The sequence below is a fragment of the Ranitomeya variabilis genome, chromosome 3 (genome assembly GCF_051348905.1).
Source record: "Ranitomeya variabilis isolate aRanVar5 chromosome 3, aRanVar5.hap1, whole genome shotgun sequence".
In the NCBI taxonomy this organism is placed as follows: Eukaryota; Metazoa; Chordata; class Amphibia; order Anura; family Dendrobatidae; genus Ranitomeya; species Ranitomeya variabilis.
This window is the reverse complement of record NC_135234.1, coordinates 782,453,573-782,597,751: the sequence shown is the minus strand read 5'-3', so window position 1 is coordinate 782,597,751 and position 144,179 is coordinate 782,453,573. Positions and strand designations below refer to the sequence as shown.

Below are 144,179 nucleotides of genomic sequence, written 5' to 3'. Positions count from 1 at the left end.
TGGGGGGCTGCTATCATCTTTTGGGGTATTTCCCTAGAGGTAAGCCAGGTCTGTTTCTTCCTCTACCAGGCGTAGTTAGTCCTCCGGCTGGCGCGTGGCATATAGGAAGCCGTAGGTATGCTCCCTGGCTACTGTTAGTTGTGTGGTAGATTTAGCTCACGGTCAACTCGAGTTTCCATCACCCGAGAGCTCGTTCGTTACTTATGTGTTTTTTACGTTCCCTTGCCATTGGGAACCATGACAGTATGACCGGCCTACAAAGTGTTAATTGTTTGGGCTGAAGCAGGAGAAAAAGAAGTGTTGAAGGGAAATTTTTTTTTTTTCCTTTCCCTCAGAGTTTTGCTGCCTAGCCCTTAATTGCTGTCTAGCTGCTTCTTACCTCCTCTTAACCCTTGAATGGCTCTGACCTTAGCTGTTTAACATGGATGTCCAGAGTTTGGCTGCAGGTTTAAATAATCTTGCTACGAAGGTTCAAAATTTACAAGATTTTGTTATACATGCTCCTATTTCTGAACCTAAAATCCCTACACCAGAGGTGTTTTCCGGAGATAGATCTCGGTTTTTGAATTTCAAATATAATTGTAAATTATTCCTTTCTCTCAGACCTCACTCTTCAGGAGATCCTGTCCAGCAGGTTAAGATTGTAATCTCTTTGCTGCGAGGTGACCCTCAAAATTGGGCATTTTCATTGGCACCAGGGGATCCTGCGTTGCTCAATGTGGATGCGTTTTTCCTGGCTTTAGGGTTGCTTTATGAGGAACCTAATTTGGAGATTCAAGCTGAAAAAGCTTTGATAGCCCTGTCTCAAGGGCAAGATGAAGCGGAGATATACTGCCAAAAATTTCGTAGGTGGTCTGTGCTTACTCAGTGGAATGAGTGCGCCTTAGCGGCAAATTTCAGAGAGGGCCTTTCTGATGCCGTTAAAGATGTTATGGTCGGGTTTCCTGCGCCTACAGGTCTGAATGAGTCCATGACAATGGCAATTCAGATTGATCGGCGTTTGCGGGAGCGCAAACCCGTGCACCATTTGGCGGTATCTTCTGAAGAGACGCCAGAGAAAATGCAATGTGACAGAGTTATGTCTAGAAGCGAGCGGCAGAATTATAGGCGTAAAAATGGGTTATGCTTCTATTGTGGTGATTCTGCTCATGTTATATCGGCATGCTCTAAGCGTACTAGGAAGGTTGACAAGTCCATTTCAATTGGCACTTTACAGTCCAAATTTATTTTGTCTGTAACCTTGATTTGTTCATTATCAGTTATTACCGTGGATGCCTATGTGGACTCGGGCGCCGCTCTGAGTCTTATGGACTGGTCCTTTGCCAGGCGCTGTGGGTTTGATTTAGAGCCTCTGGAAGTTCCTATACCTCTGAAGGGTATTGATTCTACACCTTTGGCTTGTAATAAACCACAGTTCTGGACGCAAGTGACTATGCGTATGACTCCAGACCATCAGGAGGTGATTCGCTTCCTTGTGTTGTACAATTTACATGATGTTTTGGTGCTTGGATTACCATGGTTACAGTCTCATAACCCAGTCCTTGACTGGAAGGCTATGTCTGTGTTAAGCTGGGGATGTCGGGGGGCTCATGGGGACACTCCTATGGTGTCCATTTCGTCATCTATTCCATCTGAGATTCCGGCATTTTTGTCTGATTATCGTGATATTTTTGAAGAGCCTAAGATTGGTTCACTCCCTCCTCACAGGGATTGTGATTGCGCAATAGATCTGATTCCTGGCAGTAAATTTCCAAAGGGTCGTTTGTTTAACCTATCTGTACCTGAACATGCTGCTATGCGCGAGTATATTAAGGAGTCCCTGGAAAAGGGACATATTCGTCCTTCTTCATCACCTTTAGGAGCTGGTTTTTTCTTTGTCTCTAAAAAGGATGGCTCTCTGAGGCCTTGTATTGATTATCGTCTCCTGAATAAAATTACAGTCAAATATCAGTATCCGTTGCCTTTGCTGACTGATTTGTTTGCTCGCATAAGGGGGGCTAAGTGGTTCTCTAAGATTGATCTTCGTGGGGCGTATAATTTGGTGCGAATTAAGCAGGGGGATGAGTGGAAGACCGCATTTAATACGCCTGAGGGCCATTTTGAGTATTTGGTAATGCCTTTCGGCCTTTCTAATGCACCTTCTGTCTTTCAGTCCTTAATGCATGATATTTTCCGGGAATATTTGGATAAATTTATGATTGTGTACTTGGATGATATTTTGATTTTTTCTGATGACTGGGAGTCTCATGTTCAGCAGGTCAGGAGGGTTTTTCAGGTTTTGCGGGAGAATTCTTTGTGTGTAAAGGGTTCAAAGTGTGTTTTTGGGGTTCAAAAAATTTCATTTTTGGGGTATATTTTTTCCCCTTCTTCTATTGAGATGGACCCTGTCAAGGTTCGGGCTATTTACGACTGGACGCAGCCTACTTCTCTGAAGAGTCTCCAGAAATTCTTGGGCTTTGCTAATTTTTATCGTCGATTTATAGCTGGTTTTTCTGGCGTTGCTAAACCTCTGACGGATTTGACTAAAAAGGGTGCTGATGTTGCCAATTGGTCCCCTGCTGCCGTGGAGGCCTTTCGGGAGCTTAAGCGCCGCTTTTTGTCTGCCCCTGTGTTGCGCCAGCCTGATGTTTCTCTTCCCTTTCAGGTTGAGGTCGATGCTTCCGAGATCGGAGCGGGGGCGGTTTTGTCGCAGAAAAGTTCCGACTGCTCAGTGATGAGACCTTGTGCGTTCTTTTCGCGAAAATTTTCGGCCGCCGAGCGAAACTATGATGTTGGTAATCGGGAGCTTTTGGCCATGAAGTGGGCATTTGAGGAGTGGCGTCATTGGCTTGAGGGTGCCAGACATCAGGTGGTAGTTTTGACTGATCACAAGAATTTAATTTATTTGGAGTCTGCCAGGCGCCTGAATCCTAGACAGGCACGTTGGTCGTTGTTCTTTTCCCGGTTTAATTTTGTGGTCTCGTACTTACCGGGTTCTAGGAATGTGAAAGCAGATGCTCTTTCTAGGAGTTTTGAGCCTGACTCTCCTGGGAATTCTGAACCTGCTGGTGTCCTTAAGGATGGAGTGGTTTTGTCTGCTGTCTCTCCAGATTTGCGACGTGCTTTGCAGGAATTTCAGGCGGATAGACCTGATCGTTGTCCGTCTGGTAGACTGTTTGTTCCTGACGAGTGGACCACTAGAGTCATCTCGGAAGTTCATTCTTCTACTCTGGCAGGTCATCCGGGAATTTTTGGCACCAGAGATTTGGTGGCTAGATCCTTCTGGTGGCCTTCCCTGTCTCGAGATGTGCGTGTTTTTGTGCAGTCTTGCGATGTGTGTGCTCGGGCCAAGCCTTGTTGTTCTAGGGCTAGTGGGTTGTTGTTGCCCTTGCCTATTCCGAAGAGGCCTTGAACGCACATCTCTATGGACTTTATCTCGGATCTCCCTGTTTCTCAGAAGATGTCTGTCATCTGGGTGGTGTGTGACCGTTTTTCTAAAATGGTTCATTTGGTGCCATTGCCTAAGTTGCCTTCCTCATCTGAGTTGGTCCCTCTGTTTTTTCAAAATGTGGTTCGCTTGCATGGTATTCCGGAAAACATCGTTTCTGACAGGGGTACCCAGTTCGTGTCTAGATTTTGGCGGGCAGTCTGTGCCAGGTTGGGCATTGATTTGTCCTTTTCATCTGCATTCCATCCTCAGACCAATGTCCAGACGGAGCGAACTAATCAAACTTTGGAGACTTATTTGAGGTGTTTTGTGTCTGCGGATCAGGATGATTGGGTTGCCTTTCTGCCGTTGGCGGAGTTTGCTCTTAATAATCGGGCTAGTTCTGCCACTTTGGTTTCTCCTTTCTTTTGCAATTCAGGGTTTCATCCGCGTTTTTCATCTGGTCAGGTTGAATCTTCGGATTGTCCTGGAGTGGATGCGGTGGTGGATCGGTTGCATCGGATTTGGGGACAAGTGGTGGATAATTTGGAATTGTCCCAGGAGAGGACTCAGCAGTTTGCTAACCGTCGTCGTCGTGTTGGTCCCCACCTTCGCGTTGGGGACTTGGTGTGGTTGTCTTCCCGTTTTGTCCCTATGAGGGTTTCTTCTCCCAAATTTAAGCCTCGGTTCATCGGTCCTTATAGGATTTTGGAGATTCTTAACCCTGTTTCCTTTCATTTGGACCTCCCGGCATCTTTCGCTATCCATAATGTGTTCCATCGGTCGTTGTTGCGGAGATATGAGATACCAGTGGTTCCTTCTACTGAACCTCCTGCTCCTGTGCTGGTGGAGGGTGAATTGGAGTACGTCGTGGAGAAGATCTTGGACTCCCGTATTTCCAGACGGAGACTTCAATATCTGGTTAAATGGAAAGGCTATGGTCAGGAGGATAATTCTTGGGTGACTGCCTCTGATGTTCATGCCTCGGATTTGGTTCGTGCCTTTCATAGGGCTCATCCGGATCGCCCTGGCGGTTCTTGTGAGGGTTCAGTGCCCCCTCCTTAAGGGGAGGGTACTGTTGTGTATTCGCTTTTTGGGCTCCCCTGGTGGTTGCTGGTGGTACTGGTGACTTGTTTGCACTTTGCTTCTTCTGTTCACCTGCTTCCATCAATGTTTGGGAGTTTCCTATTTAGCCTTGCTCTCTAGTCATTTCCTTGCCGGTCATCATTGTAACCAGAGCCTTCGGTTGCATGTTCCTGCTACTAGTCTGCTGATCAGCTAAGTGGACTTTGTCCTTTTGTTTTGTACCTTTTGTCCAGTTTGCAGTTTTTGTAATTCTCTGTAGCTGGAAGCTCTTGCGGGCTGAAATTGCCACTCCTGTGTCATGAGTTGACACAGGAGTCTTAAAGTAATTTCAGGATGGTTTTTGAAAGGGTTTTCAGTTGACCGTGAAGTCCTCTTTTGTATCCTTCTGCTATTTAGTAAGTGGACCTCTCTTTGCTAAATCTACTTTCATACTGTGTATGTCTTTTCCTCTTAATTCACCGTTATTACATGTGGGGGGCTGCTTTCATCTTTTGGGGTATTTCCCTAGAGGTAAGCCAGGTCTGTTTCTTCCTCTACCAGGCGTAGTTAGTCCTCCGGCTGGCGCGTGGCATATAGGAAGCCGTAGGTATGCTCCCTGGCTACTGTTAGTTGTGTGGTAGATTTAGCTCACGGTCAACTCGAGTTTCCATCACCCGAGAGCTCGTTCGTTACTTATGTGTTTTTTACGTTCCCTTGCCATTGGGAACCATGACACATACCATGAGCAGTCCGTTTACATACTGAACCAGGTTATCACTTCAAAGTTCAGACCCTTATTCTGTGGCAACTAAACACGCTGGTCCTCACTGACCAGTTGCCGTGGGTTACCACACAGTTCATGATACAAGCACCAACAGTCAATGGTACCTTATGGGAGCTCCTGCTCCATCTGCTGACTCCTTGTCAGTCCTCTCTCCTGGGGAAACTGCCTAACGGGGTTCACCAACTTGCCTGGCCGGCACACATCAGTCAGTCCAGAGCCACCGAAGGCCGGTAGCTTCCCCAACGCCGATCATCCAGGTCCACAGTCTCTCAGGTGCTCCAAGAAGACTCCACTCGCAGGAGCTTCTAACACAGACTGTCCAGGACCATGATCACACTGTGGTCTTCAGAACGTCCATCCCCGCTGGGACCGTCCACCACAGAGGCATGTGGCCTGTCTGGGTGCTATTCAGGACTTAGTCCAACACCCAGGTCACCAGGTCCAAACCATGTGCTTTCCAGGAAGCCTCCTCCCAGGTCTTCCTACACAGGCTTCCAGGACCTTGCACTTGGACCATTCAGATCCAACACTGGAACCACACAGGAACCACACAGAAGACCATGTGACCCACACCCTGGTCAGGTTATGTACCTGTAACCACACCCACAGTAATGGATCACCTGGGCTGGTCACGTGATCCTGACATCACTGCAAGTCGATCCTCACGGCCTCAATACGACTCCGTGCACATACCGGGGAGACCATGCAGCGCCCCCTACCTGTTACAGGGGTCACTACATCACAGGGGCCCATTATTCTCTATGGAGCAATATATCTATCTATCAATTGGAGTCCCGCAAGATTCAGTCCTAGGGCCCCTGCTCTTCTCCATTTACACCTATGGCCTAGGACAGCTCATAGAATCTCAGTATCATCTCTATGCCGACGACACACAGATCTACATCTCTGGACCAGATATCACCACCCTATTAACCAGAATCCCACAATGTCTGTCCGCTATTTCATCCTTCTTCTCCGCTAGATTTCTAAAACTTAATATGGACAAAACAGAATTTATCATGTTTACCCCATCTCACTTGACTCCCCCAAAAGACCTATCCATTAAAGTAAATGGCTGCCCACTCTTCCCAGTCCCACAAGTTTGCTGCCTCGGTATAATCCTTGACACTGATCTCTCCTTCAAAGCACATATCCAAGCCTTTTCCACTTCCTGCCGACTTCAACTCAAAAATATTTCCTGGATCCGTACATTCCTTAACCAAGAATCCGCAAAAACCCTAGTCCATGCCCTCATCATCTCTCGCCTTGACTACTGCAACCTCCTGCTCTGTGGCTTCCCCTCTAACACTCTCGCACCTTTTCAATCTATTCTAAACTTTTCTTCCCAACTAATCCACCTGTCCCCCCGCTATTCCCCAGCCTCTCCCCTCTATCAATCCCTGCGCTGGCTCCCCATTACCCAAAGACTCCAGTTCAAAACCCTAACCATGGCATACAAAGCCATCCACAACCTGTCTCCTCCGTATATCTCTGACCTCGTCTCCCGGTACTTACCTGCACGCAACCTCCGATCCTCACAAGATCTTCTTCAATATTCCCCTCTTCCCACAATCGCATACAAAATTTCTCCCACACATCCCCATACTGTGGAACTTTCTATCCCATCATATCAGACTCTCGCCTACCATCGAAACCTTCAAAAAGAACCTAAAGACCTACCTCTTCTGACAAGCCTACAACCTGCAGTAACCACCGATAGACCAAACCACTGCACAAACAGCACAACCCTCGCCTACTGTTTTCTCACCCATCCCTTGTAGATTGAGCCCTCGTGGGCAGGGCCCTCTCTCCTCATGTACCAGTCGTGACTTGTATTGATTAAGATTATTGTACTTGTTTATTATTATGTATACCCCTTCTCACATGTAAAGCGCTATGGAATAAATGGCGCTATAATAATAAATAATATATGGGGCTCATTATTCTGTATGGAGCACTATGTGGTGCCCATAATACTGTATGTAGCAATATATGGGGCCCATTATTCTTCATGGAGGAATATATAGGGCCCATTTTTCTGTATGGAGCAATATATGGAGCTCTGTATGGGGCTCATTATACTGTATGGAACATTATATGTGGCTCATTATACTGTATAGAGCAATATATGAGACTCACTGTACTGTATGGAACATTATATGTGACTCCTTATACTGTATGGAGCAATATATGGGGTTTCATTATTCTGTATGGAGCAATATATGGGACTCATTCTGTATGGAGCATTATATGTGGCTCATTCTACTGTATGGAGCAATATATGTAACTCATTATTCTGTATGGAGCATTATATGTGGCTCATTATACTGTATGGAGCAATGTATGGGGCTCATTATTCTGTATGGAGCAATATATGGGGCCCATTGTTCTGTATGGATAAATATATGGGACTCATTACTCTGTATGGAGCAATATATGTTACTCATTATTCTTTATCGAGCATTATATGTGGCTCATTATACTGTATGGAGCAATATATGGGGCTCATTATTCTGTATGGAGAACTATGTGGGGCTCATTATACTGTATGGAGCAATATATGGGACTCATTATTCTGTATGGAGCATTATATGTGGCTCATTATACTGTATGTAGCAATATATGGGACTCATTATTCTGTATGGAGCATTATATGTGGCTCATTATACTGTAAGGAGCAATATATGGGACTCATTATTCTGTATGGAGCATTATATGTGGCTCATTATACTGTATGGAGCAATACATGGGGCTCATTATACTGTATAGAGCAATATATGGGGCTCATTATTTTCTATGGAGCAATATACAGTATTTAGTTCATTATACTCTGTTATGCGTTACGGAACCACTCAGCACCCAGAATATGTTGTGCAGTTATATGTATGAATAATAGGTTCCATGTGAGATGCATCAGCCCACAGGCTGCGCCCCTGGGCAGAGGGGACAAGATATCCCCTTCTGTCCTCCCCGACCTTTGTATTTCCCACAGTAAATATCGGCAGGCTCCGGCCCCCTGCAGCTATTGTAATGTATGTCTGGCCTGCTGTTTTTCTATTGGCCTGCCCTCTTTATCTGTTGTGATATATATTCTGTGTTCTGTGAATAAAGTGTTGTGAGACTGGAAATACGTGGAGGAGCAGTCAGCTTTTATATGCTCTCATGTAATCAAGGAATTCCAGCCAGCGTCCTTCATTCAGACTCCAGCCAAAGCAAAGTGGACCTCCTGAAACACGGGGTTGTACTGAAAGAGGTACCCCAGCTTGGTAGACCCTGTTGCATACTGTATTAAGCAATATATGGGGCTCATTATTCTGTATGGAGCACTATATGAGGCTTATTATACTGTGTGGAACAGTATATGAGGCTCATTATTCTGTATGGAGTAATATATATGGTTCATTATACTGTATGGAACGTTATATGTGACTCATATTGTATGGGGAACTATATGTGACTCATTATACTGTATGGAGCATTATATGTGGCTCATGCTGTATGGAGAACTATATGGGTCTCATACTGTATGTAGCAATATATATGGGGCTCATTATGCTGTATGGAGAATTATATGGGTCTCATTATACTGTTTTGAGCAATATATAGGGCTCATTATACTGTATGGAGCATTACATGGGGCTCATACTGTATGGAGAACTATATGGTACTCATACTGTATTGAACAATATATGGGGCTCATTATACTGTATGGAGAACTATATAGGGCTCATTATACTGTATTGAGCAATATATAGGGCTCATTATACTGTGTGGAGCATTACATAGGGCTCATTATGCTGTATGGAGAACTATATGGGACTTATTATACTGTATATAGCAATATATGGGGCTCATTGTACTGCATGGAGAACTATATGGGACTTATTATACTGTATGGAACATTATATGTGTGTCATTATACTGTATTGAGCATTATATGGAGCTCATTATACTGTATGGAGCAATATAGGGGGCCCATTATACTGTATGGAGCACTGTGTAGGGCCCTTTATACTGTATGGAGCAATACATGGGGCTCATTATACTGTATAGAGCAATATACGGGGCTCATTATTTTATATGGCGCAAAATACAGTATGAAGCGCATTATACTGTATTAAGTAATATATGGGGCTCATTATTCTGTATGGAGCACTATATGGGGCTCATTATACTGTGTGGAGGAACAGTATAAGAGGCTCATTATTCTGTATGGAGCAATATATATAGATCATTGTACTGTATGGAACATTATATGTCACTCACTATACTGTACAGAGCAATATATGTGGGTCATTATATTGTATGGAGCAATATATGGGACTCATTATACTGTATAGAGCAATATATGGGGCTCATTGTACTGCATGGAGAACTATATGGGACTCAATATACTGTATGAAACATTATATGTGGGTCATTATACTGTATGGAGCATTATATGGAGCTCATTATACTGTACAGAGCAATATAGGGGGCCCATTATACTGTATGGAGCACTGTGTGGCCCTTTATACTGTATGGAGCAATACATGGGGCTCTTTATACTGTATAGAGCAATATACGGGGCTCATTATTTTCTATGGCGCAATATACAGTATGTAGCTGATTATACTGTATTAAGTAATATATGGGGCTCATTATTCTGTATGGAGCACTATATGGGGCTCATTATACTGTGTGGAACAGTATAAGAGGCTCATTATTCTGTATGGAGCAATATATATGGATCATTATCCTGTATGGAACATTATATGTCACTCATACTGTATAGAGCAATATATGAGGCTCATTATATTATATGGAGCAATACATCTGGTTCATTATACTGTATGGAACATTATATGTGACTCATATTGTATGGAGAACTATATGTGACTCATTATACTGTATGGAGAACTATATGGGGCTAATTATACTGTATAGATAACTATATGGGGCTCATTATACTGTATTGAGCAATATATTTTATTATTATTATTATTATTATTATTATTCATTTTTATAGCGCCATTTATTCCATGGCGCTTTACATGTGAAATACGGGGCAAATATAGACAAATACATTAAACATGAGCAAAAAACAAGGCACACGGGTACATAAGGAGGGAGGACCCTGCCCGCGAGGGCTCACAATCTGCAGGGGATGGGTGATGATACACTAGGAGAGGGCAGAGCTGGTTGTGCGGCGGTTCAGTAGGTTCAGGATCACTGCAGGCTGTAGGCTTGTCGGAAGAGGTGAGTCTTCAGGTTCTTTTTGAAAGTATCTATGGTAGGCGAGAGTCTGATGTGCTGGGGTATAGAGTTCCAGAGTATGGGGGAAGCACGGGAGAAGTCTTGGATGCGGTTGTGGGAAGAAGAGATGAGAGGGGAGTAGAGAAGGAGGTCTTGAGAGGATCGGAGGTTGCGTGTTGGTAGGTACCGGGAGATCATGTCACAGATGTATGGAGGAGATAGGTTGTGGATGGCTTTGTAGGTCATTGTGAGGGTTTTGAACTGGAGTCTCTGGGCAATAGGAAGCCAGTGAAGGGCTTGGCATAGGGGAGAGGCTGGGGAATAGCGGGGAGACAGGTAGATTAGTCGAGCAGCAGAGTGTAGGATGGATTGGAGTGGTGCCAGAGTCTCATTATACTGTATGGAGCATTATATGTGGCTCATGCTGTATGGAGAACTATATGGGACTCATACTGTATGTAGCAATATATACGGGGCTCATTATGCTGTATGGAGAACTATATGGGTCTCATTATACTGTATTGAGCAATATATAGGGCTCATTATACTGTATGGAGCATTACATGGGGCTCATACTGTATGGAGAACTATATGGTACTCATACTGTATTGAGCAATATATGAGGCTTGTAACGAATCCACACCGCTGCCGCCAATATGTCACGATTCACACCGTGACCGTCACCCCTACGTCACGGATCGGGGTGACTTTAGGCCAACAGACGGCTATCACATGTGCAGGGGGGCTTATCTTAATTATCCCTCCACTGCTACAATGTGATGAAAAAACACACACAAGGCTATTGACCTCTTAGTTTACAGCAGGGGCTTATTTTAGGTATCCCACTGCTCTTCAATATACCACGAACTGCAGGGATTTATGTATATCCCGCTTACAGTTCCACTTGAAACCTGCAGCTCTCTGGTGCCCCCCTTACCCTCAGGTCAGATTAGGTACTGCACCTAGGGTAATTAGTCACCAGAAAGGCTGCCTGCTATGTACTGGCTATTGGGTACGCTGCAGCGAGGCGATATAAATACTCCCACTCAGGCAGGAACAATAATTATCAACGCCGCAGTCGCTACAACGACACCCAAAGGCCCGAACACGGGATGCTGCCACCAGCTTCGATTAAACGGGTCCGAAGCTAACCCAAAACAGTAGCGTAATTCCCTTCAGAAGGCTTAAGGTATGTTTTAGAGCATGAAGAACGAATCTAGTATTAAATATTATACCCCATTAAAGTTTAGGCAGTGTTTATAGAAAAATATTACAAGGTTGTTACAAAAAGAGACAATTGAAAATATGTACAGAGGTAATTATAAAAATAACGGGTTAAATGAGAAATAACACTTACATGTGTTCAGATCATTTGAGGCAACCAGGCTAGTGGAGTTCCCATATGTCCCAATGCATCAGGACTCTGGTTAGGAACAGCTCTTATAGTCAGACTCACATAGGCTCCAGCAGACAGACAGACTCCAGGCTGGGGTGAGGGTAGAAAATTATAAAGTGTAGCTCGGTGACATCACCAAAAGGGCTGGCTCCCCAGACCCTCCTATCTCTTCAGTCTTAGTGAATTTAACACAAGTTTGTCTAATGCCTGTGTCACGATATGGTATGAAATATCATATAAGTTTAGTTCTCTTGCTAGCATGCTGTGGGCTAAGCCCCCCTTCTTCGAGTGTCTCTGCAACAGCTTGTAGCTGCAAATTCCTGACTTTCAGCTCACAAGCTTTCACTTCCCTCACCAAGGTATTTACGACCGGCATTTCCTGTAGTGGAAAGTGACCAGCTTTAACTGGATGAGAAACTTCTAGAATCCATGAAAGTTCTTTGTTTGGTTTTTGTAAGATATTAAGCAAACCATCTAAGTTAAGAGCACGAAACTACATATTCTTACTTCCACTCGGTGGACCTACCCAGCACTCTAAACACGGGCATCTAACTCCATCTGGTGAAGAAGTAGGGATTTCTCTGTAAATATGTATCCCAGACAGGGCATATTTGATCTCATTGGAATGTCCACGATAATCCGAGATGAATGCTGGGTTTGTTACGACTATGACATGTTGTGTAGCGAAGTTATAGAAAGTAGATAAATTTAAGGTTGAAGTACTCAGAATGTAGAGAGAGGAGGGTCTGAATAAGCCAGCCTTTCTGTGATGTCACTAGCTGCAGGTTTTAAGTTTGTGGCAGGCTCCCCAGCAGGGCTTCTGGTCTTCTTGTCTTTCCCTGGAGAGCCCTGAGCACGTCCAATGAGCTGGGACGTATGGTTGCCTGCAATGCAATGAACTGAGAATACGTGAGTGTTATCGTTTCTCCTTTAATCCCCTTTATGTTATAATTACCTTGTACATATTTGCAATTGTCTCATTTGTAACATCTTTGTAAAATATTTTGATAAAGCACTGCCTACATTTTGTGGGGTATATTATTTCATGCCAGTTCTTTCTCCATGCTCTAAAAACGTACCCTAAGTCTTCTGAAGGGAATTTACGCTACTGTGTTGGGTTAGCTTCGGACCCGTTTAATCGAAGCTGGTGGCAGTAATACCGTGTACTGTGCAGGCCTTTGGGTGTCACTGTAGCGACTGCGGCTTGATAATTATTGTTCCTGCCTGAGCAGGAGTAGTTTATCGCGTCGCTGCAGCGTGCCCAATAGCCCGTACATAGCAGGCAGCCTTTCTGGCGACTAATTACCCTAGGTGCAGTACCTAATCTGACCTGCGGGTAAAGGGGGCGCCAGAGAGCTGCAAGTGTTAAGTGGAACTGTAAGCGGGATACATAAATCCCTGCAGTTCATGGTGTATTGAAGAGCAGTGGGATACCCAGAATAAGCCCCTGCTGTAAACTAAGAGGTCAATAGCCTTGTGTGTGTTTTTTTTTATCACATTGTGGCAGTGGAGGGATAACTAAGATAAGCCCCCCTGCACCTGTGATAGCCGTCTGTTGGTCTAAAGTCACCCCAATCCGTGACATATTGGTGACAGTGGTCAGGAATCCTTGTGGATTTTGTGACAAACTGCTGGCCGCGGCTAAGGGATCGTGAGAATTGGTGGCAAGGCGGTGGGATATTAGAGCATTAGTGATTTGGTTTGAGCAATCGTTCCTCTCACTAAAAACTTGCAGAAAGTTCTTGCGAGGACTCTGCGCAAATAAGTTTGGAGAACGAACTCAGTGTTTTTAGTTGTGAGACAATTGTGTACTGGTAATTATCCCCTTCCTTTCTCTTCGTTTTTCTATCCTATCTTTTATTTGGCAACCATGGCTGCGATAGGAGAAGCCTGGTACACCCAGCTGAAGAGGGACACTCTTGCTGGGATATGCATGTACCATGGCCTGAACCCCCAGGGCAAGACCAAGACTCAAATGGTCGCTGAACTGGTACAATGGGAAGCCTCTCTAGACCACTCGCAGAGCCCAGAGGCTGCAGAAGCCAGCACTAGTGAACATGGTGCTGCAGCAGAGTTCCAACCACTGAATGCCGGCCCTATTAGCAACCAGGGCGAATTGGACCCCCACCTGCTGGCGGCCTTGAAAGAATTCCCAACTGACAACCATGAGGGACGTCGGCAGCTGATTCAGCAATACCGGCAGGAGGCCGAGGCCCGAGCGGAGCGAAAGGCCCAGGCCCAGCGAGCCGAGCGAGAGGCCCAAGCGCAGCGGGAGTACCAGCTGCATATGGCCCGACTGCAAATGCAGGGGTCGTCCCAGTCCAGCCGTGAGCCCAGCAGCGCTCAGATACCGAAGCCCCGGCCTGACCACTTTCCTGTTATGGAAAAGGATGGGGACTTGGACACGTTTCTGCGGGCCTTTGAGAAAGCCTGCAGGCAGTACCAGCTGCCTACCCAAGAATGGGCACGATACCTGACACCAGGGCTGAGAGGCAAAGCTCTGGAGGCATTTGCTGCACTCCCTCAAGAACAAGATTGTGACTATGAGGCTATCAAGCAGGCCCTCATAGCCAAGTACCAGCTTACACCCTAAGGTGTACCGTAAAAAGTTCCGGACCCTCCAACGTGGCCCACACGACAGTTACAGTGATGTGGTGCATGGACTGGGGACCCACTTTGACCAGTGGACCCAAGGACTGTCAGTGACCACCTTTGCACAGCTGCGAGACCTGATGATCAAAGACCAGTTCTTCCATCTTTGCCCAGCTGAGGTGCGACAGTTCGTGATGGACAGAGAACCCAAAGACGTGACGAAAGCAGTGCAGATTGCCGATGCCTATGAGGCCAACCGTAGATCGGAAGTGCGGAAGCCAGTCACCACCAGCTGGAGAGGGGGTAAGCCTGCAACCAACGCCAGTACCCCTGCCAGCCAACACACCAGAGGTCCTGTCCCCGTGGCCAACAGCACCAGACCTACCACCGAACTTCGCCAGTGTTACCACTGCAGGCAGCCTGGTCATATCAGTACCTTCTGTCCAAACAAGCAGAAGAACCTCCCAGCCAAGGCCCCAGGGCCTAATGCAGCAGTTCTTTTGGTGGGTGGTGTGGTTGGGAGGGTGTGTGACAACGTACAGCACGTCACTGTGGGAGGCCATGTTGCTACAGGCCTCAAGGACACCGGGGCTGAACGAACCCTCATCCGACCCGAACTGGCGGCCCCTGAAGAAATCATTCTGGGGAAAACCCTAACTGTCACGGGAATTGGGGGCATCAGCTGTCCCTTACCGATGGTTTATATTGATTGGAGTGCTGGGAGCGGGGTGAAGGAAGTAGGGCTGTCTGATAATTTGCCCACTGATGTTTTGTTGGGGACTGATTTGGGGAGGTTGGTTGCTTACTACGTCATGGACACCCCTCCCCAATCTGCTAATAATGGTAACGTTAACCCCGATGTTGATGATGATGATGATGGGAGATCGCATGTGTTACCTGACCATGCTTTATCTAGCAATGATGCATCTGATAACCATTTTTTCCCTAGGATTGATGGTGAAAATGTTGTACCTGTGCCAACTGAACCTGATAATGATGTTTCTGTGAAAGTTGATGTGTCCATAGGTACAGGAGTGCTCAGCCACGTCGCTCTGCGGAGTGAGACGGCTGAGGAACCCCTATCAGGGGCAAGTGTCGGTGCTACAGGAAATGGGGAGATACATGGGAACCGTGAGGAAGGTGATGCCATGCAATTGACCAGTGCCACCGAGGAAGGTAACTGGCCCATAAGTAGCAATGCTCCTGAGGTGATGGGGGTGGATGGGGAGGTAGAGCCCATAGCAGCGTCGGCTGATGGGTCTGTAGAAATCCCCGGGGAGACAGCCTATGTAGCTGCTGTCACCCGCAGTCAGCGTGCCCGGAACGCAGATAACTGTCTGCCTTCCGGACCCTCCTCAGTCATCATTGTGACTGAACCAGAGGTGGACCCAGAGCAGGTCCAAGAGGGTTCCCGTGGGGAAGGGACCCTGCCGTCGCTTCTGGCTTCCCCTAGCCAGGAGTTTCAGGCCGCTCTGCACACAGATGCAAGCCTAGAGAGTTTGAGACAACTCGCCGGGACGCCATTCTCCGAGACTGATAAGGAGAAGGTGTTCTGGGAAGGAGGAAGGTTGTACCGGGAGACAGTACACGGAGAATCACAAAAGGAGTGGTTGAGGGAAAGACAGCTGGTCGTCCCGCAGCAATTCCGGGGTGAGTTGTTGCGGATTGCCCATGAGATCCCGCTAGCTGGACACTTGGGGATCAGCAAAACTAAGGCCCGGCTGTCTCAACATTTCTATTGGCCTAAGATGGGGACAGATGTATCAAACTACTGCCGCTCCTGTGTCACCTGTCAAAGAGTGGGGAAGGCGGGGCCTGCTCTTAAGGCTCCCCTGATCCCTTTGCCAGTGATAGAGGAGCCTTGCCAGAGGATTGCGGTGGACATTGTGGGCCCGCTGGCCGTCACCAGCAGCTCTGGAAAGCGATATATTCTTACTGTGGTAGACTACGCTACCCGGTACCCAGAGGCAGTAGCTCTGTCGTCAACTAGGGCAGATAAGGTGGCGGATGCCCTGTTGGCTATCTTTGCATGGGTAGGATTTCCCAGGGAGATGCTCACTGATCAAGGGACCCAATTCATGTCTCGCCTAATGGAGGCTCTCTGTAAGAAAATGCAGGTGAAGCACCTGGTATCGAGTGCGTATCACCCACAGACCAATGGCTTGTGTGAACGCTTCAATGGTACCCTCAAACAGATGCTACGCATGCTGGTTGAGACACAAGGGTGCGACTGGGAGCGGTACCTCCCACACCTGCTATTCGCTTACCGAGAGGTTCCGCAGGCCTCGACGGGGTTCTCCCCCTTCGAGCTCCTGTATGGCAGGCGAGTCCGGGGACCCCTTGGGTTGGTAAGAGAATCCTGGGAAGAGGAGCCGAACCCTTCTGAAGTGTCCATAGTGGAGTATGTCTTGCACTTCCTTGACAAGATGCAGACCTTGACGCAGTTGGTGCATGACAACATGACGCAGGCTCAGGCTGATCAGAAGCACTGGTACGACCAGAACGCCCGGGAGCGGACCTACCACGTGGGTCAAAAGGTGTGGGTGCTGGTGCCCATACCAACGGATAAGCTTCAGGCAGCCTGGGAGAGCCCGTACGTCGTCCACCAACAGCTCAACCCGGTCACCTACGTGGTCACGCTTGACCACGCTCGGGGTAGGCGAAAGGCCTTTCACGTCAACATGATGAAGGCTCATCATGAACGTGAACCTTTTGTCCTACCGTTCTGCAGCGCACCCGAAGACGGGGAGGAAGACACCCTCCTGGACATGCTGGCCCAAGCCAAGGCCAATGGGTCCATTGAGGACGTGGAGGTAAGCGCCTCGCTAGATGAACCACAGCGGTTGCAGTTGCAAACCACACTGGAACCCTTCCGGGTTGTGTTCTCCAACTGACCTGGGAGGACTGAGTTAGCCGTCCACGAGGTGGACACCAGGAATCTTTTTTGAAAGTGCATTTGAACAGCAAGGTGGCTTGTTGTTGAAGGGAAATAGAGAGAGAGAAAAAAAAATCTATAAATCTTCAGCATAGCGAGTGTGAGCGAGCTGAGTGTGACCTGAGTGTAAGTGTGAACGGCGGTAAGTGTGACTTGTGATTCAGTGACTTTGGAATCAGGGAGTTTCCAAGGGAGGAATTGCTGTCTGTTTTTAATTAATACTTGTATTTATTTTTTATTTAACGTTTCTGTGTGGTGCAATCCCCATTAGGAAATGTGCTCCACAATTGTTAATGCCATCCAGTGCACATCTTGCCACATGTATGCAGTCCTTGATCAGCCGGTCGAGGGTGCATACTGCTGTGTGAGATGTGAGCAAGTTGTGCATTTGGAATCCCAGATTCTGGATCTAAATGTGCAGCTGGCAACACTGAGATCCATAGACAATATGGAGAGGAGTCTTCTGCTCACAGAGCAGACGCTCAATGGGATAGATGAGGAGGGGGATGGTAGGATGGAGCTGCAGGACAGTGTGGCAGTTAGCTGGGTGACATTCAGAAAGCGGGGTAGAGGGAAGAGTGCCAGGGAGGCTAGTCCTGATCTGGCTCACCCCAATAAGTTTGCTAAGTTGGCAGATGAGGGGGGTGCCAGTACAGGGGTAGCACTGCTGCAGCCAGGCATGTCCTCTGAAAGCCGGAGGAGTGACTGCTCCAGTAAGGGGGGAAATAGGAGAGCAGGGCAGGCCAGACAGGTGCTGGTAGGGGGGGACTCAATTATTAGGGGAACAGATAGGGCAATCTGTCACAAAGACAGGGATCGTCGGACGGTGTGCTGCCTACCTGGCGCTCGAGTCCGACACATCGCTGATCGGGTGGACAGATTACTGGGAGGGGCTGGTGAGGACCCAGCGGTCATGGTGCACATTGGCACAAATGACAAAGTTAGAGGTAGGTGGAAGGTCCTTAAAGATGATTTCAGGGAATTAGGTTGCAAGCTGAAAGCAAGGACCTCCAACGTGGTATTTTCCGAAATACTGCCTGTACCACGTGCCACGCCAGAGAGGCAACGGGAGATTAGGGAGGTTAATAAGTGGCTCAAGAATTGGTGTAGGAAGGAGGGGTTTGGGTTCCTGCAGAACTGGGCCGACTTCTCAGTTGGCTACAGGCTCTACGCTAGGGACGGGCTGCACCTCAATGGGGAAGGTGCAGCTGTGCTGGGGGAGAAAATGGTTAGAAGGTTGGATGAGTGTTTAAACTAGGGATTGGGGGGGAGGGTATTCATTTTATAGGAGGGGAAGATAGTGCAGATAGAGACCTGGGCACAAATAAGGAAGTTGGGGGTGGCGGTGGCATGGGGGGTGGGGTTAGAACAGTTAGTAATTTAAGAAAGAATAGAGGTACAGAGAGGAGCATCAAGTGCATGTATACTAATGCCAGAAGCCTCGCCAACAACATGGAGGAATTAGAACTAATGTTGTTGGAGCATAATTATGACATGGTGGGGATATCTGAGACGTGGCTGGATGAGAGCCATGACTGGGCTGTTAACTTGCAGGGCTATAGCCTGTTCAGAAATGACCGTACAGATAAGCGAGGGGGTGGGGTGTGTCTGTATGTAAAATCGACCTTAAAACCCATCCTGCGTGATAATATAGGTGAATTTAATGAAAATGTAGAGTCCCTGTGGGTGGAGATAAGGGGAGGGGTAAAAAATAATAAATTACTGATAGGGGTTTGTTATAAATCTCCAAAAATAATGGAAGCAATGGAGAATATCCTCGTAAAGCAAATAGATGAAGCTGCGACTCAAGGAGAAGTCATTATTATGGGGGACTTCAACTACCCTGAAATAGATTGGGGAACAGAAACCTGCAGTTCCTGTAAAGGTAATCGGTGTCTGACAACTATGAGAGACAATTACCTCTGACAACTGGTTCAGGACCCAACAAGAAGGGGGGCACTGCTAGACCTAATATTAACCAACAGGCCAGACCGCATATCAAATATAAGGGTTGGGGGTCACTTGGGGAATAGTGATCACAAAATAATAAGTTTTCATGTCTCCTTTAATAAGATGTGTAGTAGGGGGGTGACAAGGACACTAAACTTCAGGAGGGCAAATTTCCAACGGATGAGAGAGGATCTTGGTGCAATTAACTGGGACGATATCCTGAGACACAAAAATACACAAAGAAAATGGGAGACGTTTATTAGCATCCTGGATAGGACCTGTGCACAGTATATACCGTATGGGAATAAACAGACTAGAAATAGGAGGAAACCAATATGGCTAAATAGAGCTGTAAGGGGCGCAATAAGGGACAAAAAGAAAGCATTTAGAGAATTAAAGGAAGTAGGTAGTGAGGAGGCATTAAATAAATACAAAAAATTAAATAAATTCTGTAAAAAGCAAATCAAGGCAGAAAAGATTGAGACAGAGAGACTCATTGCCAGAGAGAGTAAAAATAATCCCAAAATATTCTACATAAATAGTAAGAAACTAAAAAATGACAGTGTTGGCCCCCTTAAAAATAGTCTGGGTGAAATGGTGGATGAGGATGAGGAAAAAGCCAATATGCTAAATGACTTTTTTTCATCAGTATTTACAAAAGAAAATCCCATGGCAGCCAATATGACTAGTGATAAAAACTCCCAATTAAATGTTACCTGCTTAACCCAGCAGGAAGTACGGCGGCGTCTAAAAATCACAAAAATGGACAAATCTCCGGGCCCGGATGGGATACACCCCCGACTACTGCAGGAATTAAGTACAGTCATTGATAGACCATTATTATTAATCTTTAAAGACTCCATAATAACAGGGTCTGTACCACAGGACTGGCGTATAGCAAATGTGGTGCCAATATTCAAAAAAGGGGACAAAAACTGAACTCGGTAATTATAGGCCAGTAAGCTTAACCTCTACTGTGGGTAAAATCCTGGAGGGCATTCTAAGGGATGCTATACTGGAGTATCTGAAGAGGAATAACCTCATGACCCAGTATCAGCACGGGTTTACTAGGGACCGCTCATGTCAGACTAATCTGATCAGCTTCTATGAAGAGGTAAGTTCCGGACTGGACCAAGGGAACCCAGTGGACGTAGTATATATGGACTTTTCCAAAGCTTTTGATACGGTGCCACACAAAAGGTTGTTACATAAAATGAGAGTAATGGGGATAGGGGAAAATATGTGTAAGTGGGTTGAGAGCTGGCTCAGGGATAGGGAACAAAGGGTGGTTATTAATGGCGTACACTCGGACTGGGTCGCAGTTAGTAGTGGGGTACCACAGGGGTCAGTATTGGGCCCTCTTCTTTTTAACATATTTATTAATGACCTTGTAGGGGGCATTCAGAGTAGAATTTCAATATTTGCAGATGACACTAAACTCTGCAGGGTAATCAATACAGAGGAGGACAATTTTATATTACAGGATGATTTGTGTAAACTAGAAGCTTGGGCTGATAAATGGCAAATGAGCTTTAATGGGGATAAATGTAAGGTCATGCACTTGGGTAGAAGTAATATGATGTATAACTATGTGCTTAATTCTAAAACTCTGGGCAAAACCGTCAATGAAAAAGACCTGGGTGTATGGGTGGATGACAAACTCATATTCAGTGGCCAGTGTCAGGCAGCTGCTACAAAGGCAAATAAAATAATGGGATGCAGTAAAAGAGGCATAGATGCTCATGAGGAGAACATAATTTTACCTCTATACAAGTCACTAGTGCGACCACACTTAGAATACTGTGCACAGTTCTGGTCTCCGGTGTATAAGAAAGACATAGCTGAACTAGAGCGGGTGCAGAGAAGAGCGACCAAGGTTATTAGAGGACTGGGGGGTCTGCAATACCAAGATAGGTTATTACACTTGGGGCTATTTAGTTTGGAAAAACGAAGGCTAAGGGGTGATCTTATGTTAATGTATAAATATATGAGGGGACAGTACAGAGACCTTTCTGATGATCTTTTTAATCATAGACCGGTGACAGGGACAAGGGGGCATCCTCTACGTCTGGAGGAAAGAAGGTTTAAGCATAATAACAGACGCGGATTCTTTACTGTAAGAGCAGTGAGACTATGGAACTCTCTGCCGTATGATGTTGTAATGAGTGATTCATTACTTAAATTTAAGAGGGAACTGGATACGTTTCTGGAAAAGTATAATGTTACAGGGTATATATATTAGATTCCTTGATAAGGCGTTGATCCAGGGAACTAGTCTGATTGCCGTATGTGTGGGTCAGGAAGGAATTTTTTTCCTCATGGTGGAGCTTACTGTTTGCCACATGGGGTTTTTTTGCCTTCCCCTGGATGTTAGGGCATGTTAGGTTAGGCTATGGGTTGAACTAGATGGACTTAAAGTCTTCCTTCAACCTTAATAACTATGTAACTATGTAATCACGCCCCACTACGGCGAACACCCTATCGAATCTCTGACCAGATGCAGCAGATTATGCGCCAGGAGATCGATGAGATGTTGCAGCTGGGGGTGATTCGACGGTCAAAGAGCGCGTGGGCCTCACCTGTAGTTCTCGTGCCAAAGAAGGACCGGACCACCCGGTTCTGCGTGGACTACAGGGGGCTCAACGCCATTACAGTCACTGACGCGCACCCAATGCCGCGCATCGATGAGCTGCTTGAGAAGTTAGCTGGCGCAGATTACCTAACAATAATGGATCTGAGTCGAGGATACTGGCAGATTCCCCTGAGCCCCGAGGCACAGGAGAAGTCCACCTTTATCACACCCTTCGGACTGTACGAGTCCACGGTCATGCCCTTCGGCATGAAGAATGCCCCTGCCACTTTCCAGCGGATGGTCAATCTCCTGCTTCAGGGACTGGAGAAGTACGCAGTGGCATACTTAGATGACATTGCCATCTTCAGTTCCTCCTGGGATGAACACCTGCAGCATCTCGAGGAGGTGCTCAGGCGAATTCACCGAGCAGGACAGACTATCAAGCCGGGAAAGTGGCAGATGGGCATGAGGGAGGTCCACTACCTGGGGCACCGGGTAGGCGGAGGCACCCTAAAGCCAGAGCCTGACAAAGTGGGCGCGATCGTGAACTGGCCCACTCCTGGGACCAAGAAACAGGTGATGTCCTTCCTGGGCACTGCAAGGTACTATAGGCCCTTTGTGCAGCACTATAGTAGCCTGGCAAAACCTTTGACGGACCTCACCAGGAAGAAGCTACCCCACATCGTCAACTGGACAGATGGCTGTGAGGGGGCCTTCCAGGCGTTGAAAACTGCACTGTGCAACGCCCCTGTGTTGAAAGCAACTAAGATAAGCCCCCCTGCACCTGTGATAGCCGTCTGTTGGTCTAAAGTCACCCCAATCCGTGACATATTGGTGACAGTGGTCAGGAATCCCTGTGGATTTTGTGACAAACTGCTGGCCGCGGCTAAGGGATCGTGACAGCCTGTATCTCCACTACAGAACATGTCAGAATCATAACACACCCAGCATTCATCTTGTATTAAGATTTGCTCTCTATAGATACTAAATTCAGGCTAGTAGGGACACTCAGTTCCAGAGAAATCCAAACTCTGTCCCTGTTGGACTTGGAAGCTCCTGCTTACAGTGATGGATAGAGGTGCCGATGGACTTTAGCAATATGTACCCATTATTTTCCTAGCCTAAATCATTTGCCCAATATCTTGCAATATTAGGACAAAGGACCGCATGTTTTAAAAGGGAGATCAGACCAGTTTCTGCTAGCACAACTTTCCACTGCAGTTATGCCAGTCGTAAATACCTTTCTTCAATAAAACTCCCCCACATACATTGACAAGGCAAGCTCTTGCCTAAGTGAAAGGGAAGGGGGGTTTTAGCCCACAGCCTGGGCTAACAGGAGAAACTAAACTTGTATGGTATTTCATACCATATCGTGACAGGGCTCATTATACTGTATGGAGAACTATATAGGGCTCATTATACTGTATTGAGCAATATATAGGGTTCATTATACTGTGTGGAGCATTACATAGGTCTCATTATGCTGTATGGAGAACTATATGGGACTTATTATACTGTATAGAGCAATATATGGGGCTCATTATACTGCATAGAGAACTGTTATGACCCCAATGGCAGAGGGTCTCAGAAATAATTACTAAGTCTGCAAACACAAAAAACCAGCTCATAGGGCAGTGGTAACTGAGCTGACCATATATCTAATCCTAGCACCACAAATAGCAGCAGCCGGGGAACGTGCCTACGTTGGTTCTAGACGTCTCGCGCCAGCCAGAGAACTAACTAGCCCTAGAAGGGAAAAGAAAGACCTTTCTTGCCTCCAGAGAAAAGACCCCAAAAGTTGGATACAAGCCCCCAACAAATAATAACGGTGAGGTAAGAGGAAAAGACAAACGTAAGAATGAGCTAGGTATTTAGCAAAGAGAGGCCCACTAGCTAATAGCAGAATATAGTAAGATGACTTATATGGTCAGCAAAAACCCTATCAAAATATCCACGCTGGATATTCAAGAACCCCCGAACCGTCTAACGGCCCGGGGGGAGAACACCAGCCCCCTAGAGCTTCCAGCAAAGTCAGGAATCACATTTAGTACAAGCTGGACAAAAATAAGAGCAAAGCAAATAACCAAAAAACAAAGAAGCAGGACTTAGCTTAGTTTTGCACGAACCAGGACCAGCAGACAGGAGCAAGCAGAAAGGATCTGATTACAACGATGCCAGGCACTGGACTAAGGATCCAGGAAGTTTATATAGCAACACCCCTGGACTAACGACCCAGGTGGGTGCCAAACTGAGGAAAGACAATCCCAGAGTCATATCACTAGTAACCACAAGAGGGAGCCAAAAAGTCTAATTCACAACAGTACCCCCCCCTTAAGGAGGGGTCACCGAACCCTCACCAAGACCACCAGGGCGATCAGGATGAGCAGCGTGAAAGGCACGAACTAAATCGGCCGCATGCACATCAGAAGCAACCACCCAGGAATTATCCTCCTGACCATAGCCCTTCCACTTGACCAGATACTGAAGCCTCCGTCTGGAGAGACGAGAATCCAAGATCTTCTCCACCACGTACTCCAACTCGCCCTCAACCAACACCGGAGCAGGAGGCTCAACAGAAGGAACCACAGGTATAACGTACCGCCGCAACAAAGACCTATGGAACACGTTGTGAATGGCAAACGACACCGGAAGATCCAAGCGAAAGGACACAGGATTAAGGATTTCCAATATCTTGTAAGGACCGATGAAGCGAGGCTTAAATTTAGGAGAGGAGACCTTCATAGGAACAAATCGAGAAGACAGCCATACCAAATCCCCAACACGAAGTCGGGGACCCACACCGCGGCGGCGGTTGGCAAAACGCTGAGCCTTCTCCTGTGACAACTTTAAGTTGTCCACCACATGATTCCAAATCTGCTGCAACCTATCCACCACAGAATCTACCCCAGGACAGTCAGAAGGCTCCACATGTCCCGAGGAAAAACGAGGATGGAAACCAGAGTTGCAGAAAAATGGCGAAACCAAAGTAGCGGAACTAGCCCGATTATTAAGGGCAAACTCAGCCAACGGCAAGAAGGTCACCCAATCATCCTGATCTGCAGAAACAAAACACCTCAAATAAGCCTCCAGAGTCTGATTAGTTTGCTCCGTTTGTCCATTAGTCTGAGGATGAAAGGCAGACGAAAACGACAAATCAATGCCCATCCTAGCACAAAAGGATCGCCAGAACCTGGAAACAAACTGGGATCCTCTGTCAGACACAATATTCTCAGGAATGCCGTGTAAACGAACCACATTCTGAAAGAACACAGGAACCAGATCGGAAGAGGAAGGCAGCTTAGGCAAAGGCACCAAATGGACCATTTTAGAAAAGCGATCACATACCACCCAGATGACAGACATGCCCTGAGACACCGGGAGATCTGAAATGAAATCCATGGAAATGTGTGTCCAAGGCCTCTTCGGGACAGGCAAGGGCAAGAGCAACCCGCTGGCACGAGAACAGCAAGGCTTAGCTCGAGCACAAGTCCCACAGGACTGCACAAATGACCGCACATCCCGTGACAAGGAAGGCCACCAAAAGGACCTAGCCACCAGATCTCTGGTGCCAAAAATTCCCAGATGCCCTGCCAACACCGAGGAATGAACCTCGGAAATGACTCTGCTGGTCCACTTATCAGGAACAAACAGTCTGTCAGGTGGACAAGAGTCAGGTCTACCAGCCTGAAATCTCTGCAACACACGTCGCAAATCAGGAGAAATGGCCGACAAGATAACTCCCTCTTTAAGAATACCAACTGGTTCTGCGACTCCCGGAGAGTCAGGCACAAAGCTCCTAGAAAGAGCATCGGCCTTCACATTCTTTGAACCTGGTAAATACGAGACCACAAAGTCAAAACGGGAGAAAAACAATGACCAGCGGGCCTGTCTAGGATTCAGGCGTTTAGCAGACTCGAGATACATCAAATTTTTGTGATCAGTCAAGACCACCACACGATGCCTAGCACCCTCGAGCCAATGACGCCACTCCTCAAATGCCCACTTCATGGCCAGCAACTCCCGATTGCCAACATCATAATTCCGCTCAGCAGGCGAAAACTTCCTAGAGAAGAAAGCACATGGTCTCATTACCGAGCAACCAGGGCCTCTCTGCGACAAAACGGCCCCTGCCCCAATCTCAGAAGCATCCACTTCGACCTGAAAGGGAAGTGAGACATCAGGCTGGCACAAAACAGGCGCCGAAGTAAACCGGCGCTTCAACTCTTGGAACGCCTCCACGGCTGCAGGAGCCCAGTTAGCAACATCAGAACCTTTCTTGGTCATATCCGTCAAAGGTTTAACAACGCTAGAAAAATTAGCGATAAAACGACGGTAGAAGTTAGCAAAACCCAAGAACTTCTGAAGACTCTTAACTGACGTGGGTTGAGTCCAATCATGAATAGCTCGGACCTTGACTGGGTCCATCTCCACAGCAGAAGGGGAAAAAATAAACCCCAAAAAGGGAACCTTCTGTACTCCAAAGAGACACTTTGAGCCCTTAACAAACAAAGCATTCTCACGCAAAACCTGAAACACCATCCTGACCTGCTCCACATGTGAGTCCCAATCTTCAGAGAAAACCAGAATATCATCCAGATAAACAATCATAAATTTATCCAGATACTTCCGGAAAATATCATGCATAAAGGACTGAAACACTGAGGGAGCATTAGAGAGCCCAAAAGGCATCACCAAGTACTCAAAATGACCTTCGGGCGTATTAAATGCTGTCTTCCATTCATCTCCTTGCTTAATGCGCACAAGGTTGTACGCACCACGAAGATCTATCTTGGTGAACCACTTGGCACCTTTAATCCGGGCAAACAAGTCCGACAACAGAGGCAAAGGATACTGAAATTTAACAGTGATTTTATTCAGAAGCCGATAGTCAATACAAGGTCTCAAAGATCCGTCCTTCTTGGCCACAAAAAAGAATCCCGCACCAAGAGGGGAAGAGGATGGACGGATATGCCCCTTCTCCAGAGACTCCTTGATATACGAACGCATTGCGGCATGCTCAGGTACAGACAGATTAAATAGTCTTCCCTTAGGAAATTTACTACCTGGAATCAAATCTATGGCGCAGTCACAGTCCCTATGAGGAGGCAGAGCACTGGACCTGGACTCGCTGAATACATCCTGATAATCAGACAAATACTCAGGAACTTCCGAAGGAGTAGAGGAAGCAATAGACACCAGCGGAGAATCAGCATGAATTCCCTGACAGCCCCAACTTGACACAGACATTGCCTTCCAATCCAAGACTGGATTGTGGGTCTGTAACCATGGCAGACCAAAAACGACCAAATCATGCATTTTATGCAGAACAAGAAAACGAATCACATTTAGTACAAGCTGGACAAAAATAAGAGCAAAGCAAATAACCAAAAAACAAAGAAGCAGGACTTAGCTTAATTTTGCACGAACCAGGACCAGCAGACAGGAGCAAGCAGAAAGGATCTGATTACAACGATGCCAGGCACTGGACTAAGGATCCAGGAAGTTTATATAGCAACACCCCTGGACTAACGACCCAGGTGGGTGCCAAACTGAGGAAAGACAATCCCAGAGTCATATCACTAGTAACCACAAGAGGGAGCCAAAAAGTCTAATTCACAACAGAGAACTATATGGAACTCATACTGTATGGAACATTATATGTGGGTCATTATACTGTATGGAGCATTATATGGGACTTATACTGTATGGAGCAATATAGGGGGCCCATTACACTGTATAGAGCACTGTGTGGGGTCCCTTATACTGTATGGAGCAATACATGGGGCTCATTATACTGCATAGAGCAATATATGGGGCTCATTATTTTCTATGGCGCAATATACAGTATGTAGCTCATTATACTGCATTAAGTAATATATGGGGCTCATTATTCTGTATGGAGCATTATATGGGGCTCATTATACTGTGTGGAACAGTATAAGAGGCTCATTATTCTGTATGGAGCAATATATGGATCATTTTACTGTATGGAACATAATATGTCACTCATTATACTGTATAGAGCAACATATGTGGGTCATTATATTGTATGGAGCAATATATGGGACTCATTATACTGTATGGAACATTATATGTGACTCATTATACTGTATGGAGAACTATATGTGACTCATTATACTGTATGGAGAACTATATGGGGCTCATTATACTGTATGGATAACTATATGGGGCTCATTATACTGTCTTGAGCAATATATGGGGCTCATTATACTGTATGGAGAACTATATGGGGCTCGTTATACTATATTGAGCAATATATAGGGCTCATTATTCTTTATGGAGCATTATATGGGGATCATTATACGCTATGGAGCAATATATGGGGCACATTATTGTGTATGGAGGACTATGTGGTGCCCATAATACTGTATGGAGCAATATATGGGGCCCATTATTCTGTATGGAGCAATATATCTATCTATCTATCTGTTGGAGTCCCACAAGATTCAGTCCTAGGGGCCCTGCTCTTCTCCATTTACACCTACGGCCTAGGACAGCTCACAGAATCTACGGTTTTCAGTATCATCTCTATGCTGATGACACACAGATCTACATCTCTGGACCAGATATCACCACCCTACTAACCAGAATCCCTCAATGTCTGTCCGCTATTTCATCCTTCTCTGCTAGATTTCTAAAACTTAATATGGACAAAACAGAATTCATCATCTTTCCCCCATCCCACTTGACTCCCCCAAAAGACCTAACCATTACAGTAAATGGCTGCCCACTCTCCCCAGTCCCACAAGCTTGCTGCCTCGGTGTAATCCTTGACACTGATCTCTCTTTCAAACCACATATCCAAGCCCTTTCCACTTCCTGCCGACTTCAACTCAAAAATATTTCCTCAACCAAGAATCCGCAAAAACCCTAGTCCATTCCCTCATCATCTCTCGCCTTGACTACTGCAACCTCCTGCTCTGTGGCCTCCCCTCTAACACTCTCACACTCCTCCTATCTATTCTAAACTTTTCGTCCCAACTAATCCACCTGTCCCACAGCTATTCCCCAGCCTCTCCCCTCTGTCAATCCGTGCACTGGCTCCCCATTACCCAAAGACTCCAGTTCAAAACCCTAACCACGGCATACAAAGCTATCCACAACCTGTCTCCTTCATATATCTGTGACCTCGTCTCCCGGTACTTACCTGCATGCAACCTCCGATCCTCACAAGTTCTCCTTCTATATTCCCCTCTTCCCACAATCGCATACAAGATTTCTCCCACACATCCCCATACTGTGGAACTTTCTATCCCATCATATCGGACTCTCGCCTACCATCGAAACCTTCAAAAAGAGCCTACCTCTTCTGACAAGCCTACAACCTGCAGTAACCACCGATAGACCAAACCACTGCACAACCAGCACTACCCGCGCCTACTGTATCCTCACCCATCCCTTGCAGATTGAGCCCTCACGGGAAGGGTCCTCTCTCCTCATGTACCAGTCGTGACTTGTATTGATTAAGATTATTGTACTTGTTTATTATTATGCATACCCTTTCTCACATGTAAAGTGCTATGGAATAAATGACGCTATAATAATAAATAATATATGGGGCTCATTATTCTGTATGGAGCACTATGTGGTGCCCATAATACTGTATGGAGCAATATATGGGGCCCATTATTCGTATGGAACAATATATGGAGCTCTATATGGGGCTCATTATACTGTATGGAACATTATATGTGGCTCATTATACTGTATGGAGCAATATATGGGACTCATTATTCTGTATGGAGCAATATATGGGGCCCATTGTTCTGTATGGATCAATATATGGAACTCATTATTCTGTATGGAGCAATATATGTTACTCATTATTCTCTATGGAGCATTATATGTGGCTCATTATACTGTATGGAGCAATATAAGGAGCTCATTATTCTGTATGGAGCATTATATGTGGCTCATTATACTGTATGGAGCAATATATGGGGCTCATTATTCTGTATGGAGCATTATATGTGGCTCATTATACCGTATGGAGCCATATATGGGGCCCATTTTTCTGTATGGAGAATTATATGTGGCTCATTATACCGTATGGAGCAATATATGCGGCTCATTATACTGTATGGAGCAATATATGGGGCTCATTATTCTGTATGGAGCAATATATGGGACTCATTCTGTATGGAGCTTTATATGTGGCTCATTATACTGTATGGAGCAATATATGGGACTCATAATTCTGTATGGAGCATTATATGTGGCTCATTATACTGTATGGAGCAATATATGGAACTCATTATTCTCTATGGAGCATTATATGTGGCTCATTATACTGTATGGAGCAATATGTGGGGCCTATTGTTCAGTATTCAGCAATATATGGGGCCCATTATTCTGTATGGAGCAATATGTGGGGCTCATTATTCTGTATGGAGCATTATATGTGGCTCATTATACTGTATGGAGCAATATATGGGGCTCATTATTCTATATAGATCAATATATGGGACTCATTCTGTATGGAGCACAATGTGGTGCTCATAATACTGTATGGAGGAATATATTGTGCTCATAATACTGTATGGAGGACTATTCTGTCCGGTTTCTGAGCTATTGTAGAATTTACATTAGATATCACTCATGTAATGTTAGATGGAAGTGAAATCTTTGGCGTTGTACTATGCCTGTTTTTCTCTGCTGTATCTGTGCATCATGAATTGTGGTACATTTTAAAGGGGCTCATGAAAACCTGGAGCCAGACCTGACTAGACTTCACGCACATTTACTGCAGATTTAAGGCGAGCTAGCACAACATGAGGTTTTCATGGCAAATGTCAGGAGCTGCTCTCCCTTGTGTTCAAAAGTAGAAAATATCAAAATATCAAACCTTTAAAATATTTTTTCGTATTTTATTCCGTTAAAAAATTGTTAATATTTAAAATTAACAATTAACATTTTTTTGGGGATGATACATTCATTTTAATGAATGGAGCCGAGGCATATTGAAAGCTGCCGGGTAATATAGTCCCAGAAATATTGGAAGAATATGCAGTGGGGAGCACAGATTGTGTCATGACATTGACAAATATATTGCCCCGTCCTCTCCCAACTATGTCCAGTCCCCACCCATGGTTCCTTCTGCCCCCATTGTGCTCCTTGTTACCCCCATGGCTCTGTGCCACCCCCTATAATGCCAACCCTTCACCAACCAACTTCAGAAACCATCTCAGCCCTTCGATATATGTAAGGTCAGACATCTGCACAAGTAATGATGGAGAATATGGCACGCGGAGGCCAGGAATAGACTCAAACATTTATTGATAAATAGAAACTTCTCACTTGATTTTCAATCTTCATATTAATTATTATTAATTAATTATACGAGAAATCAGAAAATAATTAGACATTTACATAACATTGATGAACAGGCCACAGGAGGGGCTTCAGTTCTGTGCGAGGGTCTCTGGCTCCACAACGAGGGTGCAGGTCATTGACCAGACTGAATTGGCCATCCACCAGACTGTATTCTGCTCCGAAGTCAGGATGACATGTATTGTGTGGAGAGCACAGCTCCAATACTGCTGATCAAAACCAGGCAACGGCTCAAATAGCAGGAAAAGAATGGCATCATGGGGGAGTGACCTAAGAAATGGCGCAATCACTACCCGAAATGTAGCATCAGAATATGGGAAGTTGTGATTCACAGATGGACACGGATGGATTCTCATGTATCCAGCGGGTAACCTGCCATCTTCAAGCAGCCACCTGCACAGTGTCAGCTGGAGGACGCAGTTACAGGGACAATATTATAATTGTAAGTTGCTTTTTGAGAAAATTCCTTAGAATTGAGGCACTGAATGAGTGACACAGCTCCAAACTCAGATATACCGAGAAGGAAATTGAGGGAGGTCCCAATTATAAAACAACAGAATGTGAATTTCCAGTGCCCACATCCATATAAATATGTTAGGAAGAGAGGAGGTGAATAAGCCCTTACACTGATCACATGCCCAGGGCATTTAGAAAAGTGGCAAAATCTGCCTTTATTTGTTCCTTCAGCGTTGTGAGAGCGTTCTTAACATCTTCAGGTGGCAAGTCAGAGAGATTATTGGATAACTCAACAAGCTTCCGAGTCATGTCAGCCGGAAGAAGATTTCCGAGGGAAGCAACTAAGCTATTGATTTGCTGACTTGGGGACAAGGTGGTTAACATTGTGCTTGTCTCTTCAGTAGTTGTGTCTTCAAATGTTGTGTCTGCAGTTGTTGTTGACTCTGTGGTAGATGTAGTCGTTTCTTGAGTAGTTGTAGTGTTTTGGGTTGTATCGATTTCCTCTGCTGTAGTTATTGCTTCTTCTGTGGTGGTTAGGTCTTGAATAATTGTATCTTCAAATGTTGTGTCTTGGTTTGCTGTGGTTTCCTTTTTTGTAGTTGTTACCTCTGGAGTGGTTGTGTCTTGTGTAATTGTTGTTTCCTCTGTGGTAATCTCTATGGCAGTTGTGGTTGTGTCTTTGGGTGTTGTCACCTTGATAGTTGTGTCTTCATCAGTAGTTATTGTCTCAGTTGCATCTGTTGTCTCTTGAGTTGAAGTTGTTACTTCTGTGGCAATAGTGGTTGACTCTTGGGTAGTTGTGTTTTCAGTATTTGCAATGTCTGGGGCTGTAGGGGTGGATTCCTTTTCAGTGGTTATTTCTAGGGTGGTTGAGTCTTGCGTAATTGTTGTTTCCTCTGTGGTAATCTCTATGGCAGTTGTGGTTGTGTCTTCAGGTGTTGTCGCCTTGATAGCTGTCTCTTCATCAGTAGTTATTGTCTCAGTTGTACCTGTTGTCTCTTGAGTAGAAGTTGATACTTCTGTGGTAATAGTGGTTGACTCTTGAGTAATTGTGTCTTCAGTAGTAGCAATGTCTTGTGCTGTAGTGGTTGCCTCCATTTCAGTTGTTATTTCTAGGGTGGTTGAGTCTTGAGTAATTGTTGTTTCCTCTGTGGTAGATGTGTCCAGGGTTGTAGTGGTTGTCTTTGTTTCAGTTGTTGTTATATCTAGGGTGGTTGTGTCCTGGGCAATTCTTGTTTCTTCTGTCTTAATCTCTAAGACACTTGTGGTTGTGCCTTCAGGTGTTGTCACCTTGATTGTTGTTGTGTCTTCATCAGTAGTTATTGTCTCAGTTGTATCTGTTGTCTCTTGAGTAGAAGTTGATGCTTCTGTGGTAATAGTGGTTGACTCTTGAGTAATTGTGTCTTCAGTAGTAGCAATGTCTTGGGCTGTAGTGGTTGTCTCCATTTCAGTTGTTATTTCTAGGGTGGTTGAGTCTTGAGTAATTGTTGTTTCCTCTGTGGTAGATGTGTCCAGGGTTGTAGTGGTTGTCTTTGTTTCAGTTGTTATGTCTGGGGTGGTTGTGTCCTGGGCAATTCTTGCTTCTTCTGTCGTAATCTCTAAGACACTTGTGGTTGTGCCTTCAGGTGTTGTCACCTTGATTGTTGTTGTGTCTTCATCAGTAGTTATTGCCTCAGTTGTATCTGTTGTCTCTTGAGTAGAAGTTGATGCTTCTGTGGTAATAGTGGTTGACTCTTGAGTAATTGTGTCTTCAGTAGTAGCAATGTCTTGTGCTGTAGTGGTTGCCTCCATTTCAGTTGTTATTTCTAGGGTGGTTGAGTCTTGAGTAATTGTTGTTTCCTCTGTGGTAGATGTGTCCAGGGTTGTAGTGGTTGTCTTTGTTTCAGTTGTTATGTCTGGGGTGGTTGTGTCCTGGGCAATTCTTGCTTCTTCTGTCGTAATCTCTAAGACACTTGTGGTTGTGCCTTCAGGTGTTGTCACCTTGATTGTTGTTGTGTCTTCATCAGTAGTTATTGTCTCAGTTTTATCTGTTGTCTCTTGAGTAGAAGTTGTTGCTTTTGCTGTAATAGTGGTTGCCTCTTGAGTAGTTGTAAAATCTGGGGCTGTAGTGGTCTTCTCTGTTTCAAATGTTGTTACCTCTGGGGTGATTGTGTCTTGGGCAATTGTCGTTTCTTCTGTGGTAATCTCTAGGGCAGTTGTTGTGTCTTCGGGTGTTGTCACCTTGATAGTAGTTGTGTCTTTATCAGTAGTTATTTCCTCAGTTGTAGCTGTTGTCTCTTGAGTAGAAGTTGTTGCTTTTGTGGTTATAGTGGTTGACTCTTGAGTAGTTGTCTCTTCAGTACTTATGATGTCTGGGGCTGTAGTGGTTGTCTCTGGGATTGTTGTCTCTTGGCTTGTTATGTCTGTGGTAGATATTGTCGTCTCTTGAGTAGTTGTGTCTTGGGTTGTAGTTGTCTCTAGTGTTGTTGTTGCCTCTGTGGTGGTTGTATCTTGGGTAGTTGTTGACTCTGTGGTAGATGGGGTTGGATTAGTTGTGGTTGGTGTTGTGGATGACAGAGGTGTTGTTTTTTCTGTTGAACTTGGTGTTATAGTTGTTACTTCTGTTGTGCTTGGTCTTGTAGTTGTGGCTAGTGTTGTAGTTGTTACTTCTGTTGTGCTTGGGGTTGTAGTTCTGGTAGGTGTTGTAGTTGTTACTTTTGCTGTAGTTGTGGCTGGTGTTGTAGTTGTTACTTCTGTTGTGCTTGGTGTTGTAGTTCTGGTAGGTGTTGTAGTTGTTACTTTTGTTGTAGTTGTGGCTGGTGTTGTAGTTGTTACTTCTGTTGTGCTTGGTGTTGTAGTTCTGGTAGGTGTTGTAGTTGTTACTTTTGTTGTAGTTGTGGCTGGTGTTGTAGTTGTTACTTCTCTTGTGCTTGGGGTTGTAGTTGTGGTAGGTGCTGTGGTTGTAGTAGTTGTTGTAGTTGTTGGTAAATTCTTTTCAGGATCTGTAATAATAAAAAAGACCCTCAGACATGTTTTGAGTAGTTAGGCATAGTATCACTCTGGCTGTAACTCTTCACAAGGGCATGAGTGCTGACAATTTTCATGCGGGAGGTGTTGCTGACATTACTTACAGGAGTTTACTGTCTGACGTCTGGAACCATTGGTATGGCTGGCGTTCTTTAGGGGGACACTGTTTCTAGCTATATTAATGTGATCATACTAAAACAATTGATTGTGTTAACAATGCCTTGTTTTATATATAAGGGTATTCTATCTGGCTGCATTTTGCAGGGCACTGTGAGTGGCTTCAGGAGTCATTGAGGATGCGTTTACTATCGCATGGGCCATCCATGGATACGAGACCATCTGGTCATATTCACAATGTCCTGTGGCTGGAGTCACTCATGATGGGCTGCAATGATGCTATCTACAGAAGAATACTGGTTAGCACTGGTTATTGAGCTCACCCAAATTTCTTCAGAAGAGCATGGATGACATCAAGCAGCCCCTCTATGACATCCTTATGCCTCTACAAAGCAGAGAACACTAGAAATGACAGTCTCATTGAGAGAAAGGACTCCATTGCTTTCAAAGTCCATCTTCCAGTGTGACTTTCATTCATGTAAGATAAATGCATTTTGTATTCTTCCACCTGAAAAGGAAAAAAGAAGAGATTTCCCAGCTCCCTTGGACAGTTCCAGAAATATAAAAAAACTGACCAAACAGAAAAAGGCAAGTGTGAACAGCTGCAAGCTAAGTGAGCCACGATACATAACTAAATGTAGCTGCACTCAGAAGCGCTGCATATCATTCGTTGGGTATGTGAGACTGACACTGCATTATTGCTATAGAAAACATGTTAAAACATGAGGGTACATAGCGCAGAAATTGGCCAATTCATGTCAGCGCAACAGCCAGCGACAAGGTGACCCTCTCTGCTGGGACCCTAAACCTAACATGATGCCTCTCGATTATGTGCAATTATATGGGTGAGTAGGATCAATCTTTATTTAAAAAAGGCCATGGGCTGATGGGAGGCATGCTCCCTTAGGCCTTTGGCTGATGGGAGGTGTGCTCTCTTAGGCCTTGGGATGATGGGAGAAGTGCTCCCTTAGGCTTTAAGCTGATGGAAGGAGTGCTTCCTTAGGCTTCAGGTTGATGGAAGGAGTGCTCCCTTAGGCCTTAGGCTGATGGGAGGAGTGCTCCTTTAAGCTTTAGGGTGATGGGGGAAGTGCTTTCTTAGGCCTTGGGCTGATGGGAGCAGTGCTCCCTTAGGCCTTGGGCTGATGGAAGGTGTGCTCCTTTAGGCTACTTTCACACTTCCGTCTTATGGCATACGTTGCAATGCGTCGTTTTGGAGAAAAAACGCATCCTGCAAAGTTGCCCGCAGGATGCGTTTTTTCTCCATAGACTTGCATTAGCGACACATTGCGACGTGTGGCCACACTTCGCATCCGTCGTGTGATGGATGCAAGGTGTTTTGGTGGCCGCGATGCACAAAAAAAGTTAAATGTAATGTTTTTTTGTCCGTCAGTTCCGCTTTTTCCCACCGCACATGCGCGGCCGTAAATCCGCCCCCTCCTCCCTACTCATCACACTGGGCAGCGGATGCATCGTAAGACTGCATCCGCTGCCCATGTTGTGCTAAATTTAGCACAACGTCCGTCGGTACGTCGGGCCGACGGTTTACGACGGCCCCATACCAACGGAAGTGTGAAAGTAGCCTTAGGCTGATGGAAGGAGTGCTCCTTTAGGCTGATGGAAGGAGTGCTCCCTTAGGCTGATGGAACGAGTGCTCCTTTAGGTTGATGGAAGGAGTGTTCCCTTAGGCTGATGGAAAGAGTGCTCCTTTAGGCTGATGGGAGGAGTGCTCCCTTAGGCCCTGGGCTGATGGGAGAAGTGCTCCCATAGGCCAGGGCTGATGGGAGGTGTGCTTCCTTAGGCCTTGGGCTGATGGGAGGTGTGCTCCCTTAGGCCTTGGGCTGATGGGAGGAGTGCTCTCTTAGGCCTTGGGCTGATGGAGTGAGTGCTCCCTTAGGCCATGGGCTGATGGGAGGCATGCTACCTTAGGCCTTTGGCTGATGGGATGAGTGCTCCCTTAGGCCTTGAGCTGAAGGAAGGAGTGCTCCCTTAGGCTTATGGGCTCACATGAATTGGCGACTTTGTGCGCTAAGTACCTTCATTATTGATCATGTTTTCTACAGCAGTAGAGCAGGTCCAATTTCATATATTCAATGCTCACTTATTATAGCGTTTCAGAGTGCAGCTGTAACTTGTTTTGGACACTTTCTGAAGTCACAGGTACAGGTGTGCTGGGATCTTACCTGTGCAGTAGACATCGAATCTCAGCATTCCTGAGAACTTGTACACGTAGTATCCTCTGGGACAGGCCTTCACTGGGAGTTTACCAGCAACTACAGTTCCACTCAGAGAGTTGCTGAGTAAAGGAACCATCTTGATCCCATCACCAATGTTTGGATGATCTTCAGCAAGAGAAAATGGTTCCAGAGACCCACATCTCAGTGCCCCCACAGGTCCCACTTTCAGGCTGGCAGTCTTGCTTCCTACATAACGGAACCAGCCAAAATTGTATCTGTCAGTGCTGAATCTGCCGGAGGACTCAATGGAGGACAATTTACCATCTCCATTCAGCTCATTATAGAAGTCACAGGGATCCGCACATTGAAAATTGTTATTGACTTTCAGGCAATCCTGGTCACTGGAACAAGTAGCTCCAGAGCAGAGGGCCGAGGGGTTGGGAGTACAGAGGTAAATACCATTGCGGTTGACACAGGTTTCTGTTGGGGAACACTTGTTCAGGGTTGGGGAACTACATTCATTAATGTCCACACATATCTTCTTCTGCGTATCCCAGGTGTATCCATCAGGACAGCACTTGGATGTATCACAGAACGCCAACCTCGTGCAGTCCAGACCATTTCCGACGAAGCCGGCCTTGCAGGAGCAGATGACGTAGACGTTCTTCTGTTCACAGTTGGCGTTTGTGGGATTACAGAAGTTGCAGGATTTTGCATCTGTTAAAAGGAAAATAATTAAGAATACAAAGACAAGGTTATTTGCTTTGACAACAGATTATACAATGTGTTTGTCGATTACTACAGGCTTGACCCTTGACAGAAAGTTTGAGTTGTTGTTAATGGATTATGACATGAGACATGAATATGAGACTGAATATGGTAAAAAAAAAAGAAAATCTTAGAGAATTATGTTCCAAAATGATGGAAAACATTAACTCTGTAGGAGGTAAACGTGGAAAGTCTCCACATACATTGTGCAAGACACTCTGGAGAAATACAAGACAGGACATTCTGAAGGAAAACAAGAAGAGATGTTCTGATGAAATACAAGACTGGACTATTTAGTGAAAGGAAGGCAAGGTAGGGCCAGAAGTTAGATTCTGGAGAAACACAAGACTGGGTTTTCCCGAGAAACACATGACAGGACTCGCTGGGCAAACAAATAGCAGGACAAGATTCAATCTTTTGGAGAAACAAAAGATATGACTTTTCTTTTTTAATTTAAAGTTGATATATTCTGGAAAAGACAAGATGGGAGATTCCAACAGAACATAAAATAGAATATTCTTGAGAAACGCAAAACTGGATATTATTTAGCAGCAAAATATGGGACATTCTCAAAGAACACTGTGGAGACACGGGGGGGGTCAGCGAGCGCCCTGGTCCGCTAACCAAACACAAAATGTGAGAATCTATAGAAACCCAAGACAAGATATTATAGAGAAATCAAGGTGTGAGGATAATGCCGCTTACTAAAGATTATTGGACAAATGGACGTAGAGCGGAAACTTTTACCAGCACGGGCATCGGTTTTGTTGTGTTTTATTAGATATTTTCTTGTGGTGTTTTATTAGGGATTTGTTTGCTCGCCAGTCCATCCCCAGGAATCAATGTTACATTCAGTGACAGTAAGCAGAGGAAGACGAGCAGGTTGGATCTTATGTAATCCTAAGGCCAGACAGGAGATTGGTACAGGTAAATGTAAAGGTACCTTCACACTAAACGATTTACCAACGATCATGACCAGCGATACGACCTGGCCGTGATCGTTGGTAAGTCGTTGTGTGGTCGCTGGGGAGTTGTCACACAGACAGCTCTCCAGCGACCAACGATGCCAAGGTCCCGGGTAACCAGGGTAAACATCGGGTTACTAAGCGCAGGGCCGCGCTTAGTAACCCGATGTTTACCCTGTACAAAGAAAATGGCGGGCACCACTGAAACAATTTTAGTCAGGGATCAGCCACATGCATATAAAAAGCAATTGAGTCTGAACAAGAAAAAAGATATGCATATCAATGGGATCACCATGAAAAAATATTTACTTTATTAATACACACAGCAAGGTGAGACATACATTAAAAACATTTAAAAACCAAACGGCATACACAGAGCTAGTTGGCTATGTGCAACCCCCCATACAAAATGGAACCAAATACCCACAAGCACCTTACAACAAGTTTATCTTACACATATAAAGTGTGTTAACCATAAAAAAGCCTTCTTCTCCCCCCAGCACAAGCACCTTATCTTTTACTGCTGCACTTATGCTTAGTCCTTCCCTGATTTTGGGATTTTGGACTGCGGTACTTGCTAGGTTCCCTGGTCTTTGATGATACGTTTCACCATCTTGCAACCTCCATCCCTGTATGGTAATGCCTGGCAGACATGCCAGGGGGTGAGGGTTTGATATTTGATCTGTGCTATTTGATATAATCTGCACGATATTTGTGGAAACATTGCCGATGGTGAACGGGTATTTATCATTATACATCTTGTCGAGGGTATACTTTTTTCCCCCTGTTGATATATTGGGTATTAAGGGATGTTTAGCAGGTGTCGAAACTGTTATTGGTGTCTATACACTCATACAGTATAATTGGTAGCAGATATATGTGTATTATTCTGTGCATATATATACATATTTTTGTACTTTTTTATGGTTAACACACTTTATATGTGTAAGATAAACTTGTTGTAAGGTGCTTGTGGGTATTTGGTTCCATTTTGTATGGGGGGTTGCACATAGCCAACTAGCTCTGTGTATGCTGTTTGGTTTTTAAATGTTTTTAATGTATGTCTCACCTTGCTGTGTGTATTAATAAAGTAAATATTTTTTCATGGTGATCCCATTGATATGCATATCTTTTTTCTTGTTCAGACCCGATGTTTACCCTGGTTACCATTGTAAATGTAAAAAAAAACAAACAGTACATACTCACATTCCGGTGTCCTTCAGGTCCCTCACCGTCTGCTTCCCGCAGTGCCGGCCGTAAAGTGAAAGCAGAGCACAGCGGTGACATCACCGCTGTGCTCTGCTTTTACTTTACGGCCGGCACTCACAGTCAGTGCGGGAAGCGGACGGCGAGGGACGTGTGACAGACATCAGAAGGTGAGTATGTACTGTTTGTTTTTTTTACTTTTACAATGATAACCAGGGTAAATACCGGGTTACTAAGCGTGGCCCTGCGCTTAGTAACCCGATATTTACCCTGGTTACCATTGTAAACCATCGCTGGCATCGTTGCTTTTGCTGTCAAACACGACGATACACGCCGATCTGACGACCAAATAAAGTTCTGGACTTTTAGCAACAACCAGCGATATCACAGCAGGATCCAGATCGCTGCTGCGTGTCAAACACAACGATATCGCTATCCAGGATGCTGCAACGTCACGGATCGCTAGCGATATCGTTGCAAAGTCGCTTAGTGTGAAGGTACCTTAAAGCAATCATCCTACCAAACCATTGTTCTACCAGGCTAGGCCCATTGTGTGGATGGAGATAGTAGACCCAGGGGAGCCTTAACCACAGGGGGGCTCACATCAGCCTCAAGTGATGGAATATGCTTGATTCTGTGAGCTAAAGAAAATTGTTTTAAGGGGAGGGAGAAAAAAGGCACATGGCTTGAATCAGGCAGTGGTTGGAGGGACTTTGATGTGAGAGGATCCAAGCTGGAATGGATGGACGATCTATGGCGTTTTGGAGATTGATTGTTGGCTGGAGGGGAATCCATGAGCTACGGTCATGATATCCATCATCTAGGGGAACATAGGCTGTGACTGCACACTATACCGGCTGGAAATACCAAAAGCTGTGGGTCCACCAAACGTTGACAAACAGTGGGTTTCGCCTGGTACGGGGCCAGTGGAACTACCGATCTCAGATTGGGAACTTGTGGACTGAGGACATTGTATTTTCGCCATCTACATTGATTTGTTGTACAACCATGGATGTATGGAATAAAAATAGTTGCATCGTTAACCTGCCTAGGTGATTTTTATAATCCACAACCTCAGATCTTCACACAAGGTAAAACATTTTAGAAGAAAATGAGGTAAAAAATTGAGGAAAAATAAAGACAAGACATTGTCTCGGGAATATGCATGGAAAGTTCCAGAGATGCACAATGGGAAATTCTGGAAACACCCAAAACATGACGTTTTGAGGAAACACAAAATTGGACTTTCTACGATCGCACAAGTTGGAATATTTGTACCTCGTGGTAGGACATTCTGGAAAAATACAAAAGAGAACATTATACAGAAACGTGGTATAGAAGATTCTGGAGAAACACAACATGGAACATTCTGGATAAAAAGAGAGGTGACATTCTGTTGAAACACAACCTTGTGCATTCTTGAGAATCACTGAACAGGAGATCCCGTAGAAGCACAAAATGGTAAAGTCCGAAGTAATATTAGAAAATCTGCAGAAAACCCAAGTCACAGCTAAAGTCACAGGAGAAGGGTAATCCTGGGGTAACATCCGATGGGAAATTGTGTAGAAAGATGTCGTGGGAAACTTTGAATAATGGAATACAGGTGATTCTGTCAAGCAAAAGATTAGTCATTTTGGAAAAACTCAAATCGAGGCCTTCTGTAGAAACTCAATAATGGAGATTATTTGAGAAACACAGTGCTGGACACTCTGAAGAAAAGCAAATTGGGATATTTTAATGGAAATCAAGGAGGTAGATACTGTCTAAATGCAACATGTGACTTTCTGGAAAAACATAATGGGATATTCAATGGTAGCACACGCTTGGACATTGATACCTCACAACAGGATTTTCTTGAAAATTACAAAAGAAAACATTCTACAGAAACCAAATATAGTAGATTCTGGAGAAACAACATTTAAGATTCCGGATAAAAAAGAGGTGACATTCTTGTGAAACACAAGACAGGACATTCTGAAGAAACAAAGGACTAGATATCTTAGAGAAATACGAGATGGGACATTAAGCTGATGAACAACATGGTGCATACTTGGGAATCACTATATGGAACACCCCGCAGAAGCAAAAAGTGGTAAATTCTGAAGGAATATGGCAAATTCTGTAAAAACCCAAGATGAAACATTTTAAAGTCAGAGGAGATTAGAGATCCTGAGGAAACCTCATGTGAGTCATTGTGGGTAAAGATGACATGAAAGTCTTAGAAGAATAGAATACAGGGGATTCCGGACAAGCAAAAGATTATGCATTCTGGAGAAACTCAATATTGTACTCTCTGACCAAACACAAGACGGGACCCTCTGAAGAAACTCAATAATGGAAATTATGGAGCAACACAGGACTGGACATTCTCAAGAATGGCAAGTTGGGATATTTGAAAGCAATTCAAGAATGTAGATATTGATGAAACGCAAGGTGTGATATTCTGGAAAAACACCTAATGGGACATTTGGACATTTTTAAAAGCGCTCAAGACAAGGCACTCTGTAAAACATATAATGTCACAAAACTGGACACTTTGGAAGAACATAGAATACGATATTTTAAAGGATGAAAGATTCTGGAAACACCTAGTTCTAAACAGGACTATTCTGGAGAAAAACAAGTCTGGATACTCCCCAAAAAAACCACAAGACTGGACAATCTTGAGAAACACAAAATGGGAAATACTAAAGGAACACAAAGTGTGAACCAAAAATAGGACATTTTTATAATAAAACTTAAAATAAGAGCTATTGTTCTGGTGATGCTCCTGCAACAATGGTGTCACCTATTGTCATAGAAAATATTAAGATTTCTGAAGCCGCTAGTGAGGGGGAAATTCACCCCCTCCCTCCTCCTCTCGCTCTCTTTTGCAGAAGGAAAAAATGGCTTTTTTAGTAGTTGATTTACACAGTTTAACATATGGGAAACAAGGAAGACTGAGATTTATTGATTGAAGATAAGTGACAGAAAAATGTAAAATTGATTCTGAAGTCTAGACTCCCTGGTGGGGACAGGTAATTAAAGCAGGATTCCTATTGTGAAAAAGTTTGGTGTTCATGCATAGATAGAAAGCTGGAGGAGTTTCCTTTGTCCCCATGAAATGCATCCTGCAGTGGACAGAAGCTTTTATTCAGGGGAAATGTTACATCTACAATAGCCAACCTGGCTCCGGGGTCCAGATAGAAATATTGGAGTGTGTATAGATCCGACAGTGATGGGACATACAGTTTTTTACTTCAGGGCTAATCGGAGAAGAATATGCATATTTTCTCATAACTATAACACCTGCCTATTAGCCCCAATTCAATAGTGGCCAGATAACTGACACCAGTCATTTTATTCTTACTATCTATGGAAAGGTAAAATCCCCATAAAAACTATGGCAGCGATCTCAAACTTCTGCGATCATCACAAGTAAATATAGCTCATAAATTGGGAATTTCATGAAATTCTGAAGAGCTGAGAACATCCAGCAACCCGTCCCATGTAAGGTCACCACGGGGAATGAGTTGGTGTAACTCAGGTGCTGATAAAAGGTCAAGACATATTATGTGTTCCTGTACAGAGATGCACATCGGTGTCTGCATGAATCCCGTTCACTGAACGTCTCCAATCAAAGTGCTCTCCTTCGCGAAGCTGAATCATCTCTATGATAAGCGTAGTAAGTTATTTTTCTTATCCTGTTTTATTTTATGTACTTGTATTACTTTGTCCCATTTGTAAAATATTTAGTATATTTTTATAAACACTGCTCATCATGTTGGATTAAATATAAAAAGTTAATAATTCTGTTCCTTTTGTTCTGTAAACTGCACCCCAAAGTCATGCGCTACCTGTCAGGCATCCAGTCAGTCTGTATAAATGACTTGTGGTGACAACAAATAGTCTTGAGTTCGCAGTGACTGTATCAGGGGTATATACATATATTCCATGCGCTGAAATTGGAGGTGTGTATATGATACGCACGTTGTTAGTTTCCTTATAACTGGCCTAGTAGTGGAAACAACCTTCTCCGTTAATCGTCGGTCGGTGGAAAATTGTCTGGGTGATAGGGGGCAGCAGAGAGCAGGTGGGTTCAACTACAACCACCCTGGCTGTGATCGTTGCCACCTACATTAATCACATGGTCGTTTGCAAACAAACACGGCAAATAAAAGTTCTTGTATTACTTTACTAATAATAATCATCAATATAATATAAGCAACAATCAATTCAAGTAAAATGGAAAAAGTGTAGGCGATAACATTGAGAAATGGCCAGATAACTTGCAGCACCTCAGAGGAGCAGTGGTTCAGAGAAGAAATGTCAAAAGAGGAGGAAGATTAGATACTTACTTGATGTGATCGCTGAAAAAAAAGAAACAGAGAAGAATTAGTTACTGCAAATTCACAAGTCAAATGTCTGCACTGATAGATGAGAGGCGGGGCTGGAGTATAAGGGGTGTGGTCTCATCATTATATCAGTGATGTCATCACCGGAGGCGGGGCTGGAGTATAAGGGGTGTGGTCTCATGTCATATATCAGTGATGCTATCATCAGGGGTGGTGCTGGAGTGTAAGGGGTGTGGTCTGATCATTATATCCGTGATGTCATCACTGGGGGCGGGGCTGATAACCTCTCACATGTACACAGGCAGGTAGTCAGCAGTGATAGATGAGGGGCGGGACTGGAGTATAAGGGGTGAGGTCTCATCGTTATATCAGTGATGTCATCAGTGGGGGCGGGGCTGAAAACCTCACACGATATACAGGTAGGTTGTCCAAAGCAATAAATGCTATAGTGTCAGGTATGGATATCATGGAGTTCTGCACTCACTGTACAGTGTTGAGTGGTTACTTCTAGATTTTGGTTGATGGGAAGGTCGGGTGTTTTTGCAATCTGGATAATCCCTGCCGGATACTTATGTTCTGGAGGTTTTTGAGTTGGAGAATATTTTTTTACTCACTTTGTCCTCGACATAGACTTGAGCATAAGGTGAGGACCAGCACCCCCAGCATCAGATTCATCATCCCCATCGTTTTCTAGAAGGAAACAGACAGTTATTCCTCAGTAGACAGGATGAGATTCCTGCAGATTTGTTGGTAGGTGGCGCTATTTGGGGCGATGTGATGTCTGATATCTTCTGATGCAGGTTCACTGCCTGTTTTACTCAGTAGTTCCTCCTCCTCTGGGAGAGGGGCCAGCATCTTTCTGTGCTCTTCACATGCTTGCATTCATTTAAGTACCTCATTCTTCACTTTTCTGGAAGTTTAATTTCCCCAGGAATCAAACACCCAATCTCTTGTATGGCAGTCAGTGTCAGGACTCTGAACATTTTTTATTACCTTTTGTGCATTACTGCCCTTTTCCAAGGTGGCGTCTTTGGTCTCATGTGCACTGTGTCTTCCTGCTATAAAACTCCACCCCAGCCTTCAGTCTGTGCTAGAGTATTCTGCCTTGCATCCAGCTCCTGACCTCTGGTGACTCCCTGGCTATATACCTGCTCCTGTGAACCTGTGTGGTGATCCTGGTACTCTGCTCTGAGTTCCTGCTGCATATACCAGTTTCCAGTTATCCTCCTTCATCTGCTGCTCGTGTTTACTTCCATCTGCATTTGCTGGACATGTAAGCTGTTGCTGCTCTGCAAAAACCTGAGACTATTACTCAGGCCTCCCTGGTTGAGCTAAGGTATTATTTGAACTGCCTTATAAGCATAGCTATGTATGTTTGGACTAAAACAAGGACTTATTCGTGTCAAGTATCCTCAAGAATAATTGTGCTTCATAGACTTTCTGCGTGATTGCATTTTCCTCTGAAGTTTCCTATAGACTGCTAAGCTGCGTCTAATATTTACACCAAGTGTTGTGGACTTGAGTTTCTCTCTGCACCTGTTTGAATCACCGTGTGATAATATAGACTTTACCACTTATAAAACTGTGTCCTGTGGTTGTCTTGTTTCATGCAAAGAGTCTCCTGAGTTATCCCAGATAATTATTACAGTCAGCTGTAGCAATGAGGCGCAGGCTGCAATGTCAAGAATGGCAACATATTCTGCACTTGAATGTGATTGGTATTCTTCATTTCAGGGAAAGTGTACATGTACATGAAGCTACATCTCTATATTCCAGTGCATCTCTATGTCCCTGTATTCTATGAATACATGGTGGACCAGCCAATAGTGAAAAGTTTCCCCTACCAATGAGGACATATGGAGGAGGAACCTATAGAGAAAAGTGCCTCCTCCCTACACTGACACATGGAGGAGAAGCCAATAGAGAAAAGTGCCTCCTCCCTACAGTGACACATGGAGGAGAAGCCAATAGAGAAAAGTGCCTCCTCCTTACAGTGACACATGGAGGAGGAACCTATAGAGAAAAAGGCCTCCTTCTTACAGCGACACATGGAGGAGGAACCTACAGAGGAAAGTGCCTATTTCCTACAGTGACACATGGAGGAAGAACCTATAGAGGAAAGTGCCTGCTTCCTACAGTGACACACAGAGGAGCCTATATAGAGAAGTGCCGCATATATAGTGGCCAACGTCAGACAGTGGCGTTTCTAGGGGGGGCAGCCGAGGCATGTACCCCAGGCGCAGCTGGCAGGGGGGCGCAGTCGGGCCACCTAATGTGGCAGTCCGCAGTGTCTCCCCCGGCGGTTGCATTCTGCCGTCCCCAGTCAGCTGTTCTCTGTGCCGACTGTCAAGCTGACAGCCAGCACAGAGAAGTTGCAGAGCGCCAGCTCCCAACATGTGCGGAGATGGAGGGGGGCCCCTGCAAGGTGGCTGCGGCGGGCAGGTTGAGATCCCTGCAGCTCCGCTGCCTACAAGACAAAATAGCAGCGGAGCTGCAGCGATCTGTCTTCCTGCCTCCTGCCCGCCGCGCTTCCTCTCACACAGATGCGCCGCTGGATGTTGTCATCATTCAGCGGCCAGCTGTGTCAGAGGAAGGCGATGGAGATGCTGCGGAAGAGCACAAGGAGAGGTGAGAGGGGTGTGTGTGTTTGTGTGTGTGTGGCGCGCTGCAGGGGAATGTGGAGAGTGTGTGTGGAGGAGAGGGCAATGATGGGGCTGACGGGGAGAGAGCAATGATGGGGATGGTGGAGGAGGAGAGGGCAATGATGGGGCTGACAGGGAGAGAGCAATGATGGGGATGGTGGAGGAGGAGAGGGCAATGATGGGGCTGACGGGGAGAGGGCAATGATGGGGCTGACGGGAAGAGAGCAATAATGGGGATGTTGGGGGTGCAGAGGGCAATGATGGGGCTGATGGGGGAGAGGGCAATGATGGGGCTGACGGGGAGAGAGCAATAATGGGACTGGTGGGGGTGAAGAGGGCCATGATGGGGCTGATGGGGGAGAGAGCAATGATGGGGATGGTGGGGGAGGAGAGGGCAATGATGGGGCTGACGGGGGGGCATATGTCCTTGGGGGGGCATATGACCTTGGGGGGGTGGGCACCAAAATGAATTCTTGCCCCGGGTGCCAGAAACCCTAGATACACCTCTGACATCAGAGATCTGTAATGTTACAGACCGGCTTTTCTGCCTCTGGGACTGGAAGCCTTGCACAGTACACGACCATAGAAATCTGATGATATTCAAGCATTTTACAGAATAATGTGCTACATGATGTATGAAAGCTACAATTATTATAAAGACTCAAAACCACATCTAAATGTAACCAACAATGTAAAAGAAGGAGAAAAAAAAAGAACTCCTTTATACGACCATCAATGAGTCCATGAGTGAATCTGACTAGTGTGCACATCCGGGCGGTGGGTAAGCTTCTTTCCCCAATTACTCTTGGATGTTCTATCATATTTTTATCTAGCTGTAGTCACCAGAGACATCTCATGAAGATCATCAATATTATAGAGCCACTGTCTCTTCAGGTTTTCAGTAGAATCCTAATAATATCTGACTACTATCCTCAACATGTCGAATGTAGAGAATCCCAGAAGTCATCTAAGCTGTGAGATGACCCAAAGCTCAATGTCTCAGATCTGCCAGCCCCACACAGAGGTGGTATCCCGAATGGGGAGAACCTCGAGGGTGGAAGGAACTCACTAATGTTTAATGCATATCCCTCACACGTGACATAAAAGTGGCACAAAATAATTTGTGGTTCTATAGCCTGGGAACATCCAGCCCCTCAGGGTCGTGCGCCAGATATTATGTTGAAGGACCTTTGATATCTTTGTGTATATTCCTTATCCACTGCATATAGAGCTGGCTCCTATCATACTGTACATTAGGGTTGAGCGACTTTCATTTTTTTAAGATCGAGTAGGGTTTTGGGAAACCCGATTTTGTCCAGAGTCGAGTCGAGTGCAGTCGGCCGATTATCGCTAAAAGTCGGGGATCGACCGAAACACGAAACCCAATGCAAGTCAATGGGGAAGCATAGTCGGCAGTGAGTGGAGGCCAGGAAAACACCTACAGTGCCCATTTTAATGCCAAAAACATCCATTCTTGTTTCTGAAGCTTGCCAATCTTAATTAACTGTATAATAATAGTTGGGCATAGGGAATTGGGGGAAAGTTGTGGGGGGAGTAGGGCTGGCTCAAGTTTTTCGTGGGCCCAGGAAATGCGGACTACGTCACGGCGGTGTTGCAGGGAAAGATAAGTATTTAAAAGTTGCAAGTGCTGTGATCCTGAGCAAGCAGGGGGGGGCCCACTCGTTCGCATTGCCACTGGCACAGGGCCCCTCAAAGTACGGCGGTGTGTTTGCATGGCGGGGGCGCCTCCCACCAGCAGCGACACTTTTGCGTACTCTGAGGGGCCCTGTGCCAGTGACGTCGCCAACGAGTATGCCCCCCCACCTGATGAAGGAACCTGCACTTTCATCTGCACCTTCCTCTTTGTCCCTGTGTAAGGTGGTATAACATGCGGGAAGGGGAACCTTACTTTCAGCAGGGTCAGATTCTGGCTGTGTAGAGTACAAGGGGAATGTAGTGGTCTAGGTCAATGTACCAGCAGACTCATTTAGCAGTGGCTGGGCAATGGGCAGGATGAGGAGGAAACAGATATAGGGCCAAAGAATAAAGTAGGCTACATGCAGTTCAAAATTGGTAACAGGACTAAACAGGCGGCATTGCTTTGTTCAGTGGAGTAGCAAACCCAAGAGCAGCAGACACTGTTTCAAGGGCCTAACCACACTAGTAGGCCAAATGCAGTTTAATATCTGATAGTATAGGGCGAAAGCCAGAATGTGGAAGCTCAGCTTTGTTCAGTTGAGGACAACACCAGGGAGGGACAGACACCTTTAGTAGGCCGGAAAAGCCTATTGCATTTTTTAAAATGGTAATTTGGAGCAGAAGGTTGAAGCTCAGCTTTATTTAGTTGAGGGCAACACCAGGGAGGGGCAGAAGCCGTTAGTAGGCCCTAACCACCATTTTTTTTTTTTAAAACCACTTAATGAGAGCCGGAAGGTTGAAGCTCAGCTTTATTTAGTTGAGGGCAACACCAGGGAGGGGCAGAAGCCGTTAGTAGGCCCTAACCAAAGTTGAAGGCCAAATGCAGTTTAATTTCTGATACTATAGGCCGAAAGCCAGAAGGTGGAAGCTCCGATTTAGACAGTGGAGGGCAATTTGAATTAGGGACTGCAGACAGACTTAGTAGGCTGTCCCCTGTGGACCATGCATCCACCACATTAACCCATTGCGCCGTAATGGACACGTAATCTTCCGTGGCCATGCCTACAGGTCCATGCGTCTGTTGTCAGGTGCACCTTTGTACTCACAGATTGCCAGAGTGCATGGACAATGCGGTCTTCTACATGCTGGTGGAGGGTTGGGATGGCTTTTCTCGCAAAAGAAGTGTCGACTGGTTAGCTTGTAGCGTGGTACAGCGTAGTCCATCATGGCCTTATTAATAGTAAATAAAATATATAACTAGGCTCTATGAACTTTTAAATAGGTTCCAGGGGTACACGGGCAGCATTGGTGTGGTCAGTGGAGGAGTATTGCAAGTAGGGGCTGCAGACAGGCTATCAAAGGCCTAAAATAACAAACAGTAGGCAGTCATGGCAGTTTTACATCGGTTACATGGATACACAGGCAGGCACTCCAGGCAGCATTGTGGTCAGTGGAGGAGTATTGCAAGTAGGGGCCGCAGACAGGCTATCAAAGGCCTAAAATAACAAACAATAGGCTCATTGCAGTTTTACAGCGGTTACATGGATAGACGGGCAGGCACTCCAGGCAGCATTGTGGTCAGTGGAGGAGTATTGCAAGTAGGGGCCGCAGACAGGCTATCAAAGGCCTAAAATAACAAACAGTAGGCAGTCATGGCAGTTTTACATCGGTTACATGGATACACAGGCAGGCACTCCAGGCTGCATTGTGGTCAGTGGAGGAGTATTGCAAGTAGGGGCTGCAGACAGGCTATCAAAGGCCTAAAATAACAAACAGTAGGCAGTCATGGCAGTTTTACATCGGTTACATGGATACACAGGCAGGCACTCCAGGCAGCATTGTGGTCAGTGGAGGAGTATTGCAAGTAGGGGCCGCAGACAGGCTATCAAAGGCCTAAAATAACAAACAATAGGCTCATTGCAGTTTTACAGCGGTTACATGGATAGACGGGCAGGCACTCCAGGCAGCATTGTGGTCAGTGGAGGAGTATTGCAAGTAGGGGCCGCAGACAGGCTATCAAAGGCCTAAAATAACAAACAGTAGGCAGTCATGGCAGTTTTACATCGGTTACATGGATACACAGGCAGGCACTCCAGGCTGCATTGTGGTCAGTGGAGGAGTATTGCAAGTAGGGGCTGCAGACAGGCTATCAAAGGCCTAAAATAACAAACAGTAGGCAGTCATGGCAGTTTTACATCGGTTACATGGATACACAGGCAGGCACTCCAGGCAGCATTGTGGTCAGTGGAGGAGTATTGCAAGTAGGGGCCGCAGACAGGCTATCAAAGGCCTAAAATAACAAACAATAGGCTCATTGCAGTTTTACAGCGGTTACATGGATAGACGGGCAGGCAGCTTGGTGGTGAGTGGAGGAGTATTTAAAGTAGGGACCGCAGACAGGCTATCAAAGGCCTAACATAACAAACAATAGGCTCATGGCAGTTTTACAGCGGTTACATGGATACACGGGCAGGCAGCTTGGTGGTCAGTGGAGGAGTATTTAAAGTAGGGACCGCAGACAGGCTTCAAAGGCCTAACATAAGAAAATGGGCTGGCTGTAGGCACTTTATAATTGGTTCCAGGGGTACACGGGCAGCAGTGGTCTGGCCAGTGGAGGACTAGTGGAAGGAGGGACCGCAGACAGGCTTCAAAGGCCTAACATAAAAAAATGGGCTGGCTGTAGGCACTTTATAATTGGTTCCAGGGGTACACGGGCAGCAGTGGTCTGGTCAGTGGAGGACTAGTGGAAGGAGGGACCGCAGACAGGCTTCAAAGGCCTAAAATAACAAACAATAGGCTCATGGCAGTTTTACAGCGGTTACATGGATACACGGGCAGGCAGCTTGGTGGTCAGTGGAGGAGTATTTAAAGTAGGGACCGCAGACAGGCTTCAAAGGCCTAACATAAGAAAATGGGCTGGCTGTAGGCACTTTATAATTGGTTCCAGGGGTACACGGGCAGCAGTGGTCTGGTCAGTGGAGGACTAGTGGAAGGAGGGACCGCAGACAGGCTTCAAAGGCCTAAAATAACAAACAATAGGCTCATGGCAGTTTTACAGCGGTTACATGGATACACGGGCAGCTTGGTGGTGAGTGGAGGAGTAGTGCAAGGAGTGTCTGTCCCAGTACTCCCAAAATATAAATAGATGTTAATGTCTCGCAAAACAACCAAAACAAAAAAAAAGGTGGCATACTTAGGTACAGGGGTGGGCTCATCTGCTGAGTTTCTGACATAGTAATTTGGCAGTAACTATTTAATGGTGCCAATATAGGACACAGACACAGACTACTTTAAGTTGCATCGTAGATGTCTACAAATTTGTATTGTCAGTGCCAGACATTGAATGATGTCAGCGAATAGACTAAAGATTGGTGGAGCTGTGCGACATAATTTTGCATGTGGTAGAGCACATTTTGAGCTGGGGTAGGGGGGAACTCTCTAGAGGCCGGCGGGACCGCCCCAGGGCCCCTCATGTTACAACGGTGTGTCTGACGTTGGGTGTGCACCACCACCGCCAGAGACACTTTATTGTACTATGATGGACCCAGTAGCAATGCCGTCAACCAAAAGCGAGCACACCCACCTCTTCAGACAAACAGCAGTCTCACGGGTGCTTGCGCCAAGTCGCGATACCACGGCCCCGTGTGGGGAGTTTGGCCATTTAGGGAGGTGTAAACATGTCGTATGCTGTACAATCAGCTGCAGCAAATTAGACATTAGAAAAGTAATTCACAGGCAAGAGCCTTTCATAGGAAAGCTAGGTGTCGGCCGGGCAAGGTGGGGCAAAAGATTTCGAAATCCAGTTGTGGTTCATTTTAATGAATGTTAGATCGTCAACATTTTGGGTAGCCAGACGAGTCCTTTTTTCGGTTAATATTGAACCTGCAGCACTGAATACTCTTTCTGATAGGACACTTGCTGCCGGGCAAGCAAGCTCCTGCAATGCATATTCTGCCAATTCTGGCCAGGTGTCTAATTTGGAGGCCCAGTAATCAAATGGGAATGACGGTTGAGGGAGAACATCGATAAGGGATGAAAAATAGTTAGTAACCATACTGGACAAATGTTGTCTCCTGTCACTTTCAATTGATGCAGCAGTACCTGTCCTGTCTGCGGTCATAGCAAAATCACTCCACAACCTGGTCAGAAAACCCCTCTGTCCAACGCCACTTCTGATGTGTGCACCCCTAACACTCCTAGTCTGCTGCCCCCTGGAGCTCGTGTGAGAACGATCACGTGCGCTGTGTGCTGGGAATGCCTGAAGCAAACGGTCAACAAGAGTTGATTGTTTGGTTGCTAATATTAGTTCCAAGTTCTCATGTGGCATAATATTTTGCAATTTGCCTTTATAGCGTGGATCAAGGAGGCAGGCCAACCAGTAATCGTCATCGTTCATCATTTTCGTAATGCGTGTGTCCCTTTTTAGGATACGTAAGGCATAATCCGCCATGTGGGCCAAAGTTCCAGTTGTCAAATCTCCGGTTGTGATTGGTTGAGGGGCAGTTGCAGGCAAATCTACGTCACTTGTGTCCCTCAAAAAACCAGAACCCGGCCGTGACACGCAACCAATTTCCTGTGCCCCCGGGAAAGGTTCGGCATTAAAAATATACTCATCCCCATCATCCTCCTCGTCCTCCACCTCCTCTTCGCCCGCTACCTCGTCCTGTACACTGCCCTGACCAGACAATGGCTGACTGTCATCAAGGCTTTCCTCTTCCTCTGGTGCAGACGCCTGCTCCTTTATGTGCGTCAAACTTTGCATCAGCAGACGCATTAGGGGGATGCTCATGCTTATTACGGCGTTGTCTGCACTAACCAGCCGTGTGCATTCCTCAAAACACTGAAGGACTTGACACATGTCTTGTATCTTAGACCACTGCACACCTGACAACTCCATGTCTGCCATCCTACTGCCTGCCCGTGTATCCTCCCACAAATAAATAACAGCACGCCTCTGTTCGCACAGTCTCTGAAGCATGTGCAGTGTTGAGTTCCACCTTGTTGCAACGTCTATGATTAGGCGATGCTGGGGAAGGTTCAAAGACCGCTGATAGGTCTGCATACGGCTGGCGTGTACAGGCGAACGTCGGATATGTGAGCAAAGTGCACGCACTTTGAGGAGCAGGTCGGAGAACCCAGGATAAGTTTTCAATAAGCACTGCACCACCAGGTTTAAGGTGTGAGCCAGGCAAGGAATGTGTTTCAGTTGGGAAAGGGAGATGGCAGCCATGAAATTCCTTCCGTTATCACTCACTACCTTGCCTGCCTCAAGATCTACTGTGCCCAGCCACGACTGTGTTTCTTGTTGCAAGAACTCGGACAGAACTTCCGCGGTGTGTCTGTTGTCGCCCAAGCACTTCATAGCCAATACAGCCTGCTGACGCTTGGCAGTAGCTGGCCCATAATGGGACAACTGGTGTGCAACAGTGTCATCTGCCGATGGAGTGGTTGGCAGACTGCGTTCTGTGGAAGAGCTGTAGCTTCTGCAGGAGGACGAGGAGGAGGAGGAGGAGGGGGTGCGAACGCCTACAGCCAACTGTTTCCTAGACCGTGGGCTAGGCACAACTGTCCCTAAATTGATGTCGCCTGTGGACCCTGCATCCACCACATTCACCCAGTGTGCCGTGATGGACACATAACGTCCCTGGCCATGCCTACTGGTCCATGCATCTGTAGTCAGGTGCACCTTTGTACTCACAGATTGCCTGAGTGCATGGACGATGCGCTGTTTAACATGCTGGTGCAGGGCTGGGATGGCTTTTCTGGAAAAAAAGTGTCGACTGGGTAGCTCGTATCGTGGTTCAGCGTACTCCATCAGGGCTTTGAAAGCTTCGCTTTCAACTAACCGGTAGGGCATCATCTCTAACGAGATTAGTCTAGCTATGTGGGCGTTAAAACCCTGTGTACGCGGATGCGAGGATAAGTACTTCCTTTTTCTAACCAGAGTCTCATGTAGGGTGAGCTGGACTGGAGAGCTGGAGATCGTGGAACTTTCGGGTGTGCCGGTGTACATGGCAGACTGAGAGACGGTTGGAGACGGTATTGTTTCCGCCGGTGCCCTAGATGCAATATTTCCTCCTACAAAACTGGTGATTCCCTGACCCTGACTGCTTTTGGCTGGCAAAGAAACCTGCACAGATACTGCCGGTGGTGCGGAAAATGGTGGCCTTACAGTGACGGAAGGGATGTTGCGTTGCTGACTAGCTTCATTGGCCGAGGGTGCTACAACCTTGAGGGACGTTTGGTAGTTAGTCCAGGCTTGAAAATGCATGGTGGTTAAGTGTCTATGCATGCAACTAGTATTTAGACTTTTCAGATTCTGACCTCTGCTTAAGCTAGTTGAACATTTTTGACAGATGACTTTGCGCTGATCAGTTGGATGTTGTTTAAAAAAATGCCAGACTGCACTCTTCCTAGACTCGGATCCCTTTTCAGGGATTGCAGACTGAGCTTTAACCGGATGGCAACGCTGTGCTCCAACAGGTTTTGGCTTTGACACGCGTTTTGGGCCAGATACGGGCCCGGCAGATGGAACCTGTTGCGATGTTGATGCCTGCTGCGGCCCCTCCTCCACCTCCGCTTCTGAACTACTGCCGCCTGCACCCTGTTCCCCCAATGGCTGCCAATCGGGGTCAATAACTGGGTCATCTATTACCTCCTCTTCGAGCTCGTGTGCAACTTCGTCTGTGTCACTGTGTCGGTCGGTGGTATAGCGTTCGTGGCGGGGCAACATAGTCTCATCAGGGTCTGATTGTGGATCTGTACCCTGAGAGGGCAATGTGGTGGTCTGAGTCAAAGGAGCAGCATAGTACTCTGGCTGTGGCTGTGCATCAGTGCACTCCATGTCAGAATATACTTGTAATGGGCATGGCCTGTTAAATGTTTCACTTTCTAAGCCAGGGACGGTATGTGTAAAGAGCTCCATGGAGTGACCCGTTGTGTCGCCTGCTGCATCCTTCTCTCTTGTTGTAGTTTTTGCTGAGGAGGACAAGGAAGCGACTTGTCCCTGACCGTGAACATCCACAAGCGACGCGCTGCTTTTACATTTACCAGTTTCGGAAGAGGAGGCAAAAGAGCTAGAGGCTGAGTCTGCAATGTAAGCCAAAACTTGCTGTTGCTGCTCCGCCTTTAAAAGCGGTTTTCCTACTCCCAGAAAAGAGAGCGTTCGAGGCCTTGTGTAGCCTGACGACGAAACTGGCTCCACAGCTCCAGACTTAGGTGGAATATTTTTATCCCCACGACCACCTGATGCTCCACTACCACTACCATCATTACCAGCTGACAATGAACGCCCACGACGACCTCTTGCACCAGACTTCCTCATTGTTTTAAAATCTTAACCAAAGTAACTTTATTTGTTGCTGTCAAACAACTTACACGGTGAGCTATAACTTCAGTATGATTTCAATATCCCTTAACAGGTTGGTGAGACCACAAGGAAAATCAGGCACAATGTTACACACTCTGTTTTCTGTGGCACAAAATCACAGAGATGACACACACGCAGGACTGTCACTCAAGCACTAATGTCAATATTAATCTCCCACCTAATTTATTTATTTTTTTTCTCAGGGAGACTTTAGAAACCAAATAATATTAAAAAAAAAAAAAAAAAGGCTTTCTATGGCCCACAATTAGAGAGAGAGAGGTGGCACACCCAGGAGTCAAGACTGGCGCACAAGCTGAAAGGGCAATATTACTCTCCCACTGTTTTTTTAAGTTTTTTTTTTATTTCAGGGAGACTTTAGAAACCAAATAATATAAAAAAAAAAAAAAAAAAAAAAAAAAAAAAAAAAAATAGCCTTTCTATGGCCCACTGAATGAGAGAGAGAGGTGGCACACCCAGGAGTCAAGACTGGCACACAAGCTGAAAGGGCAATATTATTCTCCCACTGTTTTTTTATGTTTTTTTTTTTTTTTCAGGGAGACTTTAGAAACCAAATAATAAGAAAAAAAATAAATAAATAGGCTTTCTATGGCCCACTGAATGAGAGATAGCACACACAGCAGTGGCACACAAGCCCTGACTGAGGCCAATATTTTTCTCCCACTGATTGATGTAGTGTTTTTGTGTTGAGGTAGATTTTAGAACACAAATCAAGGAAAAAAAAAAATGCTTTCTATGGCCCACTGAATGAGAGAGAGGTGGCACACCCAGGAGTCAAGACTGGCACACAAGCTGAAAGGGCAATATTACTCTCCCACTGTTTTTTTATGTATTTTTTGTTTTTTAAGGGAGACTTTAGAAACCCAATAATATTTTAAAAAAAAAATAAATAGGCTTTCTATGGCCCACTGAATGAGAGGGAGAGAGGTGGCACACCCAGGAGTCAAGACTGGCACACAAGCTGAAAGGGCAATATTACTCTCCCACTGTTTTTTTATGTATTTTTTGTTTTTTAAGGGAGACTTTAGAAACCCAATAATATTTAAAAAAAAAAATAAATAGGCTTTCTATGGCCCACTGAATGAGAGGGAGAGAGGTGGCACACCCAGGAGTCAAGACTGGCGCACAAGCTGAAAGGGCAATATTACTCTCCCACTGTTTTTTTTTTTTTTTCAGGGAGACTTTAGAAACCAAATAATAAGAAAAAAAATAAATAAATAAATAGGCTTTCTATAGCCCACTGAATGAGAGTTAGCACACACAGCAGTGGCACACAAGCCCTGACTGAGGCCAATATTTTTCTACCACTGATTGATGTAGTGTTTTTGTGTTGAGGTAGAATTTAGAACACAAATCACGGAAAAAATAAATAGGCTTTCTATGGCCCACTGAATGAAAGGGAGAGAGGTGGCACACCCAGGAGTCAAGACTGGCACACAAGCTGAAAGGGCAATATTACTCTCCCACTGTTTTTTTTTTTTTTTTTTTTTTTTCAGGGAGACTTTAGAAACCAAATAATAAGAAAAAAAAAATAAAAATAAATAGGCTTTCTATAGCCCACTGAATGAGAGATAGCACACACAGCAGTGGCACACAAGCCCTGACTGAGGCCAATATTTTTCTCCCACTGATTGATGTAGTGTTTTTGTGTTGAGGTAGATTTTAGAACACAAATCAAGGAAAAAAAAAAAAATGCTTTCTATGGCCCACTGAATGAGAGAGAGGTGGCACACCCAGGAGTCAAGACTGGCACACAAGCTGAAAGGGCAATATTACTCTCCCACTGTTTTTTTATGTATTTTTTGTTTTTTAAGGGAGACTTTAGAAACCCAATAATATTTAAAAAAAAAAATTAATAGGCTTTCTATGGCCCACTGAATGAGAGGGAGAGAGGTGGCACACCCAGGAGTCAAGCCTGGCACACAAGCTGAAAGGGCAATATTACTCTCCCACTGTTTTTTTATGTATTTTTTGTTTTTTAAGGGAGACTTTAGAAACCCAATAATATTTAAAAAAAAAAAATAAATAGGCTTTCTATGGCCCACTGAATGAGAGGGAGAGAGGTGGCACACCCAGGAGTCAAGACTGGCACACAAGCTGAAAGGGCAATATTACTCTCCCACTGTTTTTTTATGTATTTTTTGTTTTTTAAGGGAGACTTTAGAAACCCAATAATATTTAAAAAAAAAAATAAATAGGCTTTCTATGGCCCACTGAATGAGAGGGAGAGAGGTGGCACACCCAGGAGTCAAGACTGGCACACAAGCTGAAAGGGCAATATTACTCTCCCACTGTTTTTTTATGTATTTTTTGTTTTTTAAGGGAGACTTTAGAAACCCAATAATATTTAAAAAAAAAATAAATAGGCTTTCTATGGCCCACTGAATGAGAGGGAGAGAGGTGGCACACCCAGGAGTCAAGACTGGCACACAAACTGAAAGGGCAATATTACTCTCCCACTGTTTTTTTATGTATTTTTTGTTTTTTAAGGGAGACTTTAGAAACCCAATAATATTTTTAAAAAAAAATAAATAGGCTTTCTATGGCCCACTGAATGAGAGGGAGAGAGGTGGCACACCCAGGAGTCAAGACTGGCACACAAGCTGAAAGGGCAATATTACTCTCCCACTGTTTTTTTATGTATTTTTTGTTTTTTAAGGGAGACTTTAGAAACCCAATAATATTTAAAAAAAAAAATTAATAGGCTTTCTATGGCCCACTGAATGAGAGGGAGAGAGGTGGCACACCCAGGAGTCAAGCCTGGCACACAAGCTGAAAGGGCAATATTACTCTCCCACTGTTTTTTTATGTATTTTTTGTTTTTTAAGGGAGACTTTAGAAACCCAATAATATTTAAAAAAAAAAAATAAATAGGCTTTCTATGGCCCACTGAATGAGAGGGAGAGAGGTGGCACACCCAGGAGTCAAGACTGGCACACAAGCTGAAAGGGCAATATTACTCTCCCACTGTTTTTTTATGTATTTTTTGTTTTTTAAGGGAGACTTTAGAAACCCAATAATATTTAAAAAAAAAAATAAATAGGCTTTCTATGGCCCACTGAATGAGAGGGAGAGAGGTGGCACACCCAGGAGTCAAGACTGGCACACAAGCTGAAAGGGCAATATTACTCTCCCACTGTTTTTTTATGTATTTTTTGTTTTTTAAGGGAGACTTTAGAAACCCAATAATATTTAAAAAAAAAATAAATAGGCTTTCTATGGCCCACTGAATGAGAGGGAGAGAGGTGGCACACCCAGGAGTCAAGACTGGCACACAAACTGAAAGGGCAATATTACTCTCCCACTGTTTTTTTATGTATTTTTTGTTTTTTAAGGGAGACTTTAGAAACCCAATAATATTTTTAAAAAAAAATAAATAGGCTTTCTATGGCCCACTGAATGAGAGGGAGAGAGGTGGCACACCCAGGAGTCAAGACTGGCACACAAGCTGAAAGGGCAATATTACTCTCCCACTGTTTTTTTATGTATTTTTTGTTTTTTAAGGGAGACTTTAGAAACCCAATAATATTTTTAAAAAAAAATAAATAGGCTTTCTATGGCCCACTGAATGAGAGGGAGAGAGGTGGCACACCCAGGAGTCAAGACTGGCACACAAGCTGAAAGGGCAATATTACTCTCCCACTGTTTTTTTATGTATTTTTTGTTTTTTAAGGGAGACTGTAGAAACCCAATAATATTTTAAAAAAAAAATAAATAGGCTTTCTATGGCCCACTGAATGAGAGGGAGAGAGGTGGCACACCCAGGAGTCAAGACTGGCACACAAGCTGAAAGGGCAATATTACTCTCCCACTGTTTTTTTATGTATTTTTTTTTTTTTCAGGGAGACTTTAGAAACCCAATAATATTTTTTTAAAAAAAATAAATAGGCTTTCTATGGCCCACTGAATGAGAGGGAGAGAGGTGGCACACCCAGGAGTCAAGACTGGCACACAAGCTGAAAGGGCAATATTACTCTCCCACTGTTTTTTTAGGTATTTTTTTTTTTTCAGGGAGACTTTAGAATCCAAATAATATTAAAAAAAAAAAAAAAAAAATAGGCTTTCTATGGCCCACTGAATGAGAGAGAGGTGGCACACCCAGGAGTCAAGACTGGCACACAAGCTGAAAGGGCAATATTACTCTCCCACTGTTTTTTTATGTATTTTTTTTTTTTTCAGGGAGACTTTAGAAACCAAATAATAAGAAAATAAATAAATAAATAAATAGGCTTTCTATAGCCCACTGAATGAGAGATAGCACACACAGCAGTGGCACACAAGCCCTGACTGAGGCCAATATTTTTCTCCCACTGATTGATGTAGTGTTTTTGTGTTGAGGTAGAATTTAGAACACAAATCACGGAAAAAATAAATAGGCTTTCTATGGCCCACTCAGTGAGAGATGGCACACACAGGGATGGCACTGTAGCAGAAATGCCAATCTTAATCTCCCACAAAAAAAACAAAAAAAAAACAGGGACTGTCCTACAATTACTATCTCCCTGCAGTAATGTAAGCCAGGTATGGCAGGTAGCAATAGGAGTGGACTGATGCACAAATTAAATAAAAAGTGTGGACAAACAAAAAAGATAGCTGTGCAGAAAGGAACAAGAGGATATGTGCTTTGAAAAAAGCAGTTGGTTTCCACAGTGGCGTACACACAGCAATACAGCTATCACGGAGCCTTCTAGGGCAGCCCAATGAGCTACAGCGCTGAGGGGAAAAAAAAAAAAAAATAGCTTCCACAGTCCCTGCACACCGAAGGTGGTGTTGGACAGTGGAAATCGCTGCAGCACAAGCGGTTTGGTGGTTAGTGGACCCTGCCTAACGCTCTCCCTGCTTCTGACGAAGCGGCAGCAACCTGTCCCTAAGCTCAGATCAGCAGCAGTAAGATGGCGGTCGGCGGGAACGCCCCTTTATAGCCCCTGTGACGCCGCAGACAGCAAGCCAATCACTGCAATGCCCTTCTCTAAGATGGTGGGGACCAGGATCTATGTCATCACGCTGCCCACACTCTGCGTTCACCTTCATTGGCTGAGAAATGGCGCTTTTCGCGTCATTGAAACGCGACTTTGGCGCGAAAGTCACGTACCGCATGGCCGACAAGCACAGGGGTCGGATCGGGTTTCATGAGACGCCGACTTAGCCAAAAGTCGGCGACTTTTGAAAATGATCGACCCGTTTCGCTCAACCCTACTGTACATGTTTCCTGTGCAGCAGCCGCCTGGCATTGAGGGCTCACATGTCTCTATGCTCTCTCTGCTGACTTCTATGTGAGGTGTAGGGGTTCAGGTCATTACTGGGGTGCATGGATACATCCAGCATTCCACAGATTATGGATGGGACATCTTCTGAGTGACTTGCAGAATGAGAGGAACGTGTCTAATCTTTGCGTCATGAAGGAAACATCATAATCAGAAAACAGAGTTTATATCAGAACTTTCTTCATAGATCAGTGGAAAGAAATTCTAGAAAAGCCCAAAGAAGAAGATCACAAATATCCGTGCACCCAACCAAACAGGTTACCCGGCCTGCAGCGAGATATCACCCGAGGGAACCAAAAACGTTCTCAGATCTGTGCAGACATTGCTCACAATCCGGGGTGTTTATACAAGGCATCCGGCCATCAATCTCCATGGATTTGATCTGTATGGTTTCACTCAAACCTATCTGTGATGAGCGATTGTTCTGAAATTTTTATTTTTGTTCTTCGGTAAATTTGACTGGGAAATTCTACTTGCAACAAGTCATTTAGCAGCAAATAACAGGAACTGTCAAGCCTCTCATTACCCTGAAGAGAGGTGAAACCCTCTGTAGTCTCCTAGGACTGTGGTGAGCCCTCTGTAAGCTCTTGATCACCAACATGACCTTAGAAATGTCACAGTGACTTCAGCAGATCTGGCTGCGGCTGAATGGATGGGAACTGGTGGGATCCTGATTAAGAACACACTGCACCCCATCGTAAAGATCTGTACAGTGTGGGGCGCACGCCGTGTGAGGCCATCATAGAGGTCAGTGATGGTTTACTCTACCACAACTGCCACCTTCACAGAAAGCAAAGACCCAAAAATGTAAGAATAACACAAGACCTCCACCCAGACAGGACACTGGACCGGTGGAGCGTGTCCGCACCTCACATCAGACAGATCAACCAGCTAAAGTTCTGCAAGGTGACACGCACACTTTGTCAGGCAGTCACAGAGCTCATCATTTACAAAAAATATTAATGACCTGTTTATGCAAATGCAAAAAATTAAATTACACCCACAACAGCATAACTGCACAGATCAGAAAATGGGCAGCATCTGCCAGCTCGGTGGTCTTCTCTGGGGCCGACTCTCCCATGAGGTCCGCTCTCCTATCTCTCTCTATTGTTAACTTCTTTTCTTCTATTCTCTTCCTCCAACAATAATAGTCACACGCTATCTGTACAGTATATCACCGCTGTGCCGTCACACGCTATCTGTACAGTATATCACCGCTGTGCCATCACACGCTATCTGTACAGTATATCACCTCTGTGCCATCACACGCTATCTGTACAGTATATCACCGCTGTGCCGTCACACGCTATCTGTACAGTATATCACCGCTGTGCCGTCACACGCTATCTGTACAGTATATCACCTGTTATGACCTGGTGGTTAAGAGGCCACACTGATATGACCTGGTGGCTAAAACGCAACATGGGACGAGCTCTGAGAAGGTGGTATCTCTACTGACCGCAGTCCCTAATCCTAACAACAACACTAGTATTAGCCGTGGGATGTTCCTGACTCTCCCTAGACACCTCTTCACAGCCTAAGAACTAACTACCCCTAAAGAAGGAAATAGAAAGCTATCTTGCCTCAGAGAAAACCCCAAAAGGAAAGACAGCCCCCCACAAATATTGACTGTGAGTGAAGAGGGAAATGACGTACACAGAAATGAAATCAGATTACAGCAAAGGAGGCCAATACTAAACTTGATAGACAGAGAGAAAAGGATACTGTGCGGTCAGTATTAAAAACTACAAAATCCACGCAGAGTTTACAAAAATGAACTCCACACCGACTCACGGTGTGGAGGGGCAAATCTGCTTTCCCAGAGCTTCAAGCTAGCCTGAATATGACATAGTGACAAGCTGGACAAAAAGAGACATATTTGCAGAGCAATAGAGTCCAAGCAAATGGACAAACAAGAACTAGCAAAAACTTATCTTTTGCTGACAAGGACAAGCCATATGAGAAATCCAAGGAGAGAACCAAATCCAACCAAGAACATTGACAGCTGGCATGAACTAAAGCCCAGAGCAGGTTTAAATAACAAACCCAGGCAAGGCGATTAGTGAAGGCAGCTGCCACAGCTACCCAAAGGAGCAGCAGTTCCACTCGAAACCACCAGAGGGAGCCCAAGGGCAGAACTCACAAAAATACCATTAGCAACCACAGGAGGGAGCTCCAGAACGGAATTCACAACAATCACCGCTGTGCCGTCACACACTATCTGTACAGTATATCACCGCTGTGCCGTCACACACTATCTGTACAGTATATCACCGCTGTGCCGTCACACGCTATCTGTACAGTCTATCACCGCTGTGCCGTCACACACTATCTGTACAGTATATCACCACTGTGCCGTCACACGCTATCTGTACAGTATATCACCGCTGTGCCGTCACATGCTATCTGTACAGTATATCACCGCTGTGCCGTCACACACTATCTGTACAGTATATCACCGCTGTGCCGTCACACGCTATCTGTACAGTCTATCACCGCTGTGCCGTCACACACTATCTGTACAGTATATCACCACTGTGCCGTCACACGCTATCTGTACAGTATATCACCGCTGTGCCGTCACACGCTGTCTGTACAGTATATCACCGCTGTGCTGTCACACACTATCTGTACAGTATATCACCACTGTGCCGTCACACGCTATCTGTACAGTATATCCCCGCTGTGCCGTCACACACTATCTGTACAGTATATCACCGCTTTGCCATCACACGCTATCTGTACAGTACATCACCGCTGTGCCGTCACACGCTATCTGTACAGTACATCACCGCTGTGCCGTCACACGCTATCTGTACAGTATATCACCGCTGTGCCGTCACACGCTATCTGTACAGTATATCACCGCTGTGCCGTCACACACTATCTGTACAGTAAATCACCGCTGTGCCATCACACACTATCTGTACAGTATATCACCGCTGTGCCGTCACATGCTATCTGTACAGTAAATCACCGCTGTGCCGTCACACGCTATCTGTACAGTATATCACCGCTGTGCCGTCACACCCTATCTGTACAGTATATCACCGCTGTGCCGTCACACACTATCTGTACAGTATATCACCGCTGTGCCGTCACACGCTATCTGTACAGTATATCACCGCTGTGCCGTCACACGCTATCTGTACAGTATATCACCGCTGTGCTGTCACACGCTATCTGTACAGTATATCACCGCTGTGCCGTCACACACTATCTGTACAGGATATCACCACTGTGCCGTCACACACTATCTGTACAGTATATCACCACTGTGCCGTCACACGCTGTCTGTACAGTATATCACCGCTGTGCCGTCACACGCTATCTGTACAGTATATCACCGCTGTGCCGTCACACGCTATCTGTACAGTATATCCCCGCTGTGCCGTCACACGCTATCTGTACAGTATATCACCGCTGTGCCGTCACACGCTGTCTGTACAGTATATCACCGCTGTGCCGTCACACGCTATCTGTACAGTATATCACCGCTGTGCCGTCACACGCTATCTGTACAGTATATCTCCGCTGTGCCGTCACACACTATCTGTACAGTATATCACCGCTGTGCCGTCACACGCTATCTGTACAGTATATCAACGCTGTGCCGTCACACGCTATCTGTACAGTATATCACCGCTGTGCCGTCACACACTATCTGTACAGTATATCACCGCTGTGCCGTCACACGCTATCTGTACAGTATATCACCGCTGTGCCGTCACACACTATCTGTACAGTATATCACCGCTGTGTCGTCACACACTATCTGTACAGTATATCACCGCTGTGCTGTCACACACTATCTGTACAGTATATCACCGCTGTGCTGTCACACACTATCTGTACAGTATATCACCGCTGTGCCGTCACACACTATCTGTACAGTATATCACCACTGTGCCGTCACACGCTATCTGTACAGTATATCACCGCTGTGCCGTCACACACTATCTGTACAGTATATCACCGCTGTGCCGTCACACACTTTCTGTACAGTATATCACCGCTGTGCCGTCACACACTATCTGTACAGTATATCACCGCTGTGCCGTCACACACTATCTGTACAGTATATCACCACTGTGCCGTCACACGCTATCTGTACAGTATATCACCGCTGTGCCGTCACACACTATCTGTACAGTATATCACCGCTGTGCCGTCACACACTATCTGTACAGTACATCACCGCTGTGCCGTCACACACTATCTGTACAGTATATCACCGCTGTGCCGTCACATACTATCTGTACAGTATATCACCGCTGTGCTGTCACACACTTTCTGTACAGTATATCACCGCTGTGCCGTCACACGCTATCTGTACAGTATATCACCGCTGTGCCGTCACACACTATCTGTACAGTATATCACCGCTGTGCCGTCACACACTATCTGTACAGTATATCACCGCTGTACCGTCACACGCTATCTGTACAGTATATCACCGCTGTGCCGTCACACACTATCTGTACAGTATATCACCGCTGTGCTGTCACACACTATCTGTACAGTATATCCCCGCTGTGCCGTCACACGCTATCTGTACAGTATATCACCGCTGTGCCGTCACACACTATCTGTACAGTATATCCCCGCTGTGCCGTCACACACTATCTGTACAGTATATCACCGCTGTGTCGTCACACACTATCTGTACAGTATATCACCGCTGTGCCGTCACACGCTATCTGTACAGTATATCACCGCTGTGCCGTCACACGCTGTCTGTACAGTATATCACCGCTGTGCCGTCACACACTATCTGTACAGTATATCACCGCTGTGCTGTCACACACTATCTGTACAGTATATCCCCGCTGTGCCGTCACACGCTATCTGTACAGTATATCACCGCTGTGCCGTCACACACTATCTGTACAGTATATCCCCGCTGTGCCGTCACACACTATCTGTACAGTATATCACCGCTGTGTCGTCACACACTATCTGTACAGTATATCACCGCTGTGCCGTCACACGCTATCTGTACAGTATATCACCGCTGTGCCGTCACACGCTGTCTGTACAGTATATCACCGCTGTGCCGTCACACGCTATCTGTACAGTATATCACCGCTGTGCCATCACACACTATCTGTACAGTATATCACCGCTGTGCCGTTACACGCTATCTGTACAGTATATCACCGCTGTGCCATCACACGCTATCTGTACAGTATATCACCACTGTGCCGTCACATACTATCTGTACAGGATATCACCACTGTGCCGTCACACACTATCTGTACAGTATATCACCGCTGTGCCGTCACACGCTATCTGTACAGTATATCACCGCTGTGCCGTCACACACTATCTGTACAGTATATCACCGCTGTGCCGTCACACGCTATCTGTACAGTATATCACCACTGTGCCGTCACATACTATCTGTACAGGATATCACCACTGTGCCGTCACACACTATCTGTACAGTATATCACCGCTGTGCCGTCACACGCTGTCTGTACCGTATATCACCGCTGTGCCGTCACACGCTATCTGTACAGTATATCACCGCTGTGCCGTCACACGCTATCTGTACAGTATATCACCGCTGTGCTGTCACACACTATCTGTACAGTATATCACCGCTGTGCTGTCACACACTATCTGTACAGTATATCACCGCTGTGCTGTCACACGCTGTCAGTACAGTATATCACCGCTGTGCCGTCACACACTATCTGTACAGTATATCACCGCTGTGCCGTCACACACTATCTGTACAGTATATCACCGCTGTGCTGTCACACACTATCTGTACAGTATATCACCGCTGTGCTGTCACACACTATCTGTACAGTATATCACCGCTGTGCTGTCACACACTATCTGTACAGTATATCACCGCTGTGCCGTCACACACTATCTGTACAGTATATCACCACTGTGCCATCACACGCTATCTGTACAGTATATCACCGCTGTGCCGTCACACACTATCTGTACAGTATATCACCGCTGTGCTGTCACACGCTGTCAGTACAGTATATCACCGCTGTGCCGTCACACGCTATCTGTACAGTATATCACCGCTGTGCCGTCACACGCTATCTGTACAGTATATCACCGCTGTGCTGTCACACGCTGTCTGTACAGTATATCACCACTGTGCCGTCACACGCTATCTGTACAGTATATCACCGCTGTGCCGTCACACGCTGTTTGTACAGTATATCACCGCTGTGCCGTCACACACTATCTGTACAGTATATCACCGCTGTGCCGTCACACGCTATCTGTACAGTATATCACCGCTGTGCCGTCACACGCTATCTGTACAGTATATCACCGCTGTGCCGTCACACACTATCTGTACAGTATATCACCGCTGTGCCGTCACACACTATCTGTACAGTATATCACCGCTGTGCTGTCACACACTATCTGTACAGTATATCACCGCTGTGCTGTCACACACTATCTGTACAGTATATCACCGCTGTGCTGTCACACGCTGTCAGTACAGTATATCACCGCTGTGCCGTCACACACTATCTGTACAGTATGTCACCGTTGTGCCGTCACACGCTATCTGTACAGTATGTCACCGCTGTGCTGTCACACGCTGTCTGTACCGTATATCACCGCTGTGCCGTCACACGCTATCTGTACAGTATATCACCGCTGTGCCGTCACACGCTATCTGTACAGTATATCACCGCTGTGCCGTCACACGCTATCTGTACAGTATATCACCCCTGTGCCGTCACACACTATCTGTACAGTATATCACCGCTGTGCCGTCACACGCTATCTGTACAGTATATCACCGCTGTGCCGTCACACGCTGTCTGTACAGTATATCACCGCTGTGCCGTCACACACTATCTGTACAGTATATCCCCGCTGTGCCGTCACACGCTATCTGTACAGTATATCACCGCTGTGCCGTCACACACTATCTGTACAGTATATCACCGCTGTGCCGTCACACACTATCTGTACAGTATATCACCGCTGTGCCGTCACACGCTATCTGTACAGTATATCACCGCTGTGCCGTCACACGCTATCTGTACAGTATATCACCGCTGTGCCGTCACACGCTATCTGTACAGTATATCACCGCTGTGCCGTCACACACTATCTGTACAGTATATCACCGCTGTGCTGTCACACACTATCTGTACAGTATATCACCGCTGTGCCGTCACACACTATCTGTACAGTAATCACCGCTGTGCCGTCACACGCTATCTGTACAGTATATCACCGATGTGCCGTCACACACTATCTGTACAGTATATCACCGCTGTGCTGTCACACACTATCTGTACAGTATATCACCGCTGTGCTGTCACACACTATCTGTACAGTATATCACCGCTGTGCCGTCACACTCTATCTGTACAGTATATCACCGCTGTGCCGTCACACACTATCTGTACAGTATGTCACCGTTGTGCCGTCACACGCTATCTGTACAGTATGTCACCGCTGTGCTGTCACACGCTCTCTGTACCGTATATCACCGCTGTGCCGTCACACGCTATCTGTACAGTATATCACCCCTGTGCCGTCACACGCTATCTGTACAGTATATCACCACTGTGCCATCACACGCTATCTGTACAGTATATCACCGCTGTGCTGTCACACACTATCTGTACAGTATATCACCGCTGTGCTGTCACACGCTGTCTGTACAGTATATCACCGCTGTGCTGTCACACGCTATCTGTACAGTATATCACCGCTGTGCCGTCACACGCTATCTGTACAGTATATCACCGCTGTGCCGTCACACACTATCTGTACAGTATATCACCGCTGTGCCGTCACACGCTATCTGTACAGTATATCACCGCTGTGCCGTCACACACTATCTGTACAGTATATCACCGCTGTGCCATCACACGCTATCTGTACAGTATGTCACCGCTGTGCTGTCACACACTATCTGTACAGTATATCACCGCTGTGCCGTCACACGCTATCTGTACAGTATGTCACCGCTGTGCTGTCACACACTATCTGTACAGTATATCACCACTGTGCCGTCACACGCTATCTGTACAGTATGTCACCGCTGTGCTGTCACACACTATCTGTACAGTATATCACCGCTGTGCCATCACACGCTATCTGTGCAGTATATCACCGCTGTGCCGTCACACACTATCTGTACAGTATATCACCCCTGTGCCGTCACACGCTATCTGTACAGTATATCACCGCTGTGCCGTCACACGCTATCTGTACAGTATATCCCCGCTGTGCCGTCACACACTATCTGTACAGTATATCACCGCTGTGCCGTCACACGCTATCTGTACAGTATATCACCACTGTGCCATCACACGCTATCTGTACAGTATATCACCGCTGTGCCGTCACACACTATCTGTACAGTATATCACCGCTGTGCCGTCACACGCTATCTGTACAGTATATCACCGCTGTGCCGTCACACGCTATCTGTACAGTATATCACCGCTGTGCCGTCACACACTATCTGTACAGTATATCACCGCTGTGCCGTCACACGCTATCTGTACAGTATATCACCGCTGTGCCGTCACACGCTATCTGTACAGTATATCACCGCTGTGCCGTCACACGCTATCTGTACGGTATATCACCGCTGTGCCGTCACACGCTATCTGTACAGTATATCACCGCTGTGCCGTCACACGCTGTCTGTACAGTATATCACCGCTGTGCCATCACACACTATCTGTACAGTATATCACCGCTGTGCCGTCACACACTATCTGTACAGTATATCACCGCTGTGCCGTCACACGCTGTCTGTACAGTATATCACCGCTGTGCCGTCACACACTATCTGTACAGTATATCACCGCTGTGCCGTCACACGCTATCTGTACAGTAATCACCGCTGTGCCGTCACACGCTATCTGTACAGTATATCACCGCTGTGCCGTCACACGCTATCTGTACAGTATATCACCGCTGTGCCGTCACACACTATCTGTACAGTATATCACCGCTGTGCCATCACACACTATCTGTACAGGATATCACCACTGTGCCGTCACACACTATCTGTACAGTATATCACCGCTGTGCCGTCACACACTATCTGTACAGTATATCACCGCTGTGCCGTCACACGCTATCTGTACAGTAATCACCGCTGTGCCGTCACACGCTATCTGTACAGTATATCACCGCTGTGCCGTCACACGCTATCTGTACAGTATATCACCGCTGTGCCGTCACACACTATCTGTACAGTATATCACCGCTGTGCCATCACACACTATCTGTACAGGATATCACCACTGTGCCGTCACACACTATCTGTACAGTATATCACCGCTGTGCCGTCACACACTATCTGTACAGTATACCACCGCTGTGCCATCACACACTATCTGTACAGTATATCACCGCTGTGCCGTCACACACTATCTGTACAGTATATCACCGCTGTGCCGTCACATGCTATCTGTACAGTATATCACCGCTGTGCAGTCACACGCTATCTGTACAGTATATCACCGCTGTGCTGTCACACGCTATCTGTACAGTATATCACCGCTGTGCCGTCACACTCTATCTGTACAGTATATCACCGCTGTGCCGTCACACGCTATCTATACAGTATATCACCGCTGTGCCGTCACACGCTATCTGTACAGTATATCCCCGCTGTGCCGTCACACGCTATCTGTACAGTATATCACCGCTGTGCCGTCACACTCTATCTGTACAGTATATCACCGCTGTGCCGTCACACGCTGTCTGTACAGTATATCACCACTGTGCTGTCACACGCTATCTGTACAGTATATCACCGCTGTGCCGTCACACACTATCTGTACAGTAATCACCGCTGTGCCGTCACACGCTATCTGTACAGTATATCACCGCTGTGCCGTCACACGCTATCTGTACAGTATATCACCGCTGTGCCGTCACACACTATCTGTACAGTATATCACCGCTGTGCCATCACACACTATCTGTACAGGATATCACCACTGTGCCGTCACACACTATCTGTACAGTATACCACCGCTGTGCCATCACACACTATCTGTACAGTATATCACCGCTGTGCTGTCACACGCTATCTGTACAGTATATCACCGCTGTGCCGTCACACGCTGTCTGTACAGTATATCACCACTGTGCTGTCACACGCTATCTGTACAGTATATCACCGCTGTGCCGTCACACACTATCTGTACAGTAATCACCGCTGTGCCGTCACACGCTATCTGTACAGTATATCACCGCTGTGCCGTCACACGCTATCTGTACAGTATATCACCGCTGTGCCGTCACACACTATCTGTACAGTATATCACCGCTGTGCCATCACACACTATCTGTACAGTATATCACCGCTGTGCATCACACGCTATCTGTACAGTATATCACCGCTGTGCATCACACTATATCTGTACAGTATATCACCGCTGTGCCGTCACACGCTGTCTGTACAGTATATCACCGCTGTGCCATCACACGCTATCTGTACAGTATATCACCGCTGTGCCGTCACACACTATCTGTACAGTATATCACCGCTGTGCCGTCACACACTATCTGTACAGTATATCACCGCTGTGCCGTCACACCCTATCTGTACAGTATATCACCGCTGTGCCGTCACACGCTATCTGTACAGTATATCACCGCTGTGCCATCACACACTATCTGTACAGGATATCACCACTGTGCCGTCGCACACTATCTGTACAGTATACCACCGCTGTGCCATCACACACTATCTGTACAGTATATCACCGCTGTGCCGTCACACGCTGTCTGTACAGTATATCACCACTGTGCTGTCACACGCTATCTGTACAGTATATCACCGCTGTGCCGTCACACGCTATCTGTACAGTATATCACCGCTGTGCTGTCACACACTATCTGTACAGTATATCACCGCTGTGCCGTCACACACTATCTGTACAGTATATCACCGCTGTGCCGTCACACGGTATCTGTACAGTACATCACCGCTGTGCTGTCACACGCTGTCAGTACAGTATATCACCGCTGTGCCGTCACACACTATCTGTACAGTATATCACCGCTGTGCCGTCACACGCTGTCTGTACAGTATATCACCGCTGTGCCGTCACACACTATCTGTACAGTATATCACCGCTGTGCCGTCACACACTATCTGTACAGTATATCACCGCTGTGCCGTCACACGCTATCTGTACAGTATATCACCGCTGTGCCGTCACACGCTATCTGTACAGTATATCACCGCTGTGCTGTCACACGCTATCTGTACAGTATATCACCGCTGTGCTGTCACACACTATCTGTACAGTATATCACCGCTGTGCCGTCACACGCTATCTGTACAGTATATCACCGCTGTGCCGTCACACGGTATCTGTACAGTATATCACCGCTGTGCTGTCACACGCTATCTGTACAGTATATCACCGCTGTGCTGTCACACGCTGTCTGTACAGTATATCACCGCTGTGCCGTCACACGCTATCTGTACAGTATATCACCGCTGTGCTGTCACACGCTATCTGTACAGTATATCACCGCTGTGCCGTCACGCGCTATCTGTACAGTATATACCCCCGCTGTGCTGTCACACGCTATCTGTACAGTATATCACCGCTGTGCCGTCACACGCTATCTGTACAGTATATCACCGCTGTGCCGTCACACACTATCTGTACAGTATATCACCGCTGTGCCGTCACGCGCTATCTGTACAGTATATCACCGCTGTGCCGTCACGCGCTATCTGTACAGTATATCACCGCTGTGCCGTCACACGCTATCTGTACAGTATATCACCGCTGTGCCGTCACACACTATCTGTACAGTATATCACCGCTGTGCCGTCACACGCTATCTGTACAGTATATCACCGCTGTGCCGTCACACGCTATCTGTACAGTATATCACCGATGTGCCGTCACACACTATCTGTACAGTATATCACCGCTGTGCTGTCACACACTATCTGTACAGTATATCACCGCTGTGCTGTCACACACTATCTGTACAGTATATCACCGCTGTGCTGTCACACGCTATCTGTACAGTATATCACCGCTGTGCCGTCACACGCTATCTGTACAGTATATCACCGCTGTGCCGTCACACGCTATCTGTACAGTATATCACCGCTGTGCCGTCACACACTATCTGTACAGTATATACCCCCGCTGTGCCGTCACACGCTATCTGTACAGTATATCACCGCTGTGCCGTCACACGCTATCTGTACAGTATATCACCGCTGTGCCGTCACACACTATCTGTACAGTATGTCACCGTTGTGCCGTCACACGCTATCTGTACAGTATGTCACCGCTGTGCTGTCACACGCTGTCTGTACCGTATATCACCGCTGTGCCGTCACACGCTATCTGTACAGTATATCACCCCTGTGCCGTCACACGCTATCTGTACAGTATATCACCGCTGTGCCGTCACACGCTATCTGTACAGTATATCACCACTGTGCCATCACACGCTATCTGTACAGTATATCACCGCTGTGCTGTCACACACTATCTGTACAGTATATCACCGCTGTGCTGTCACACGCTGTCTGTACAGTATATCACCGCTGTGCTGTCACACGCTATCTGTACAGTATATCACCGCTGTGCCGTCACACGCTATCTGTACAGTATATCACCTCTGTGCCGTCACACACTATCTGTACAGTATATCACCGCTGTGCCGTCACACGCTATCTGTACAGTATATCACCGCTGTGCCGTCACACGCTATCTGTACAGTATATCACCGCTGTGCCGTCACACGCTATCTGTACAGTATATCACCGCTGTGCTGTCACACGCTATCTGTACAGTATATCACCGCTGTGCCGTCACACACTATCTGTACAGTATATCACCGCTGTGCCGTCACACGCTATCTGTACAGTATATCACCGCTGTGCCGTCACACACTATCTGTACAGTATATCACCGCTGTGCCATCACACGCTATCTGTACAGTATATCACCGCTGTGCCGTCACACACTATCTGTACAGTATATCACCGCTGTGCCGTCACACGCTATCTGTACAGTATATCACCGCTGTGCCGTCACACGCTATCTGTACAGTATATCACCGCTGTGCCGTCACACGCTATCTGTACAGTATATCACCGCTGTGCCGTCACACGCTATCTGTACAGTATATCACCGCTGTGCTGTCACACACTATCTGTACAGTATATCACCGCTGTGCCGTCACACGCTATCTGTACAGTATGTCACCGCTGTGCTGTCACACACTATCTGTACAGTATATCACCACTGTGCCGTCACACGCTATCTGTACAGTATATCACCGCTGTGCCATCACACACTATCTGTACAGTATATCACCGCTGTGCCGTCACACACTATCTGTACAGTATATCACCGCTGTGCCGTCACACGCTATCTGTACAGTATATCACCACTGTGCCATCACACGCTATCTGTACAGTATATCACCGCTGTGCTGTCACACACTATCTGTACAGTATATCACCGCTGTGCTGTCACACACTATCTGTACAGTATATCACCGCTGTGCCATCACACGCTATCTGTGCAGTATATCACCGCTGTGCCGTCACACACTATCTGTACAGTATATCACCCCTGTGCCGTCACACGCTATCTGTACAGTATATCACCGCTGTGCCGTCACACGCTATCTGTACAGTATATCCCCGCTGTGCCGTCACACACTATCTGTACAGTATATCACCGCTGTGCCGTCACACGCTATCTGTACAGTATATCACCACTGTGCCGTCACACGCTATCTGTACAGTATATCACCGCTGTGCCGTCACACACTATCTGTACAGTATATCACCGCTGTGCCGTCACACGCTATCTGTACAGTATATCACCGCTGTGCCGTCACACGCTATCTGTACAGTATATCACCGCTGTGCCGTCACACGCTATCTGTACAGTATATCACCGCTGTGCCGTCACACACTATCTGTACAGTATATCTCCGCTGTGCCGTCACACGCTATCTGTACAGTATATCACCGCTGTGCCGTCACGCGCTATCTGTACAGTATATCACCGCTGTGCCGTCACACGCTATCTGTACAGTACATCACCGCTGTGCCGTCACACGCTATCTGTACAGTATATCACCGCTGTGCCGTCACACGCTATCTGTACAGTATATCACCGCTGTGCCGTCACACGCTATCTGTACAGTATATCACCGCTGTGCCGTCACACGCTATCTGTACAGTATATCACCGCTGTGCCGTCACACGCTATCTGTACAGTATATCACCGCTGTGCCGTCACACGCTATCTGTACAGTATATCACCGCTGTGCCGTCACACGCTATCTGTACGGTATATCACCGCTGTGCCGTCACACGCTATCTGTACAGTATATCACCGCTGTGCCGTCACACGCTGTCTGTACAGTATATCACCGCTGTGCCATCACACACTATCTGTACAGTATATCACCGCTGTGCCGTCACACACTATCTGTACAGTATATCACCGCTGTGCCGTCACACGCTGTCTGTACAGTATATCACCGCTGTGCCGTCACACACTATCTGTACAGTATATCACCGCTGTGCCGTCACACACTATCTGTACAGTATATCACCGCTGTGCCGTCACACACTATCTGTACAGTATATCACCGCTGTGCCGTCACACACTATCTGTACAGTATATCACTGCTGTGCTGTCACACGCTATCTGTACAGTATATCACCGCTGTGCCGTCACACACTATCTGTACAGTATATCACCGCTGTGCCATCACACACTATCTGTACAGTATATCACCGCTGTGCCGTCACACACTATCTGTACAGTATATCACCGCTGTGCCATCACACACTATCTGTACAGTATATCACCGCTGTGCCGTCACACACTATCTGTACAGTATATCACCGCTGTGCCGTCACACACTATCTGTACAGTATATCACCGCTGTGCCATCACACACTATCTGTACAGTATATCACCGCTGTGCCATCACACGCTATCTGTACAGTATATCACCGCTGTGCCATCACACACTATCTGTACAGTATATCACCGCTGTGCCGTCACACACTATCTGTACAGTATATCACCGCTGTGCCGTCACACACTATCTGTACAGTATATCACTGCTGTGCTGTCACACGCTATCTGTACAGTATATCACCGCTGTGCCGTCACACACTATCTGTACAGTATATCACCGCTGTGCCATCACACACTATCTGTACAGTATATCACCGCTGTGCCGTCACACACTATCTGTACAGTATATCACCGCTGTGCCATCACACACTATCTGTACAGTATATCACCGCTGTGCAGTCACACGCTATCTGTACAGTATATCACCGCTGTGCTGTCACACGCTATCTGTACAGTATATCACCGCTGTGCCGTCACACACTATCTGTACAGTATATCACCGCTGTGCCGTCACACGCTGTCTGTACAGTATATCACCGCTGTGCTGTCACACGCTATCTGTACAGTATATCACCGCTGTGCTGTCACACGCTGTCTGTACAGTATATCACCGCTGTGCCGTCACACGCTATCTGTACAGTATATCACCGCTGTGCCGTCACACACTATCTGTACAGTATATCACCGCTGTGCCGTCACACGCTATCTGTACAGTATATCACCGCTGTGCCGTCACACGCTATCTGTACAGTATATCACCACTGTGCCGTCACACGCTATCTGTACAGTATATCACCGCTGTGCCGTCACACGCTATCTGTACAGTATATCACCGCTGTGCCGTCACACGCTATCTGTACAGTCTATCACCGCTGTGCCGTCACACACTATCTGTACAGTACATCACCGCTGTGCCGTCACACACTATCTGTACAGTATATCACCGCTGTGCCGTCACACGCTATCTGTACAGTATATCACCGCTGTGCCGTCACACGCTATCTGTACAGTATATCACCGCTGTGCCGTCACACACTATCTGTACAGTATATCACCGCTGTGCCGTCACACGCTATCTGTACAGTATATCACCGCTGTGCCGTCACACACTATCTGTACAGTATATCACCGCTGTGCCATCACACACTATCTGTACAGGATATCACCACTGTGCCGTCACACACTATCTGTACAGTATATCACCGCTGTGCCATCACACACTATCTGTACAGTATATCACCGCTGTGCCGTCACACGCTGTCTGTACAGTATATCACCGCTGTGCTGTCACACACTATCTGTACAGTATATCACCGCTGTGCTGTCACACGCTGTCTGTACAGTATATCACCGCTGTGCCGTCACACGCTATCTGTACAGTATATCACCGCTGTGCTGTCACACGCTATCTGTACAGTATATCACCGCTGTGCCGTCACACGCTATCTGTACAGTATATCACCGCTGTGCTGTCACACACTATCTGTACAGTATATCACCGCTGTGCCATCACACGCTATCTGTACAGTATATCACCGCTGTGCCGTCACACACTATCTGTACAGTATATCACCGCTGTGCCGTCACATACTATCTGTACAGTATATCACCGCTGTGCCGTCACACGCTATCTGTACAGTATATCACCGCTGTGCCGTCACACGCTATCTGTACAGTATATCACCCCTGTGCCGTCACACACTATCTGTACAGTATATACCCCCGCTGTGCCGTCACACGCTATCTGTACAGTATATCACCGCTGTGCCGTCACACGCTATCTGTACAGTATATCACCGCTGTGCCGTCACACGCTATCTGTACAGTATATCACCCCTGTGCCGTCACACACTATCTGTACAGTATATACCCCCGCTGTGCCGTCACACACTATCTGTACAGTATATCACCGCTGTGCCATCACACGCTGTCTGTACAGTATATCACCGCTGTGCCGTCACACGCTATCTGTACAGTATATCACCGCTGTGCTGTCACACGCTGTCTGTACAGTATATCACCGCTGTGCCGTCACACGCTATCTGTACAGTATATCACCGCTGTGCCATCACACGCTGTCTGTACAGTATATCACCGCTGTGCTGTCACACGCTATCTGTACAGTATATCACCGCTGTGCCGTCATGCGCTATCTGTACAGTATATCACCGCTGTGCCGTCACACGCTATCTGTACAGTATATCACCGCTGTGCCGTCACACGCTATCTGTACAGTATATCACCGCTGTGCCGTCACACGCTATCTGTACAGTATATCACCGCTGTGCCGTCACACGCTATCTGTACAGTATATCACCGCTGTGCCGTCACACGCTATCTGTACAGTATATCACCGCTGTGCCGTCACACGCTATCTGTACGGTATATCACCGCTGTGCCGTCACACACTATCTGTACAGTATATCACCGCTGTGCCGTCACACGCTATCTGTACAGTATATCACCGCTGTGCCGTCACACGCTATCTGTACAGTATATCACCGCTGTGCCGTCACACGCTATCTGTACAGTATATCACCGCTGTGCCATCACACACTATCTGTACAGTATATCACCGCTGTGCCGTCATGCGCTATCTGTACAGTATATCACCGCTGTGCCGTCACACGCTATCTGTACAGTATATCACCGCTGTGCCGTCACACGCTATCTGTACAGCATATCACCGCTGTGCCGTCACACACTATCTGTACAGTATATACCCCCGCTGTGCTGTCACACACTATCTGTACAGTATATCACCGCTGTGCCGTCACACGCTGTCTGTACAGTATATCACCGCTGTGCCGTCACACGCTATCTGTACAGTATATCACCGCTGTGCCATCACACGCTATCTGTACAGTATATCACCGCTGTGCCATCACGCGCTATCTGTACAGTATATCACCGCTGTGCCGTCACGCGCTATCTGTACAGTATATCACCGCTGTGCCGTCACACGCTATCTGTACAGTATATCACCGCTGTGCCGTCACACACTATCTGTACAGTATATCACCGCTGTGCCGTCACACGCTATCTGTACAGTATATCACCGCTGTGCCGTCACACACTATCTGTACAGTATATCACCGCTGTGCCGTCACACGCTGTCTGTACAGTATATCACCGCTGTGCCGTCACACGCTATCTGTACAGTATATCACCGCTGTGCCGTCACACACTATGTGTACAGTATATCACCGCTGTGCCGTCACACACTATCTGTACAGTATATCACCGCTGTGCCGTCACACACTATCTGTACAGTATATCACCGCTGTGCCGTCACACACTATCTGTACAGTATATCACCGCTGTGCCGTCACACGCTATCTGTACAGTATATCACCGCTGTGCCGTCACACACTATCTGTACAGTATATCACCGCTGTGCCGTCACACGCTATCTGTACAGTATATCACCCCTGTGCCGTCACACACTATCTGTACAGTATATACCCCCGCTGTGCCGTCACACACTATCTGTACAGTATATCACCGCTGTGCCATCACACGCTGTCTGTACAGTATATCACCGCTGTGCCGTCACACGCTATCTGTACAGTATATCACCGCTGTGCTGTCACACGCTGTCTGTACAGTATATCACCGCTGTGCCGTCACACGCTATCTGTACAGTATATCACCGCTGTGCCATCACACGCTGTCTGTACAGTATATCACCGCTGTGCTGTCACACGCTATCTGTACAGTATATCACCGCTGTGCCGTCATGCGCTATCTGTACAGTATATCACCGCTGTGCCGTCACACGCTATCTGTACAGTATATCACCGCTGTGCCATCACACACTATCTGTACAGTATATCACCGCTGTGCCGTCACACGCTATCTGTACAGTATATCACCGCTGTGCCGTCACACGCTATCTGTACAGTATATCACCGCTGTGCCGTCACACGCTATCTGTACAGTATATCACCGCTGTGCCATCACACGCTATCTGTACAGTATATCATCACTGTGCCGTCACATGCTATCTGTACAGTATATCACCGCTGTGCCGTCACACACTATCTGTACAGTATATCACCGCTGTGCCGTCACACGCTATCTGTACAGTATATCACCGCTGTGCCGTCACACACTATCTGTACAGTATATCACCGCTGTGCCGTCACACGCTATCTGTACAGTATATCACCGCTGTGCCGTCACACACTATCTGTACAGTATATACCCCCGCTGTGCTGTCACACACTATCTGTACAGTATATCACCGCTGTGCTGTCACACACTATCTGTACAGTATATCACCGCTGTGCCGTCACACACTATCTATACAGTATATACCCCCGCTGTGCCGTCACACGCTATCTGTACAGTATATCACCGCTGTGCCGTCACACACTATCTGTACAGTATATCACCGCTGTGCCGTCACACGCTGTCTGTACAGTATATCACCGCTGTGCCGTCACACGCTATCTGTACAGTATATCACCGCTGTGCCATCACACGCTATCTGTACAGTATATCACCGCTGTGCCATCACGCGCTATCTGTACAGTATATCACCGCTGTGCCGTCACGCGCTATCTGTACAGTATATCACCGCTGTGCCGTCACACGCTATCTGTACAGTATATCACCGCTGTGCCGTCACACACTATCTGTACAGTATATCACCGCTGTGCCGTCACACGCTATCTGTACAGTATATCACCGCTGTGCCGTCACACACTATCTGTACAGTATATCACCGCTGTGCCGTCACACGCTGTCTGTACAGTATATCACCGCTGTGCCGTCACACACTATCTGTACAGTATATCACCGCTGTGCCGTCACACACTATCTGTACAGTATATCACTGCTGTGCCGTCACACGCTATCTGTACAGTATATCACCGCTGTGCTGTCACACGCTATCTGTACAGTATATCACCGCTGTGCCGTCACACGCTATCTGTACAGTATATCACCGCTGTGCTGTCACACGCTGTCTGTACAGTATATCACCGCTGTGCCGTCACACACTATCTGTACAGTATATCACCGCTGTGCCGTCACACACTATCTGTACAGTATATCACCGCTGTGCCGTCACACGCTATCTGTACAGTATATCACCGCTGTGTTGTCACACGCTATCTGTACAGTATATCACCGCTGTGCTGTCACACGATGTCTGTACAGTATATCACCGCTGTGCCGTCACACACTATCTGTACAGTATATCACCGCTGTGCCGTCACACACTATCTGTACAGTATATCACCGCTGTGCCGTCACACGCTATCTGTACAGTATATCACCGCTGTGCTGTCACACGCTATCTGTACAGTATATCACCGCTGTGCCGTCACACGCTATCTGTACAGTATATCACCGCTGTGCCGTCACACGCTATCTGTACAGTATATCACTGCTGTGCTGTCACACACTATCTGTACAGTATATCACCGCTGTGCCGTCACACACTATCTGTACAGTATATCACCGCTGTGCTGTCACACACTATCTGTACAGTATATCACCGCTGTGCCGTCACACGCTATCTGTACAGTATATCACCGCTGTGCCGTCACACGCTATCTGTACAGTATATCACCGCTGTGCCGTCACACGCTATCTGTACAGTATATCACCGCTGTGCTGTCACACACTATCTGTACAGTATATCACCGCTGTGCTGTCACACACTATCTGTACAGTATATCACCGCTGTGCCGTCACACACTATCTGTACAGTATATCACCGCTGTGCTGTCACACACTATCTGTACAGTTTATTCACAATTGAGTTGTAAAAAACTCAGCAACAACAAAGACACATGTAAGTATAATTAGTGACCAAACCAAATCATCCTAATAATATAATATAACATATCAGTTTAAGACCTGATGGAACTTGAGTCCCCATACATAGGATCCAAGTTGCTTTACAAGTCCACAGTAGACCAAGCCACCATCATGTCCTACCTTCCTGTTCTCCTCAGACAACCCCAATCTTGTGTCACTGCTCAGGTCTCAGCCAGTATTTATACCCTAGTGGTAATTATCGGGAGTCAAGCCTCTGACCAGCGCTGATGTCACTTGAGGAGTTATGTTGCCCGGTGACTTTCAGGACCTGGAGGAATAACACGTCAATGATTGTTGACTTCGAGCTTTCTGGGCAGTTACTGTGTAGCTTGCGGACAAAATTCTATTGCAAATCTTCCTGACATAGCGTCCTTCCTTGGGTTACTAAACAAAACCAGCTCATATTTAGGAGTGCAACCTGGAATGTTCTCTCATGATCTCAAAATGTTTTTGTCCCTGGATGAGGACTATGGGGTTATTAAAGAAGTTATCCTCTACGGTAAAGAAATGCATATAGCACCAGTGTGGTGATAAGATCAATACGATTAAAAAAGACATTTTATCAATGTCACAGATTAAATAAATTATGAATAAAATGTCACAGAAAAACATCAGAAAATGCAGAGACAAAACAGACAGGGCAACCTGGAGTAACATCAATCAAGTACAGAGTGTCCTTGGGAGAATTCCTGGCTGGGGCACCAGCTGGGGTGAAAACGTCCCGTAAATACAGTATTGGAAGAGATCTGTCAGGAGAGCTACAAAATGTCCTACCATACATGAAAACCCAGTACCACTACAAGACTACCGGAAAGAGTGCAGTAGACTTAAGTATAGGCAGTCCTACTGACCATCATCAGGTCTACAAGTGCCCGTTGCTCCCAACATGTGCTTTACAAGTAATAGGTTATAGGAAGACAAGAGTTGGTTATTCCTGTTTAGATGAAATATGAAGGCTGCATTCGATCAGAACGTATGTTACGCCCCTGCCTGATGCTGAGGCCATTAGACTGGTGAGGGGCATAGTACAGAGTGGGCAGCAGGAGAAAAGCATATATCAAGGAGTTGAGAATAGCTTTTATTACTCCTTACTTCACCATTGGAGACATCATCTTTAAGTGTCCTCCACTTACTAAGTGCTGCATAAAATTAGTTCCTTAATCGGGTTGTAGTTCCTGTCGTTTAACCACAGAATTTTAAAAATGACTGACTGTAAGCAAAAAAAAAAATTAGTTTTCCATGTCTGGGAACATAGGTGAGTAAAATAACTGAAGGAATCCCTGGAACCTAAGAATGAAAGCCAATGATATTGGCAATCTCAGCAGAGCTCCAGGAAAGTCTCAGTAGAACTGCAGGAAAGTCTCAGCAGAACTGCAGGAAAGTCTCAGCAGAACTGCAGGAAAGTCTCAGCAGAACTAGAGGAAAGTCTCAGCAGAAAAACAAGAAAGTCTCAGGAGAACTAGAGAAAAGTCTCAGCAGAGCTGCAGTAAAGTCTCAGCAGAACTAGAGGAAAGTCTCAGCAGAACTAGAGGAAAGACTCAGCAGAACTAGAGGAAAGTCTCAGCAGAACTAGAGGAAAGTCTCAGCAGAACTAGAGGAAAGTCTCAGCAGAACTAGAGGAAAGTCTCAGCAGAACTAGAGGAAAGACTCAGCAGAGCTGCAGTAAAGTCTCAGCAGAACTAGAGGAAAGACTCAGCAGAACTAGAGGAAAGTCTCAGCAGAACTAGAGGAAAGTCTCAGCAGAACTAGAGGAAAGTCTCAGCAGAGCTGCAGTAAAGTCTCAGCAGAACTAGAGGAAAGTCTCAGCAGAACTAGAGGAAAGACTCAGCAGAACTAGAGGAAAGTCTCAGCAGAACTAGAGGAAAGTCTCAGCAGAACTAGAGGAAAGTCTCAGCAGAGCTGCAGGAAAGTCTCAGCAGAACTAGAGGAAAGTCTCAGCAGAACTAGAGGAAAGTCTCAGCAGAACTAGAGGAAAGTCTCAGCAGAACTAGAGGAAAGTCTCAGCAGAACTAGAGGAAAGTCTCAGCAGAACTAGAGGAAAGACTCAGCAGAGCTGCAGTAAAGTCTCAGCAGAACTAGAGGAAAGACTCAGCAGAACTAGAGGAAAGTCTCAGCAGAACTAGAGGAAAGTCTCAGCAGAACTAGAGGAAAGTCTCAGCAGAGCTGCAGTAAAGTCTCAGCAGAACTAGAGGAAAGTCTCAGCAGAACTAGAGGAAAGACTCAGCAGAACTAGAGGAAAGTCTCAGCAGAACTAGAGGAAAGTCTCAGCAGAACTAGAGGAAAGTCTCAGCAGAGCTGCAGGAAAGTCTCAGCAGAGCTGCAGGAAAAATGATAATTACTTACCGGTAATTTGATTTTCCAGATCCATAACTGCACCGTACATGAGAGATGGCTCCGCCCCCAGGAACAGGAAACCTGCAGCAGAGATAAAAGAAGGGGGCGGTACCTCTCTCCTCAGTTTGTTTTCAGAGTATATGAGGTAACCGCTTTAATAGTTTAGATATGTGTGTATTATATTCATTTACCACAAAGACATTTTTTTACTGATTAGCAAATTATATATATACTAGAAGGTGGCCCGATTCTAATGCATCGGGTATTCTAGAGTATGTACGTCGCGCTGTGAGTGGGGGTTAAATTCCGCACCAATATCGTTGATTGGTCGCGCCCGGCTGGCACTGACTGGACGGAAATAGGGAGGGACTAATTCTCAGCCGGAATGTGACGCGGGATTTCTATTACGGACAGACATAATAATAATAATAATTTTATTTATATAGCGCCAACATATTCCGCAGCGCTTTACAAGTTATAGAGGGGACTTGTACAGACAATAGACATTACAGCATAACAGAAATCACAGTTCAAAACCAGGAGGAATGAGGGCCCTGCTCGCAAGCTTACAAACTATGAGGAAAAGGGGAGACGAGAGGTGGATGGTAACAATTGCTTTAGTTATTTGGACCAGCCATAGTGTAAGGCTCGGGTGTTCATGTAAAGCTGCATGAACCAGCTAACAGCCTAAGTGTGTAACAGTACAGACACAGAGGGCTATTAACTGCATAAAGTGTATGAGAACATGATACGAGGAACCTGATTATGTGTTTTGTTTTTGTTTTTTTCTATTTTTAATTGGCCACACAGGGATAGTTAGGTTAATGCGTTGAGGCGGTAGGCCAGTCTGAACAAATGCGTTTTTAGGGCACGCTTAAAACTGTGGGGATTGGGGATTAATCGTATTAACCTAGGTAGTGCATTCCAAAGAATCGGCGCAGCACGTGTAAAGTCTTGGAGACGGGAGTGGGAGGTTCTGATTATTGAGGATGCTAACCTGAGGTCATTAGCTGAGCGGAGGGCACGGGTAGGGTGGTAGACTGAGACCAGAGAGGAGATGTAGGGTGGTGCTGAGCCATGGAGTGCTTTGTGGATGAGGGTAGTAGTTTTGTACTGGATTCTGGAGTGGATGGGTAGCCAGTGTAATGACTGGCACAAGGTAGAGGCATCGGTGTAACGGTTGGTGAGGAATATGATCCTGGCAGCAGCATTCAGGACAGATTGGAGCGGGGAGAGTTTGGTAAGAGGGAGCCAATTAGTAGAGAGTTGCAATAGTCCAGACGGGAATGAATAAGAGAAACAGTAAGAGGTTCTGCAGAGTCGAAAGTAAGAAAAGGGCGAATTCTAGAAATGTTTTTGAGATGCAGATAAGAAGAGCGAGCCAGTGATCGGATGTGGGGGGTGAATGAAAGCTCGGAATCAAGGATGACCCCAAGGCAGCGGGCATGTTGCTTTGGAGTAATGATTGAACCGCACACGGAGATGGCAATGTCAGGCAAAGGTAGGTTAGTAGAGGGAGAGAACACGAGGAGTTCAGTTTTGGACAGGTTCAGTTTCAGATAGAGGGAGGACATGATGTTAGAGACAGCGGTAAGACAATCACTGGCGTTTTCTAAGAAGGTTGGAGTGAAAGCAGGAGAAGAGGTATATAATTGGGTGTCGTCAGCATAGAGATGGTACTGGAAACCAAATCTACTGATTGTTTGTCCAATAGGGGCAGTATACAAAGAGAAGAGGAGGGGGCCTAGGACTGATCCTCGAGGAACCCCAACAGTAAGGGGAAGGTGAGAGGAGGAGGAACCAGCAAAACATACAGTGAAGGATCGGTCAGAGAGATAGGAGGAGAACCAGGAGAGAACGGTGTCCTTGATGCCGATGGAGCGGAGCATAGTGAGGAGGAGCTGATGATCCACAGTGTCGAATGCTGCAGAGAGATCCAAGAGAATTAGCATGGAGTAGTGACCATTAGATTTAGCTGTTAGTAGGTCATTAGAGACTTTAGTGAGGGCAGTTTCAGTAGAGTGTAAAGAGCGGAAGCCAGATTGAAGAGGGTCGAGAAGAGAGTTATCTACAGACATACAGACAGACGGAAGTACCCCTTAGACGATTATATCGATAGATTATATATTTTTTCTTTATTTTTTTTTACTTTGGTGCATCACACAACCATCACCAAGATAGGGCGGGAATCAATGCGGTGCTGTCATGGATCTGGAAAATCAAATTACCGATAAGTAATTATTATTTTTTCTCTTCCCCGTGACAGCACCGTACATGAGAGGAAGAAATAGAAATGACTCCTAGGGTGGGACAACAGCAGATAATACCTTTCTCCCAAAGGCAGCCCTAGATCTAGCCTATAGTGGTGGAAGAAAGTAGAAGGTGAAGACCATACTGCTGCATTGCAGATCTGTTCCACAGATGCATTTGCCCTTTCCGCCCAGGATGTGGCGATGGCCCTTGTGGAGTCGGCCGTTACACCAAGTGGAAGAGTTTGCTCTGAAGAGGAGTAAGAAAGTGAGATAGCCAAATGAAGCCACCGTGCGATAGTTGATTTTGAGGCCTTTTTTCCCCGTTTGCCCCCTGGAAGGAGACCAAAAGGGATGATGACAGCACCGGGACGATAACTGGGACGATATCCTGAGACATAAAAGTACACAAAGAAAATGGGAGACATTTATTAGCATCCTGGATAGGACCTGTGCACAGTATATACCGTATGGGAATAAACATACTAGAAATAGGAGGAAACCAATATGGCTAAATAGAGCTGTAAGGGGCGCAATAAGGGACAAAAAGAAAGAATATAGAGAATTAAAGGAAGTAGGTAGTGAGGAGGCATTAAATAAATACAGAAAATTAAATACATTCTGTAAAAAGCAAATCAAGGCAGCAAAGATTGAGACAGAGAGACTCATTGCCAGAGAGAGTAAAAATAATCCCAAAATATTCTTTAACTACATAAATAGTAAGAAACTAAAAAATGACAGTGTTGGCCCCTTAAAAATAGTCTGGGTGAAATGGTGGATGAGGATGAGGAAAAAGCCAATATGCTAAATGACTTTTTTTCATCAGTATTTACAAAAGAAAATCCCATGGCGACAATATGACTAGTGATAAAAATTCCCCATTAAATGTTACCTGCTTAACCCAGCAGGAAGTACAGCGGCGTCTAAAAATCACTAAAATTGACAAATCTCCGGCCCGGATGGGATACACCCCCGAGTACTGCAGGAACTAAGTACAGTCATTGATAGACCATTATTTGTAATCTTTAAAGACTCCATAATAACAGGGTCTGTACCACAGGACTGGCGTATAGCAAATGTGGTGCCAATATTCAAAAAAGGGGCAAAAACTGAACTGGGTAATTATAGGCCAGTAAGCTTCACCTCTACTGTGGGTAAAATCCTGGAGGGCATTCTAAGGGATGCTATGCTGGAGTATCTGAAGAGGAATAACCTCATGACCCAGTATCAGCACGGGTTTACTAGGGACCGCTCATGTCAGACTAATTTGATCAGCTTCTATGAAGAGGTAAGTTCCGGACTGGACCAAGGGAACCCAGTGGATGTAGTGTATATGGACTTTTCAAAAGCTTTTGATACGATGCCACACAAAAGGTTGTTACATAAAATGAGAGTAATGGGGATAGGGGAAAATATGTGTAAGTGGGTTGAGAGCTGGCTCAGGGATAGGAAACAAAGGGTGGTTATTAATGGAGCACACTCGGACTGGGTCACGGTTAGCAGTGGGGTACCACAGGGGTCAGTATTGGGCCCTCTTCTTTTTAACATATTTATTAATGACCTTGTAGGGGGCATTCAGAGTAGAATTTCAATATTTGCAGATGACACTAAACTCTGCAGGGTAATCAATACAGGGGAGGACAATTTTATATTACAGGCTGATTTATGTAAACTAGAAGCTTGGGCTGATAAATGGCAAATGAGCTTTAATGGGGATAAATGTAAGGTCATGCACTTGGGTAGAAGTAATAAGATGTATAACTATGTGCTTAATTCTAAAACTCTGGGCAAAACCGTCAATGAAAAAGACCTGGGTGTATGGGTGGATGACAAACTCATATTCAGTGGCCAGTGTCAGGCAGCTGCTACAAAGGCAAATAAAATAATGGGATGTATTAAAAGAGGCATAGATGCTCATGAGGAGAACATAATTTTACCTCTATACAAGTCACTAGTGCGACCACACTTAGAATACTGTGCACAGTTCTGGTCTCCGGTGTATAAGAAATGTGGAAGATAGCCGTAGGCACTACTATAAATTGTGGTGCACAAGTAGGTGCCCAAACCGTACTTATGTTGTGGATAAACTTGGCACACACGTGGTCAAATGAAAGTGAGATTTAATTGAAAGAGAGTACATACAATATTGACGTTTCGGTCTCAGATTAGACCTTCATCAATGTACCTCTCAGAGTATTTCACAGATTGACGTTCTAATAGGAGATTAATCCCTCTGCTTGTGGCTGGTACAGCTATAAATAGCAGGCTACACTTGGTGCCGGTGCTGTGCTATGCGGACGCGGCATCCACCGCTCGTCCTATGGTAATTATGGACAAATGGGATGCGATTTCTCGTGTTAGCCCTCGAGTTTGGAGGGAGAGTGGTTCTAGAAAAATCAAGAGTATGGGGTGGATAACCCCTCTCTGAGAATTTTGTCCGCATCTCTTCCAATCGTTCTTCCTTTAGTTTATCATCAGAGACAATTTTGTGGACCCTTTGGAACTGTGATCTAGGAATTGAATTCTTCATTTTTGTGGGGTGGAAGCTGTCATAATGAAGAAGACTATTGCGATCTGTCGGCTTAATGAATAGATCTGTGGAGAGTTCTCCCTGGTCATTTTTGATAATTATGGTATCTAAAAAATTCACCCTATTTAGATCATATGTCATCGTAAAATCCAAGCCTGGCCAGGATGTTCTGAGGAATTCAAAGAAAGTTTTCAATGTTGTCTGTGGGCCATTCCAGACACAAAATATATCATCAATGTACCTTTTCCACACCATGGCATGTGTGCGGAAAAGGTCATTGATGTAGATGCTACTCTTTTCATAATCCGCCATTTATGAATTTGCGTAAGGTGGTGTTGCGTTGCTCCCCATCGAGGTGCCCCTTATTTGTAAGTAAAATTGATCTTCAAACAGGAAGAAATTTTTAGTGAGCACTATAGAGAGCAGTTCGCAGCAGAGATTAGTCTGTTCTGGATCTAAGTTAGAAGTAGTGAGTAGTTTTCTAACAGGTGTGATGCCCTCTACATGTGGTATGGACGTATATAAGTCCTTTACGTCGAATGTAACTAGGAATGCTTCCTTAGGAATAGTCTTGAGCTCATCAATGAGTCTCAGAAAAGCTCCCGTGTCCAGTAGGAAAGAGGGAGTTAGTTTAATTAGAGATGTAAGTATTTTTTCTAAGTATTTTGAGATGGGTGACAAGATAGATTCCGTTGAAGCCACTATGGGTCTTCCGGGTGGATTATTTAGGCTCTTGTGGATTTTTGGCAGTACGTAAAAAACCGGTGTAATTGGGTTTTGTTTTGTTAGATATTCGCAGGTCTTTTGGTCTAATATTTTCAATTCGCTATATTTAATGAGTGTACCCTGAATAAGTTCTTTGATGCTGTTGGTAGGGTCCCTATCCAGAGGTATGTAGATGGTACTATCCTGCAACTGGCGGTGGACCTCTCTCATGTATGTGGTCTTGTCTAATACTACAATAGCGCCCCCTTTGTCTGCTGGTTTGATTATTATCCCTTTGTCCTTTTGTAGGGAACTCAGTGCTTGCTGGTCTAGGGCAGTGAGATTGAAAGGAACATGTAGTCTGCCTCTGTCGAAGTCATGTCTCAGTTTGTGAAAGGAATCATTCACAAACGAGATGAAAGCTTCAAGTGCCGGGGAACCCTTTGGGGGTCTGTAATTACTCTTGTTCCTTAAACCAAGACTCTTGGAAGTAAGGAGTCGTCCCTCTGTGATACTAGGAGGTGGATTGCCCATGTCAGAATCCGCAAAGTGTAACTTAAGTCTAAGTGTTCGATAAAACCTCTGCAGATCCATCTCCAAGTTAAAGGTGCTAAGCCTATAACTCGGACAGAAGGATAAGCCCTTTTGTAACACCTGATGTTCTGCTATACTTAATGATTTCGATGAAATGTTAATGACAAGGGGATTTGTACCTGGGAGCGGGTTATGCGCATGAAGTACGTGTTCCTTTGACTGTCTCTTTCCTCGACGGGTCCTCTTCTTCTTCTCGTTTGCCGCCTTCCTTGTCCTAAAAAACGGCCTCCTGTTGGTCTGTCCCGTCTCTCCTGATCCGATCCAGACGTCGAGATGTCGGTGGTAGACCTGTAGTTGGAACGTGAGGAGAAGGTCCCGGAGTTGGAGCTGTCTCGCCATTTGTAGATTCTGTTCTGTTCGTAATCCTCGGCGTCCCTGATGAATTTTGACCTTTTCCTTGCTTCCGTGTCCCGTCTATGTTGATCTATTGTAGAGTTGATTCGGGTTTTGAGATCGTTGAGTTCTTCCACTGTAGACGAGGTGGTCAGTTGTCTTTCGATGTTAGCGATGCGTTCTTTGCTCTGAGTGATCCCCTGATGTAAATGTTCTAACGTGAGGGTCATAAGATCGAAAGAGCACTTATTAAGAATTTTTTCAAAACGTGAGCAATATTCAGAAGAATCGCTAAAAACGGTGGGGCGGAGAGGAACCCGTAGTCCCCTGGGAATTCTCTGGACTTTGAGGTACTCTGTGAGAGTTGCACAGTGTAGTTCCAAATTTGTGCTCCGTCTCAGTTCCCTCTCCAAATCCCGTCCCCGTGTCTCCTTCGGAGGAACTCTAAGGAACTCGGTGGATGTGGTGGATTGTGCTATGATGCTGGACGTTTCGTCTGCATTATATGAGAACGTAAGTGATGACATGACCCAATAATAGTGTGCTCTTACGTAAGGGTTATAATACGTGGAAGATAGCCGTAGGCACTACTATAAATTGTGGTGCACAAGTAGGTGCCCAAACCGTACTTATGATAAACTTGGCACACACGTGGTCAAATGAAAGTGAGATTTAATTGAAAGAGAGTACATACAATATTGACGTTTCGGTCTCAGATTAGACCTTCATCAATGTACCTCTCAGAGTATTTCACAGATTGACGTTCTAATAGGAGATTAATCCCTCTGCTTGTGGCTGGTACAGCTATAAATAGCAGGCTACACTTGGTGCCGGTGCTGTGCTATGCGGACGCGGCATCCACCGCTCGGTCAATCTATGAAATACTCTGAGAGGTACATTGATGAAGGTCTAATCTGAGACCGAAACGTCAATATTGTATGTACTCTCTTTCAGTTAAATCTCACTTTCATTTGACCGGTGTATAAGAAAGACCTAGCTGAACTAGAGCGGGTGCAGAGAAGAGCGACCAAGGTTATTAGAGGACTGGGGGGTCTGCCATACCAAGATAGGTTATTACACTTGGGGCTATTTAGTTTGGAAAAACGAAGACTAAGGGGTGATCTTATGTTAATGTATAAATATATGAGGGGACAGTACAAAGACCTTTCTGATGATCTTTTTAATCATAGACCGGTGACAGGGACAAGGGGGCATCCTCTACGTCTGGAGGAAAGAAGGTTTTAGCATAATAACAGACGCGGATTCTTTACTGTAAGAGCAGTGAGACTATGGAACTCTCTGCCGTATGATGTTGTAATGAGTGATTCATTAATTAAATGTAAGAGGGGACTGGATACCTTTCTGGAAAAGTATAATGTTACAGGGTATATACACTAGATTCCTTGATAGGGTGTTGATCCAGGGAACTAGTCTGATTGCCGTATGTGGAGTCGGGAAGGAATTTTTTTCCCCAATGTGGAGCTTACTCTTACCACATGGGCTTTTTTTTGCCTTCCTCTGGATCAACATGTTAGGGCATGTTAGGTTAGGCTATGGGGTGAACTAGATGGACTTAAAGTCTTCCTTCAACCTTAATAACTATGTAACTATAACTATGTATGTAGCATGACGGGGTCACGGGGAATGGCAGAGCCTTAGGGTGGGCAAGGGCAAGTCGGGGTTAATTAGTTTGCTTGGGCTGTGTACTTTTGAATTTGGACAGAGGGCGGGGTTTGGATGAGTCAGGGAGGAGCAAGCAGGAGGAGCTTACTGAGGGGGTGATTTGGATAAGAAACTGACAATTTCACCTCAGCAACTGCCACGCTCACCTGCTGGTCCGGCGGTGGCTGAAATCAATCCCCAGTAATGGATGTGGAGGCCTTATTGCAGAGACTGCGCGAACAGGCCAGCACACAGGGCACCGAATGGCTGCAGCAGCCCATCAGCAGCCTTCTGAAAGGAGCGGTGATGGGACCAGCCCAGGTACCTGCAGAGGGACGCTGGCTGCGGAGGTCCAGGCCTCCGGCGCGCTTGAGCCCCAACGTCACCCCTCGGGCGCTGCGCCGTATCAGGAGCCCCTCTAGGGACCCTCCGGCAGGAGATGCGAGCGTCGGTGCAGCAGCGGCCCGTGGCAGAGCCGGGAGGAATCTGTCAGCACGGCGGGGCCTGCAGCAGGGGGAAGTGTCGGCCTCCCCCTCGGCGCATGTGACTCACCGGGTGTCAGGACCAGGAGCGGCGGGCTGCGCCAGGTCAGGTGAGCCTGCTCAGCGCAGAGGAGCGGGTGGTTCCAGGAGGCGGGGGCCTTATTCCCAGGCTTCTCGGCGTGTAGCATCTAACGGGCAGCGTTCTGCCGGCCCTGTCAGCAGCGCTCTGCCTGGGACGGGGCAGGGAGCTGGAGGGCTGACTTGCTCTAGCCAGCGCAGGCTGGGGGCTGAGTCCATCCAGGGGGTCTGGCCATGTCACAGCTGCAGATAGGAGCACTTCCCAGCACGGGCAGCGTTACGCTGGCTCAGGCATCTTCACAGCGGCGGCGTCAGCAGCAAGGGACCCTGCACCTTCGGATGGGGTGTCACAGGACGGCAGTCGGCCATCTGACTTACCCGGGGACCAACGGATGGAGAGCTCAGGAGAGGAGCACGTACATCTGGCTCCAGGATCTTCGGCTGCCGGGTCCACAGCGCTCAGGCAGCTAGGTGAGAACAATCCTTTTCTTTCATGTACCCCTGTGTTAGCTCCCTCTGTCAGTGTTAGTCGGGATGTATTTATGGCGGGAGTCGGGGGGGGGGGTTAGGGCTTATCATGCACGGGCTTAGAGATCTGGCGGCGTTATGGGGATCGGGGGGTTCAAACATGGGGTCTTCTCCTTCTGCGGTATGGCTTGGGAATCCAGGGGAAGTTTCGGGTTTGAGGGTTTCTCTGGGGGGGTTCACTGATATGAGTTGTAGGAGTATGTCGTCAGATAACGTGGGTAATGATGCTGCGGCGACGAGTGCCGCCGTACCTTCAGTTAGCGTGTCTGTTGCCAGTCAGGCAGGGGAAGCGGAAAAAGATACCTCAGTGCGTTTGGATGAAGCGGCCCGTGGGGAGGTATACGTTTGTTTCGAGGGACCGTTGGGGGCACACTTAAAAGTGAAACTAGGGATAAAATTTGGAAAGGGGAATACGTGGAAATATTCTCCTTATTACCACTAGAACGTTTTCAATTGGACAGGCTGCGCAAAGATGATTTAAAAAAAGATGAGGAAGAAAAGAGGCGTTTAGGCTGATTCCTAGGACGTTTTCTAATTGGTCACAGGCATTCACCATTTTGGCAAGTGTGATTGGTGAGAGGTCCCCCGAGAACTGCTCGGGGCTTTTTTGTTACATGGATGCGATTGGGGAAGCTTATCGGACTTATGGGGGCCAAGGTTGGCTCAGATACGATGAGCAATTCCGGCAGCAGAAGGCCATTAGGCCCAGTATTCGGTGGGATCACAAAGATATAGCTTTGTGGATGAAGGTTATGGTCCCGTCACGCTTCGGGTCAGGCAGCCAGTCTTTTCTTGGACGCGCTGGGGGTTCAGGGCAGTCGGGACACTCAGCGGCAATGCAGAGAGGACTGTGCTTTGCACTCAATGAAGGGTCATGTAAATTTGGGGGAAAATGCAAATTCAAACATGAATGTGCAACTTGCGGGGGACCGCACGGGTCATCCAAATCTTTTAAGGGTGGCAGACAGAGAAGCGGAGACGGTTCTGAAAAAAGGAATGACGCCAATTCGTCTGGACGTGATGGTGCCATTTCTAAATAGGTACCCTTATTCACCAGCTGCAGTTTTGTTAGAAGGAGGTTTTCGGGATGGTTTCCGTTTTCCATTCGTGGATGCGGAACATTAAATTTTCCACAAAAAATTTGAAATCGGCTTTGCAATTTCCTGACGTGGTTGCTAAAAAGCTGGAAAGCGAAGTTAAATTGGGTAGGATGGCCGGCCCTTTTCCAGTGGCGCCTATACGCAATCTGAGGGTTTCCCCGTTGGGCGTGGTACCAAAAAAGGAACCTAATAAATTCAGATTGATTCATCATCTGTCCTTTCCGAAAGGGTCCTCAGTAAATGACGGAATTGACCCTCAGTTATGTTCGGTGATTTACACTTCATTTGATGCGGCTATGGATTGGGTACGGGTATGTGGGGGTGGCGCACTGTTGGCGAAAACGGATATCGAAGTGGCTTTCAGGCTACTACCGGTTCACCCGGAGAGTATGCATCTCCTGGGTTGCTATTGGGATGGAGGTTTTTACGTCGATTGCTGTCTACCCATGGGTTGTTCCCTTTCCTGCGCGTACTTCGAAACTTTTAGCACCTTTTTGGTGTGGGTGGTGAAAGACGTGTCGGGCTTGAAATCCTGCATTCACTATCTGGATCACTTCCTGTTCTTAGGCCCGGCTCAAAGTACCGATTGCTCGGTGCTATTGCACGCGATGGAGAGCGTGTGCAAGATGTTCGGGGTTCCTTTAGCTCTGGACAAAACTGTGGGTCCAGTCACTGTTCTGAGTTTTCTGGGTATAGAAATCGATACCTTAGAAATGGTGTGCAGGCTGCCTGGGGATAAGGTCAGCGCTCTGAACGAAGAGGTGTCCAGGGCATGTAGTGTTAAAAAAATTGAAGCTGAGGGAGGTACAATCTTTGCTTGGCAAATTGAACTTCACTTGCCGTATTATGCCGATAGGAAGGGCATTCTGCCGCAGGTTGTCTTTGGCGACCAGGGGCGTTCGGTCTCCGGTTAATTTTATCAGACTAAAGAAGGAATTGCGTGAAGATTTGGCAGTATGAGCAAATTTTTTTGAGAATTACAACGGAAAGTCTATCTGGATAAAACCGGTTGTGAATTCAGATGATTTGGGTTTCATCATTGCTGTGGTGGATGATTGTGGTTTTGGTTTGTTTTTTCAAGGCAGTTGGTAGTTGGCTGAATGGCCTGGTTTCTGGCGGGAGCAAGGTTGGCTGCAAAATCGTGTTCTTCCTCATTTGTTCCCTATCATTGTTGCGTTGTCGTTATGGGGTAACAGTGTGCGAGACAGGAAGATTCGTTTTCCATGTGGGTCCGATGCGGTTGCCGTGGCGATAAATTCACTGTCGGCTGATTCAACAGCGGTAGTAAAAATTTTGCAGCATTTGGTGTTTTTGGGCTTATCTTTGAATTTGTGGATTGTGGCGGAGGTAAGGTCGATGGCTTCTAACCCAGTCTCTGTTGCTCTTTCTCACTTGCAGGGAGATCGTTTTCGAAAATTGGTACCTCAGGCGGAGGCGACAGGCCGGGAGTGCCCAGCGGAGTTATGGAAGCTTCCAGGCGGGCAGTAGATTATCTGTTTCAGAATTCCTTATCGGCTAGGTCTTGGAGTCAGTATCAGCAGGCATGGGGTATTTGGGAAGAGTGGGGTGTTTCTTTAGGGGCGGGGCTACAGGATGAGAGCAGATTATTGTTGTTGATCGGGCATTTTAAAGAGTCGGGTTGGTCCGTGTCTAGACTGAACAAGTTGTTGGCGGGCATTGCATTCGGTTTCAAGGCTCACAAAGACTTTTTTGGTAGTTCAGATGTTAAAGGGATGGAGAAAAGGTTGGGCGGTGAGCGATAAAAGACGCCCGGTATCATACGAGATATTGTTAATTTTGGGCAATCAGTTAGCTTCGGTCTGTTCATTGCAATGGGAAATAATTATTTTTAAGGCGGCCTTCGCATTAGCGTTCTTTGGAGCCTTTCGGTTAGGGGAGTTGGTCAGCCCCTCTAAAAGAAACAAAGGGGGTTTGTTGAGGGAAGACGTGGACATGTATAATGATAGGGTAGTTATTCGGCTTCGATTTTCTAAGACAGACAGTCAAGGTAAAGGCTGTAAAGTGGTGTTATTTAAGGTGGCCGGTTCCCCGTTATGCCCGGTCCTGTGTGTCAATGCTTTCATGGGGATGGGCGGAGGATTGTCCAACCCCCTTTTGGTCCATGAGGACAGTTCCTTTTATCTCGATTTCAGTTCATAGCGGTTTTTAAGAAATGTTTGATCGCAGGGGGAATTTCACCGGGAGATTACAGTGGGCACTCATTTAGGATCGGCGCAGCGACGGAAGGTGTCAGGAGGGGCCTGGGTGAGGAGGTGGTAAAAAAGATCGGTCGGTGGGAGTCAAGGAGATTCATTTCCTATATCCACCCGAACTTGGTCTAATGGTTTTATAGTTGAGTTGGTTTTTTTCTTATTGTTGTGTTATCTATTTCAAGCCGCGAGCACCGGCAGGTGTGGATCATGGGCCACGCTCTCGTTTTTTGGGCGGCTTTGCAGGCCGCAATTCGGCCGGACGGGCGGCAACTGGGGTTCTCAAGAGAGACAGCGATTCTGCGGTGGATCGGGAAACGCGGAATGATAAGGAGCCAGCTTTTGCCGGAGTTCCACCAGTTTGTTCGTTTGGATCGAGCTCCGGATGTGGTAGTAATTCATTTGGGCGGCAATGACTTGGGCAAAAGGCCCTGTAGGGAATTGATAAGGGACATAAAGTTCGACATTTTAAGACTTTGGGCGGCGTTTCCGAAGTTGTTATTTGTCTGGTCGGATATTATCCCGAGGAAGGTGTGGCGAGGTGCTCGCTCAATTGAGGGGATAAATAAGGCCAGAATAAAAGTGAACAAGGTGGTATCTCAGTTCATGGCGCGGAATGGGGCATTGATAGTGCGTCATGTAAATTTGGAATCCGGAAAGGGTGAATTTTGGAGGGCAGATGGCGTGCATTTAAATGCAATTGGGGTTGACATGTGGTGTCTCGCTGTTCAGGAAGGAATTGAGACGGGTTTGAAGGTTTGGAGGGACACAAATGTTTGAGGTGTCAAAACATTTATGTTGGTGGCGGGGGAGGGAGGTCCTCGAAGTTGGTGGAAAGAGGGGAATGGCGGATTCTAAGGGGGGGGACCTCTAGTGGCCCTGGACTCCCCCGGAGTGGATTGTGAGTGGATGTGGTAGATCAGCCCGTGGAGGGGTTAATTAAAGGATTTGGTAATCGGTTGGTTTGGCCGGGTTGGTCATTATCTGCCTCCGAGCTGGTGCTTAGCGGCTGGAGGCAAGACTAAGCCTGGAGGCCAAGGTACACAATTTGAATTTCTGCAACGTTATTTTTGAGGCTTCGAGGACCACCACTCCCTGGGGGGATATTGTTTACATGTTGTATTTATGTTTAATAAAAGGCTGCTGTGGCCATTTAATCCAAATCTGGTGTAATGTCGTTATTCAGGAGGGGATCTTAAGATAAGGCAGTTTACGAGAGATCCGATGCAGTAAGTAATTAAGGTTAGGTATTTAAGTCAGTAAAGGCGGTCATGAGTCACGTGTACCCCTTACGTCATGCTAAAGACAGCCGGGCCAGCGGACGAGAGCACCCACTGACCCCGTTTCTCCACAGCCTGAGCAGAAGGAATCAACTGCTTTTCCAGGATAACCTTGTATGTGGCTTGATTCATACGTCCTTCGCCAAGAACAACCTTCCCAATTCCAGCCTCACTGATTCTCAACCATATTTCACAGTGGGTGCAAGACACTGTGGCTTGTTCGCCTAATGAGGTCTCCGTCTAACCATTAGACGACCAGGTGTTGATCTCGAGATGCTTCAGCACGGCTGGAATTAAGCAAGTTAATCTTTGCGAAGGACATATGAATCCTCTGCATATGAAGCGATGGCCGGGGGACCACCATGGTGCAGGGAGACTACCGTACACAAGATGAGGTGCAAACAACAAAGGGTAAATTTATTGGAAGGCATGGAATGAAGTGGATGAGGAAGGTGCAAACGGGTATGCAATGGCAAAAAACAATTTACAAGAGTTGTATTCTTTAGCTGGGCCGTCAAATAGTATGGTGCTCCAACTATTACAGAATCAATATACGTAACACAAGCAAATGCAAACAATAAACAAAGAATGATGCTACTCTACGTATAACCTCCCTGGCCTTTACTAAGCAGGCCACACGGCTGCCGTGTTCTGTCTATTGAAGCCTACACTAGGCCCTGACGTGCACAAAACAGGAACAAACTCACGGTGATGTTGGGGACGCATATCCAGTCCTGAGGGGCCCCCCAACAGTCTAGTATGGTGGTGCACACAGCTCTCTGCCATCTTGGTGAAACGTGGTGTTCTCCTTGCTTCTTGGTCCTGGAGGTGCTCCTAGAAACTGTAAATCCCTTTCTCGGTATCTTCGTGGCTTCTCAAACTAGCACAGAACAGCCACTTTTGCTACATGTGAAGAATCTGTCCAATTTCACGAATACATTCCGTCCCAGGCTGTGGGACCTCTTTTACAGGTACAAGCTTAGCACAGATGTTCTCTGCCGGTCCTGCTCACAAACTCCCAAGGTTCAACTCCTCCCCCTAGCACAGGGCAGTTCATTTTACACAGTCTATTGCAGGAGAAGCAGAACATTCCATCACACCAGACAAAGGGATGCTATCTCTTAAAGTGGCAGCGTGTTCCTACTGTCCATAACAGTACCACCCCTACATGCCTCCCTACTTAATGATGGTCATCCTCAGCCATCACAGCATAAAGATCACAGTGTAATGAAGGAACATGCAATGCAGAAACAGCACCTATAGAGGAGGCAACAAAGTCGGAAAAAACAGACAGAGTACACTGTTCTACGTATCAGACTAGTGGAACCCCTGCAGTAGACCTCTGGAATCTCTAGAGCTCTTGGCTGCCAGGCAAGGCTTGACTTTCTTCCACAGGAACACTTGCTGCAGGAGTCATAGTGGGCTCTTGTTGGGTCTCATCCTCACGTGGCGGTATTGGTAAATCCATTGTATTACCGTCTCTGTATGGCTGAGGACTCCCTACTGTGTCAGGGACGGTTCACCACTCATCATTGATTTCACCATCAGGCATGACAGATTCAGGAATTGGAGTAGCGCCTTCAGGCAGCAATGGTGCAGAAAAGACCTCAGACTGGCAGGGCCGCAGCATATTTCTGTGAAGTATTCTAGGGGCAGATGCCTCACTCTCAATCTGCACCTTGTAGACCGGGTCGTCAGCATACACTCGCTTGATTACTTTGTAAGGCTGTACTTCCCATCTCTCACTTAGTCTTCCCTTGGGGTGTTTCTCTTTGACTAATACTCAGTCTCCGGGTTGGAGCGGTGTTGTGAAATTGGATTCTGGGCTCCCCCGGTGGCCACTTGTGGAATTGTACTTGTGTGCATCATCCCCTCTGTTCACCTGCTCCTATCAGGATGTGGGAGTCGCTATATAACCTTGCTCCTCTGTCAGTTTCATGCCGGTCAACAATGTAATCAGAAGCCTTTCTGTGCATGTTCCTGCTACTAGACAACTCCCAGCTAAGTTGGACTTTTGTCCTTGTGTTTTTGCATTTTGTTCCTGTTCACAGCTGCTGTTTCGTTACTGTGTCTGGAAAGCTCTTGTGAGCGGAAATTGCCACTCTGGTGTTATGAGTTAATGCTAGAGTCTTAAAGTAATTTCTGGATGGTGTTTTGATAGGGTTTTCTGCTGACCATGAAAGTGCCCTTTCTGTCTTCTTGCTATCTAGTAAGCGGACCTCGATTTTTGCTAAACCTATTTTCATACTACGTTTGTCATTTCATCTAAAATCACCGCCAATATATGTGGGGGCCTCTGTCTGCCTTTTGGGAAAATTTCTCTAGAGGTGAGCCAGGACTGTCTTTTCCTCTGCTAGGATTAGGTAGTTCTCCGGCTGGCGCTGGGCATCTAGGGATAAAAAAACGTAGGCATGCTACCCGGCCACTTCTAGTTGTGCGGCAGGTTTAGTTCATGGTCAGTATAGTTTCCATCTTCCAAGAGCTAGTTCTCATATATGCTGGGCTATGTTCTCTCGCCATTGAGAATCATGACAGTTTGACCGGCCCAAAAAAAAGGGTTAAATTACTGGCTGAGAAAGGAGAGAAAAAAGAAGTCTGCTACAATTTTTTTTTTTTTTTTTTTTCCTCTAGTTCTGAGTGTGCTCTTAATTGAATCACTTGCTAGTCTGCCTATACTGCAGCCTTCCTCTCTTTCTCTCCTTCTTATCCTTGAATGGCTCTGTGTTCACCTGTTTCAAATGGATCTTCAGAGTGTAGCTACAGGTTTGAATAATCTCGCCACAAAGGTACAAAATTTGCAAGATTTTGTTGTTCATGCACCTATGTCTGAGCCTAGAATTCCTTTGCCTGAATTCTTCTCGGGGAATAGATCTCACTTTCAAAATTTTAAAAATAATTGCAAATTGTTTTTGTCCCTGAAGTCTCGCTCTGCCGGAGACCCTGCACAGCAGGTCAGGATTGTAATTTCCTTGCTCCGGGGCGACCCTCAAGACTGGGCTTTTGCATTGGCACCAGGGGATCCTGCGTTGCTCAATGTGGATGCGTTTTTTCTGGCCTTGGGGTTGCTTTATGAGGAACCTCATTTAGAGCTTCAGGCGGAAAAGGCCTTGATGTCCTTGTCTCAGGGGCAAGATGAAGCTGAAATATACTGCCAAAAATTCCGCAAATGGTCTGTGCTTACTCAGTGGAATGAGTGCGCCCTGGCGGCGATTTTCAGAGAAGGTCTCTCTGATGCCATTAAGGATGTTATGGTGGGGTTCCCTGTGCCTGCGAGTCTGAATGAGTCCATGACGATGGCTATTCAGATCGATAGGCGTCTGCGGGAGCGCAAACCTGTGCACCATTTGGCGGTGTCTACTGAGAAAACGCCAGAAAATATGCAATGTGATAGTATTCTGTCCAGAAGCGAGCGGCAGAATTTTAGACGAAAAAATGGGTTGTGCTTCTATTGTGGTGATTCAACTCATGTTATATCAGCATGCTTTAAGCGTACTAAGAAGCCTGACAAGTCTGTTTCAATTAGCACTTTACAGTCTAAGTTTATTCTATCTGTGACCCTGATTTGTTCTTTGTCATCTATTACCGCGGACGCCTATGTCGACTCTGGCGCTGCTTTGAGTCTTATGGATTGGTCCTTTGCCAAACGCTGTGGGTATGATTTGGAGCCATTGGAGGCTCCGATACCTCTGAAAGGGATTGACTCCACCCCATTGGCTAGTAATAAACCACAATACTGGACACAAGTGACTATGCGTGTTAATCCGGATCACCAGGAGGTTATTCGCTTTCTGGTGCTGTATAATCTACATGATGTTTTGGTGCTGGGATTGCCATGGCTGCAATCTCATAACCCAGTCCTCGACTGGAGAGCTATGTCTGTGTTAAGCTGGGGATGTAAAGGAACTCATGGGGACGTACCTTTGGTTTCCATTTCATCATCTATTCCCTCTGAGATTCCTGAATTCTTGTCTGACTTTCGTGACGTTTTTGAAGAATCCAAGGTTGGTTCACTACCTCCGCACCGGGAGTGCGATTGTGCCATAGACTTGATCCCGGGTAGTAAATACCCTAAGGGTCGTTTATTTAATCTGTCTGTGCCTGAACACGCGGCTATGCGAGAATATATAAAGGAGTCCTTGGAAAAGGGACATATTCGTCCTTCGTCATCTCCCTTAGGAGCCGGTTTTTTCTTTGTGTCTAAGAAAGACGGCTCTTTGAGGCCGTGTATTGATTATCGACTTTTGAATAAAATCACGGTTAAATATCAATATCCGTTACCACTGCTTACTGATTTGTTTGCTCGTATAAAGGGGGCCAAGTGGTTCTCTAAGATTGATCTCCGTGGGGCGTATAATTTGGTGCGAATCAAGCAGGGGGATGAGTGGAAAACCGCATTTAATACGCCCGAGGGCCATTTTGAGTATTTGGTGATGCCTTTTGGTCTTTCAAATGCCCCTTCAGTCTTCCAGTCCTTTATGCATGACATTTTCCGCGATTATTTGGACAAATTTATGATTGTGTATCTGGATGATATTCTGATTTTTTCGGATGACTGGGACTCTCATGTCCAGCAGGTCAGGAGGGTTTTTCAGGTTTTGCGGTCTAATTCCTTGTGTGTGAAGGGTTCTAAGTGTGTTTTTGGGGTTCAAAAGATTTCCTTCTTGGGATACATTTTTTCCCCCTCTTCCATCGAGATGGATCCTGTCAAGGTTCAGGCTATTGGTGATTGGACGCAACCCTCTTCTCTTAAGAGTCTTCAGAAATTTTTGGGCTTTGCTAACTTTTATCGTCGATTTATTGCTGGTTTTTCTGATGTTGTAAAACCATTGACTGATTTGACTAAGAAGGGTGCTGATGTTGCTGATTGGTCCCCTGATGCTGTGGAGGCCTTTCGGGAGCTCAAGCGCCGCTTTTCTTCCGCCCCAGTGTTGCGTCAGCCTGATGTTGCTCTTCCTTTTCAGGTTGAGGTCGACGCTTCTGAAATCGGAGCTGGGGCGGTGTTGTCGCAGAGAAGTTCCGACTGCTCCGTGATGAGACCTTGTGCTTTTTTTTCCCGTAAATTTTCGCCCGCCGAGCGGAAATATGATATTGGGAATCGGGAGCTTTTGGCCATGAAGTGGGCTTTTGAGGAGTGGCGTCACTGGCTTGAGGGGGCCAGACATCAGGTGGTGGTATTGACTGACCACAAAAATTTAATTTACCTTGAGTCTGCCAGGCGCCTGAATCCTAGACAGGCGCGCTGGTCGTTGTTTTTCTCTCGGTTTAATTTTGTGGTGTCTTACCTACCGGGTTCTAAGAATGTTAAGGCGGATGCCCTTTCTAGGAGTTTTGAGCCTGACTCCCCTGGTAATTCTGAGCCCACAGGTATCCTTAAAGATGGAGTGATATTGTCTGCCGTTTCTCCAGACCTGCGGCGGGCCTTGCAGGAGTTTCAGGCGGATAGACCTGATCGTTGCCCACCTGGTAGACTGTTTGTTCCTGATGATTGGACCAGTAGAGTCATCTCTGAGGTTCATTCTTCTGCGTTGGCAGGTCATCCTGGAATCTTTGGTACCAGGGATTTGGTGGCAAGGTCCTTCTGGTGGCCTTCCCTGTCACGAGATGTGCGAGGCTTTGTGCAGTCTTGTGACGTTTGTGCTCGGGCCAAGCCTTGTTGTTCTCGGGCTAGTGGATTGTTGTTACCCTTGCCTATCCCGAAGAGGCCTTGGACGCACATCTCGATGGATTTTATTTCGGATCTGCCTGTTTCTCATAAGATGTCTGTCATCTGGGTGGTGTGTGACCGTTTCTCTAAGATGGTCCATCTGGTTCCCTTGCCTAAGTTGCCTTCTTCTTCCGAGTTGGTTCCTCTGTTTTTTCAAAATGTTGTTCGTTTGCATGGTATTCCGGAGAATATCGTTTCTGACAGAGGGACCCAATTCGTGTCTAGATTTTGGCGGGCATTCTGTGCTAGGATGGGCATAGATTTGTCTTTTTCGTCTGCTTTCCATCCTCAGACTAATGGCCAGACCGAGCGGACTAATCAGACCTTGGAGACATATTTGAGGTGTTTTGTGTCTGCGGATCAGGATGATTGGGTTGCTTTTTTGCCTTTGGCGGAGTTCGCCCTCAATAATCGGGCCAGCTCTGCCACCTTGGTGTCCCCGTTTTTCTGTAATTCGGGGTTTCATCCTCGATTTTCCTCCGGTCAAGTGGAATCTTCGGATTGTCCTGGAGTGGATGCTGTGGTGGAGAGGTTGCATCAGATTTGGGGGCAGGTGGTGGACAATTTGAAGTTGTCCCAGGAGAAGACTCAGCTTTTTGTCAACCGCCGTCGTCGTGTTGGTCCTCGGCTTTGTGTTGGGGACTTGGTGTGGTTGTCTTCTCGTTTTGTCCCTATGAGGGTTTCTTCTCCTAAGTTTAAGCCTCGGTTCATCGGCCCGTACAAGATATTGGAGATTCTTAACCCTGTGTCCTTCCGTTTGGACCTCCCTGCATCCTTTTCGATTCATAATGTTTTTCATCGGTCATTGTTGCGCAGGTATGAGGTACCGGCTGTGCCTTCCGTTGAGCCTCCTGCTCCGGTGTTGGTTGAGGGTGAGTTGGAGTATGTTGTGGAAAAGATCTTGGACTCTCGTGTTTCCAGACGGAAACTCCAGTATCTGGTCAAATGGAAGGGATACGGTCAGGAGGATAATTCTTGGGTCACTGCCTCTGATGTTCATGCCTCCGATCTTGTCCGTGCCTTTCATAGGGCTCATCCTGATCGCCCTGGTGGTTCTGGTGAGGGTTCGGTGCCCCCTCCTTGAGGGGGGGGTACTGTTGTGAAATTGGATTCTGGGCTCCCCCGGTGGCCACTTGTGGAATTGTACTTGTGTGCATCATCCCCTCTGTTCACCTGCTCCTATCAGGATGTGGGAGTCGCTATATAACCTTGCTCCTCTGTCAGTTTCATGCCGGTCAACAATGTAATCAAAAGCCTTTCTGTGCATGTTCCTGCTACTAGACAACTCCCAGCTAAGTTGGACTTTTGTCCTTGTGTTTTTGCATTTTGTTCCTGTTCACAGCTGCTGTTTCGTTACTGTGTCTGGAAAGCTCTTGTGAGCGGAAATTGCCACTCTGGTGTTATGAGTTAATGCTAGAGTCTTAAAGTAATTTCTGGATGGTGTTTTGATAGGGTTTTCTGCTGACCATGAAAGTGCCCTTTCTGTCTTCTTGCTATCTAGTAAGCGGACCTCGATTTTTGCTAAACCTATTTTCATACTACGTTTGTCATTTCATCTAAAATCACCGCCAATATATGTGGGGGCCTCTGTCTGCCTTTTGGGAAAATTTCTCTAGAGGTGAGCCAGGACTGTCTTTTCCTCTGCTAGGATTAGGTAGTTCTCCGGCTGGCGCTGGGCATCTAGGGATAAAAAAACGTAGGCATGCTACCCGGCCACTTCTAGTTGTGCGGCAGGTTTAGTTCATGGTCAGTATAGTTTCCATCTTCCAAGAGCTAGTTCTCATATATGCTGGGCTATGTTCTCTCGCCATTGAGAATCATGACAGAGCGGTATCTCTTGAGTTGGTTTACAGCCCGTATGTTCTTTTTCCTGCCGCTGCTGACCCGCCAACCGCCGTATCGTTTGTAATCATTGCCGATGCTCTTTCACCCATGAAGTGACAGTTTGCTCCATCAGCTCCTCTGGCTGTTCCAAATTCAGCTCAATGATCTCTCGTCCAGCTCTTCCAAACAGTAGTAGATAGGGGGTGTTAGAGCAGGATACATTTTATTTTGCTTGCCTCCATTTTGTATAAGTGTTATTAAAGGTCAGAAAAACAAGACATAATTCACTATTCTTCACTGTGCTGTTTGTTATGATCCCAATGGCAGAGGATCTCTGATATTCCGGCAAGATAGCAAAAATATAAATACTGCTCTAGGGAGGTGGAAACTGGGCTAACCGCATACCTGATCCTGACACAAACAACTAAAAGTAGCCGGTGAACGTGCCTACGTTGGTTCTAGACGTCTCGAGCCAGCCGGAGAACTGACTACCCCTAGAGGGAAAAAATAAGACCTCGCTTGCCACCAGAGAAATTGAACCCCAAAGATATAGAAAGCCCCCAACAAATAATAACGGTGAGGCAAGAGGAAAACACAAACGTAGAGATGAACTAGATTCAGCAAAGTGAGGCCCAATAGTCTAGATAGCAGAAAATAGATAGTGGACTATGCAGTTAGCAGAAAACCCTACAAAACATCCACGCTGAACATTCAAGAACCCCCACACCGACTGACGGTGTGGAGGGAGAATATCAGCCCCCTATAGCTTCCAGCGAGTAAGAAAATCAAATGTAAAGCAAGCTGGACAAAAACACTGAATAATGCAAACGATCCAAATTGTACAAAAACAGACTTAGCTTTTCTTGCATGAGGCAGACTGAAAGGAATCCGAAGGAGACCAAATATGTCTGGATACAACGATGCCAGGCAAGAGACTGAGTCCAGAGGAGACTCAAATAGGAAACACCCGCTGCTTAACGACACAGCTGGAGCTCAGGCCTGCAACAAGACATACCTAACACAATACCGTTAGTGACCACCAGAGGGAGCCCAGAAACACAGTTCACAACAGTACCCCCCCTTGAGGAGGGGTCACCGAACCCTCATCAAGACCCCCAGGGCGATCAGGATGAGCGGCGTGAAAGGCATGAACCAAATCAGCCGCATGAACATCAGAGGCGACAACCCAGGAATTATCCTCCTGACCATAGCCTTTCCACTTAACTAAATATTGGAGTTTCCGTCTAGAGATACGAGAATCCAGAATCTTCTCCACCACGTACTCCAACTCGCCCTCAACCAAAACCGGGGCAGGAGGCTCAACAGCAGGAACCATAGGCACCACGTACCGCCGCAACAAGGACCTATGGAACACATTATGAATAGCAAAAGACGCTGGAAGGTCCAAGCGAAAAGACACCGGGTTAAGGATTTCCAAAATCTTATAAGGACCGATAAAGCGAGGCTTGAACTTAGGAGAGGAGACTTTCAAAGGAACATGCCGAGAAGACAACCAAACCAAATCCCCAACACGAAGTCGGGGACCCACACCGCGGCGGCGGTTGGCAAACTGCTGGGCCTTGTCTTGTGACAATTTCAAATTGTCCACCACATGGTTCCAAATCCGCTGCAACCTATCCACCACAGAATCAACCCCAGGACAGTCAGAAGGCTCAACCTGGCCTGAGGAGAAACGAGGATGAAAACCAGAGTTGCAGAAAAAGGGTGAAACCAAGGTGGCAGAACTAGCCCGATTATTAAGGGCAAACTCGGCCAGTGGCAAAAAGGTAACCCAGTCGTCCTGATCAGCAGAAACAAAACATCTCAAATAAGTCTCTGACACAAACAACTAAAAGTAGCCGGTGAACGTGCCTACGTTGGTTCTAGACGTCTCGAGCCAGCCGGAGAACTGACTACCCCTAGAGGGAAAAAATAAGACCTCGCTTGCCTCCAGAGAAATTGAACCCCAAAGATATAGAAAGCCCCCAACAAATAATAACGGTGAGGCAAGAGGAAAACACAAACGTAGAGATGAACTAGATTCAGCAAAGTGAGGCCCAATAGTCTAGATAGCAGAAAATAGATAGTGGACTATGTGGTTAGCAGAAAACCCTACAAAACATCCACGCTGAACATTCAAGAACCCCCACACCGACTGATGGTGTGGAGGGAGAATATCAGCCCCCTAGAGCTTCCAGCGAGTCAAAAATCAAATGTAAAGCAAGCTGGACAAAAACACTGAATAATGCAAACGATCCAAATTGTACAAAAACAGACTTAGCTTTTCTTGCATGAGGCAGACTGAAAGGAATCCGAAGGAGACCAAATAGGTCTGGATACAACGATGCCAGGCAAGAGACTGAGTCCAGAGGAGACTCAAATAGGAAACACCCGCTGCTTAACGACACAGCTGGAGCTCAGGCCTGCAACAAGACATACCTAACACAATACCATTAGTGACCACCAGAGGGAGCCCAGAAACACAGTTCACAACAGCTGTTATCGCTGATTCATAAGAACTAATTGTAGCAGGGAATGTCCTTGGTAAAATAACGAATAATGTACTGTGTAAAAATGTGTTTGCGAAACCATAGGGAGGCAAGGGAGTAATACACTCCGATGCTTAGCCAATATATGGAGAATCCGCCTCCAACACAAGAATGCATAAAAAGTGTGTGTAAGCTTAAATAAACTAGAGATATTTCAGATACAGCCCTGGTGTACTGTGTCTTATCTCTCCGGTGCCGTGACGTCATCTCTACAGTGGACTCATCAGAGAGTAGGTCGAGACCTGCGACAACAATTCTGGCTGCCCGAACAGGGACCTGAGTGCTTCATCTCAGACCCGGCCGACTCCAGTAATGGACCAGGGGACTTCCCGGGACTAGTGGCATCACACAGCGCTGGGGTGAGAATACTGATTATATTCTGCCTACGTCATTCCACTTGTGGACGGGTTTTCCCCTGCTTCTAGTCGACCGGGACCAGGTAAGATCACGGGCTTTGCCCGGCTCAGGTACCCTTGAACCCAGATGTTAACCCTCATTGTGTGGTTACTGATGACTCCACTGTTAGACTAAAATGATTGACCCCATGATCTTTGTATGGTGTGCTTGTGGAGTGTTTGTTGTTTGTCTGTTCATATACCTGTGTTATCAATCTTGGAAGCAAGCTAATGCAGTAACCTGTAAGCACAGTAAACCAGTAAACCTATAGTTTAGGTTTAGGACTAAGGCAGGAGGACATAGCCTACTCTAGGTGAGGAGGAAAGGTCCGTCTGATAAGTTTTCAGCCTGCATGTATAGGACTAACGCAGGATGACATAGCCTACTCTAGGTGAGGAGGAAAGGTCTGTCTGATAGTTTTCAGCCTGCACGTATCGTAGGAGGACATAGCCTACTCTAGGTGAGGAGGAAAGGTCCGTCTGATAAGTTTTCAGCCTGCACGTATACTAGCAATAGAATTGGGAACTAAGTACAGGGTTCCATAGTGCTAGAGAATTAGTCCAGAGAATAGTCCAGAAGGGAAGGAATCCCAGAAGCAGGTTAGTGTGCTCTTGAAGGCAGGAGGCTTCCACCCCTCAGGGGAATTAGATTCAGGTAAATGGCATGACTTCATGAAAACGCACATGGTGCAACTGACGGTGGACCTCCGACTTACTATGTTACTAGTAGGTATCAGCCATGGTCGCCCACAGAACAGATGTCTTTGACTGCCCAACTGCCAGACATTAACCAACGACCTATGACTTTTGCCATACAGTGTGGGGTGATACAGCACACTTACCAGGCAACCAGACAGGACGTGCGACAGTTAGTGCGTTCAGCCCTGGGGGAAGCACCTTCCGCCCGACTGACAGCTGAGACATTTAAAATGTACCCAGGGGGAAATGGTCCCCAAGGCGGAGAACCTAACAATGCCAGGTCAGGGTCTGACTTTGTTGAGGCACTAGAAAAAGCCTGTAAGATTAGACAGGAGGAAGTATCGGTGCATTTAGAAGACTGTATACAGGACCCGAAGGAGCTCCCCATTGATTATTTCTATAGGTTGCAACAACGGTGGTCTGATATGGGTTATGGTGAAGATGATAGAACTGCGACACGTTTGTTAAGTCATGCATATATGCAAGGGATTGATAAGTATGTGAGAGAGAAGGTGATGGCAAGTAGACCAGATTGGAGATCCTGCCCCCCAGGCGATCTTGCTAAGATTGCACATGGAGTCAGTTTGGACTCGCTAAAGCAGAAAACTAAGGTTCACTTTCAGAGGAGTGGACCCTCACAGAGGTAGAGGACGTGGACGACCCACTATGGGTCCTAGATTGTGTTACGGATGTAAGAAACCAGGACATTTTAGGAAAGATTGTCGCACAAACCCATACCCAGATAAGGTTCCCACCTCTGTTACCCCCCAGACCGACGAATAGGTAACTGGCAGCCTGCAACTGTGATCCCTAGACACTCTACCTCCCACCCCCGACTGTACAGTACAGGTGAGCCTGCCAGGAGGAACTACAGCTGACTTTCAGGTTGACACAGGAACTGACAACTCAGTTATCACGCTTTCAGACTGTCCATTACCCTTCCGTGACACCACCGACTTTGTCATGGCCACACCTGTCAATGCGCCAACCCGGACCTTGGGAATGATGGAAACCATTCCCCTCTCCATTTGTGGGAAGACCATTCTGACTCAGTTAATGGTAGCCCCCAGGGGACAATGTAATTTGCTAGGTGCTGATGTTTTACGGAAACTACAGGCGGTTATTACTTACCATGATGACGGAACAGTGACTATGACCCCTCAACTTAAACCCAGTACCCTCTGCAGGATTATGGCCCTGGATGCAGCTGCAAGTACTGCAGAAAGTGATCCGTTCACTGCACCTGCCCTGGATCAACTCCCCACTGATCTGTGGGCAAAAGGCAAAACTGATGTGGGAAAACTCAAAGTTCCTCCCATAATAGTCAAATTGAAACCAGGGGTAGCACCACCCCTATTGCGTCAGTACCCCTTGAGTGCTGCTCAGGAGGCTGCAATAGACGCACAGTTACAAAAATTGCTGGAATCAGGGGTAGTTGTGCCTACACAGTCCGTTTGCAACACTCCCCTGTATCCAGTAAAGAAGGTGGTTAGGGCTGGGGAGCCGGTGAATTATAGAATGGTCCATGACCTCAGAGCAGTCAATGCCACACAGAACTGCTTGCTCCCTTGGTTCCTAACCCTCACACCTTGTTGGCACACATACCTGTTAACAGTATTTGTTTTTCAGAGATTGACTTAGCAAATGCCTTTTTCAGTGTTCCATTGCACCTAGTTTGTCAGTATCACAAGGCTGGCATGTTAAAGGAGTAGCTCTCATTCAGTATGTTGATGACCTATTGCTGTGTGCTCCTTCTCGTTCTCTTTGTAAAATGGCCATAATCTCTTTACTCTTTTTTCTGCATGAACAGGGGTGCAAGGTATCCAAACAAAAATTACAGTTTTGCTTAAGTACTGTTGTGTTTCTAGGACATTGTCTCTCTCCAGGGGAAAAAGCACTTCACCCCTGAGCGAAAAACAGGCTATCATGGACATGCAGCCCCCACGGAATGTGCAGGGCCTCCGTGTGTTTCTAGGACTAACTTCCTACTGTCGTCCATGGATTCGTTCTGCCTCCATCTTAATGCAACCTCTATATGACCGTATGCAACCTGTCCCCTTCTGTCTTACACCAGAGGCACTTGACTGTTTTTACTCTCTGAAATGATGCATTGTTTCTTCTCCAGCTTTGGGCATCCCCAAGTATGCCCTTCCTTTTAACCTTTATCTTCATGAAAATGCAGGACATGCTACGGGTGTGCTGACAGCTTCATGGAGACAAACAGAGACCTGTCGCTTATTACAGCGGCCGCCTGGATACGGTGGCAAGAGGAAGTTCCTCCTGTGTTCGGGCCGTGTTGTCTGTCCAGCTGTTGCTACACAAGTCTTCAGAGATTGTTTTGGATCACCCACTGATGGTCCATACCCCACATGATGTACATAGTATCCTTAACCAAGTACAACCTAGCCACATGTCCATGGCCAGACAGCTGCGACTTCAGTGTGCTATTCTCATGCCTACTAATGTGACTTTGAAAAGGTGCACTGTCCTAAACCCTGCTACTCTTCTCCCAGTTCCCATGGATCCAAATGGGGGAGGGGTAGGTGACATGGAAAAGGACACTCTTTTTTCTTTCTAGAATGGATCCAGAGGAACAAGATCAGGTTTCCAAACCACATGATTGTCTGGAATTGATGTCTCAGGAAACGGCTGGTCTCCCTACTGTCTCTAGTGTGCCTATTCTAATGCTGATTTTGAGCTTTTTGTAGATGGATCCCGTCACCAAGATGACCAAGGACGCTTCTGTACCAGATATGCTGTGGTCTCAGAACATGAGGTAATCAAGGCAGAGTCAATGCCAGCTCATATGTCTGCACAAGAAGCAGAGCTCAAGGCGCTCACAGAAGCGTGCAAACTAGCAGAAGGTAAGACTGTAAATATCTACACTGATTCCAGGTATGCTTTTGGCATTGCACATGATTATGGGCCTATCTGGAGAGCCAGGGCTTTCCTGACAGCAAATGGCCACCCCATTAAACATGCTGAGGCAGTCCAGCAACTTATGAATGCACTACAGCTTCCCACCCAAGCAGGCATCATAAAGGTAAAGGCACATACCAAAGGCACTGATGGACGGACAAAGGGTAACGCACTGGCAGACCAGGCTGCCAAGAAAGCAGCAAGCACTCCTGTAGCCTCTCAAGTACATCACCTAGACACCCCACCATCTCCACTTGTGTTGAAAGACATCTTAGCCCGGTTACAAGAACAGGCAAGTAAGGAGGAGAAAAATAGGTGGCAATGGATAGGGGCTTGCTCTGATACCGTCACTGGACTATGGGGGAGGGGTGAAAAGGTCTGCCTACCACAGGTACTGTACCCAATGATGGCACAGGTTCTGCACGGGAATGTGCACCACTCGAAGACGGCCATGTGTGACACCCTACAGAAACAATGGATTGCCCCCGGGTTTTCCACCTGCGCAGAAAGGCAGGTACAGAGCTGCATGATATGTGCCACACATAATCAGGGTAGGACAGTGAAAACTCCATCCAAACACACTCCCCGGCCCCTTTACCCATTCCAGAGACTGCAGATTGATTAAATTCAGTTACCCAGGGTAGGGACGTATGAGTATGTGTTGGTCTGCATTGATTTATTTTCAGGTTGGCCAGAAGCCTATCCAGTTGCCAAAGCTACGGCTAAGACAACGGCGAAGAAACTGATGGCTGAGATCATATGCAGGTATGGAGTTCCTGAAGTAATTGAAAGCGATCGGGGTTCCCATTTTACTGGAGAGATCATGTCAGAGGTAATGCAGCACTGGGGGTAAGTCAAGCATTGCATACTCCATACCATCCGCAGAGCAGTGGAAAAGTGGAGAGACTAAATGGAACTCTTAAGCTTAAAATCCAGAAGGCAATGGCAGAGACTGGTAAACCGTGGACAGAATGCCTTCCTCTAGCTTTGTTTTCAGTAAGATATACCCCAAACAGGAAGACAGGACTGTCACCATAGGAGATTCTGTTTGGCAGGGGCCCCAATCTTGGATGTTTCTTTCCACAACAGTTGCAGCTCAAGTACCAGGACTTGACTAGCTATGTGCAGGCCTTACATGGACACCTTGCCAAAGTGCATTTAACTGTCTTCAGTTCTCTTCCAGACCCAGACAAGGTTCCTGGACACCATCCCTTGGAGCCAGGAGACTGGGTAGTGATAAAGCGGCACGTCCGGAAGAGCCTGGTACCAAGATTTGACGGACCATACCAAGTGCTCCTGACCACAGCCACAGCTGTCAAGCTCGAAGGAAAATCTAGTTGGATCCACGCATCACACTGCAAGCAAGTTAAAGAACTCGACAATCGATAAAGGAAACATAATGTTTTGGCTGGTTTCGATTTCCATGATATTATGTGTAATCGCATGGGACAGTCTAAATTCACCAACATCCTTGAACAATAAGTTTGTGCAACATCACCGAAAACTGATAGATGACTTGTTGAGAAATACCCAGCCCTTATCAGACTGTTGGATCTGTACGCATTCACCAACGTCAGCCACAAGTATCCCCTTCCTAGCTATCCCTGTGTCACCTGAGGAACTGTTAGCCTGGACTGATTGTTCTGACACACTTGCCAACAATGCCACGAACAATGTTCAGTTGTGGAACACTACCGTTGGACAGCTGGTGGTCAGATACTTTCTCTTTCCTAAACCCAGACAATTGGTTTAAGGGGATCGGGGGCTGGGTAGCTGGGATTTTACAAAGCTTATTGCATATAGTTGCGATTGTCCTTATTGCATATATAGTGTTCAAAATAGTTTTTAAGTGTATCTCTGTATGTGCTGGGAGATCTGTGTTTTGTTTAAAGCAACAATATTGTTTTGCAGTAGAAAGAAATATTGTAAGTTGAAGTTGGAAGTTGAAGGTGAAATATGGTGCCTAGTTTTAGAAGGAAACTTGTAAGTGATTGTTTGGTTATCAGTGTGATTGAAAGATTGGTAAAAGATTTACCTGCTTCAAGTTGAGTGGTTGATATATAGCAATTGAGGATCAACAGAGGAAGTGAATTCTGATTGTTTTTGTCACGTTGAAAAAAGGAAAGTTGTCTATTACTATGACAAAAAACTGGATGTTTTGTGGTGCAAGAAGGAACTGAGAAAGTGACTGAGATTAATGTGTCCGGAAAGCAAACAGTTAAAAATTTGGGACAGAGGGTCTCCCTGCTAGATAACCAGTTTCCATGGAAGAAGAAGAAGACCTTTGAATTTGTGTGATGAAGGTTTTGTAGAAATTAATTAAGTCTGAGAACTGCTATATTCCGTTTCTGTGTGAAATTTCTAAAATACCTGATGGGAGGGGGGAGTCAAACATCTGCACAATTGTTTTCTTCTGTGTTGAGGAATGCTGTGACTTTCTTATCTCTGCTATGGAGGGGGCATGTAGCTGCGTTCCAGTTTTCTCTGTATTTTCTGTCCTTGGTGTAGTATGCGCTGGGAAATTCTGCACTCACACAGCTGATGATGATATGTATTAACAAATCCTCCGGCCAGGAAACAGTACAGCTTATTCAGAATAGTGAATAAAATGGGGGAATGTTAGAGCAGAATCCATTTTATTTTGCTTGCCTCCATTTTGTATAAGTGTTATTAAAGGTCAGAAAAACAAGACATAATTCACTATTCTTCATTGTGCTGTTATCACTGATTCATAAGAACTAATTGTAGCAGGGAATGTCCTTGGTAAAATAACAAATAATGTACTGTGTAAAAATGTGTTTGCGAAACCATAGGAAGGCAAGGGAGTAATACACTCCGACGCTTAACCAATATATGGAGAATCCGCCTCCAACACAAGAATGCATAAAAAGTGTGTGTAAGCTTAAATAAACTAGAGATATTTCAGATACAGCCCTGGTGTACTGTGTCTTATCTCTCCGGTGCCGTGACGTCATCTCTACAGTGGACTCATCAGAGAGTAGGTCGAGACCTGCGACAACAGGGGTATAACCCGTGGTGGAGTGGACCCGATTGTTGTAGGTCCAGACCAACTCTGGCAGGTAGTCTGGCCAACATGCCTTCCTATCCTCCTCCAATGTCCTCAGCATTTGAAGTAGGATTCAAATGAAGCATTCACATCCTCCGTTGCCTTGGGGATATTAAGGGATGGTCCGTGACCACTCGATGTCATACATATGATACAGTTCTTCCATCACCTTGCCTTGGAAACAACCTTGGTTGGAGTGGATGCGCTTTGGGCACCCATAAACCCCGATGAAGTCTTGGTCTTGATAGATCGCTTGCGCCGCCGACTCCGCAACCTGATCTCCTGTCAGGGTGACTACTGAGAACTTGGAGAAATGATCGGTCATCACCAAACAGTACTGTAGCCCCCGGGCCGAGTGTCCCACGAGGAGATAGTTGATTATCAAGACTTCTAGCGGTTCCTTAGTTTGTATGGTCTGGATGGGTGCCCTCTGTTTGGTACTCTTAATGAGGTCGCATACTCGACATTGTCGGCAAACCTCCTCCACCACAGACTCCAACCGGGGGCAAGACACGTACCGCTGTAACTATTGATAGGTCTTTGTGGGCCCAAAGTGAGCTCCAAATTTGTGGGCTTCTTTAGCTACTTCTTGAGCCATTCTTCCTGGGATGACCACCTGCCACCTTACTTCCATATCTTTTGGCTGTTGTCTCTTACGATATAACACTGATTCTCGCACTTCCAGTCTATCCCACTGGTGTAACCCACTCTTAATTTCAGCGTCCAGATCATCTCTCTTGTTTGCCAGGCTTCCGCTTCTGAGTTACCCACAATTTCATCTGTCTCAGCCCTTCATCTTCATCCTGAACATGTCCCCTTTCCTCATTGATTCTCTCCAGGGACCGGGGTAGTGCACAGACCTCCCTTCTTGACTGGGCCGCAACTACTGGGGGCTTAAACTTACAAAAGTCTGGGTTTTCCTCCTCTTCAAGTTGTTCATCGAGATCCCCCTCTGGAGTCTCCACAATCACTCTTGACAGCCTGTTTGTATTTGTGTTTTCGGTAGCAGAGCGATAACGGATGCTATAGTCAAACTTGGCTAGGCGAGCCACTCACCGTTGTTCTAAGGCCCCCAATTTAGCATTCTCAAGGTGAGCCAGGGGATTATTGTCTGTTCGAACTTGAATCTTGGTACCTGTCAGGATGCCCGCAAACTTCTTTGTCATGGTCAGGAACTCTAACTGGAAGGAGCTGTAATTGTGGGGGTTTCTTTCGCTGTCTCGCAGGGACCTGCTGGCATACCTGATGACTAGTGTTGAGCATTCCGATACCGCAAGTATCGGGTATCGACCGATACTTGCGGGTATCGGAATTCCGATACCGAGATCCGATACTTTTGTGGTATCGGGAATCGGTATCGGGATTAATATCAATGTGTAAAATAAAGAATTAAAATAAAAAATAGGGATATACTCACCTCTCCGGCGGCTCCTGGACTTTACCGCCGTAACCGGGAGCCGTTGTACCTAAGAATGCGCGCTTGAAGGGCCTTAGATGAGGTCACTGCGCTCTGATTGGTCCGTAGCGGTCGCGTGACCGCTACGCGACCAATCACAAAACAGTGACGTCACCTAAGGTCTTTCAAGCGCTTGAAATACCTTAGAAGACGTCACTGCTTTGTGATTGGTCGCGTAGCGGTCACGCGACCGCTACGCGACCAATCAGAAGCTGCGGACGTCTTCTAAGGTATTTCAAGCGCTTGAAAGACCTTAGGTGACGTCACTGCTTTGTGATTGGTCGCGTAGCGGTCACGCGACCGCTACGGACCAATCAGAGCGCAGTGACCTCATCTAAGGCCCTTCAAGCACGCATTCTTAGGTACAACGGCTCCCGGTTACGGCGGTAACGTCCAGGCTGCGTCGGAGGGTGAGTATATCCCTATTTTTTATTTTAATTCTTTCCTTTCTTTTACACATTGATATAGATCCCAGGGCCTGAAGGAGAGTTTCCTCTCCTTCAGACCCTGGGAACCATACAGGATACCGTCCGATACTTGGTGTCCCATTGACTTGTATGGGTATCGGGTATCGGTATCGGATTAGATCCGATACTTTGCCGGTATCGGCCGATACTTTCCGATACCGATACTTTCAAGTATCGGACGGTATCGCTCAACACTACTGATGACTCTCTCATGCCCATTCTGTATCTGAGAAAGCACTGCACCGGGTCCATGAAGGCTACCGTCTGTGTACAACAGGAACGGTTCATCGAAATCTGCGTAGGCTAAAATCGGAGCTGAAGTAAGGGCATTCTTTATAGCCTGGAAGGCCTCGTCTTGTCTCTGGGCCCAAGAAATGTACTGGGTCTTCGACACTCCGGGGTTCCCCCTCAGCAGCTCATTCAGAGTACCCGCCACCTTCGCAAAGTATCTGACAAACCGGCGGTAACACCCGGGGAGCCCAAGAAAGGCCTGGAGTTCTCTCACTGTTCGAGGGACTGGCCACTTCTGAATAGCAGCCACTTTTTCTGGTGAGGGTAGAACTCCATCTTGTGACACTATGTGGCCCAGATACTTGATCTGTCTCTTGAAGAGATGGCACTTCTTTGGCTTCACCTTCAGGTTATGAGCCCGCAGTCTTCCGAGTACCTGTCCAAGCTGGGCAAAGTGTTCTTCGAATGAGGCCGAAAACACAATGATGTCATCCAGATAGATCAGGGTAGCCTCAAAATTTAAGTCTCCCAAACATTTTTCCATCAGCCTTTGAAACGTGCCCGGAGCATTGGAGAGCCCGAAGGGCATCCGGTTAAACTCAAACAGTCCCATAGGGCGGATGAAGGCGTTTCTTTCTTTGTCTTTCTCTGCCATGGCTACTTGCCAGTATCTGCTTGCTAGGTCCAAGATGGAGAAGTACTTGGCTTTCCCCAATGCTGTCAAGGATTCCTCGATGTGGGGTATCGGATACAAGTCTTGAACAGTGCAGGCATTGAGTTTCCTGTAATCTACACAGAACCGGATGGTCCCATCCTTTTTCTTGACGAGCACCACCGGGGCAGCCCAAGGGCTCTGACTACTCTGCGCTACTCCTGAATCCAGCATCTGCCTCAGTAATGTCTTCATCTCTTGATACATCTTGGGCGGAATCTGCCGGTATCGTTCTCGAATTAGACAAGCTTCCCCAGTTGGTATCTCATGTGTGATGGCTTCAGTACAGCCGAAATCCTCGGCGTGAGGGGCGAATGCGGCCTGATTTTCCCACAGCATAGCTTCTATCGCTTGCACATGTTCAGGACCCAGAGCCTTCACATCCACTTCCATTTGATCAAGGATGACCCGTCCACTCCACTCTGGGGATGGCATCTCTTCGGCCCCCACAGCAACTGCTAGGGTCCATCCCGCACCTTCTATCGGTGATAAAGACATCTCCATCTGACTCACCACTTCACCCTTATGTAGGTACACCAGGGCCAGATCTGTCCCTCATGGCAAGGGGACCTCCCTGGGGCCCACATTCAAAGCTCTTATGGAGACATGTCCTCGCTGGACCACAGCTATCGTACGAGCTATCATGACTTCTTGGTCCACTCCTCCTCCTACCACAGGCTGAACAATCACTCCCAACCCATAGAGGTTGTGATGAGTCCCCACTGGAAGGTATAATATAGTTTCTCGCTGGGGAGGCAGGATTACAGGCTCTTTACCAGGGGCCCTGATGACCCCTACAGTCTGATAAGATGGTACACTCTTCTGTGTCCCACATATGCGGATCAGTCGTTGAAGGGCTTCTTGAGTAGGCTTATGTGTAGTAGCCTTCTTCCAATATCCGGGTCCCCGTTTGGTAAACATAATCTGATCGAATTCACGTAGGATATTCATTCCCAGTACTACAGGCACATCTTCTTTGATAGGCTCAGGGACTAGCAGGATCCCTTTTCTCCCCACTTCTTGCCCACAGATTCTAATATTCATCCACACAACCCCCTGACCGGGATCGGTTGTTGGTTGGCAGCAAACAACCGGATCAATGTCTCTTTTTCTGGCTTGGCCAGGGCCTGGAAATGCTGCTTGAAATACGTTTCTGTCATCGTTGTCACTTGCGACCCAGTATCTATCAAGCAATCCACTAGAACACCCTCGAATTCAGCACGCAAGATGGGACACCCAGCAATCAAGTGTTCATTATGATACGTAGCAGCCTCTCTCCTTGCCTCCGCCACAGAGTGCCACACTACTGGGGTTGGTAGTTTAACGGTGGCTTCCGCTGGCCTTGAGCATAATTCCGACAGTCTCTGGCATGTCCTCGTGCCTCCGATGCCTGTCAGGAGGGGCCTTGCTCCCACTGATCCTTTATTGGTCGGGCCGAAGAATAGTTGCATGAGTACGATGGGTCAGACTGTTGTAGTTCTCCCACTCTTCAGGGTCAGTTTCTCTTGCATGTTGACAAGGGACCGCTGCAAGTCTTGTGTAAGAGGGTGAACTGTAGTCCCACTGAGAGGGCACTAGGACCCTGTGGTTTTTGCCTGCTGCAGCAGAGAACAGACCCTGCAAGACTCCGAGAGACAATGTGTGCTGGGAGGTGGGGTCTGGTATCTCCTGTGTAAAGTGAAACAAGGAAGTGAGAGGAGAGAGAGAAAGGCGGGAAGAAAGAGCAGAAGCTGCTGTGATATAACAAAGAGACTGTGTGTGGATTTTACTGCGAGTTTGTTGGAGAAAAAGAAGCTATTGAGAGACTTTCATTGCTAATGTTTTCCTGGAGAAAAGCTAACCTTTTATTTTGAAAGACTGAAACTTTACTGCAAACCCACTACGTGTTTGAGAGTCTGTGGATTCCCTGTGCATCAAGTGGAGAACCAAGTCGGGACAGACTGCTGATACAGAGACGGACGGGCTGTCGTGGAAGCATTCCTAGGAGTTCAGAAGCAGAGACAACATCGTGAGACCACTAATTAAGTCCCCGGCGTTTGGGCTCGGCATCTGCCGACAAGACAAGAGGAGCTTGCTGTAACTTATTGGCGCTGAAGATATGGACTGGCTGCAGCCTGTGCGGATTCCTGCCTGAGAGGAGATCCATCTTAAGATACGGTACCATAAGTTATAGATACCCGGGTATCCCTGCTCAGAGTGTTCAATTGTTACTTTAGAGGTGTATCTTATATTAGAGTTGTGTAAGTTATACTCAGTGTGCCGTTCCAGGGGCTCCCTTGATAACACTACAATCAATTTACACTTGTTCCTGTTTTAGTTGCCCTGTTAGGTAAATTTCTTACTAGTCTGTTGTAGCATACAGTTCTCAGGAGACCTTGGAGTGGCACAGTGATTTCAGCTGCTGCTGAGCTGGTGTATCTTTGGGGTGCATCTACTTTAATAATCTCCATATTACCTTTATGATTTTGCCTTTGAGTAAATACCGTTGGAGATTTCTGCCTTAGTCTTGGTTTGTGACTCACTGGATCTTATTCGGACCTCTGGTCATTACATTTTTGGCGTAGTCGGCAGGATCCAGTGTTTGTCATGGACGAGGGTAGAAATGACCCCGCTGTATCCGCATCCTCCTCGGGGGTTGGGGTTCCCCTGGCAGCCGCGGCGATTTCGGGAGGGTATGTGCCTGTAGGAGCTTTACTTCAGCACATGCCGAAATACGACGGGCGCAATATGGCGTTGCAAGATTGGGCTGAGAGAATCCGGAGTATTCTGCGCATGTGTAATTTGACCCCCGCGTTACGCGCTGAGCTGGCATTAAATGCACTGGAGGGTGATATTAGGCGTATGGTGATGGTGCGCCCAGAATCAGAGAGGGATACGTTAGAAAAGATTTTGGAACTGTTAGAGGGGAGTTTGGGGGGCCGAGCGCGTGTGGCCCAGCTTCGGTCCCTATTCTTTAATCGTCCCCAGAGAGAGTGTGAGTCCCTGATGCAGTACTCTAATATCTTGCAAGAGACGCTGAATGAGATGCAGCGACTAGACCAGGGGGCCATGGGAGCGTTCCGGGAGGTAGACCGCTTGCTCCGGGATCAATTCATCACCGGTTTAGCTAATAGACTTCTCCGGGACAAACTGTTGGAAATGGCCCGGGCTGCACCTGAATTATCCTTCTGGCAGATTTACCGAGCTGCAGTGGAAAGGGAAGAGAAATCTGCCCATGTGCCCGAGGGGTCAGTGAACAGTGCCCAGCTGGAGGAAGGTGGGTCATCAGGGTCAGGGGGAGAGGGGCTGGTGAGCGTGGTACAAACTTTGCGTGCTGAGGTGAAGGAGTTGAAGCTGAAATTGTCTCAACTGACAGTTGATCCCGCCTCTACCCCCTCACGGGGGCCTCCTGCCCCACCCCCTGGAACGGTGACCCCACAGACGGCCAGGTCGTCCTATCAGAATGAGTCAAGCCCTCGTCCACGAGGAGCAATCACCTGCTGGAAGTGTGGGTGCCAGGGACACATCTCTCGTTACTGCCGGACGCTTGCAGCCCCAGAAACCCCGTCGCCGGCTTTAAACTTCCGGCCGCTGCCATGAGAGGTCAAGCAGCAGCGGACCCACCCCCACAAAGCCCTCGACGGAGTGAACAAGATTTGTTTGCATGTAGTCCAGTGATAGAAGCAGAGTTTGAAGGGCGGAAGATGAGGTGCTTGGTTGACACGGGATCCGAATGTACTATAATGCCACTAGAAGTATATGAGAGATACTTCAGTCGACTAGTGGTTCCAGAGGATGGCCGAGTGATACGACTGACCGCCGCAAATAATGGTCAACTGTCAGTCAAGGGAATCGTGTGGATGCAACTAAAAATGTTTGGTCAAGAGCTGGGGCAGAAAGGGGTAGTACTGGTGGATAACCCCCCTAGAAGAGGGATGGAAGTGACGCTCGGAATGAACGTGCTGCGAGACTTGAATCACCAGATGTATGCCAGTGAAGGACCCCGATACTGGGCCCGTGCGACAAGACACCGACCCACACAGAGAATCCTACACCGGCTAGTGCTGAGTTGCGGCTTGCTGAAAAGTGCGGTCCCAGGTGGCCGGGTGGGCCGGGTCCGAGTGCCATCGAGGGCCCCGATCCTGCTGGGACCAAGACAAGAGAAACTCTTAATGCTGCCTGTGGGAGCTGCACAGAGATTGAATGGGCTTGAAGTGCTACTTGAGCCCGCCCGAGAGGGTTCCTCATTTGCCAAGGTACATGTGGCCCGGTCTCTGGCGATTGTGAAGAATGGACGAGTGCCTGTCCGATGCATCAATGTTTTAGATGAAGCTGTTGCAATTCCCGCTGGAACCATACTGGCTGAACTGTTCGTGCCGGCAGAAAAGGTGCCGGAAAATGCAGGATTCGAACTGCGACCAGACCAACAGTCATCCTGGACCTTTGCGGTCGAGGTAGGCCGGACTGAGCCTCCTACGGAGGAATGGAATGGTCATGTGATCATGGAGCAGATGAGAGTGGATCGGGAGAAGCTGACCCCCGTGCAGTTGGAGCAGTTGGAGAGAGTTTTATGGGAACATCAAGAGACCTTTTCTCGACATGGAGAGGACTTCGGGTGTACCCAGACGATTGAGCATGAGATTCCAACGGGGGATACTCCACCCATTAGAGAAAGATATCATCAAATTCCTCCAGCGCTTTATCAAGAGGTGAAGAGAATGGTGGCCAGTATGCTGGACAACCAAGTGATCCGAGAGAGCCGGAGTCCCTGGGCGGCCCCTGTAGTCTTGGTCCGCAAGAAGGATGGGACACTCCGATTTTGTGTGGACTATCGAAAATTGAACGCCCACACCGTACGGGACGCATATCCTTTACCCCGTATTGAAGAATCCCTGTCGGCCCTGGGTCGGGCCAAGTATTTCTCAACGTTGGATTTGGCAAGCGGGTACTGGCAGGTCCCAATGGCTGAAAAAGATCGGGCCAAGACGGCGTTTGTCTTGCCAATGGGGCTCTTTGAGTTCAACCGGATGCCCTTTGGCCTCGCTACCGCCCCGGGAACCTTCCAACGCCTGATGGAACATTGCTTGGGCGATCTAAATTTTGAATCAGTCCTGATATATCTAGACGACATTGTGGTGTTCGGAACCTCATTTGAAGATCATCTGGAGAAGCTGCGTCAAGTTCTCCGGCGGCTCAAGAGCTACGGCCTGAAAATAAAGCCAAAAAAATGTCAACTGTTACGAAACCAGATTGAATATTTGGGGCATCTGGTGACCCCGGACGGGGTACTACCTTTAGACAGTAAGATCAAGGCGGTACAAGTGTGGCCACCTCCTTGTGACCTGCGAGAAGTGCGGGCCTTCCTGGGCCTAGCAGGATACTATCGGCGGTTTGTGCCTAAATTCTCACAAGTGGTGAGTCCCTTGAATGAACTTTTGAGAGGGACAGCGCTGGGTCCTCGAAATCGCCCCATTCCATGGGGGCCCCTACAGAAAAAGGCATTTGATGAAGTGAAAACCACCCTAACGAGTGCCCCATTGCTGGCCTACGCCCGGTTTGACACCCCTTTTTTGTTGTATACCGATGGTAGTCTTCATGGGTTGGGGGCAGTACTAGCACAGGTGCAGGACGGCCGAGAGCGAGTGATTTCTTATGGCAGCAGATCTTTAAGAGACTCCGAGCGAAATCCGGCTAACTACAGCTCATTCCGGCTGGAATTGCTGGCCCTGGTGTGGGCAATGACAGAACGCTTCGCCGAGTATCTAACAGGAGCTGAGGTGCTAGTCATGACAGATAACAACCCGCTAGCTCACTTAGAGAATGCAAAACTGGGAGCGTTAGAGCAGCGGTGGGTCGCCAGACTAGCCAAGTTCAATTACCGCATTAAATTTCGCTCTGGTCGAGAAAACGGCAATGCAGATGCATTGTCAAGAGTGCCCCTTGGGTCATCAGGGGAAGATGTTGACGAACAACTTGAGGACACTGAAACTCCAGCTTTGGGGCAGATACCTATCTTCCAAAGTGTGGTACACTCAAGTGGGGTGGCCACCGGGATGCCCTGTGTCCTGGGTAAAACATCCTCAGATTGGACAAGAGTCCAGGATGAGTGTCCGGACGTTGCACTTGTGCGCCGTTGGGTACAAAACAAGGCCTGGCCCAGTGCAGAGGACAAGGCTCAGTTGTCCATGGAAAGAATGAAACTCCTTCGACAATGGGATAAATTGTGTGTGGAACAAGGTCTTTTGTATCGTAAGGTGTACCTGCCATCGGAGCTGCAGCATCGGTACCAACTGATAATTCCTGTGGGGATGGGTCCAGTGGTCGCTCGTGAGGCGCATGAGAAGGGGGCCCATTTTGGAAGTGAAAAGACACTTCAGTGGTTGCAGCGAGTCCTCTACTGCCCTGAGTTGGGAGGGATGGTGGCCGACGCGTGTCGGCAGTGCCGAATTTGTGGGCTCAACAAAAGCCCTGAGCAGCGGGCTCCCACACAGTCTATTAAGACTTCAGCTCCACTGGAGCTACTCATGATTGACTACGTGTTGATAGGGTACTCTACGTCAGGGTACTCCTATTGCCTGGTGATGACAGATCACTTTACCAAGTATGCTGTAGCGGTGCCGACAAGAGATCAGACGGCCAAGTCGGCGGCTGAGGCAGTGTGCCGACATTTCTTCCAAGTGTTCGGGTGTCCGCAGAGAATACATTCAGATCAAGGGGCCTGCTTTCAGGGGACGCTGATGAAAGAGTTGCACCAGCTCTATGGTATCGAGCAGTCGAGAACAACGCCTTACCACCCTCAGGGTAACGGGGCGTGTGAGCGTTTTAATCGGACCTTGTTGCAAATGTTGAGGTCCTTAGAGAGTCAGCAACAGACATGCTGGCCTGAGTATCTCCCCGAATTGATGTGGGCTTACAATAACAGGGTGCACAGTACTACTGGTTACTCACCACACATGTTGATGTTTGGTAGACCTGACCGAGACATTGAGGATTTGAACATGCCAGATCCCTCCTCCGCCCCCCCTCAGACTGCATCCGAGTGGGTACGAGAGTGCAGCGCCCCAGAGTCCTGGTCGTTGCAGTACTGTGGCTCCGCCACTATGGGGAGCCATGGTGCGTCCGATGGCACTGAAGGAGTTCATCTGATCAGGTATCACAGACACCAATACATTTCACAGCCGGGCCTCCGGGGGGAGCTAAGGGTTCTATTCATTAGGCCACTCCCCACCATAGTGGGTAAACTGGGGGTCAGGCAGGAAGTTAGATCAGAAAGCTGACTGGATTGGACGAAGCAACACCTAGTGGCAGAGGGTGTTGTGGAGGAAGAGACAGTACGGTCTCTGTCAGGGGTGGGATCCTGACAGAGGCTTGGCATTGAAAAGAACGTAACGGGTCCGCGCCAGCTCCGGGAAGCGGCGGGACCCAAGAAAGGACTAGAAGCGAGATAGATTGTGCTGAGTGAGAAACGAGATCAAGCAATAGGAGAATTCCAGTAGGGGTCGTGCTTTAAGACCGGAGCAACACCCTACTGAGGCGCATTACCGGTGGCCGGAACGCCGAGGGAGTATTACAATAACCAGCTTCAAGCAATACTCTAAACAGCGGCAGGACAGTCAGTTTAAGGCGGGCTGTCTAACACATATCACCTATGAAGTCTTGGGAGGCAATTGCGGGAGAGGGGCGTCTCTAGGGTCCCGGAAGAACTCCAGGCCTATCCGACAAACGGGTGCCGTTCTAACTGTAACATCAGGAAGGGACGGAAGATTAGAAGAACATCATTTAATCGAGTTGTGAGGGAACTTAAGAAACAGACACAACGGTTGTGGGGTACTTTCCGTAAGCACAGCAGGGAAGGACTACAACACATAGCGCTAAGAAGGAAGGCACCAATTTCCACCTGTGAAGTGAACTCTGGAGGTGCCATTGGACCGGCCGGACTTGCGCAGCCTGGTGAACCGTATTCTGGACTGAGGACTCAGAGATCTCCAGTAAAGAGGTAAAGAGACTGCAACCTGGTGTCCTCGTTATTTACCGCGACCTGCACCCCACAACTGCACCGTTACAACACCACTTATTGCACCGGACGTCCCCCACTGACAGACAGGGCCACGGACCGGGTCTAGCCACCGTGACAACCCCAGAGCAGAGACCCAGAGGCCCGGCTCCGGGTACCCCTCGGCCCTGCGGCGGTGTGGGGGCGCTCCAAACTTGGCGTCACGAACAGGATCTACTTAAGCCTGAAGAATCGGGTCATGTGTGCCTTGGAACTGTGATTTATTGTGCTTGGATTGTACTTTATTGCAAAGACTGTGCTGCGCCATTTACCGCCAAAAGTTCCCGCCAAAAAACCGCCGCCATTGCTACGCCAGAGAAGCAGGAGGGCGTGCCATGGGAGGAGACTACCAAAGTGGCGCCAGAAGCGGTGATCGCCCCCTGTGCCTCTTGTTGCAAAGCGATGACCTGCCTCAAAGCAGAGAACCGCCCCCTGACTTGCGATGGCGGGAACGAGGTGAAGGAGGAGCTCGACCTTGGAGAAATGGCAGAGTCAGATGCATGCCTTGCCCTCGAATGCCGGACAGCGACGATGAACAGCGGGGGCCCGAACAACGGCGAGGTGAACCCGGCTTGTCCTCATCCATCAGAAGAGGACCCGCGTCCACCGCAGCGGGGGGACCTGAGTTCCTCGGGGCCGGTAGCGGAGCTCAGCCTACCTATCCCGATCCCGGAACTAGCCGAAGAAGAGGTATGGGGAGCGGAGCCGTATCCGGAGACTGCCGGGGAGGAGCCGCGGTCCGGGCTGCAGCCGACTCCAGCGTCCTCGTTAATGGAACGGACCGACATCGGTGGAATCACATCAGACGCAGGTATAGAAAGCGTCCCTGCTCCCCCGACCGATCTCGATCCTGCGATCGATCCTCGCCCCCACAATAACCGTTTCCTTTTTGCGGGGCTGGGGGTATTATCCCCCGGCGCAACGGGGAGATTGATACCTCTGCCACCGACCCAGACGGGGGAGTTCGTAGATGTGAGCCCGGAGGGAGTTATCCTCCGGTGGGAGGCCCCCCGAATTGGACTGGATGGAGTCCGGCGAGAAGGTCACACCATTGCCGTGCTGAATTGGGAACAATATAAGCGGTACTTGATCCTACAATGGAAAGACTGGAAAGAAAGGGAACAAACTACCGCTGCATCAGCCGTGGACCAAGGGCTGAAGCCTGCACGGTCGGGAGGTGTCCACCATCAGCTGTTGTTTAGCAACCTCCCACGGCCACCTGAGGAAGAATAAACCTCGATACCATGAATCTGTAAATAGTTACTGTTTTCTGTTGGGCTGCTAAACCCGTTCAGGGTAAACTCTTAAAGGGATCCCTTTGTTGACCCGGGATCCCTATTGTTTGTTTTTGTTACCAAAAGTTTTGCACAAGTTTTAAAAAAACTGCTGAATCATGAACAGTGCATGATCCGAACTCTTTTGTATATAGTTTGCACCTTATTAAAGGCGCTCCCTACTGGTTTTACTTAAACAAGGACTCTTTGCGAAGATACCGCACTGGAACCTTTGATGAGTATGGACTGGTAGCTTGAGAAGATGTGCTACCTCACAGAGATTTGGTCCCCTCTTAAAGGGGATGTTCATTTGTTGCACGTAAATGGTGATATTGCTTTAAGACCGGTAGCAATAGTGTCAATGGAAGAAAATGCTGATAATATTTACATGTAAAAGTTATATGTATGCCATTAGTTAATTGTAAAGGAATGCTGATAATGTTCTCTGAAAGAAAAAGTAAAAGGAAGTAATGAGAAAGTTTAATGTTGTGAAAAGAAGATAGTTGATAATGTTGATAAGAAAAGGGGGGGGATAGAAGGTAAACCCTGCGTTCCCCATCGAAAGTTAGTAATGTGTTACTAAGGACAGAAAGTGAACCCGTAAGGGTTAGTGGGTGAGTCCTTATAGGAGCCAAGTAGAGCCGGCTCAGTGTTCTCAAACTGAAAGAAAAGTTATGTTCTATACTGTGTATAGTAGTTGAAAAGGCAGTAGGCCCTGGCTGAACGGAGCGGTCCTGTAACAGAAAGGAGAGGCAGTAGGTCTGGTGCCGATAGGACAGGCGGTCCTGCAGATCCAAAGTAGGAGAATGAAAAAGTTAAAGTGCCTTATAATGTGATTATAGGAAGGTCTTTAGTGGATTTAGAGTGTGAGTCCTTAAAGGCAATGTTAAATTATTGTTCAACAATTTTGCACTTAAGTAGAATGCCCGGTTGGGTAACAGAAGTAAATTATAGCATGTTGCTATGATATTTTTGCCATGTTTGTAACGTTCAAGTGTCCTTACCTCCCATAAAGGGAAGCCTGTTCAAGTATACTTATTGTCATTGCACTCAACAAAATTGTATGTCTTTTTGCTAACTTGTATTGTTGTTTTCTTCCCAGTCCCGGAGTACTGTGTTTAACCAGGGGGGAGTGCAGCGCCCCAGAGTCCTGGTTGTTGCAGTACTGTGGCTCCGCCACTATGGGGAGCCATGGTGCGTCCGATGGCACTGAAGGAGTTCATCTGATCAGGTATCACAGACACCAATACATTTCACAGCCGGGCCTCCGGGGGGAGCTAAGGGTTCTATTCATTAGGCCACTCCCCACCATAGTGGGTAAACTGGGGGTCAGGCAGGAAGTTAGATCAGAAAGCTGACTGGATTGGACGAAGCAACACCTAGTGGCAGAGGGTGTTGTGGAGGAAGAGACAGTAGGGTCTCTGTCAGGGGTGGGATCCTGACAGAGGCTTGGCATTGAAAAGAACGTAATGGGTCCGCGCCAGCTCCGGGAAGCGGCGGGACCCAAGAAAGGACTAGAAGCGAGATAGATTGTGCTGAGTGAGAAACGAGATCAAGCAATAGGAGAATTCCAGTAGGGGTCGTGCTGTAAGACCGGAGCAACACCCTACTGAGGCGCACTACCGGTGGCCGGAACGCCGAGGGAGTATTATAACATTCAGCTTCAAGCGATACTCTAAACAGCGGCAGGACAGTCAGTTTAAGGCGGGCTGTCTAACACATATCACCTATGAAGTCTTGGGAGGCAATTGCGGGAGAGGGGCGTCTCTAGGGTCCCGGAAGAACTCCAGGCCTATCCGACAAACGGGTGCCGTTCTAACTGTAACATCAGGAAGGGACGGAAGATTAGAAGAACATCATTTAATCGAGTTGTGAGGGAACTTAAGAAACAGACACAACGGTTGTGGGGTACTTTCCGTAAGCACAGCAGGGAAGGACTACAACACATAGCGCTAAGAAGGAAGGCACCGATTTCCACCTGTGAAGTGAACTCTGGAGGTGCCATTGGACCGGCCGGACTTGCGCAGCCTGGTGAACCGTATTCTGGACTGAGGACTCAGAGATCTCCAGTAAAGAGGTAAAGAGACTGCAACCTGGTGTCCTCGTTATTTACCGCGACCTGCACCCCACAACTGCACCGTTACAACACCACTTATTGCACCGGACGTCCCCCACTGACAGACAGGGCCACGGACCGGGTCTAGCCACCGTGACAACCCCAGAGCAGAGACCCAGAGGCCCGGCTCCGGGTACCCCTCGGCCCTGCGGCGGTGTGGGGGCGCTCCAAGAGCATCGGCGGCGGTTGAGGGTGGTGCATCAGGTGGTGGGTGACCGCCTTCGCCAGGTGGTCCATAGAGACACGCGACCTGTACAAACAGAGCTGTTCTCTCCGGGAGACAGAGTGTTGGTGAGGACAAAACGACGATCAGGAAAGCTGAGTGACCGATGGGAGGCAATACCGTATCTGATAAAAAAACAGGTGAACCCTGAGATTCCAGTGTACGAGGTCGAACCGGTGGGGACAGGGGGGCCAACCCGTAATTTGCATCGTAACATGTTACAACGGTGCTGGTTTGAAGATTCGGCGCCTACTCCCCTAGAGCCAGAGGCCATGTTCCAAGGGGCGGGAACTCTGAATGATCTTGAGTTTGATGGTGTGCTTACCCCTGCGCCTGCTTATTTGCCCCCTGTGACCGATCTGGCCTCGGGTGATGAGAATGTTGGGGATATGGAGGATGTTGTTGAGGAGAGTGCATCAGGTCAACTGCTTGGTCCTGACGCTGTATCACAGGACATCGAGCCGCAGGAGGAGACAACTCCACTTGCGCCCACTAACACGACCACGGAAGAGACTTTAGCTCCCTCTAAGGTTGCACCTGTTGATGTAGGACTCAGGAGAACTACACGATCTACGGCAGGAATACCGCCTCAGCGATATGCTCAAGATGAATTTGAGTGGGAAGGTATGTCGAGGACGCCAACCTCTAGTGGGGTGGCATGTAAGAGGGTGAACTGTAGTCCCACTGAGAGGGCACTAGGACCCTGTGGTTTTTGCCTGCTGCAGCAGAGAACAGACCCTGCAAGACTCCGAGAGACAATGTGTGCTGGGGGGTGGGGTCTGGTATCTCCTGTGTAAAGTGAAACAAGGAAGTGAGAGGAGAGAGAGAAAGGCGGGAAGAAAGAGCAGAAGCTGCTGTGATATAACAAAGAGACTGTGTGTGGATTTTACTGCGAGTTTGTTGGAGAAAAAGAAGCTATTGAGAGACTTTCATTGCTAATGTTTTCCTGGAGAAAAGCTAACCTTTTATTTTGAAAGATTGAAACTTTACTGCAAACCCACTACGTGTTTGAGAGTCTGTGGATTCCCTGTGCATCAAGTGGAGAACCAAGTCGGGACAGACTGCTGATACAGAGACGGACGTCCTGTCGTGGAAGCATTCCTAGGAGCTACAGAAGCAGAGACAACATCGTGAGACCACTAATTAAGTCCCCGGCGTTTGGGCTCGGCATCTGCCGACAAGACAAGAGGAGCTTGCTGTAACTTATTGGCGCTGAAGATATGGACTGGCTGCAGCCTGTGCGGATTCCTGCCTGAGAGGAGATCCATCTTAAGAAACGGTACCATAAGTTATAGATACCCGGGTATCCCTGCTCAGAGTGTTCAATTGTTACTTTAGAGGTGTATCTTATATTAGAGTTGTGTAAGTTATACTCAGTGTGCCGTTCCAGGGGCTCCCTTGATAACACTACAATCAATTTACACTTGTTCCTGTTTTAGTTGCCCTGTTAGGTAAATTTCTTACTAGTCTGTTGTAGCATACAGTTCTCAGGAGACCTTGGAGTGGCACAGTGATTTCAGCTGCTGCTGAGCTGGTGTATCTTTGGGGTGCATCTACTTTAATAATCTCCATATTACCTTTATGATTTTGCCTTTGAGTAAACACCGTTGGAGATTTCTGCCTTAGTCTTGGTTTGTGACTCACTGGATCTTATTCGGACCTCTTGTCATTACACTTGCACCACCTGGACCAACAACTCTTGATGGTTTGGGTCCCCTCTGGTATTGACGCCCTGGACACGCATCACCCCGGACGCGTAGCTTTCTTTTTTACTTCTGTTACTTCTTTGTTTCTGCCAGGATTTGACAATACGTAAGAGCCGGATCTGCCCAGACCCATTCTGACAGTGCTCGCCTCAAGGATGTGCTGAGCAGTCCCAGAATTAATTGCTCCCGGAGTATCCGGTCTTTAGAGCACATGCTGCCAAGTCCATCCGACTCTTTTCTCTGCACCTCCGCTAACACTTCTGTGCTGTTGCATACTGAGAAATTCCTTCTTCCCGCTGCAGCCTAGAGAAAAATTTGGCACGAAGGTGTCCCGTGCTAGCAATCTGGCCCTAGATCTCTTCCAGGAATTTCACCATCTCCTTCAGGGTGCTACAAGTGAGTTCTGATTGTAGGCAGACGTTTCTACGGGCTTCTCCCTCTAGGGCAGTTAAAGCGATATCCACTTCAAGGTCTGGGCTGATGTTATAAATCTTCAGGGTGCTTTGCAGCCGGGACACCCAGTCGGACAGTGGCATATTATTGCCGTCAAACTTTGGTAGCACACTAACTATGGTGCCCTGTTATGGTTTCCAATGGCAAGGAAACATCAGAAGCATAGAATAAACGGACAAGCTCTCGGGTGATGGAAACTAGAGCTGACCACGATGCTAAACCTACACACCACACTAGAAGTAGCCAGGGGGCATTCCTGCGTTGTCTCTAGATGCCGCGCGCCAGCCGGAGAACTAACTACCCCTGGTAGAAGAAAACACAGTCCTGGCTTGCCTCCAGAGAATGTCCCCACAGGAGATAGCAGCCCCCCACATATAATAACGGTGAGAGCAGATGAAAAGACACACGTAGTATGAAAGCAGATTTAGCCCAGAGAGGCCCGCTAACTAAATAGCAGAAAGATACAACAGAGGACTTCGCGGTCAGCTGCAAAACCCTTCAAAACACCATCCTGAAATTACCTTAACTCATGTGACAACTCATGCCACTGGAGTGGTAATTTCAGCCCAACAAGAGCTTCCAGCTGCAGAGATTCACATAAGTGCAAACTGGACAAAACATACAAAAATAGACTTAAGGACTAAAGTGTCCAACTTAGCTGAGCAGAAAACTGGGAGCAGGAACATGCAACAGAATCACTCTGGATACATTGGCAACAGAATCACTCTGGATACATTGATGGCCAGCATTAGAATGACTGAGGAGCAAGGTTAAATAGGATACTCCCACATCCTGATAGGAACAGGTGAACTGAGAAGGCAAAGCTTGCAGGACACCAGTACCACAAGAGACCACCGGGGGAGCCCACGAACCGAATCACAACAGTACCCCCCCCCTTAAGGAGGGGGCACCGAACCCTCACAAGAACCACCAGGGCGATCTGGATGAGCCCTATGAAAGGCACGGACCAAATCAGAAGCATGAACATCAGAAGCTGTAACCCAAGAATTATCCTCTTGACCGTAGCCCTTCCATTTCACCAGATATTGAAGTCTCCGTCTGGAAACACGGGAGTCCAAGATTTTCTCCACCACGTACTCCAATTCACCCTCAACCAGCACAGGAGCAGGAGGCTCAACAGAAGGCACAAGTGGTACCTCATACCTCCGCAATAATGACCGATGGAAGACATTATGGATAGCAAAGGATGCTGGGAGGTCCAAACGAAAAGACACAGGGTTAAGAATTTCCAAAATCTTATAAGGACCGATGAACCGAGGCTTAAACTTAGGAGAAGAGACCCTCATAGGGACAAAACGGGAGGACAACCACACCAAGTCCCCAACACGAAGACGAGGACCAACACGACGATGGCGATTAGCAAAACGTTGAGTCTTCTCCTGGGACAACTCCAAATTGTCCACCACCTGCCCCCAAATACGATGCAACCTATCCACCATGGTATCCACTCCAGGACAATCCGAAGACTCCACCTGACCAGATGAAAAACGAGGATGGAACCCTGAATTGCAAAAGAAAGGGGAGACCAAAGTGGCAGAACTGGCCCGATTATTAAGGGCAAACTCAGCCAACGGCAAAAAGGAGACCCAGTCATCCTGATCAGCAGACACGAAACACCTCAAATAAGTCTCCAAGGTCTGATTAGTACGTTCCGTCTGGCCATTTGTCTGGGGATGAAATGCAGATGAAAAAGACAAATCAATGCCCATCCTGGCACAAAACGCCCGCCAAAATCTGGACACAAACTGGGATCCCCTGTCGGAAACGATATTCTCCGGAATACCATGCAGCCGAACCACATTCTGAAAAAACAGGGGCACCAACTCAGATGAGGAAGGCAGCTTGGGCAAGGGCACCAAATGAACCATCTTAGAAAAGCGGTCACACACCACCCAAATGACGGACATCTTCTGAGAAACAGGGAGATCAGAAATAAAATCCATAGAGATGTGTGTCCAAGGCCTCTTAGGAACAGGCAAGGGCAACAACAACCCACTAGCCCGAGAACAACAAGGCTTGGCCTGAGCACAAACATCGCAAGACTGCACAAAAGTACGCACGTCCCGAGACAGGGAAGGCCACCAGAAGGACCTAGCCACCAAATCTCTGGTACCAAAAATTCCCGGATGACCTGCCAACGCAGAAGAATGAACCTCCGAGATGACTCTATTGGTCCACTCATCCGGCACAAACAATCTACCAGGCGGACAACGATCAGGCCGATCCGCCTGAAACTCTTGTAAAGCACGTCGCAGGTCTGGGAAGACAGCAGACAATATCACCCCATCCTTAAGTATACCCGTAGGTTTAGAATCACCAGGGGAATCAGGTTCAAAACTCCTAGAAAGGGCATCCGCCTTCACATTCTTAGTACCTGGCAGATACGAAACCACAAAATTAAACCGGGAGAAAAACAACGACCAGCGCGCCTGTCTAGGATTCAGACGTCTGGCCGACTCAAGATAAATCAAATTTTTGTGATCAGTCAAGACCACCACCTGATGTTTAGCACCCTCAAGCCAATGACGCCACTCCTCGAATGCCCACTTCATCGCCAAAAGCTCCCGATTACCGACGTCATAATTTCGCTCGGCGGGCGAAAATTTTCGAGAAAAGAACGCACAAGGTCTCATCCCTGAACAATCTGAACTTTTCTGCGACAAAACCGCCCCCGCTCCGATCTCGGAAGCATCAACTTCCACCTGAAAAGGAAGAGAAACATCAGGCTGGCACAACACCGGAGCAGAAGAAAAACGGCGCTTAAGCTCCCGAAAGGCCTCCACAGCAGCAGGAGACCAATCTGCAACATCAGCACCCTTTTTAGTCAAATCAGTCAAAGGCCTGACAACGCTAGAAAAACCAGTTATGAATCGACGATAAAAGTTAGCAAAGCCCAAAAATTTCTGAAGGCCCTTAAGAGAAGTCAGTTGCGTCCAGTCACAAATAGCCCGAACCTTCACAGGATCCATCTCAATAGAAGAGGGGGAAAAAATGTACCCCAAAAAAGAAATCTTCTGAACCCCAAAAACACACTTTGAACCTTTAACAAACAGAGAATTGGTCCGCAAAACCTGAAAAACCCTCCTAACTTGTTGAACATGAGATTCCCAGTCATCCGAAAAAATCAAGATATCGTCCAAATACACAATCATAAATTTATCCAGATATTCACGGAAAATATTGTGCATAAAAGACTGAAAGACCGAAGGGGCATTTGACAGACCAAAAGGCATCACCAAATACTCAAAATGGCCCTCGGGCGTATTAAATGCGGTTTTCCACTCATCCCCCTGCTTAATTCGCACCAAATTATACGCACCGCGAAGATCAATCTTAGAGAACCACTTCGCCCCCTCAATGCGAGCAAATAAATCTGTCAGCAATGGCAAAGGATACTGATACTTGACTGTGATCTTATTCAAGAGTCTATAATCAATACAAGGTCTCAAAGAACCATCACTTTTAGCTACGAAAAAGAACCCCGCTCCAAGAGGAGACGAAGAAGGACGAATATGTCCCTTTTCCAAGGACTCCCTAATATACTCTCGCATGGCAGCATGTTCAGGTACAGACAGATTGAATAGACGACCCTTAGGAAATTTACTGCCAGGGATCAAATCAATGGCGCAATCGCAATCTCTGTGAGGAGGAAGAGAATTAAGAGTAGATTCCTCAAAAACCTCACGATAATCAGACAAAAACTCAGGAATTTCAGAGGGAATAGATGAAGCAATGGAGACCAAAGATGTGTCCCCATGATTTCCCTGACTTCCCCAGCTTAGTACAGACATTGTTTTCCAGTCAAGGACTGGGTTATGAGTTTGCAACCATGGCAATCCCAGCACCAACACATCATGTAGATTATACAGTACAAGGAAGCGAATCACCTCTTGATGGTCTGGAGTCATACGCATAGTCACTTGTGTCCAGTATTGTGGTTTATTACTAGCCAATGGTGTAGAATCAATACACTTTAAAGGTATAGGAACTTCCAGAGGCTCTAGATCAAACCCACAGCGCCTGGCAAAGGACCAATCCATAAGACTCAAAGCGGCGCCAGAATCCACATACGCATCCGCAACAATAGAAGATAACGAACAAATTAGAGTTACAGACAAAATAAACTTGGACTGCAAAGTGCCAATAGCAGAGGATTTATCAACTTTCTTTGTTCGTTTAGAGCATGCTGATATAACATGAGTAGAATTTCCACAATAGAAGCACAAATGATTTTTGCGCCTATAAATCTGTCGTTCGCTTCTGGACAGAAAGCTATCACATTGCATACTCTGTGGTGCCTCTTCAGAAGACACCGCCAACTGGTGCACAGGTTTGCGTTCCCGTAAATGCCGATCAATCTGAATTGCCATTGTCATGGACTCATTCAGACCAGTAGGCGCAGGAAACCCCACCATGACATCTTTTACAGCATCAGAGAGACCTTCTCTGAAAATTGCCGCCAGAGCGCACTCATTCCACTGAGTAAGCACAGACCATTTTCGAAATTTTTGGCAATATATTTCGGCTTCATCTTGCCCCTGAGAGAGGGCTATTAGGGCTTTCTCAGCCTGAATCTCCAAATTTGGTTCCTCATAAAGCAACCCCAAAGCCAGAAAAAACGCATCCACATTGAGCAACGCAGGATCCCCTGGTGCCAATGAAAATGCCCAATTTTGGGGGTCACCCCGCAGTAAAGAAATAACAATTTTTACTTGCTGGGCAGGATCTCCAGCAGAATGAGATCTCAGCGAAAGAAACAATTTACAATTGTATTTAAAATTTAGAAAACAAGATCGATCTCCAGAAAAAAACTCCGGTATAGGAATTTTAGGTTCAGACCGAGGAGCATGTAACAAAAAATCTTGTATATTCTGAACTTTAGAGGCAAGATTATTCAAATTGGTAGCCAGACTCTGGGGATCCATATTTCAACAGATAAAGTCTGAGCCATTCAGGGGTTAAGAGGAGAGGAAAACAGGAGACTGCAATTAGAGCTGGAGTGCAACTTCAGAGGAAGGAAAAAAAAAAAAAAAAAAAAAAAGGTTTCACACAGTTCCTTTTCTCTCCTGCTTCAGCCTATAGATTAAACATTTGGGCTGGCCATACTGTTATGGTTTCCAATGGCAAGGAAACATCAGAAGCATAGAATAAACGGACAAGCTCTCGGGTGATGGAAACTAGAGCTGACCGCGATGCTAAACCTACACACCACACTAGAAGTAGCCAGGGGGCATTCCTGCGTTGTCTCTAGATGCCGCGCGCCAGCCGGAGAACTAACTACCCCTGGTAGAAGAAAACACAGTCCTGGCTTGCCTCCAGAGAATGTCCCCACAGGAGATAGCAGCCCCCCACATATAATAACGGTGAGAGCAGATGAAAAGACACACGTAGTATGAAAGCAGATTTAGCCCAGAGAGGCCCGCTAACTAAATAGCAGAAAGATACAACAGAGGACTTCGCGGTCAGCTGCAAAACCCTTCAAAACACCATCCTGAAATTACCTTAACTCATGTGACAACTCATGCCACTGGAGTGGTAATTTCAGCCCAACAAGAGCTTCCAGCTGCAGAGATTCACATAAGTGCAAACTGGACAAAACATACAAAAATAGACTTAAGGACTAAAGTGTCCAACTTAGCTGAGCAGAAAACTGGGAGCAGGAACATGCAACAGAATCACTCTGGATACATTGGCAACAGAATCACTCTGGATACATTGATGGCCAGCATTAGAATGACTGAGGAGCAAGGTTAAATAGGATACTCCCACATCCTGATAGGAACAGGTGAACTGAGAAGGCAAAGCTTGCAGGACACCAGTACCACAAGAGACCACCGGGGGAGCCCACGAACCGAATCACAACAGTACCCCCCCCCTTAAGGAGGGGGCACCGAACCCTCACAAGAACCACCAGGGCGATCTGGATGAGCCCTATGAAAGGCACGGACCAAATCAGAAGCATGAACATCAGAAGCTGTAACCCAAGAATTATCCTCTTGACCGTAGCCCTTCCATTTCACCAGATATTGAAGTCTCCGTCTGGAAACACGGGAGTCCAAGATTTTCTCCACCACGTACTCCAATTCACCCTCAACCAGCACAGGAGCAGGAGGCTCAACAGAAGGCACAAGTGGTACCTCATACCTCCGCAATAATGACCGATGGAAGACATTATGGATAGCAAAGGATGCTGGGAGGTCCAAACGAAAAGACACAGGGTTAAGAATTTCCAAAATCTTATAAGGACCGATGAACCGAGGCTTAAACTTAGGAGAAGAGACCCTCATAGGGACAAAACGGGAGGACAACCACACCAAGTCCCCAACACGAAGACGAGGACCAACACGACGATGGCGATTAGCAAAACGTTGAGTCTTCTCCTGGGACAACTCCAAATTGTCCACCACCTGCCCCCAAATACGATGCAACCTATCCACCATGGTATCCACTCCAGGACAATCCGAAGACTCCACCTGACCAGATGAAAAACGAGGATGGAACCCTGAATTGCAAAAGAAAGGGGAGACCAAAGTGGCAGAACTGGCCCGATTATTAAGGGCAAACTCAGCCAACGGCAAAAAGGAGACCCAGTCATCCTGATCAGCAGACACGAAACACCTCAAATAAGTCTCCAAGGTCTGATTAGTACGTTCCGTCTGGCCATTTGTCTGGGGATGAAATGCAGACGAAAAAGACAAATCAATGCCCATCCTGGCACAAAACGCCCGCCAAAATCTGGACACAAACTGGGATCCCCTGTCGGAAACGATATTCTCCGGAATACCATGCAGCCGAACCACATTCTGAAAAAACAGGGGCACCAACTCAGATGAGGAAGGCAGCTTGGGCAAGGGCACCAAATGAACCATCTTAGAAAAGCGGTCACACACCACCCAAATGACGGACATCTTCTGAGAAACAGGGAGATCAGAAATAAAATCCATAGAGATGTGTGTCCAAGGCCTCTTAGGAACAGGCAAGGGCAACAACAACCCACTAGCCCGAGAACAACAAGGCTTGGCCCAAGCACAAACATCGCAAGACTGCACAAAAGTACGCACGTCCCGAGACAGGGAAGGCCACCAGAAGGACCTAGCCACCAAATCTCTGGTACCAAAAATTCCCGGATGACCTGCCAACGCAGAAGAATGAACCTCCGAGATGACTCTATTGGTCCACTCATCCGGCACAAACAATCTACCAGGCGGACAACGATCAGGCCGATCCACCTGAAACTCTTGTAAAGCACGTCGCAGGTCTGGGAAGACAGCAGACAATATCACCCCATCCTTAAGTATACCCGTAGGTTTAGAATCACCAGGGGAATCAGGTTCAAAACTCCTAGAAAGGGCATCCGCCTTCACATTCTTAGTACCTGGCAGATACGAAACCACAAAATTAAACCGGGAGAAAAACAACGACCAGCGCGCCTGTCTAGGATTCAGACGTCTGGCCGACTCAAGATAAATCAAATTTTTGTGATCAGTCAAGACCACCACCTGATGTTTAGCACCCTCAAGCCAATGACGCCACTCCTCGAATGCCCACTTCATCGCCAAAAGCTCCCGATTACCGACGTCATAATTTCGCTCGGCGGGCGAAAATTTTCGAGAAAAGAACGCACAAGGTCTCATCCCTGAACAATCTGAACTTTTCTGCGACAAAACCGCCCCCGCTCCGATCTCGGAAGCATCAACTTCCACCTGAAAAGGAAGAGAAACATCAGGCTGGCACAACACCGGAGCAGAAGAAAAACGGCGCTTAAGCTCCCGAAAGGCCTCCACAGCAGCAGGAGACCAATCTGCAACATCAGCACCCTTTTTAGTCAAATCAGTCAAAGGCCTGACAACGCTAGAAAAACCAGTTATGAATCGACGATAAAAGTTAGCAAAGCCCAAAAATTTCTGAAGGCCCTTAAGAGAAGTCAGTTGCGTCCAGTCACAAATAGCCCGAACCTTCACAGGATCCATCTCAATAGAAGAGGGGGAAAAAATGTACCCCAAAAAAGAAATCTTCTGAACCCCAAAAACACACTTTGAACCTTTAACAAACAGAGAATTGGTCCGCAAAACCTGAAAAACCCTCCTAACTTGTTGAACATGAGATTCCCAGTCATCCGAAAAAATCAAGATATCGTCCAAATACACAATCATAAATTTATCCAGATATTCACGGAAAATATTGTGCATAAAAGACTGAAAGACCGAAGGGGCATTTGACAGACCAAAAGGCATCACCAAATACTCAAAATGGCCCTCGGGCGTATTAAATGCGGTTTTCCACTCATCCCCCTGCTTAATTCGCACCAAATTATACGCACCGCGAAGATCAATCTTAGAGAACCACTTCGCCCCCTCAATGCGAGCAAATAAATCTGTCAGCAATGGCAAAGGATACTGATACTTGACTGTGATCTTATTCAAGAGTCTATAATCAATACAAGGTCTCAAAGAACCATCACTTTTAGCTACGAAAAAGAACCCCGCTCCAAGAGGAGACGAAGAAGGACGAATATGTCCCTTTTCCAAGGACTCCCTAATATACTCTCGCATGGCAGCATGTTCAGGTACAGACAGATTGAATAGACGACCCTTAGGAAATTTACTGCCAGGGATCAAATCAATGGCGCAATCGCAATCTCTGTGAGGAGGAAGAGAATTAAGAGTAGATTCCTCAAAAACCTCACGATAATCAGACAAAAACTCAGGAATTTCAGAGGGAATAGATGAAGCAATGGAGACCAAAGATGTGTCCCCATGATTTCCCTGACTTCCCCAGCTTAGTACAGACATTGTTTTCCAGTCAAGGACTGGGTTATGAGTTTGCAACCATGGCAATCCCAGCACCAACACATCATGTAGATTATACAGTACAAGGAAGCGAATCACCTCTTGATGGTCTGGAGTCATACGCATAGTCACTTGTGTCCAGTATTGTGGTTTATTACTAGCCAATGGTGTAGAATCAATACACTTTAAAGGTATAGGAACTTCCAGAGGCTCTAGATCAAACCCACAGCGCCTGGCAAAGGACCAATCCATAAGACTCAAAGCGGCGCCAGAATCCACATACGCATCCGCAACAATAGAAGATAACGAACAAATTAGAGTTACAGACAAAATAAACTTGGACTGCAAAGTGCCAATAGCAGAGGATTTATCAACTTTCTTTGTTCGTTTAGAGCATGCTGATATAACATGAGTAGAATTTCCACAATAGAAGCACAAATGATTTTTGCGCCTATAAATCTGTCGTTCGCTTCTGGACAGAAAGCTATCACATTGCATACTCTGTGGTGCCTCTTCAGAAGACACCGCCAACTGGTGCACAGGTTTGCGTTCCCGTAAATGCCGATCAATCTGAATTGCCATTGTCATGGACTCATTCAGACCAGTAGGCGCAGGAAACCCCACCATGACGTCTTTTACAGCATCAGAGAGACCTTCTCTGAAAATTGCCGCCAGAGCGCACTCATTCCACTGAGTAAGCACAGACCATTTTCGAAATTTTTGGCAATATATTTCGGCTTCATCTTGCCCCTGAGAGAGGGCTATTAGGGCTTTCTCAGCCTGAATCTCCAAATTTGGTTCCTCATAAAGCAACCCCAAAGCCAGAAAAAACCCATCCACATTGAGCAACGCAGGATCCCCTGGTGCCAATGAAAATGCCCAATTTTGGGGGTCACCCCGCAGTAAAGAAATAACAATTTTTACTTGCTGGGCAGGATCTCCAGCAGAATGAGATCTCAGCGAAAGAAACAATTTACAATTGTATTTAAAATTTAGAAAACAAGATCGATCTCCAGAAAAAAACTCCGGTATAGGAATTTTAGGTTCAGACCGAGGAGCATGTAACAAAAAATCTTGTATATTCTGAACTTTAGAGGCAAGATTATTCAAATTGGTAGCCAGACTCTGGGGATCCATATTTCAACAGATAAAGTCTGAGCCATTCAGGGGTTAAGAGGAGAGGAAAACAGGAGACTGCAATTAGAGCTGGAGTGCAACTTCAGAGGAAGGAAAAAAAAAAAAAAAAGGTTTCACACAGTTCCTTTTCTCTCCTGCTTCAGCCTATAGATTAAACATTTGGGCTGGCCATACTGTTATGGTTTCCAATGGCAAGGAAACATCAGAAGCATAGAATAAACGGACAAGCTCTCGGGTGATGGAAACTAGAGCTGACCGCGATGCTAAACCTACACACCACACTAGAAGTAGCCAGGGGGCATTCCTGCGTTGTCTCTAGATGTCGCGCGCCAGCCGGAGAACTAACTACCCCTGGTAGAAGAAAACACAGTCCTGGCTTGCCTCCAGAGAATGTCCCCACAGGAGATAGCAGCCCCCCACATATAATAACGGTGAGAGCAGATGAAAAGACACACGTAGTATGAAAGCAGATTTAGCACAGAGAGGCCCGCTAACTAAATAGCAGAAAGATACAACAGAGGACTTCGCGGTCAGCTGCAAAACCCTTCAAAACACCATCCTGAAATTACCTTAACTCATGTGACAACTCATGCCACTGGAGTGGTAATTTCAGCCCAACAAGAGCTTCCAGCTGCAGAGATTCACATAAGTGCAAACTGGACAAAACATACAAAAATAGACTTAAGGACTAAAGTGTCCAACTTAGCTGAGCAGAAAACTGGGAGCAGGAACATGCAACAGAATCACTCTGGATACATTGGCAACAGAATCACTCTGGATACATTGATGGCCAGCATTAGAATGACTGAGGAGCAAGGTTAAATAGGATACTCCCACATCCTGATAGGAACAGGTGAACTGAGAAGGCAAAGCTTGCAGGACACCAGTACCACAAGAGACCACCGGGGGAGCCCACGAACCGAATCACAACAGTGCCCATAGGGAGTGTCCTTGCAGGGATTCCACCAATGCCCACAGCATCCCCATTAAAGGGAACCTGTCACCCCATTTTTTAAAGATGAGATAACAATAGCGTTAAATAGGGGCAGAGCTGGGCTTTACATTAGTGTCTTTTTTGTGCCTTTATTCCCTAGCTATGCTGCCGTAATACCTTTGTAAAGTCACCGTTTTGGGCTGTCACTCACGCTGGTCTGGTCAAATGGGCGTGGTGACATCGCTGTTTCTTCCCCCAGATCTTGCTTATCTGTCCGTTGGTGGCGTAGTGGTTTGCGCATGTCCAACTGCCAAATCCACTGCGCAGCTGAGGGAAAAGAGCGCGATCTGCCCTATTCCCCTGGTGATCGGTGGGGGCGGCCATCTTCCTGAGGCCGCGTGTGCGCAGATGGAGTGCTCTGCTGCACGGGGCTTCAGGAAAATGGCCGCGGGATGCCACGCGTGCGCAGATGGAGATCGCGGCGGCCATTTTCCTGAAGCCGAGTTCGCATCTCGGATTCAGGAAAATGGCCGCCGCGATCTCCGTCTGCGCACGCGCAGCATCCCGCGGCCATTTTCCTGAAGCCCCGTGCAGCAGAGCACTCCATCTGCGCACGCGCGGCCTCAGGAAGATGGCCGCCCCCACCGATCACCAGGGGAATAGGGCAGATCGCGCTCTTTTCCCTCAGCTGCACAGTGGATTCGGCAGTTGGACATGCGCAAACCACTACGCCACCAACAGACAGATAAGCAAGATCTGGGGGAAGAAACAGCGATGTCACCACGCCCATCCGACCAGACCAGCGTGAGTGACAGCCCAAAACGGCGACTTTACAAAGGTATTTCGGCAGCATAGGTAGGGAATAAAGGCACAAAAAAGACACTAATGTAAAGCCCAGCTCTGCTGTTGTGAATTCTGCTCTTGGGCTCCCTCCGGTGGTTGTTGGTGGTAGTGCAGTTGTCTTGGGGTTGTAATCCGGGCAGGTGTTTCTGCTGATTGCAGCTCTATTAGGTATTTAGGTGTGCAGGATCCATGAGTCTGTGCCAGTTGTCCATTGTACTTGGAGGGATTGCATCTCTCTCTGGCTCCTCATGCCCTGCTGCCAATTCATCTAAGATAAGTGTCTGGTTTTTTGTCTCTGTGCACACATGCAGTGTGCTTTGCAATTCAGTGCAATTTATTGTGTTTTTGTCCAGCTTAGACTTTGTTTGGATTTTTCAGTCATGCTGGATTCTCAGGAGATGCAGATATACTTTTTATGTCTTTAGTTAGATGTGGAATATTTGTATTATCTGCTGTGGATATTTTTAGGATTTTAATACTGACCGCTTAGAATTCTGTCCTATCCTTTTCTATTTAGCTAGAAGTGCCTCTTTTGCTAAATCCTGTTTTTCTGCCTGTGTGT

At 46.9% G+C, this 144,179-nt stretch overlaps 1 protein-coding gene and 1 long non-coding RNA gene across 2 annotated transcripts; one reads left to right on the top strand and one right to left on the bottom strand.

Moving 5' to 3' along the window:
• Positions 1 to 31,131: 31,131 nt before the first annotated feature.
• LOC143817864 (uncharacterized) lies at positions 31,132 to 90,393 on the bottom strand. The gene is made up of 6 exons (XM_077299327.1): positions 89,940 to 90,393; positions 44,927 to 45,002; positions 44,316 to 44,327; positions 41,387 to 41,466; positions 37,046 to 37,801; positions 31,132 to 34,723 (listed from the first exon to the last, which is right to left on the bottom strand). The coding sequence occupies exons 1-6, from the start codon at positions 90,391 to 90,393 to the stop codon at positions 31,917 to 31,919; spliced, it is 4,185 nt and encodes a 1,394-aa protein (XP_077155442.1). The 3' UTR covers positions 31,132 to 31,916.
• Positions 90,394 to 111,516: 21,123 nt separating this feature from the next.
• On the top strand, positions 111,517 to 115,087 carry LOC143818650 (uncharacterized). The gene is made up of 2 exons (XR_013224647.1): positions 111,517 to 112,921; positions 112,998 to 115,087. It is a non-coding gene; the product is annotated as an uncharacterized LOC143818650 (long non-coding RNA).
• The last annotated feature ends 29,092 nt before the right edge of the window (positions 115,088 to 144,179 follow it).

What these genes read in the sequence shown, in the direction of transcription:
- LOC143817864 (XM_077299327.1), bottom strand. Translation starts at nt 90,393, where the DNA reads ATGGATCTGCAGAGGTTTTATCGAACACTTAGACTTAAGTTACACTTT. An exon ending in CATCAAAGAACTTATTCAGG is followed by an intron (nt 45,003 to 89,939) that starts GTACACTCATTA and finishes GTTTCCTTCTAG; the next exon opens with AAAACGATGGGGATGATGAA. An exon ending in ATTCGATGTCTACTGCACAG is followed by an intron (nt 34,724 to 37,045) that starts GTAAGATCCCAG and finishes TTATTATTACAG; the next exon opens with ATCCTGAAAAGAATTTACCA.